The 144179-nt window shown below is 40.7% G+C and overlaps 1 protein-coding gene across 1 annotated transcript; it reads right to left on the bottom strand.

Annotated features, from left to right (window-relative positions):
• Positions 1-40160: 40160 nt before the first annotated feature.
• Positions 40161-100844, bottom strand: Pramel35 (PRAME like 35). Its single transcript, XM_006535297.2, has 4 exons — positions 100806-100844; positions 43080-43393; positions 41831-42421; positions 40161-40848 (listed from the first exon to the last, which is right to left on the bottom strand). The coding sequence occupies exons 2-4, from the start codon at positions 43364-43366 to the stop codon at positions 40281-40283; spliced, it is 1446 nt and encodes a 481-aa protein (XP_006535360.1). The 5' UTR covers positions 43367-43393; positions 100806-100844; the 3' UTR covers positions 40161-40280.
• Positions 100845-144179: the final 43335 nt, after the last annotated feature.

Below are 144179 nucleotides of genomic sequence, written 5' to 3'. Positions count from 1 at the left end.
ACGGAGGGGGCGCTTTTGATCTTTAGGGCCTCCTTGCCTTCTTTTTCTCAGGCTATTTGTTTTTGGCATCTCTTATGGTCTTCTGGTAAAAGCTAGAGTGATTGCTGTCTTGGCTTCTAATAATTTAGGGTACATGGATGTATATTATTGAAATGCTTCTATGACCCTCTCTAAAAATCTTTTACTGTCTAATATCATACACTATGGCCAAATTTGGGGTCCATTTGTGGCTGCATTGAGACCTTCCAGTAGAGCCTATGGTAGACCAAGAGCCTCTCCCTTCCTTCAATGGTGTTAAAAAAATCTCAATCTGGGCAAATAAGGGGAAAGTAAGCACATTGTGGGAGGCTCCCCTGTGGGGCCAGGAAGCTGGTTCCTGTCACCTTCTGTGGTGGAGGGAACCTGTAGAATACACCCTGTAGAATATGATAGAGGTAATCTGTCTCATATTAATACGTCAATCAAAGTAAAAAAAAAAAATCAGTCACTTTGTCAAAGTCACCTGTCAAAGTCACCAGTCAAAGTTATCTCATCAAAGTCAGTTATTTTGTATCAAAAACCACAAATACAACACACAAAACCACAAAAACTTCACTGTCTACAGGGCAGTAATAATAATGACCAGAACTTAATACTTTTGAAAAACACCTCTTTATAACACCACAAACACAAATCCAATCGTCTCTCCTTATTAGGTAGGAAGGAAATATAACCAGAAGCAATGCACATTCACAAGAAAGAAACAGATTGGTGGGGATTTGAGCCCATGCCCACCCAAACCTAGGCTCAGAATGGTTCCTGGCCCTGCACCCAGATACATCTTTCCTCACCATAACAAACCACAAAAACAAATTCAAGGCCTTGTACCCAGAAGGATGTTACACCATTTATAGTCAGTGAACAAAGGAACCAGAAACAAAAATCAATCAAACTAGAAATAAATAAATAAATAAATAAATAAATAAATAAAATAGAGTCTGTAGTAACAAGAATGAACCAGAAGATGGCACTCACAGAGAGGGATGTGCTGCCACTCAATTGTGAACAGTCAGCCAGCAACAAAAACCAAAACCACGAGGGAAGTGGAAAACCCGGGCCTGACCTGGGGCAAAAGCCCCTTCCGCTCCACTCAAGCCCCGAGGTACCTTGCCAGTGGAGTCTCGCCCAACACCCGCAAGGGCACACACAGGATTCCCCACGGGATCCTAAGACCTCTGGTGAGTGGAACACAGCCCCTGCCCCAATCCAATCTCGCAGACCCTGAGACTGCGGTACATAGGGAAGCGGACTACCCGGGCCTGACCGGGGCACAAGCCCCTTCTGCTCCACTCGAGCCCCGGGGTACCTTGCCAGTGGAGTCACCCAACACCCGCAAGGGCCCACACAGGATTCCCCACGGGATCCTAAGACCTCTAGTGAGAGGAACACAACTCCTGCCAGGAATCCGGTTCGAACACCAGGTATCTGGGTACCTTCCCTGCAAGAAGAGAGCTTGCCTGCAGAGAATACTCTGCCCAATGAAAGTAAGGAGAGTGCTACCCTCCCAGGTCTGCTTATAGAGGCTAACAGAGTCACCTGAAGAACAAGCTCTTAACAGAGACAACTATAAGAGCTAGCTTCAGAGATTACCAGATGGTGAAAGTCAAACGTAAGAATCCTACTAACAGAAATCAAGACCACTCACCATCATCAGAACGCAGCACTCCCACCCCACCTAGTCCTGGGCACCCCAACACAACCAAAAATCTAGACCCAGATTTAAAAACATTTCTCATGATGATGATAGAGGACATCAAGAAGGACTTTCATAAGTCACTTAAAGAATCACAGGAGAGCACTGCTAAAGAGTTACAGGCCCTTAAAGAAAAGCAGGAAAACACAACCAAACAGGTAGAAGTCCTTAAAGAAAAACAGGAAAACACATCCAAACAGGTGATGGAAATGAACAAAACCGTACTAGAACTAAAAAGGGAAGTAGACACAATAAAGTAAGCCCAAAGCGAGGCAACTCTGGAGATAGAAACCCTAGGAAAGAGATCTGGAACCATAGATGCGAGCATCAGCAACAGAATACAAGAAATGGAAGAGAGAATCTCAGGTGCAGAAGATTCCATAGAGAACATCGACACAACAGTCAAAGAAAATACAAAATGCAAAAGGATCCTAACTCAAAACATCCAGGAAATCCAGAACACAATGAGAAGACCAAACCTACGGATATTAGGAATTGATGAGAATGAAGATTTTCAACTTAAAGGGCCAGCTAATATCTTCAACAAAATAATTGAAGAAAACTTCCCAAACATAAAAAAGAGATGCCCATGATCATACAAGAAGCCTACAGAACTCCAAATAGACTGGACCAGAAAAGAAATTCCTCCCGACACATAATAATCAGAACAACAAATGCACTAAATAAAGATAGAATATTAAAAGCAGTGAGGGAGAAAGGTCAAGTAACATATAAAGGAAGGCCTATCAGAATTACACCAGACTTTTCACCAGAGACTATGAAAGCCAGAAGAGCCTGGACAGATGTTATACAGACACTAAGAGAACACAAATGCCAGCCCAGGCTAATATACCCGGCCAAACTCTCAATTACCATAGAAGGAGAAACCAAAGTATTCCACGACAAAAACAAATTCACACAATATCTTTCCACGAATCCAGCCCTTCAAAGGATAATGACAGAAAAGAAGCAATACAAGGACGGAAATCATGCCCTAGAACAACCAAGAAAGTAATCATTCAACAAACCAAAAATAAGACAGCCACAAGAACAAAATGCCAACTCTAACAACAAAAATAAAAGGAAGCAACAATTACTTTTCCTTAATATCTCTTAATATCGATGGACTCATTTCCCCAATAAAAAGACATAGACTAACAGACTGGCTACACAAACAGGACCCAACATTCTGCTGCTTACCGGAAACCCATCTCAGGAAAAAAGACAGACACTACCTCAGAGTGAAAGGCTGGAAAACAATTTTCCAAGCAAATGGTCTGAAGAAACAGGCTGGAGTAGCCATTCTAATATCGGATAAAATCGACTTCCAACCTAAAGTTATCAAAAAAGACAAAGAGGGACACTTCATACTCATCAAAGGTAAAATCCTCCAAGAGGAACTCTCAATTCTGAATATCTATGCTCCAAATGCAAGGGCAGCCACATTCATTAAACACACTTTAGTAAAGCTCAAAGCACACATTGCACCTCACACAATAATAGTGGGAGACTTCAACACACCACTTTCATCAATGGACAGATCGTGGAAACAGAAACTAAACAGGGACACAGTGAAACTAACAGAAGTTATGAAACAAATGGATCTGACAGATATCTACAGAACATTTTATCCTAAAACAAAAGGATATACCTTATTCTCAGCACCTCACGGGACCTTCTCCAAAATTGACCATATAATTGGTCACAAAACAGGCCTCAACAGATACAAAAATATTGAAATTGTCCCATGTGTCCTATCAGACCACCATGGCCTAAGACTGATCTTCAATAACAACATAAATAATGGAAAGCCAACATTCACATGGAAACTGAACAACACTCTTCTCAATGATACCTTGGTCAAGGAAGGAATAAAGAAAGAAATTAAAGACTTTTTAGAGTTTAATGAAAATGAAGCCACAACGTACCCAAACCTATGGGACACAATGAAAGCATTTCTAAGAGGGAAACTCATAGCTCTGAGTGCCTCCACAAGAAACGGGAGAGAGCACATACTAGCAGCTTGACAATACATCTAAAAGCTCTAGAAAAAAAGGAAGCAAATTCACCCAAGAGGAGTAGACGGCAGGAAATAATCAAACTCAGGGGTGAAATCAACCAAGTGGAAAAAAGAACTATTCAAAGAAGTAACCAAACGAGGAGTTGGTTCTTTGAGAAAATCAACAAGATAGATAAACCCTTAGCTAGACTCACTAAAGGGCACAGGGACAAAAATCCTAATTAACAAAATCAGAACTGAAAAGGGAGACATAACAACAGATCCTGAAGAAATCCAAAACACCATCAGATCCTTCTACAAAAGGCTATACTCAACAAAACTGGAAAACCTGGACGAAATGGACAAATTTCTGGACAGATACCAGGTACCAAAGTTTAATCAGGATCAAGTTGACCTTCTAAACAGTCCCATATCCCCTAAAGAAATAGAAGCAGTCATTAAGTCTCCCAGCCAAAAAAGGCCCAGGACCAGACAGGTGCAGAGTTCTATCAGACCTTCAAAGAAGATCTAATTCCAGTTCTGCACAAACTATTTCACAAGATAGAAGTAGAAGGTACTCTACCCAACTCATTTTATGAAGCCACTATGACTCTGATACCTAAACCACAGAAAGATCGAACAAATATAGAGAACTTCAGACCAATTTCTCTTATGAATATCGATGCAAAAATCCTTAATAAAATTCTTGCTAACCGAATCCAAGAACACATTAAAGCAATCATCCATCCTGACCAAGTAGATTTTATTCCAGGGATGCAGGGATGGTTTAATATACGAAAATCCATCAATGTAATCCATTATATAAACAAACTCAAAGACAAAAACCACATGATCATCTCGTTAGATGCAGAAAAAGCATTTGACAAGATCCAACACCCATTCATGATAAATGTTCTGGAAAGATCAGGAAGTCAAGGCCCATACCTAAACATAATAAAAGCAATCTACAGCAAACCAGTAGCCAACATCAAAGTAAATGGAGAGAAGCTGGAAGCAATCCCACTAAAATCAGGGACTAGACAAGGCTGCCCACTCTCTCCCTACTTTTTCAACATAGTACTTGAAGTATTAATCGGAGCTATTCCACAACAAAAGGAGATCAAGGGGATACAAATTGGGAAAGAGGAAGTCAAAATATCACTTTTTGCAGATGATATGATAGTATATATAAGTGACCCTAAAAATTCCACCAGAGAACTCCTAAACCTGATAAACAGCTTCGGTGAAGTAGCTGGCTATAAAATAAACTCAAACAATTCAATGGCCTTTCTCTATACAAAGAATAAACAGGCTGAGAAAGAAATTAGGGAAACAACACACTTCTCAATAGTCACAAATAATATAAAATATCTTGGCATGACTCTAACTAAGGAAGTGAAATATCTGTATGATAAGAACTTCAAGTCTCTGAAGAAAGAAATTGAAGAAGATCTCACAAGATGGAAAGATCTATGATGCTCATGGATTGGCAGGATCAACATTGTAAAAATGGCTATCCTGCCAAAAGCAATCTACAGATTCAATGCAATCCCCATCACAATTCCAACTCAATTCTTCAACGAATTAGAAGGAGCAATTTGCAAATTCATCTGGAATAACAAAAAACCTAGGATAGCAAAAACTCTTCTCAAGGATAAAAGAACCTCTGGTGGAATCACCATGCCTGACCTAAAGCTTTACTACAGAGCATTGTGATAAAAACTGCATGGTACTGGTATAGAGACAGACAAGTAGACCAATGTAATAGAATTGAAGACCCAGAAATGAACCCACACACCTATGGTCACTTGATCTTCAACAAGGGAGCTAAAACCATCCAGTGGAAGAAAGACAACATTTTCAACAATTGGTGCTGGCACAACTGGTTGTTATCATGTAGAAGAATGCAAATCAATCCATACTTATCTCCTTGTACTAAGGTCAAATCTAAGTGGATCAAAGAACTTCACATAAAACCAGAGACACTGAAACTTATAGAGGAGAAAGTGGGGAAAAGCCTTGAAGATATGGGCACAGGGGAAAAATTCCTGAACAGAACAGCAATGGCTTGTGCTCTAAGATCAAGAATTGACAAATGCGACCTAATGAAACTCCAAAGTTTCTGCAAGGCAAAAGATACCATCAATAAGACAAAAAGGCCACCAACAGATTGGGAAAGTATCTTTACCTATCCTAAATCAGATAGGGGACTAATATCCAACATATATAAAGAACTCAAGAAGGTGGACTTCAGAAAATCAAATAACCCCATTAAAAAATGGGGCTCAGAACTGAACAAAGAATTCTCACCTGAGGAATACCGAATGGCAGAGAAGCACCTGAAAAAATGTTCAACATCCTTAATCATCAGGGAAATGCAAATCAAAACAACCCTGAGATTCCACCTCACACCAGTCAGAATGGCTAAGATCAAAAATTCAGGTGACAGCAGATGCTGGCGAGGATGTGGAGAAAGAGGAACACTCCTCCATTGTTGGTGGGAGTGCAGGCTTGTACAACCACTCTGGAAATCAGTCTGGCGGTTCCTCAGAAAACTGGACATAGTACTACCGGAGGATCCAGCAATACCTCTCCTGGGCATATATCCAGAAGATGCCCCAACAGGTAAGAAGGACACATGTTCCACTATGTTCATAGCAGCCTTATTTATAATAGCCAAAAGCTGGAAAGAACCCAGATGCCCCTCAAAAGAGGAATGGATACAGAAAATGTGGTACATTTACACAATGGAGTACTACTCAGCTATTAAAAAGAATGAATTTATGAAATTCCTAGCCAAATGGATGGACCTGGAGGGCATCATCCTGAGTGAGGTAACACATTCACAAAGGAACTCACACAATATGTACTCACTGATAAGTGGATATTAGCCCAAAACCTAGGATACCCAAGATATAAGATACAATTTCCTAAACACAGGAAACTCAAGAAAAATGAAGACTGAAGTGTGGACACTATGCCCCTTCTTAGAAGTGGGAACAAAACACCCTTGGAAGGAGTTACAGAGACAAAGTTTGGAGCTGAGATGAAAGGATGGACCATGTAGAGACTGCCATATCCAGGGATCCACCCCATAATCAGCATCCAAATGCTGACACCATTGCATACACTAGCAAGATTTTATCAAAAGGACCCAGATGTAGCTGTCTCTTGTGAGACTATGCCGGGGCCTAGCAAACACAGAAGTAGATGTTCACAGTCACCTAATGGATGGATCACAGGGCTCCCAATGGAGGAGCTAGAGAAAGTACGCAAGGAGCTAAAGGGATCTGCAACCCTATAGGTGGAACAACATTATGAACTAACCAGTACCCCAGATTTCTTGACTCTAGCTGCATATGTATCAAAAGATGGCCTAGTCGGCCATCACTGGAAAGAGAGGCCCATTGGACACGCAAACTTTATATGCCCCAGTACAGGGGAACTCCAGGGCCAAAAAGGGGGAGTGGGTGGGTAGGGGAGTGGGGGTGGGTGGCTATGGGGGACTTTTGGTATAGCATTGGAAATGTAAATGAGCTAAATACCTAATAAAAATGGGAAAAAAAGAAAATATCTAATTAAAAAAAAAGAAAAAATAAATTAAAAAAGGTAAAAGAAAACAAAACAACATAAAATGTGGGGCAGTGGACTGTGTTTAACATGTACATTAATCCCTTCCTAAGGTGTGTGTGTGTGTGTACATACATATACATATAAATCATATACATCCCTGTGCAGATATTCCCCTGCTGCGATTCTGCTCCCCAGTTATGATTATTCTGCAGGTCTATCTCTACAAAAAGAAGAAGACAGCCCTGCATTCACAGGCTTGGCAGACACCGACCAGCCATCTCCTTGGACCTGCCTGGGGCCATGAACCTGACTTTGTCCAGACATATCATCAGACTGGAGACTTTTGAGACATGCAGAAGCTGAGGTCCATAGATGACAGACAGTCTTGGGTCCTTCCAGCAACAGATAGAATCTCTTGCCAGAGCCTAATGGCTACTAGAATTGGGGGGGGGGGGGACTTGCATGATAGTAAGGAAAAAGATCTCTACACAGATAAAGCAAATGTTGTCTGAGACCAATGTTAATACTCTAAAAAAACTTGTACAGACTTACTCTTGATTTCAATCCACTGAGCAATTAAGTTGGTTCAATAGCCCCCTGTCTTCCCAGCCCCACCCGTTTCCCCTCTAGTTTATGTTGTGCTGTATTTTAATTGTTACATTCCACCCCATCCAAAATTTTAACTACAAATAACAGCCAACAGTCACTCCAACAACACCTCTCCTTTATAAAAAGGAAAAGGAGTTGTGAGTCAGTGGACCATGCCAACAGACAGAAGAACTTTTAAGGCAGTAGCAAAGTTCAGAATTCCCATAAAACTCATAATTAAGAGCAGCAGGAGTTTGAACTAGCTCCTGACCAGATTCCTGTCCTGGAGCACGAGATAATGACACCCCACTAAGGGACCATGATAACCTGTAATGTAGCATAGAACTTAGAGTTCTTGCAGCTAATGAGGTATCTAGATAGGCCCCAAGTGTTTAGCCAATGAGCACCACCCCTGAACACCCCTTCCTGCAAAAGGTATTTAATCTCTAGTTTGCATCCTCACCCACCATGAATAAAGCAGTTTGGACAAGCAAAAAAAAAAAAAAAAAAAAAAAAAAAAAAAAAAAAAAAACCACATGAGACACAATGAAATCAGTGGTAAGAGAAAAACTCATAGCTCTAAATGCCTCCAAAAAGTATATGAAGAGAGCTTACACTAACAGCTTGACAGCACCCCTAAAATCTCCATAATGAAAAGCAGCAAATACACCCAAGAAGTGTAGATGGCAGGAAATAATCAAACTTAGGGCTGAAATCAACCAAATAGAAACAAAAAGAACTATACAAAGCAGCAACCAAACTAGGAGTTGGTTCTTTGAGGAAATCAACAAGATAGATAAACTTTTAGCCAGACTAACCAGAGGGGGCAGTGACAGTATGCAAATTAATAAATTCAGAAATGAAAAATGAGACATATCTTAAAATAATTATGTTTGTTGAATATTAACAGTTGAAAACTTTAAAATCATGTCCTACTTAAAAAAAAAAAATACAGCAGCTGGAAATAACAAGAACCAACCAGAAAGTGTTGCTCACAGAAGGTGGAAGTGGCACCACTCAGATCTGGAAGAAAATATATACAGCCCTCAGTAACAAGAACCAACCAGAAAGTGGTGCTAACACACAAATGGCACCCCTCAGTACTGCACAAATGTTTCCTCAGACCTGGAAAAATCACCATCGTAGTGTGAGTCAGTTATCTTTACACAGGTTTTCCTTACACTCTTGATCTCACAGAAAGTTTCTAACATTCAGACAAATTAGCTCTTGCACAATTCACAAGTTTTTGCTCCAACGAGCAAGTGCTCACCTGGTCAGAGCACACAGAAAACTTCTGACACTCAGGTTCCTCAGCATGGCTCAAACCTAGAAGTATTACCATGGCAACACAAGCCACCAGGTTCCACACAAATAAATTATCTGAGCTTGGTTGGAAACATTTATCTCCACACAAGCTGGCTTCTGTTCTGCTCTGTAGATCTCCCACAGAAAGCTCTGACAAATTCAGCACTCAGACAGGGAAAAAGCAGAAAGTTTAACACAATGTCACAAACATAAAATGCAAATACCTAGACTAGTTTGCCACCTTCAAGACCCTCTACATCAGTAGTCCTAGGTGTCATGGGAAACTTCCCAACCAATGCACCAAAATGTTGTGCCAGGTATATGTTAGTGATCCCCCAACACATACCCAGGAGCCAGTAGGATGCTATCCACAGTAGGGTTTTTATTCTATTCTAGGTAGCTCATGACCCCCAAAGCACCTTCATCATGCAGGACTGTTTTGGTAGTAGGGGAGCCCTGAATGTCTATGGGGCAAGGTTTTCTAGTAAGCAGCAAGCAGAGAGTATGTGTGCAAACATCTAATTGGAAAGAGACTGTGGCCTTTAATAAAATTTGCTTGTGCTGGGTTTCATATCATAAACTTAACTTTTGTTCCCCTCTGCATTGGTGGTCATTAGGCAAGGGGTGAGCTTGCAACCTGTGAATGAACCCACGTCCTCTGGAAGCACATCCAATGCTCATAACTGCTTAGCCATCTCTCCAGCTCCTATTATATGAATCTTAAGAAAACAATCAGAAAGAATCAGCAGGTGCAGGTTTGTTGGGGGGAATAACTTTTAGACACTGGTCTTGTTGAGGGTTTAACCTGGAAACTGGTATTGTTGTGGATTAGCCTAGAGACTGGAGCTAGACTCAGGTTTTGTTGGGGAGCAACTTAGAAACTAATGAGGGGTGCTAGCCTATAATTTTACCTGATTTGAAACTTAGGCCAGTGTGACTATAATGAGCCAAGGTCCCTGTCTATGTTGCTTGCTCTTCCCCAATCCGGAGTGACAGAGCTACAACATTCAGAGCTTGTATACTTGTACTATCTCACATTTCAAGTCTGGATATTGAGATGCTCAACCCAGTACATATTATTTAAAGGTGTCTAGGTGAAATACTTCCAGTCTATACCACAGGCTAGACTCAAACTAGATAGGATCTTGTTTCTGCCTCCTTGTGTAGTATGAGCCTTAAGCCTGTCTAGCTCCCATATTTGGTACCACAAGCTCGAGACAATGTGCCAAGCTGATTCTTTCTGGTGGTTTTCTTAAGATTCATATAGTAGGAGCTGGAGAGACAGCTAAGCAGTAATGAGCATGGGATGTGCTTGCAGAGGACATGGGTTCATTCATAACACACTTATCATGGCTCACAACTGTTTATGATTCCAGTTCCAGGGCTTCCAATGCCTTCACACAAACATACTTGCAGGCAACATACAAATGCAGGTAAAATAAAAGATAATAAAGGACATAAAAGTCAAAAGCAGATTTACATAATTTTTAAACTACTTATTTTAATTTATTTATCTTTGCACTATGTAGTACTATGTGTATTTTATGGATATCAGTAGTTAGGCTCATAAATGGGGTTACAGATATTTGGGAGCTTCTTTGTTGGACACTGGAAAATGACCTTTGGTTCTCTGTAAGAGCAGCCAGTGCTCTTGACTCCTTAGACATCTCCCAACCCCCACTTTGTGTTCTCCATATGTCAAAAATAGACTTTTAATACAGTATGCTCTGATTATATTTGTTCCACCCTCAACTCTTCTTAGATCCTCTCCTACTTCTCCTTTATCTCAATTTATGCCCTTGCTGTCTCTTCTCAAAACAAACAGGTAGCTAAAGAATACAAGAAGGAGCCAAGTGTGGTAGAACACACCTTTAATCCTAGTATTTAAGAGGAAGAGGCAGGCAGATCTCCATGAGGCAGTCTAGCCTAATCTACAAAGTGAGTTCCAGGACAGCCAGAGTTACACAGGGAAAGCATGTCTTAAAAAACAAACAATCACCCTTCCGGTCCGAGCAACACCAGGGTAGCTAGGGTGCACAGTCGGCTGACTACCGCCAGCTACCCACAACACCCGCCAAGCGATCTTAAGACTTCTGGTTGCTATTAAAAAGAATGAATTTATGAAATTCCTAGCCAAATGGATGGACCTGGAGGGCATCATCCTGAGTGAGGTAACACATTCACAAAGGAACTCACACAATATGTACTCACTGATAAGTGGATATTAGCCCAAAACCTAGGATACCCAAGATATAAGATACAATTTTTTAAACACATGAAACTCAAGAAAAATGAAGACTGAAGTGTGGACACTATGCCCCTCCTTAGAAGTGGGAACAAAACACCCTTGGAAGGAGTTACAGAGACAAAGTTTGGAGCTGAGATGAAAGGATGGACCATGTAGAGACTGCCATATCCAGGGATCCACCCCATAATCAGCATCCAAATGCTGACACCATTGCATACACTAGCAAGATTTTATCAAAAGGACCCAGATGTAGCTGTCTCTTGTGAGACTATGCCGGGGCCTAGCAAACACAGAAGTGGATGCTTACAGTCACCTAATGGATGGATCACAGGGCTACCAATGGAGGAGCTAGAGAAAGTACCCAAGGAGCTAAAGGGATCTGCAACCCTATAGGTGGAACAACATTATGAACTAACCAGTACCCTGGAGCTCTTGACTCTAGCTACATATGTATCAAAAGATAGCCTAGTCGGCCATCACTGGAAAGAGAGGCCCATTGGACACGCAAACTTTATATGCCCCAGTACAGGGGAACTCCAGGGCCAAAAAGGGGGAGTGGGTGGGTAGGGGAGTGGGTGTGGGTGGCTATGGGGGACTTTTGGTATAGCATTGGAAATGTAAATGAGCTAAATACCTAATAAAAAAGAAAAAAAAAACAATTGGAGGACAGATTAAAAAAAAAAGGGGGGGGGACGTAGCATTAGGAAGGTTGAGAACCAACGGTTTAGAGAGTATTTCCTTCCTGCTCGGCATAGTCTAAGCTGTTTTACAAATGAGGACATAGACTTAGGGTCAGACCTGGCTACCTGACCTCCAGAGCTTGAAGTGTTATATCTATCAGATTGTACACTGAAACCCACAAGTAGGTAGTTAAACCAGCTAGGGATATAGCCACTGACCATGTTTCATTGTTTGGGTTTGGCTTTTTTTCTACTAACAGGAAGAATTTGGCAAATTTCCAACCCATCTGCCCATAACTCCACTTTATCTAATAAAACAGAAATAATACTCTGAAGATTGAATGAAATACATGCTTATAACAGTGTCTAGCCTGTGCTACAATTTGCTGCGAATTTCCATTGTATGTTACCATCAATAAATGCGGTACTTACTGTTTCTTTGGGAAACAAAAAAAAAAAAAAAAAAAAAAAAAAGACTTCTGGTGAGTGGAAAACAGCATCTGCTCCAATCCAATCGCGCGGGACCTAAGACTGCATTAGTTAGGAAAGCAGAAAACCCGGTCTGAGTAGGGGCACAAGCCCCCTCCGGTCTGAGCAGCACCAGGGTAGCTAAGGCACACAGTCGGCTGACTACCACCAGATACCCACAACACCAGCCACGCCATCTTAAGAATTCTGAGGATTGGGATCTGCCCGGAGCAGGAGGGCTTTGCCTGAGCATCAGCAGCAGACATCTTGGTTCCTCGACCCTGCCGAGTGTATCCTGCCCAGACAGCTGGCCATTTTCCTGGCCAGAGGATAGGGATCTGCCCGACATGGGAGCATTTTGCCTGAGCATCAGCAGCAGACATCTTGGTTCCGGGATCCTGCCGAGTGTACCCTGCACAGACATCTTGGTTCCAGGACCCCGCTGAGTGTATCCTGCACAGCTCCAGAGAATACCAGATGGTGAAAGGCAAACATAAAACTCCTACTAACAGAAATCAAGACCACTCTCCATCATCAGAATGCAGCACTCCCACCCCAACTAGTCCTGGGCACCCCAACACAACCAAAAAGCTAGACCCGGATTTAAAAGCATATCTCATGATGATGGTAGAGGACATCAAGAAGGACTTTAATAACTCACTTAAAGAAATACAGGAGAACACTGCTAAAGAGTTACAAGTCCTTAAAGAAAAACATGAAAACACAACCAACATATCGAAATTTATGGGACACAGAGAATACAGTTCTCAGAGGTAAATTCATAACACTAAGTGTGGGGAGCGGATGTGGCGGCAGTCCCAAAGGCGCCAGGGACTGCAGCTAAGTCATATGACTTGCACCTGACTTCCTCATATAAGACACAAACATCTAGCAAGATTTTATTGAAAGGACGCAGATGTAGCTGTCTCTTGTGAGACTATGCCGGGGCCCAGCAAACACAGAAGTGGATGCTCACAGTCAGCTAATGGATGGATCATAGGGCTCCCAATGGAGGAGCTAGAGAAAGTAGCCAAGGAGCTAAAGGGATCTGCAACCCTATAGGTGGAACAACATTATGAGCTAACCAGTACCCCGGAGCTCTTGACTCTAGCTGCATATATATCAAAAGATGGCCTAGTCGGCCATCACTGGAAAGAGAGGCCCATTGGACTTGCAAACTTTATATGCCCCAGTACAGGGGAATACCAGGGCCAAAAAGGGGGAGTAGGTGGGCAGGGGAGTGGGGGTGGGTGGATATGGGGGACTTTTGGTATAGCATTGGAAATGTAAATGAGTTAAATACCTAATAAAAAATGGAAAAAAAAAAAAAAGACACAAACATCTTGAGTGCTGCGCAGGTGTACCAGGATACAGGTGAATCCAATTTGGTGGAGATTTGCCCCTGCTGCCCTGATTAGCTGAAGCTGCGTGCCTGGTGAGGTGGCGTGGCCTGCTGTGCGTGGATGGGAACTGAGAGTATAAAAGAGTGAGAGGCCCAGGGTTCGGGGGAGATATAAACAAGGGAAGATATAAACAAGGGGAGATATAAACAAGGGAGATATAAAAACAAGGGAGATATAAAAACAAGGGAGATATAAAAACAAGGGAGATATAAAAACAAGGGAGATATAAAAACAAGGGAGATATAAACAAGGGAGATATAAAGAAAGAAGAAACAGGACTGAATAAACGTGTGCAGAAGGATCCTGTAGCAGCGTCGTTCTTCCTGGCCAGTTGGGCGCGCGCAACAACTAAGTATCTTTATAAAGAATTAGATTTCTCATACTAGCAATTTAATACTACACCTGAAAGCCCTAGAAAGAAAAGAAGTAAACACATCCAATAGTTGTAGACAATAGAGCTGAAACCAATCAATTAGAAACAAAAAGAACAGTACAAAGAATCAAGCTAACAAGTTGGTTTTTTGAGAAGACCAACAAGACAGACAAATCTTTAGTCAAACTAACAAAAGGCAGAGACACTACCCAAATTAACAAATTCAGAAGTGCAAATAATGACAACAGGCACCAAAGAAATCATTAGGTTTTACTTCAAGAACTTGTACTCCTCAAAACTGGAAAATCTAAATGAAATGGAAGATTTTCAAGACAAATGCAACTTACAAAAGTTAAAACTCAATGTCAGGTTAACTGTCTAGTCGTATAACGCCTAGGGATATAGTAGTAGTCATTAAAAATCACTCATCTGCATATGTATCAAAAATGGCCTAATCGGCCATCACTGCAAAGAGAGGCCCATTGGACTTGCAAACATTATATGCCCCAGTACATGGGAAAGCCAGGGCCAAAAAGGGGGAGTGGGTGGGTAGGGGAGTGGGGGTGGGTGGGTATGGGGGACTTTTGGTATAGCATTGGAAATGTAAATGAGCTAAATACCTATTAAAAAATGGAAAAAAAATCACTCATCCAAAAAATTCTTATGGTCAGATGGCTTTAGTGTAGAACTTTACCATACTTCGAAAGAAGAGCTTATGCCAATAATCCTCAAATTATTCCATATAATAGAAACAAAAGGAACACTGACAAACTCATTCTAAGGCCAGAGTCTCCCTGCTGCCTAACTTATATAAAGCCTCAACATAAAAGGAGAACTTCAAACTAACATCCCTTATGAATATTTATACAAAAATACTCAATAAAATATAGGAAACTGAATCCAAGAACACAACAAAGACATAATTCACCATAATCAAGTAGGCTTCATCCCAGGGATGCAAGGAGAGTTCAACATATGAAAATTCACCAATGTATTTCACCATAAATACAAACTTAAAGAAAAAATATCACATGACCATCTATATCACTATATGCTGAGAAAGCCTTTGACAAAAACTAACAGCCTATTATGTTAAAAGTCTTAAGGTTATCAGGATTCATGTTGGATATGTAAACATAAGAGAAGCAACATACAACAAACCAATAGGCAACATCAAATTAAAAAGAGAAACCTAAAGCAATCTCAGAAAAACCAGCAACAAGTCTTCCCACTCTCTCCCTATCTACTCAGCACAGTACTTGAAATTCTAGCTAGAGCAAAAACCAAAGGATTTCAAGGGGACAAAAATTGGGAAGGAAGAAATTAAAGTATCACTAGTCACAGATCATATCGTAGTATAGGTAAGAGATCTACAAAATTATATCAGAGAATCCCTACAGCTGATAAACACCTTCAGCAAAATGGCTAGATAACCAAACTCACTGTAAAAAAAAATAACCCTTTTTTAGACAAATGATAAACTGACTTAGAAAGAAATTAGGGAAACATCACCGTTTATAATACTTACAAAATATCTTGGTGTAACTCTACTCAAGCAAGTGTAAGACATGAATGACAAGAACTTCAAGTTTTTGAAGAAAGAAACTTGAAAGAAATTGGAGGAAGAAATTTAGGAAGATATCAGAACATAGAAAAATCTCCACATACATCGATTCATGGCCTCAATCTAGTGAAAATAGCTGTAATACCAAAAGCAATCTACAGATTCAATGCAATTTCCGTCAAAATTCCAACACAATTATTTACAGATATGGAAAGAACTATTATAATCTTCATATGGAAAAATAAACAAGATAATTAAAACAATCCTGTATAATAAAAGTTCTGGAGTCATCACCATCTTTGACTTCAAGTGGCTCTAGAGAGTAATAGTAATAAACCTTGAATCATTGGTATCAAGACAGAGAGGTTGAATCAAATTGAGGACCCAGAAATAAACCACTATAATTATGGACAATGGTTTTTCACAAGGAACTCAAAAGCATACAATAAAAAAAGAAAAGATCTTCAACAAATGGTGCTGGTCTAACTGGATGTCTGCAAGTAAAAGAATTCAAATAGTTCCATATCTATCACCATACAGAACACTGCAGTCCAAGTGGACCAAAAACCTCAACCTAAACCTAGATATATTAAATATAATTAAAAAGTGGGTAATAGCTTTGAAACCATTATTACAGGAGCCATCTTCCTGAAAGATCCAACATCTCAGTCACTAAGATCAAAAAGTAATAAATGGGACCTCATGAAACTAAAAAAAATCTCCTGTATGGAAAAGGAGATTTTGTCAAGGACAATGGTCAAAAGGACAAAACAGTAGCCTAGAGATTGGGAAAAGATCTCCACCAACCTTCCATCTGAAAGAGGGATGATATACAAATTACCTAAAGAACTAAAAAAAGTAGACACTAACAAACCAAGTAGCCCAAATTTTTAAAATGGGGTAGACAGCTAAATAGAATTTTCAACAGAGGAATATTTAATGACCAAGAAGCACTTACAGAAATGCTCAACATCCTTAGTCATCAGGGAAATCCAAATCAAAAATGACTCTGGAATTTCATTTTACACCCTTTAGAAGGGCAACAGTTCATGCTAGCTAGAGTGTGGAGCATGGGGAACACTCTCTTTCTTTGCTGGTAGGAGTGCAAACTTGTACAACCAGTCTGAAAATAAATTCAGTGCTTTCTCAAATAATTGGAAATAATTCTCTCAGAAATGATTATACCACTCCTGGCCATATACTCAAAAGATGCTGCATCATACCACAAGAATAGTGTTTTAACTATGTGCACAGTTTTTTTTTTTTTTTTTTTTGAAATAGCCAGAAACTTGAAACAACTCAAATGTCCCTCAACTGAAGAATGGAAAATGAATATATGGTACATTTACACAACAGAATACTACTCAGCTGTTAAAAACAATGACATCATGAAATTTGCAGGCTAAACCGAGACTCAGAAAGGCAAATGTGGCATGTACTCACGAGTGAATATTAACCATAAAGTACAGGATAACCTTGTTATCCAGAGACCTAAAGGAACTAAGAAGGAAGGCCCCGCAGAGGATATTTGGATCTTACTAAGAACATAAATAAAGTATACATCAGGAGTAGATGGATGGAGGGAACTATGTGTAAGGGAAATTCTGGAATGTAACCAGAGTTGTCACATGTGGTGAAGATGAGGTGATAGAGAAGTGGAATCTGTGACTTTGGAGAATCTCTGAGATGAGCTAGATAACTAGGACAATGGAAACTCCCTTGAATCTATGAGAGTGACCCTAGCTATCTATGACTTCTTGCAATAGGACCTATGGAACATGAACCAGTCACCTCTTGTAATTAGGCAAATCTTCTGATGGAGACAACAACTCACCCACAAACTTTTTTTTCCTGCTTATAAATATGCATGGATAAAGAAGGAGCAGAAATTGAGGGAATGCCTAACGAATGACTGGCCCAATGTGAGACCCATGCCATGAGAGAAACACCACCCCTGATGTTATAGTAACAATAGTGTGGATATTTAAAGACAGGAGCCTAGCATACATGCCATTTGAGAGGCTTCATCCATCAACTCATGGAAACACATGCAGAGACCCACTGCAAAACATTAGGCAGAGCTTGAAGAATCTGTGGAAAAGGGGGAGGTAACATTGAAGAATCAGATAAGCCAAGGATACAAGAAAACCTACAGATTCAACCAACCTTGCCCTATAGGGTCTCACTGAGACTGAATTACCAACATAGGATAGAAATAGGCTCCCTAAACAGATGTAACAGATATGCACCTTGTTCTTTCCATGGGATCCCTAATAGCAGGACCAGGGGCTAACTGCCTTTGGATCCCTTTCCCCTAACTTGGCTGCCTTTTCTTACCTTAATAGAAAAGGATGCAACTAGTCCACTGAAACTTGATATACCAAGGCAAATCCATGGGAGGCCTCCACTTCTCTGGGGAGAAACTTTGGGAGTGGAGGGAAGGGAGGTGAAAGGGAGTGACTGGGAAGACAGGGAGGGGAAGCTTCACTCTGGATGTAAAATAAATAACTTAATACATTAATGGAAATCATCCAGTCTCTCCTCCTTTTGGGTTCCCTTGTACAGCCTTGATATGTGGGCCTTTGTCTCCCCTTGCTTTGTTGTCTCTGGCTTTCATCCCTTGGAAACCTGCTTTTTTTCTGAAGAGAAAACAAAGGGGGATTGGATCTGGGGAGGGAGGTATATGTTGATAGGGAGTTGGGCAGAGTAGAGGAAGAGGGAAATGTGCTTTAGATGTGTCATATATATTAGAGAAGAATATTGTAAACAAAATATCCATTCACTTTTAAAATACAAAATCTGCTTTCAAAGTTCAAAGTCTCTCAAGTTTGGGCTCCTGTAAAAATCAAATGTCAATTAAATTCTTACTTCAAGAGGAGAGAAACAGGGCACAGTCACAATCAGATTAGAGTCAACCTCAATGGCAAGAGTATAATGTACTCAATGTCCAATGTCTGGGTACTACCCCGTCTTTTCTGGGTTCCTTCAAAGGGCTTGGGTCACTTCTCTACTCTGCCCTGTATAGCACACAGAGCTTGTCTTCTAGACTCAGGCTGGCTCCATTCCATACCTGCTGTTCTTGGTGCTCATGCCTAGGTACTGTATCTCCAAATGCCGGGGTCTCTCAACTGGGTAGCACTTTCACCCATAGCCTTTCCTAGACTCCAAGACTCCAAGACTCCAGCACTGCTTTCCAGTGCCAAGCTTCACCTGTTCTCCCCTTAGTAACTTCAAAAACAGCACCACCAGGGTGATTCTTTCACTACCTAGTTCAGCTGTCAACCTTCAAATAAAGCTTCTTTGGATTCTGAAAGAACACTTTCCAGATGACCTCACCTCAATAATGCTGGTCTGTTATCTCAGCTGATTCTTCAGCCCCAGCTGACCTGTTGATATTTCAGGAAATCAAAGGTTTCATTTTACTTGTTCTGGTGACTTGTTAATCAAGAGCTGATTCTTAAGCTAAAATCTGAACTATGAAGTCTTAACTCAAATGACTCAGTAGTGTCTTGGCTTCCCTCTGAAACATCACAAGCCAGGCCTCCATCATCTGTACTGCTCTCATTGCTCTTACCTTCCAACATCCTACAGAACATCTAACTGAGATCTCCTCACTCTATGGATTTTCGAGTCCAAATTTCCAAAGTCCTTCCACAATCCTCCCTAAAACATGACCAGGTGTGTCAAAACAACAGCCCACTATGCCAGTACCAGGTTATGTCTTTGGGATTGTTTGCTGTGATGAACCAGGTCCACGAGCCCAGGGGTGGAACTACCCACAATGGGCTGTGCCCTTCCCCATTAATCACTAATTAAGAAAATGCTCCACAGGCTTGCCTATAGCACAGTCTTATGGAGGCATATTCCCTCCTCTCAGATGACTCTAGCCAGTGTCAGGTTGCCACAAAACACACCACTCCCTCTCCCTCTCCCTCTCCCTACACACACACTTACACACACACTTATACACAATCACACACAAATTCCAACCCAACAGAGTTTTCTCTTATTAGCAACAGAGGAAAACTCCTCTTCAAGATATTTAATGTATTTTTCTATATATTTCTCTTAACCATGAGAATTTCACTTTTCTTTAATGAGTCTATGTTTCCTGAATGCTGACAAGAAGTAAATGAAATAAAAGTTTAAATGTATATACTAGACATGTAGTGAGTTTCAGGAAGGCTTGTCTAGCATGATTTGAGCACTCTTCATCACCACATGCTGTTAAGACACTTGTGTCCCGCCACTTAGGAGGTAGAGGCAGAAGGTCTCTGCTGCTCAAACTCATCTAAGATACATATATATTTCTGGGGTAGCCTGGACTATAGGAGACCATGTTTCAGCTTAACAAAAACTAACCAAGCAATCAAACTAGCCAGAAACACTAAAATGAAAGAGAAGATTCTTGAGTAATAGCCTGTAATGTCAGCTCTTGGGAGCTGTGGCTGGATTTGGTGACACATGCCAATGACTCAAGTATTCAGGAGACAGGGACAGAAGGACTGCAGGTTCCAACTACTCTTAGCTACATGGTCAGTTCCAGTCCAATCTGGGCAACATAGCAAAATACTGTCTCAAAAATTAAAAGACTTACAAATTATCAAAGAAAACACTCTTTCAGTTAAAGCTAAAACTGAATTTGTCTTGCGCGCACTCAACTGGCCAGGAAGAATGATGCTGCAACAGGATCCTTCTGCACACGTTTATTCAGTCCTGTTTCTTCTTGTTTAGATCTCCCTTGTTTAGATCTCCTCCAAACCCTGGGCCTCTCACTCTTTTATACTCTCAGTTCCCATCCATGCATAGCAGGCCACGCCACCTCACCAGGCATGCAGCTTCTGCTAATCAGGGCAGCAGGGGCATATCTCCATCAAAATGGATTCACCGGTATCCTGGTACACCTGTGCAGCTCTCAAGATGTTTGTGGCTTATATGAGGAAGTCAGGGGCAAATCATACGACTTAGCTGCAGTCCCTGGCGCCTGTGGGACTGCCGCCACACCCGCTCCTCACAAATTTGGGTTTGAATTCAATATCTAATCTGCAAATTTGGGGTTAGAAATTACAGTGCCTGTTGCCGCCTAATGTCCTCAGCATGGAGTGAAAGGGTGGGCTGCAGAATGCAGGGGTTTAACTTACCTGAGGTGACAGTGTCCCTAGTTCAAGCAAGGACAGGCTGAAGTTTTAGGTTCTACAACTCTGAAAGTTTTCCTGACTCCTCTGGAGCAAAAAGCCACTTTCCTCCTCACTCCTCCTCTTTGCCACCCCAGATCCACCCACAAGCTACAATTTGATTCGATGGGAAGGGGTAAATCTCAGAGAGCCCCACCTCTAGTTCAAAAATTGCAGTTAACTAAGGGCTGCTGAGAGAAGGGGGAATTATTACAAAAACCCGAGCCTCCTAATTGCTGTGCAGTTCCAGGTGGTTGGACTTGAAAACACATATGCACAGTAAAGAGTAAATAAGACTCAGCAGGTTGTAGGTATATATATTAGGCATTTAAGTAATTTCATGTGTGTATGTGTAATTGTGTATGTGTATTGTTACTGGAAGTGATCCATGATGTCTCACAATGCAAAGCTCATGTTCTTTGCGTCATGAACAAAGAGTAAGATTGACACATCAATCCAGGGGAGAAGTGGAGTTCCTCTTGTTGATGAGAAAACAATAACAACAACCACCACCCCCCCAAAACCAAGCAAACAAAATAACAACAACAAAAATAAAACAAAAGAAAACAAGACAAACCAGCTCTGATCTCCAAGGGAATAAAACATACTTTATTCTGGTGTCAAATAGGAGTAGCCATGTTCTGAAAAAGGATTTACTTTACACCAAATTTCATATTTGAACATAAAAGCAGGTTTATGAAATTCTTATGGTAGCAACTCAAAAAAGAAATCATAAAGCAATTCTTAGATATATCGGTAAAAATTTAAAAATATTTACATCGGATGGATCCCCAGGTATGGCAGTCTGTAGATGGTCTATCCTTTCGTCTCAGCCCCAAACTTTGTCTCTGTAACTCCTTCCATGGGTGTTTTCTTCCCGATTCTAAGATGGGCCAAAGTGTCCACATTTTCGTCTTCGTTCTTCTTGTGTTTCATGTGTTTTGCAAATTGTATCTTATATCTTGGGTACTCTAAGTTTCTGGGCTAATATCCACTTATCAGTGAGTACATATCATGTGAGTTCCTTTGTGATTGGGTTACCTCACTCAGGATGATACCCTCCAGGTCCATCCATTTGCCTAGGAATTTCATAAATTCATTCTTTTTAATAGTTGACTAGTATTCCATTGTGTAAATGTACCACATTTTCTGTATCCATTCCTCTGTTGAGGGACATCTGGGTTCTTTCTAGCTTCCGGCTATTATAAATAAGGCTATGAACATAGTGGAGCGCTGAAAAGACCCTGATATAGCTGTCTCTTGTGAGGCTATGCCAGTACCTGGCAAACACAGAAGTGGATGCTCACAGTCAGCTATTGGATGGAACACAGGGCTCCCAATGGAGGAGCTAGAGAAAGTACCCAAGGAGCTAAAGGGATCTGCAACCATATAGGTGGAACAACAATATGAACTAACCAGTACCCTCCAGAGCTCGTGTCTCTAGCTGCATATGTATCAGAAGATGGCCTAGTTGGCCATCATTGAGAAGAGAGGCCCCTTGGTCTTGCAAACTTTATATGCCCCAGTACAGGGGAACATCAGGGCAAAGAAGTGGGAGTGAGTGGGTACGGGAGAAGGATTGGGGGAGGGTTGTGGGGATTTTTGGGATTGCATTTGAAATGTAAATGAAGAAAATATCTAATAAAAAATTAAAGGAGCTAATGAGGAAGAGTCATGTCTTTAGAGTTAGGGGCAGCAGTGGAGGTCTGCAAACACAATAGAAAAAGATCGTCTACAGAAGAAAATGGCAAAAAGCCCAGAATAGTTCAGCAGGCATGTTTAGAATTTACACAGGTATTGGAAGGAGAAAGACTGTATTCACAGGTTTGAGTTGGAACCAGGGCAACAGGCTAGTTTGGCAGTGAAAATGACTGACCAACTGGTAGTAGGGAAGTGTAAGAACAGCAGCTCATTATGGGGTTGATCATTCCTCCCATGTCCTTGGAATATCTTCAGGTGAACCAGCCTTCCTGTGGGATGGTCTCCTTTGTGGGATTAACTCACAAGATAAAGGGATAATATAATGTAATGTTCTAATCTTTGGTGCAGGTTAAAATGACAGGTTCTCTCAAGGTCAGGTGTATAACTCAACTCTCACATTCTATGCCCAAGAGAAAGTAGATTTCCTTTAGCATCTGTTAAAAAAATCCAATACCTCTGCCTGATTCCTAGTAAGACCAGTGACACTTGCTGTGAAGAAATTCCCAAAAGAAGCATTTTTCCTGGAAAAGGGTCTTCGTTGTCTCAAAGTTCAAGGGAATACTGTCCATCACAGCAAAGAAGACATCACGGCAAGAGTGAGAGGCAAGTGGTCAGGATGTGCACAGTCGGGAGCAGAGAGAAGGCAAGGGTCATAGTATGTTTACACTCCCTTTCTTATTCTCTCATGACACCAGCAAATGGGGTCAGCCTATGAAACAGTACCTCCACATTCAGATTGGAGCATCGGCCCAAAGCCTCTTTTCACAATGCCATCAGGTATGTTTGCTTGATGTATCTAAAGTGCACCAAGGTGACAAAGTTAACCATTTTATAAATGCTTTTTATGTTGTAGTTTGATTGGTTTTGGTTTTGGACAGTTTGTCTGTATAGCTTTGGCTGTGCTTGAACTCTGCAGACAAGGTGAGCCTACAAGGCTCAGAGCTCTTTTTACCTCTCTGTTTTATGATGCTGGTATTGAAGGTAAGCTCCACTAGACCCAGCCCCATAAATGACTCTTAGCACCCAGAGTAGAAAACTAGAAGTTTTCACTGAAGTTGGAGAAAAGGTACAAGACTGTGGCTAAAGACATTAAATACTTCCAAGGATTTGCTCTTTGAGCCCTAGCAAGTCAGCAAATGGAATCCTCAAAGGTGAGAGCAAGTTGTGCTTTCTAGTAACAAACATTCAAACTACCACACCTTCAAACTTTAACTGAATTCAGAAACTAACTCTCCTGAATTCCCAGAAACCTCTTATTTAGGTGATTAGACCCTGTCTAGTTGAGAGATGATCTCTTTTGCCAAAACCTTATACCTCATCCCAATGCCAATCAAAATATCTACTTATCTGATTTTGGTGTTTGGGTTCTGTATTAGTCGGGGTTCTCAAGAGTCACAGAACTTATGGATAGTCTCTATATAGTAAAGGAATTTATTGATGACTTACAGTCTGCAGTCCAATTCCCAACAATGGTTCAGTAGTAGTGAAAGATCCTGGCAGAATGTAAAAGGACACAGAAGTCCTGAAATTGGCAAGATAGACGTCAGTGTTAGCAGAACTAGCTTCACTGATTTAGAAAAATAGAGGTGCACAATGCTTTGGCCACTCCTTGAACCTGTGTGTCTGCCAATGTTCTGACCAGGTGTGTGTCCATTGCTGCACCTTCATTAGACTCTTTCCTTGTACCCCTCCCATACCCATTTCTTGAGAATAGACATTGTTTAGATCTGGAAATCCCCTACTCTCCCTCTTCTCCTTTCCCCCCTGAGGGCCTATAAAAACTGGGAACTCTTTCCCCTCCAGGACGACTCCTCTACCCCTGTGTGGGATATGAGTCGTCCCCAGAGCTCTGGCTTTCCCCGAATAAAGCCTCATGTGGTTTGCAACAAGCTCGGTCTGTCGTGAGTTCTTGGGTGTCCGCTATTGTCCTGAGGCCTGAGCGAGGGGCTCCTCTCGGAGTCTTTCAGTAGCTGTGAATGGAAGTCCAAGGATCTAGCAGTTACTAAGTCCCACAGGGCAAGCAGGCAAAGGAGAGAGAGTGAGAATCCCTTCTTCCAATGTCCTTATCTGGTCTCCAGCAGAAGGTGTAGCCCAGATTAAAGGTGTGTTCTACCACACCTTTAATCCCAGATGACCTTGAACTCTGAGATCTCCCTGTCTTAATCTTCTGGAATCCATAGCCACTATGCCTTAAGATCCAGATCAGAAATTTCTATCTCCCAGCCTCCAGATTAGGGTCACTGGTGAGCCTTCCAATTCAGGATTGTAGTTCATTCCAAATATAGTCAAGTTGACAACCAGGAATAGCCACTACAGGTTCCAAGTGATGGCTAAGCATGTTTATGGATTTAGAATCTGTATGGAAATCCACCTGAGAATATTTCCTAAAACCTGCGACTGAGAAGAAAGGTAAAACCAACTTAAATGGGAGTGGTACCATCTAATGGACTAGAGGCCAGAACTGAATGTGTGAGGAGCAGGTGTGGCAGTAGTCCCAAGATGATGCCTGGGACTGCTGCTAAATCTTATGACTTGCACCTGACTTCCTCATACACCTGAAAATAAGCCACGACCATCGTGAGAACTGCGCAGGTGCACCATGATGCTGGCGGTGTAAACAAGTCCATATTTGGTGGAGATGTGCCCCTGCGGGCCTGATTGACTGAAGCTGCGTGCCTGGTGAGGTGATGCAGCCTGTTGTGAGTGGAGGGGGGCTGAGAGTATATAAGAGTGAGAGGCCCGGGGTTCAGGGAAAGAGAGAGATGAAGAGGGAGAGAGATGTAGACTGAAGCTTGCTGAATAAATTGCTGTTAGAAGAACTGGTGGCCCTGTAGTTCTTTCTGGTCGAGAGCAGATGCGACATGAATTAAAGAGAGAAATCAAGCTGAGCACCACATTCTCTCTGCTTCCTGTTAGGATACACTGTGACCAGGCCTCTCCTCTTTCCACAAGTCCTTTCCCACAATACCATGCTGTAGCATCCCAAGAATAGCAGGCAAAGTAAACTCCTTTCTCTCTTAAGTTGTTTCTTGTGAGGGTTCTGACGACAGCATTTGTTTTTGCAGCTACTAATGTTCAGAGCCTGAGGCTTGATAGACCTAAAAAGTCAGATGTGGTCACTCTTCCCCAGTAAGTCAATTATCAAGTAAGTCATCAGGACCTTGGGCCCAAACTCAGCGGACTGTCTTACAGTCCCCAGAGGACTCTCTACCCCCACCCCAGGTACCCTAGCATGCCCAGGATCTTAGAATCACTGGTGAGTAGGACACAACATCTGTTCAAAGAGAACCAGGAGTGCCTGGGCCCAGCTGGAGCACAGACACAGGAACCCCACTGACCAGTGTCTCAGGTTCCTTCAGGTTAGCTGTGGTCTACATTTGTTTTGAACTCAGCAGACAGTTCCCCAGTCCCCAGAGGAGGTACAACTTCCAGGCACTCTAACACACAGGATCCCAGGAGCTTGGTCACATCAGGATCTCAGGGTCTCAGCATCACATGATCCCACAATCACAGGATTACAAAGAAAGCTGGACTTTGAGAAGTTCTGACGCAACTGGGGTTAGAGGAAACACAGGCTCCAATCAAAAAATCAAGGGCAGGGAGCACTTGAAATAATCAAATGGCAAGAGGCAAGCATAAGAATAGAAGCAACACAAACTGAATCTTGGTTTTTGGGTGTGTTGGGGTATCCAGGACTCACTGTGGTGGGTGTACTGTGTTCTGATGATGTCCAGTGGTCCTGGTTACTGTTCATAAGATTCTTTTTGCCTTTCGGCATCTGGTAATCTCTAGTGTTAGATATTCTACCTGTCTCTGGCTGGAGCTTGTTCCTCCTGTGATTCTTTAGCCTCTGTCATCACTCATGGGTGACCAACTCTCTCCTGTGTCCCAGTGGTTAGAACATTTTCTGCAGGGAAGCTCTCCTCTTGCACGGAAGGTGCACAGAAGTTTGGAGCTCAGATCCACCTCCTGATTCCTGGAGTCAGAGCCCTCCCTGGAGGCCGACTCTCCTCTGGCAGGGAAGGTGTCCATGGGTCTGGGTCTCAGCTCTGTCTCCTGGCTGAGGATGAAGGACCGAAGGGACCCTGTTCACGAAGCTCTCTTGCTTCTGCTGCCCCCATGCTCTCCTGCTTAGATTGGTGTTAGTGATCCCAAGATTCTGGGTTTGCTAGGGCCTGCCTTTGTCCTTTGACCCTGTTGCTGCTAGCACAAGACCCTCTGTGTATTTTGGAACTGATGTTGCCGAACTCACCAGTGATCTCAGGGTCCTTGGTGTGCTAGGGTGCCTGCAGCATGGAGAGACATCTGGGGACCTTGGGGCCCTCTGTGGAGATTGCACAGAAGATGACATGGGGGTGGTGCAGACCAGAATGAACCCCAGCCAGCAGCCGTCCTTTGTCCCTGTTGCTGCTAGCACAAGACCCTCTGGGTTTTTTGGAACTGATGTTGTGTTCCACTCACCAGTGATCTCAAGGACCTGGGTGTGCTAGGGTGCCTGCAGCATGGAGAGTCCTCTGGGGACCTTCAGGCCCTCTGACTAGATCACACCCAAGATAGCGCAGGGCTCTTTACTTTTTCTTGTGTCTCCCTATCTCTCCCATCTCTAATACTGTCAGACTGCCTTCTTTATCCACTACCCAATAATAGGCTCTAGTGATTGCTGGTTATGCCCTATTATCTTGTGCCTGCCTTCACCTGCATATAGACAACAATCCATATTTCTCCTTTTTTGTCCAGTTAAAAGGCTCTTTCCTCTACAAAATAAATTGAACACCACTATTACCATTTTGTAATTTATAAACTGTATCTTACACCTAATATAGAGTTCATCATTTTTGCCATTTAAATAGAGGCTTATAATTCCATATCTGTTATGTCCTAGTTTAGCTTGCATATTATTTGAACACTATCCTCTCAAATATATACTCTCTATACTAAATAGCCTGGGTTGACTATGAGACTATAACTAGTCTTCAATCCTGTCAGAAATCCAAGAAGGAACAATATTATCTGAAAATATAGGAAACCTAATACAGCTTCCAGAACTGAGACAAGTTGTAGAGACAGCTGCTTACCTATACCACCCCTGTGTGTCAGGAAGTTGGAGTATCAATCTTCAGCCTTCTGGCACAGGATCATCTGACAGTCCTTTGAAACAGGAAATATTAAGGACTAGCTTATTCTGTCTTAGCAGAACTAAGCTGTGCTATCCTGTAACGTGTGTCCTCTCATGAACAATATGAGACTTTAGATGAACTGAGGCAACTCTTGCCTAGTGGTTGTCTCTCCACAACTAGAACAACTCCACTGATGCTTACTTTCTTCTTTGAATCCAGAAATGATGATGTCAGGAACAGATGTGTCTCAACAATAAATGAATAAATATCATTAAATGTCACATGATGTTGATTTCTGATGTTTTTGAAAACTACCTATTTATGTAAAATAATCTGGACTGTTTTCCATTAACTCAGCTATTTCTAAACAAAATATCTTGCAAGTAATATATCTAAATTAACTAAGAGCCAAGAATTTGTTATCTGGACCTTATTTCATAATGTATAAGCATTTTAGATCAGTTTGTAATGACATTTATCGAAGAAGTGGATCTAGCTCTGTATTTTCAAAAATTTTGTATCAATAGAAGAAATTTATACTAATAAAAACCTTGATTCTGCATCAAAATAAATTCTGTACCCGTGTAAGAAATTATAACTTCGAGTTGGTAACAATTATAAAGATTTCTACCAAATGAGATTATGGCCACATAATCAATTCTATCTATATCCTGTTAAAGTCTGACCATTACTAAATTCCCCAGAAAGACAACCTCAGAATGATCACTGCCAGCCCCCAAGCCCAGGGAAGTGGGATGACTCTTCATAACTTTTCCCAGCCTAATATGGGCATTAAGAGATATTGAATGGGCAGGGTTAGGGAAAATGACAGAGTTGGTTGGTCTTAAAAAGGCTACATCAATGGTTGTTGTAGCCTCTGGTGTCCCTGTCCTGACTGGATCCAGCTGAAAGTCTATGAGATCAGGAGATCAGTTCATCATGTCTGGCAAAGAAACTCACCAAGCTGTGCATTCTGTAATACAGAAATCTCAAAACAAAATTTTAGTTCTATCAATATATCTGTATGGATTGTTTTAGTCTGGGTAGGGTGTTCAGACTAGTTAGGATGAAATTCTGTGGCAATCATAAGTCTTCGTTTGTGCCACGTGAAGGATGGCATAAAAAGTCTTTACCTTTTTTGTTTGATTGTCTTGACTCTAGTTCTTCAGGGGGTCCCCCCTCTGTCACAGTTGATCCATATAACTCTGGAAGGTGTCTAGAGTTTAATAACCTTCTCTAAAAATGCAAAGACAAAACCTTTCTCCCAAGTCAGCATATCCTCTAGTTGGCAACCAGGAAATCTTGTCGCTCTCCTTCTCTTCCAGAGGAATAATAAAACAACCACAAAATTCATAACCCTACCAATTTTGATAATAATACCTATTCAAAACAAATGAAGGAAACTAAACCAATACTGTATAAACCTATTTCTAGGCCTATTCTAATGTGACACACCAGGATATTAACACAAAATTCCCATGGAACCCACAAAGAATATGAGTATCCTGTAGACTATATATATTAGACCATCTATCCATTATGCTCTCTGCCCAGAGCTACAGAAATTTGTTGTATTAATACCTGTTCATAGCTGGCAATTATCACTGCTCTCTGATTGGAGTCAGTGAGTAAGTTTTCCCTATACTAGTTCTGAACCACTGGCAAAATTCCCCATATGATTCGGTCAAAATCTGTATATAAATCTATCCTAAAAGCAAATAATCCCAATGTTATAAATTCATAGTTCAATCGATATCTGCTCCAAGAAGTAGGCAGCTTCCAATCTCTGCCTCTCTGTGACTCAGAGCAGCCTGCACTCCCCAGAGCAGGGGTCCTCAGAGCCTGCAAGCAGGAATCTGTCCATTTTCTGTTTTAAGGTTCGCACCCTTGAGTCATCGTGTTACTTGTCCCTGTGAGGCTTGCCCAGACTAAATGACTGACCCACGGGCTAAGAATCTTAAATTTCTAGTGGATTATGGCTTCAATTGTTAGATCGCCACCATTGCATGAAATATTAAATAAGGCACCCACACTATTGTTGATTATGTTATATTCTCGAGGTCTCCGTGCCCTCAAGGTTTCCATGGTACTCATGGTGTGGCTGCCCAACTCCCAGTTCTCTTGCTGTGGGTCCTGCTTGCATTCCCAGCTATATGTCCCCTGTTGTTAGCTGACACAAATCCCCACAACCCGGTAAAATCAAAACTCTGGAGGCTTGTGATTTATCAGTCAGATTTATATCAGAAAATTCTCAACCAACAAAATGCCCACACAATAAACTGAGAGCCCATAGATACTGATATAAACTGTTCACCCAGACTAGTCAAATTATCCTGTCATTATCTATCCCTTATATGACATTTATAGCTACCTGTGGCTATTTAAAGCCACTCAGATCTTATTAGATCTTATTAGTCTTTCTCCTCCTCCATCTTTCTTCCTTCTCCTTGTGTCTCCCCATCTCTCCAGTCTCTAAAACTCTCAGCCTGCTCTCTTTATCCTCTGCCCAATTGCAGGCTCTAGACTTAAAGTGTTCCTGCCCTCACCTGCAAATAGACATCAATCCACACTCAAGCACAAAAACAAACAAATAAATAAGCAAATAACAAAAACAACGAAACCTGCCAAGATCTCCAACCTTCTATACACAGTTTATAGTAAATAAGACTCGACAGGTTGTATTTATATATTAGGCATCTATACATACACTCGTGTATTCATGTTTGTATGTGTAATTGTTTGTGCCTGTGTGAGTGTGTGTGTGTGTGTGTGTGTATTTGTAACAAAGAAATAGAAGTCGTGCATTTGGGGTAGATCAGGGAGGGATACATACATGAAAAGAGTTGCAGTGAGATAAAAGAAATCGTATAAACATATTTTAATATAAAATTATTTTAAAAACAAAAATATGGGATAAGTAGATGACTGTACAATAAAGAGCACCGCCTGCTCTTTTAGGGTACCATACTTGGGTTCCCAGGACTCCCTTCTGCTAGATCACAACCCTCTGTAACTCTAGATGCAGGAGGATCCATTATATTCTTCTGGCCGCCCTTGGGACTCCCACTCACCCACAGATACAAATGTTTAATTAAACGTTTTAAACCAAATTATTAACAGAAAATTAAAAGACAACTTTAAAATTATTATGTAGCTTAACTCCACAGTGGAGTGTTTTTCTTCTTCTACCTAACCAAAGTACTTTTATTTTGATTATCTTGAGTTTTCTGTTTCATGAGCCTGATCCTAGAGGTCTGTTTGCAAGCAAGATGTAGTTTCCTTATGGCTTAAGGATCATTAGTGGAAGTGATCCTATGATGTCCCACAATGCAATGCTCAGGTTCTTTGTGTCATCAACAAAGAGTTAAGATTGACACCTATTAGTGGAGAAGTGGAGTTCCTCTTGTTGATACAAAATCACGGCTCTGATCTCAAAGGAAAGAAAAAAAATAGTTTCTTCTGGGCCCAATTATGAGTAGCCATGTACTGAAAACAGATCTAGGTTACTTCAAATATCATCTTTCAACATGGAAACAGTTTCATGGAGTTCTTATGGTTACAACTCAAAAAAAGTCTTAAGTTAAAGCAGTTCTTAGGTATATCAGTACAAAATTAAAAATATTTCCATTGCTGCAAACATTAGTGTGTGGGTTTAACAAAGTTGAGATATTCATATTGGTCTCAGATGGCATCTGAGAATATTCTAAAGCCCTTTGGTGGGACTTGGGTTCTTTAACATAATACATTATAAGTTCTTAAAAGATCTATTAGGCTATTAGGTCCTGTTTTTTTTTTTTTTTTTTTTTTTTTTTTGTTAGTGACAGGATGTTCAGTGGGACCTGTAGGAAGAAACAAGGCATGGCTATTTAATACACAAAAGCTTCCCCAAGTAACTGTGTTGGGAACCCAAATAAACATCCCCAAATTGTTTTGATCATGATTTTTCATTGCAGCAATAGAAACCCTAAGTAAGATAATTAATTTGGTTTGTAGGATCTTCTCAAATCTATAGAATGCAGCTATTAATGGATTGTGACTTTTCTGTCTCAGGTAATACATATTTTGAAGAATGATCCTTACTGGCTCTGAAGCAATACTGTGATTCAGATCAACCTGTTGGCCAGTAGAGGGCAGAACAGACACACACTAAAAGTGCTTGGGGGTAGTGTGTTCTCACCAAGGCCTAGGCTAAGAAGGTCCCCATCACCACCAACCCCTCCCCAACACGTGCAAGTATGATTTATTTGTATTTGAAAATATAACTAGATAGAAACTCATTAAAAATGTAGCTAACAAAAGCTGAGCTTGTACTGATCCTTCTGGCAGTAGAAAATGGGCTACAATGTCCTCACGTGTCTTCAAGGTTGTTTAGCTCACCTGGGCCTCAGAGTGATTTTATTCCACATTTTTTCTTCTTTTGATTCTTCTGCCTTTCCTACCAGCAGTCTTTGCTCCTTCAGGAAACCATTGATAAGAAATGCCAGTCTCTCTTCCTCACCCTTGCTCAGGTGTTTCCAGAGCACTGTAATGTATACTTCCTCTTTAAGCTGCAGCTCCTGGTGGCTCTTGGGTATGGGAAGGTAAAAATAACATAGACTACCTCCTCCTTCGGCTCTTGCAAACAAGAGGCCATGTGTGGCACTTCCCACACCAATGCTGTGGACAAAGTGTGTTTGAAGTTAGGTATTTACACAGTCTCTCTATTGTGGGCTCCTGTGAAAATAAAAATTAAATGAAATACTTTCTTACTATAGAGAAAAGGACCAGGGCACAGTGCCAATGATACTAGAGCAAAATCAAACTGCAATAGTGTAAATAGTTCAATGTCCTCCACTCCTACTAACTTCTCCAGATACACAGAAACACTCCTCCCCAGAGATGACAGCCAGACAGGACAAAACAAGATGCTGTAAGTCAAGGCAAACATCTCCATGTCAAGGATGTAGAAGGGAACCCAACAAGAGGAAAACGGTATGTTTTCAGTCATTCTCTAATTTATTTTACACCCTATATTATGTTAGTTTACATATCATAGCTTCCCCTCCCTCCCGTCCTCTCAATCATTCCCTCTCTTCTCCCTTCTCCCAACTCCCCTCCCCTTCTCAGAGAAGGTGAGGCCTCCCATGAATATATGTTGGCTGACCTAGGTGCATCTTTTTCTATTGAGTCTAGATAAGGCAGCCCACTTAGGGGAAAGGGATCCCAAGGCAGGCAACAGTCAGAGAGAGCCCTTGCTCCTATTGTCCTAGGTGCCACATGAAGACCAAGCTGCAGAACTGTTACATTTCTAGGTGGCTCAGGTCTATCCTATGCAAGCACTCTGGTTGTTGGTTCAGTCTCAGTGAGCACCTATGGGGCTAGGTTGGTTGATTCTGTTTGTGTGTGTGTGTGTGTGTGTGTGTGTGTGTGTGTGTGTGGTGTGGTGTGCTTGACCTCTCTGGCTCCTTCAATCCTTCTTTCCCTCCTCCAGAAGATTCCCCAAACTCTGTCTAATATTTGGATGTAGGTCTCTGCATCTGTTTCCATCAGTAGCTGAGTGAAATCTCTCAAAGAACACTTATGGAGGTCTCCTGTTTGTAGAATATTATAGTGTCAGGGCTATTGAACTAATTGAGAAAGGTCACCACCTCCTAAACAGAACACCCATATTTCAGGTGCTAAGATCAACAATAAATGGGGCCTCATGAAACTGAAAATCCCCTGTAAGGCAAAGGACAGCATCAATAGGACAAAATGTCAGTCTACAAGAATGGGGGTATGGATTCTCTTAAACTGCTTCCTGCTGTCTAGGGTGGTCATTAATTTTGGGGTGTAGCCAACATTCACTATTGGGGTCTACTTAGTAAATGTTCACACCAGGTTCATCTGTTGACAGCAGCTCCTCTGTAGACAGTGTCTAGTAATCCTGTAACAGGAACTGATTAATAGTTTGTTTATAAATTTTTTGTATTTGCCATTGAAGGAATGTAGAAGATTAATGAGGCAGGGTGTGAATAATAAAACCAGGAAGATGGCTAGGAGAGGCGTTACAAAAGGGAGTATCCACTTGGGTTGGGGGTATCCATGTTGGGTTCTGGAAAATCCCAGAACTGGAGGTCTTGGGTTCCCTGAAATTCTGTATGTCTGATTCTAGCTACTGGATTTTATTTCTCACTATCTTGGATGGGTTGACTTAGAAACAGCATTCTTCTTGGAGGAACAAGCAAAGACTACCTTCTTTAGCTGTCAGGACATCTAGCCCCCATCAGTTCTGAAGCACCACAGCTGTCAAAGAATTGGTCTGTTTCTGGATAGTAAGAATAGTTTCAGACATTTTTTGAAAACTGCTTTCAAATTTAGAAGTGCACTTATTATATTGGGAAATGGAAGTCATTATCCCTGTGATTCAAGTTTCAGCTCCTATGGCTATTCCTGCAGTGACTTAGAGTGGCACAACCTGAATTGCCCTCTTATGTTGAGCAGCTGTCTACAACTGGGATTGGCAAGGGTTCATTTCCATGGATTACTCCTAATTCAGGGAAAAGGAGTACCAACATGCAAATTCCTTACCAGCCAGCAGGTAGGTGCTGGGCTGCCTTGTCTGGCCTCAGTGGGAAAGGATGCATTTAGTCCTGATGGAACTTGGGTGTGCCAGGGTGGTATGGTACCTGGTGGGGGTGAGGAGTAGGTGTTGAAGTCTTACTCACAAAGACCACAGAGATCGCCATCACTGCAAACCGCATGAGGATTTTTATTGATCCAATATGTTGGGGACTCCCCTCTCTGTATGCAGGCCAGAGGAGAGACCCAGAACAAAAAAGAACACACTTTTTATACCTTGTAAGGAGCAGATTTAAGCAACAGGGTTCTCATTGGTGTAGCAAGTAACCCTTTCAGACATTGGTTGGTTTGTATAGTGACTACCTCTGACCTAGTGACTCACTTTGGTTGCCCCCATGGTGGGTTATTATGATTTGGTCAGCAAAGCAATAGTACATTTTGAACTTATGGGTCAGTCACAGCTACTAACGTCACAGGGAATCCTAGCAAGGTCAGTGCGGTTTGTGGTCTTTCTCAGAATTTAGTGTGGGGCGGGGTAGGGGATTTCTCTGGGAGCTGCTATCCTGTTATGGTTATTTCTCTGAGAACGGCTAATATTGTTTTGGCAGCTTGTAGGCTTAATCATTTTGAACACCCAAACTAAGTTTTTACATTTGTTTAGTCATCCAGCTTCCTTATCTGGCTCTGCACTTGGCCTGCTAGTACAGTTTGGAAAGTCCTTTTTGAAGGCGGAAGGTACTGGTGGTCTTGACTTCATTTTGGATATTCTGTTAGTAACTCTCCTTTTCTGGGGAGAATGGGAGAAGGAAATGAGGAGAAAAGACAGAGGGTAGGTAGGACTGGAGGGCAAAGAAAGGCATGATGTGATCACCTGGTAAAGAGAATAAATGAGTTAATGGAAACCAAAAGAAACGATAAAGAAGGAGGTAGATATTTTAAACAATTAAACTTTGTCCACTGCAAACAGAAATGAAACATGTTTTCCTTGAAACATGTTAGCAACATATGTTTTCATGGGCCACTTTTAATTACACTAAAAAACCTCATGAAATATGCAAGTACTTTGGTAGAAAATAAAGTTCTAAAGATTGCTTTGAAGCTTGATGGCTGTCATTAGTATGTACTTATAACTGATAATTAGCATATGCCAATTATACAAAGAATCTTGTTTCAGTCAGCCCTTTCCCTACAGACATAAATAGATAAAGTTATATTTATTCTTAGTTTTGTATCTCCCTCCCTCTTTCCTTTTTTCCTTTCTCCTCTCTTGTTAATATGTGCTTAAGATTTATACTATAAAAATCATTAAGGTTGTTTTTTTTCTGTTTTTTTTTTTTTGGTTTTTCGAGACAAGGTTTCTCTGTGCAGTCCTGGCTGTCCTGGAACTCACTCTGTAGACCAGGCTGGCCTTGAACTCAGAAATCCACCTGCCTCTGCCTCCCAAGTGCTGGGATTAAAGGCAGGCGCCACCACCGCCCAGCTAGGGTTTTGTATTATTTTGATTTTTATTTACTTATTTTTCACAGCTTTTATTCCATTCCTGAGCAGGAATAAGATAAAGTCAAGAGAGACCAGAAGGAAAGTGCAGAGGGACACTAGCTCCATGTCAAAAAGAGGTTTCTTGAATTTTCCTAGTAGGTATTTATAAAAGTAGATAGAATGATACTGAATTTCTGCTCTGAAGTCTCAACCTGTATGGTGCTGAGAAAACAGTTATGAACACCCTGTTTAATGGGGTTCACAGATCCAGTGAATGGATAGATAAACACTCTAGGAAGTGCACTACATCCAGACCTTTCTTGGACTGACCCCGGCCGGATATTGCAATTGCTTTGGCAGACCTACATAGTGAATATGTAAGAAACCAACAAGGAAACCTGCAACACACATGTACAAAAAACGTTTGATAGACACTATTGCATACACCAGAAAGATTTTGCTGAAAGGACCCTGATATAGCTGTCCCTTTTGAGGCTATGTCAGTGCCTGGCAAACACAGAAGTGGATGCTTACAGTCACCTATTGGATGGAACACAGGGCCCCCAATGGAGGAGCTAGAGAAAGTACCCAAGGAGCTGAAGGAGTCTGCAACCCTATAGGTGGAACAACAATATGAATTAACCAGTACCCCCAGAGCTCGTGTCTCTGTAACAGAAGATGGCCTAGTCAGCCGTCATTGGGAAGAGAGGCCCCTTGGTCTTGCAAACTTTATATGCCCCAGTACAGGGGAATGCCAGGGCCAAGAAGTGGGAGTTGGTAGGTAGGGAAGCAGGGTGGAGGGGAGGGTATAGGGTACTTTCAGGATAGCATTTGAAATGTAAATGAAGAAAATACCTAATAAAAAAATTGGAAAAAGAAAAAAAAACATTTGAAATATAATGAATTAACAATAATGCCAAACTGGTAAGTTTTTATGTAAAATAGACACCTCATTCCTTGTGATTGTGTATCCACAAGTACTTCTTGCATTGTCAAACATGGGCCGGGAGAGAAGATGGCTCAGTAGTAAGAGTCCTGGCTGCTCTTCCAGACAACCAGAGTTCAATTCTACACAACCACCTGGCTAGTTTACAACCATCTATATAGGGTTCTGATGCCTTTTCCTGACATGTAAGCATACATGCAGCTAGAACAGGAATATACTTAAAGAACATACAGAAATAAATATTGAACATTGACAACCTCCTAATTTCTTCTCACTCACCCCTGGTGCAGGATGTCAAACTCTGGAGCCCAGAGCACCCTACACTATTGCTCACCAACAGAGGTCAAAGGACACACCTGAAACTCCACATGCTCTCTTCACTGAGGCATACAACTGCTGTCACCTCCCCAGCCTGAAACCTGTTTGCTCAGGTTTCAGTGTTAGCTAGAAGAGAGCATCAGGGCGGAGCTTGCAGCCCTATCATTTTGCCACTCCCACTGCCGCTTACTGTTCTGGAGTAAGTAAAATTGGTCACTTGCAACTTTACTCCAGGATGATTTGGCAGGAAAGGGCCCCTTCCCCTGCTTCATAACCGAGGGTCAGAAATAGTAAAATCGAACCTTGATCAGACTGGCTGTCTTGTTTCCATCTTTATCGCACCGCCTAGCGCCCCCACCCCCCCGCCCCTTCTCTTGCAGATTCCAAGATGCCTTTGCAGACTAGAACCCACACATGTGAGCTGCTGGCCAGCCACAACAAACTGCTACTGATCAACATCACCATTTTAATTAATTGAGCCATTTTTTATTTGTTTGTGAAATTGAGTCTTTATTATTTTATTTTTTTTTTTATTTAAAGACTTCTTTGGCTAGGCCTATAGCTAAATGAGTATTATGTGGATTTGTGCTTGTGAAAGCCAGGGTCCACATAACCCAGAAAAGAGGGTCCTATCACCTGAAGACTGAGTACCTGTAAAGAACAACCTGATTATTTCCACTGAAATCAAACTTTGGTCCTCTGCAAAAGCAGCACATACTCTTAAGCTGTGAGCAATCTCTCTCAATATATGGCTTTCCAGTTTTGTTGAGTATAGCCTTTTGTAGAAGGATCTGATGGTGTTTTGGATTTCTTCAGATCTGTTGTTATGTCTCCCTTTTCAGTTCTGATTTTGTTAATTTGGATTTTGTTCCTGTGCCCTCTAGTAAGTCTAGCTAAGGGTTTATCTATCTTGTTGATTTTCTCAAAGAACCAAATCCTCGTTTGGTTAATTCTTTGAATAGTTCTTCTTGTTTCCACTTGGTTGATTTCACCCCGGAGTTTGATTATTTCCTGCCATCTACTCCTCTTGGGTGAATTTTCTTCCTTCTTTTCTAGAGCTTTTAGATGTGTTGTCAAGCTGCTAGTATGTGCTCTCTCCCGTTTCTTGTGGAGGCACTCAGAGCTATGAGTTTCCCTCTTAGAAATGCTTTCATTGTGTCCCAAAGGTTTGGGTACGTTGTGGCTTCATATTCATTAAACTCTAAAAAGTCTTTAATTTCTTTCTTTATTCCTTCCTTGACCAGGGTATCATTGAGAAGAGTGTTGTTCAGTTTCCACGTGAATGTTGGCTTTCTGTTATTTATTTTGTTATTGAAGATCAGCCTTAGTGCATGGTGATCTGATAGGATACATGGGACAATTTCAATATTTTTGAATCTGTTGAGGCCTGTTTTGTGACTTATTATGTGGTCAATTTTGGAGAAGGTACCATGAGGTGCTGAGAAGAAGGTATATCCTTTTGTTTTAGGATAAAATGTTCTGTAGATATCTGTCAGATCCATTTGTTTCATAACTTCTGTTAGTTTCACTGTGTCCCTGTTTAGTTTCTGTTTCCATGATCTATCCATTGGTGAAAGTGGTGTGTTGAAGTCTCCCACTATTATTGTGTGAGGTGCAACGTGTGCTTTGAGCTTTACTAAAGTTTCTTTAATGAATGTGGCTGCCCTTGTATTTGGAGCATTTAAAAAAATATATATGGCTTTCTTGTTTAAGGAACTTGAATGCATGTTTATTATTAGCAAATCTCAGGTGAGTTGACTGGTCCGAAGGAACAAGGCCAGAGAACTGGACATTCAGACAGGGAGTCAGGTTGTGGGGAAAGACAGAAAAGAGCCTGAGAGAGGTTTGTTGTTTCTTTGTCTTCTTCTATCCCTTAAGCCAGCCTAAATGTCCATGTATCCAACAATAGCTGATTCCTTTATCCACCTTTTGAATTGTGACAAGCCTTGCATCAATGTGTACATTTTGACTTATCTCCAGAGGGCATCTGTTGCTGAGGCCTTAAGTTTAGCTATGCTATTCAATGCAGAAAATAACAATGATATTTAAACAGAGAACTCATGTTCTAAGTGTTCCGTAAATACAGAGTAACGATAAATTGTTTTATTGATAGTTTACCATACAGAAAGGGTTAATGACTAGGCAAAGGAGATTTTTCTTTTGCTTTTAATAAAATTGAAGACTTAAAATACACGTCTTTTTGAAAGTAAATACTTTATGTAGCAAAGGTACCTGCATAATAGTGGGCACCTTTTTATACACTATGGTTACTTCATAGAGTTTGGGACTCCAAGGGAATTGAGCTCTAGAGACATGTGGCATAAAGACTGTATATAGAGGTTCTTGTTAGTAAGCTCATTAAGGCATGACCAAAAGTTCAGGAGTTCAAAGCTAGAATGGAAAGCCTGTTTTTCTTTGCTTTATGTTGTCTTCTTACCTTTAGGCATCTTTGATGGGTCCAAGGTGCCTTGTGGTCTCAACATACTGGATATTAACCATCTGTGATCATTTTAATCCCTCTTCACAAGATTTGTGTCTATGTTGCTCACATTAATGTAAATGTTTTGTGCACATAACTGATCAGCCACCCAAAAGTGTTATACGTGTAGCCCAGGCAAGAGACTAGGGAAAGATGTGTCAAGAAAACTTTTATTTTATACATGCCATATTCACCTGGAACTTTGCTTCCTTCATAAAACAACAGTGTCTTTCCAAACCTGGACCTATTCTATCATCCTGACACTGAACCTGGTAGTAAGGTTGGAAAAAGTCCAAGACCCCGGGGAGACATCATCCAGGTTGATAGGTACACAAAAAGCATCTATATATACTGTCTGGGCAGAAGCCACATATAAATGCCAAACTGTTTTTCTGACTCCATCATGCCCCTGGTCCAACAGTCTATTAGAATAGTCCACATTTCAATCTAAGCATTCAGGGTCCCAGTCACTACCCATCTCTTTACTTCTAACCATATGGGAAGTGTCTGAAGTCACAGTCTCTGAGCACCTTGGATGAGAGATGTGTCCCAAGCATGTCATTTATTCATAGTCAGAAGTCCTGTATCCATGTTTACTGCAAACAGGAACAAAGCCTTGCCCCCTGGCCATAGACACAGGTCTTGCCACAATTTTGGCAGACATTTGTTGCAAAAGATATGCTCTTAGGCTCTCTTTTGGCCCTGAGGGTATCCATGAGCTCCTGACAAAGTTCCACAAATCTTTCTCTGGAGACATGACCCAATGCATCATAGCACTCCAGAGGGACAGGGTATTGTTCCACATTCATCTTGCTCCAGGTGGCTGTGTGCTGCAAAAGGTCCTTCAGGATGGCCATGGAGAAGTCATTGCTGTAGAAGTTGATCTGGTTGAGCTGAGAGCATTGACTGAGGGCAGGTAAGAGGACAATGAGCTGGGAGTCCTTCATGCTACACCACTGAAAATCCAGAGACTTAAGAGTACCTGCCAGTTTTCCTAGGAGACCTCTCAGAGGCATAAGATCGAGAGCAAATAATGTCACTCCTCTGATTTCCAGATTTTTTAACTTAAAAAGGTTGTGACAGCAGGAAAAGGAATCCAAGTCTGTCTGTGAAATTAGGCAGTGAGTGATGGAGAGGGTCTGCAAGGGCGTCCTCAGGCACCTAGGGATAGAGGAGACCAGAGGGTTAGTTCTGGCAAGTGGTGTTGTAAAGGTTTGGCTGGGATGTACACAGTGGTAGAATGAACCAAGTGCCCCAAGGTCAGTTTAAGTAAATGATCAAGGACAACATCTGTGATGCTTCCTGTTGGAAACTGCTCAGTCATGACAATCTCGCAATTCACCCTTGGGCCTCACCCTCAAGCCGAAAACCAGTTCATCACTTAAGCTAAGAAGGCACACAGAAGCTGGGCTTGATGGCACATGCCTTTAATGCCAGCACTCAGGAGGAAGAGGCAGGAGGGTTTCTGAGTTCCAGGACTACACAGAGAAACCCTGTCTCCAAAAGACCAAAAAAAAAAAAAAAAAAAAAAAAAAAAAAAAAAAAAAAAAGCAAGCAAGCAAGCAAGCACACAGAAGATTGAGCTTCCAACCCAAGAAACCCCTGACAGGATTTTGATAAACTCATTGAATCTGCATTCTATCATTCCCTCTGCAGTCATGCTGGCTCTAAGTTTCAGTCCAAGTTATACTCCTTGTCCCATGCACTCAGTGCTGCTTGGGCTCGCTCAAAACATTTCATCCAAGGGAACTGGGCAGAGATAGAAGGCTGTTCCCACAGATCTGAGCATATAGTTCATGTTCACACTGAGCTGATGTGTACCCTGACACCTTACTACACACTCCCCTGCTGGTCCCTTTCCATTTGATTGAGTGGGCATGATTGACGAAGAATTACAGCCCATGCTTACTAGAACTGACCTCCCCTTAGATCAAATCACTTCTGTACTCCATGAGTGCTTATTTCAGTTGACTGAATTAACTTGTAAAATTTCCCTTGCATATCTCAGTATACATGGAAACAAGACATAACTTTCAGAGTGTTATGAGTATCTAAATTTTGTTCCTAGTGAGTGGCAGGCATTATGTACCACTAATCCTTAAGAGAAGAGAGACAGATTTGCTTTGGTAGCTGACTTGCTTACCCTAGGATCTGATGCAGGTGGTCTCTGAGAAAATGGACACGTTTCATGAAGACATGTTGGAGACAGTTGAATTTGGAAAACTGAGAAATAATCTTTTTGATACACTTGACTTTTGAGGCCCCTGTTATATTCATAATAGGGGAGGTATTCTTGTGGAGTGGTGCCAGGAAGACTTTTTCAAGATTTTTCATCTGCCCAAAGTAGGGAGCAAAATGTGCCAGCCGCAACAGAGTCCAGTCGGTATACAGTTCTAATTCTGTAATGTGCTCTGGATGAAAAACATTCATGATTTCTCTGATAACTTTGTCTGGTGCATCCCAGATCTTCATCTTTGTACAGCAGAAATTTATGGACCCCTTTCTCTGCTTGGCCCAATTCAAGAAATATGCTTTTTCTTCATTGAGCTGAGAACTGATTGACAGATCAACTATGATCTTCAGACGCTGCCTCAGTGCATATCTGGGAAGGGCCTTCACTACTTGCTTTTCATCCAAGGTCTCTGCATCAGAGTCACTGTCATTTGCATCGCTCCCTATGTTCCAGAAGCCATGGTGCACATTTCTCATGTCGAGAACCTGAAGTTTTGGCCTCCTGTGGGTGAAACTTATGAATGTCAGCAGTCTTCTTGATACATATGTCTAAACTCAGGTCTCCTCCCTGCTAAAGCTTTTTTTTTTTTGAGACAGGGTTTATCTGTTTAGCCCTGGCTGTCCTGGAACTCACTCTGTAGACAAGGCAGGCCTCAAACTCATAAATCCGACTGCCTCTGCCTCCCAAGTGCTGGGATTAAAGGCGTGTGCTACCATGCCCCACACTGCTACAGTCTTTGTTTTTAAGCACTTTGATATCCAAGGTGGACTCAGGCATGCTACAAAAGCTTTCCTGGGCTTCTGTACACTTGAATACTTTTCTTTCACTAAGGTATACATCATTTCTATTACTATTTCTACTACTATTATTATTACTATAATAATAATAATAATAATAGTAATTATTATTATTATTATTACTGTGAAGGCCAGGGATAGGCTCATTCTACTGTGAGGCTAAGTCTACTCTAGTCCATATTCAAGTCTAATCCATATCCAAATGTGCTCTCTACAAGTAAAGAGTAGATTTCAAGAACCTTGTATCTCTGCTTGTTTATGCAATCAGAAGCATCTAATAGACTTAGGACAAAGCCATTCTCCCTGGCAATGTCTACTGTGTACTCTTTACGCTCCCATATACAATACTTGGATATGCTTACCCGGGGGGAAATTTTCTTGTCAGTCTCCTGTCTACACCATCTAGCAGAGCTTGCAAGGTTTCCAGGTTATGCATATTTATCAATGGCCCCACAGGGAGATATTGGAAAGGCCAGGCTGCCACCATTGTCTTTATGAGCGAGTTGTGTCTGCCAGCAAAGGCCTCTTGGAACAGCCATGGGACGTACACAGCTGGCACGTTCCCCAGAGGGGATATGGCCAAAGCCTCATCTCTCAGCTGTGTCTGCCTTGCTCGCTTCTGGAGTGTGGGTGGGGTCTGACCACTCATCCTCTCAGGTCTTCAGGAAGAAGGCTCCTGGGGAAGCATTTAGAAAAGAATACATATTCAAGACAACTTTATACTACTTCCTCACCACCACATTAACCATTTAGTTTCTGAATTACTGCTCTAGAGTTACAGTGCTAGAGACATCAATTTATTTCTGTATCCTAAACTGGTGGTGTAAAGACAGACTCCCACACTGGCATCATGGGAGCCTCTCTAGTACTCTAATGGACACATAATTTTGGGGTCAAAATATTTTTATGTGTTTCCCTTTCTTTACAAAGGAAAGAATGAAAGGAAGCTGACCTGTCCAACACGTCCAGTTATTTGAGGATCTCGAGGGGACCTCCTCCTAATAACTTAATGGGAGGTAGAGAGAGACGAGGGCCTTGTACGAGTAAGGACACGGAAACCGTTCTGAAGTTGTATCAAGACCCCAATGTATTGAGAAAGATCCAAGGCTTAAATGCACAAGCAAAAGGGGAAGTACAGACACTTATCAGTGGGAGGGGTGGGCCAATACAGGCAAAAGGAGAAGTACTTATGGGAGGGGGGGCAATAGAAATTCTTTCTTTTGGCAGCTACACAGGGAAGCAGGAAGCTTGGTGGTATCAGGGTGTGGTCAGGACATCAGTGATGACCTAGGGCTAGAACATCCCATGGTTCTCGGAATCCATGTGTCCCTGGCCCGCTCTTGACCCCTTTTTCTTCTCGGTGGGAGAGGCCCAATTCAGAGATCAAGAGTTGTCTTAATAGCTCCCAACAGGAAGCAAAATGGAAGAGATTCCCAGGACCCAGTACAGATGATCCTAGCTGAAATATGGAACATAGAGGAGATAGAACTTGAAGAGGACACCCCAGTCGATATGCATGGCTCCCTAATGAGGGAAGGGGCCACTCATCCATCTCAAAAATTTTAACCTAGAATTGTTCCTGACTAAAGGAAAAACAGGGAAAAGAGATAGTTCAGAGACTGAAGATTAGGCGCTTGAGAGACTGGGATCTTGGGATGTATAAAATCAGCAGACACCAAACCTAAACACTATTGCTGTTGTCAACATATGACTGTCCTCTGAGAGGCTGTGCCACCACCTGTCTAAGGACAACTGCAGATACTCACAGGCAACCTTTGCATTGAGCATGTGGACCCCAATGGAAGAGATAGGGAAGGATTTAAGGAGATATAGGGGATTACAACCTCATAGGAAGAAAAACAACATCAACTAAGTGGACCTCTCAGATTTCCCAGGGACTAAGTCTCCAAACAAGGAGCATACATGAGTGGGTCTATGGTTCCTGATAACATATGTAGCAAATGGCTTATTTCAGAGAGGAGGCCCCTTGTCCTTTGGAGGCCTATTGTCATAGTGAAGGGTGAGGCAGGAGTGTGTGGGTAGGTGGGGGAGTAATGTTTTAGAGGTAAAGGGAAAGTATCATGGGAGGGGGTTTGTGAGGTGAAGCCTGGAAGAGAGATAACATTTTAAATGTAAATATGTAAAATTATCAAAAGGGTGGGGTGATGAGAAGGAAGAATGTGATGAGGAACAAATGGCAGACCAGGAAGGGAATAATGACTGGACTGTAAAACTAAGTTGAAGAGAAATTAAATTTAGTAGTAAAAAAGAAAAAAAAAAGGACAAAACAACAAAGAAACAGACCAGCAATCAAACAACAACAACAACAACAAAAACAAACAAGGAAAGAAACAATAATACAACCAAAAAGTTCCTGTGTTGTATAACAATATTGAATTTCCAGTAAGGAGGATAACATCTGTGGGTTCCTACCAAGACTGTCAGGCTCACCTTGGTTCCAAAAGCAGACGTTATCCAAAAACCACAGCTATGTGAAAATGATCTAAAGCAAAGACTAAGGTAAGACATTTGAGTAACTTACAAATGTAATTCCAGCTACCAGGATGATCAGAGTTAAAGATGATCAAAGTTACATGAGCTAGGGACTCACAAAAAAAAAAAAATCATCATTTCAGTGAAAGGAAATATGAAAGACCACATTAGTCAGAATGATCTGATTTCAGCTAACCCAGAGCAACACGCCCAACATCTTAGAAAATTCTTGTGTCAAAAAATATATCAAGCACAGTAATGAAATATACAAGTTATCTTAGAGATATAGTGGAGATGAGGCTAAAACGTCATCGGGAATGAAACCCAAGGTCTTCAATGTGTTTTACTAAAGAGACAGAAAATGAAATTTCCTGTACTACCCCGGAATCTAAAGGGTTTCAAATCAAACTGCTTGACCCTAGGGAAACCAATTACATACCAGTTCTGAGTACTGCAGATAGGTCTCTGAGTCCTAGACAACCCTGGTAGTTACCCAATCTCCAGATCTGAATATTTTCTGTCTCCACTGAAGCCTCTCTGAATAACCCTTCCTATTGCAGCCATGTAATTCAACCTCAAACTAGAATTAGATTGGATGGTTAAACTCTGCCCTTTTAATTCTATATGTAACATCCAGCCATTTCATTGATTGCACCAGAGCTCTCAATGAGAATACCTCCATAGCATACCATACCACTCAAACATTTCACTTGTTACTTAATAAAACATCACTGAATTTGTAGATTTTCTCCTTCATTTGCCTTATGATTACATAGTTTTGAGGTTGCTACAGGATTGGGTCTTGCTGTGAAGCCAGGGTTGTTTCTAAACTCTAAGTTCTAGCAATCCTCCTGCCTCAGCATAGTTCTTGCTGCTAGGATTAATGTTGAGAAACACCACACCTGGGCCAATTTTATTCATGTGCACAAAGTCAGTCTGATTTGCCTCAGATCAGGGTTTAATCTATTGATGATCATAGACAGAAAATAATTCATCGATATTATTGTAACTGGATCTGGGACAAAGAGTTTTTAATAGACAGGAGTATGTTCTGGAGCTCAAGGCCTGAATTGGATGTTTTTTTCAATAAACTGCAGTAGCACCTACATAAATGTTAGAGGAAGGAGCATTGTCTGATTCCATTAACATTGTCCAAGTGTGCTGGGTGTGCACTCAGTGTGTAAGGAGCTACCCAGCATACAGCCATTCCTCTCTCCAGCACTGTATGCAGCAGACATAATGGCTATGCCTGGAAACTCAACAGTTCAAGAGTTGAACTGTTGAAGCCGGGGAATCAATTCAAAGCTGTCCTCAGCCTTATGGTAAATAGAAGGACAGCTTGAGCTTACATTTGAGTCTACTTCTAAATAGACCTAAAGGCAAACAGAAATTGGAGGGTCTGAGGGAGATGTTGCCTTTGGCTGACAGAAAACAGATAATGTGTCAGGTTTGATATGACCAGAATGATTTGCCCAAGATGAAATCAGGAGTGGGACATGTGCCAAAGAGTTTGCTCCACAATAATGAGCACCTATTAATACTCTATTCTGAACACCTACATGGTGGCTTGAAATGATCTGTAACTCCAGTTTCCGGAAACCTGAAAACTCCATCTGACCTTCTTGGACACCAGGCGTTCATTTGCTGAACATTCATACATTCAGGAAAAACACCAAAACATGGAGAACAAAACGTTTTTTGTTTTGTTTTGTTTTGTTTTTTTTCAAGACAGGGTTTCTCTGTGTAGGTCTGGCTGTCCTGGAACTCACTGTGTATACCAGACTGGCCTCGAACTCAGAAATCTGCCTGCCTTTGCCTTTCAAGTGTTGGGTTGGGAATAAAGGTGTGTGCCACCACTGCCAGGCTAAATCTTTAAGAGAATTAAATTTGTAAAAGGAATGGTGGCAAACACCTTTAATCCCTGTACTCTGTAGGTAAAGGTAAACTGGGCACAGTGAGTTCAAGTCTAGTTTTATCTAAGCAGATAATTCTTAACCAGTGAAGCCTAAGGACTAAGGGTTTGTTTTACAATTAAGGCAGAGCAGGGTGGGGTAGCACCTGACTTTAATCCCAGCACCCTGGAGGCAAGGGGAGGAGCTGGATCTTTAGACCCCAGACTGATCTACAGATTAAAGTGTGGGACAGGGAGGGCTCCAAAATAGAGAAACACTCTCTCAAAACCCAAACCAAACCAAATAAAAACAAAATCTAGTTAGGTGAGAGATGCTACAATAGGCCTTTAATCTCAGAATTAAGGAGGCAGATGTAGGTGGACCTTGGAGTTTCAGCTAGTCTGGTCTACAATTTGAGTTCTGGGTCAGCCATGTCTGTTAAACAGAAACTCTGTCTGAAAAAAACTAAAAACAAAAAATGGAACAAAAAAGTGTTTTCTAAGAAAAAACTTTAAGGGAGCTTACTTAGTAGGCTGTGAGTTCCTCAGTGATCAATGGCACTTGTTACCAAGCCTGAATTCTGCAATGGGACCCACAGGTTTAAGGAGAGAAACCACTTCAGGGTCTAGTGGTTTCTAGACCACCAACACATTTTTGGGATCCAGCAAAAATATGAAGACATTGATGAAATATAAGTCCTAGGTAACTGTTACATATTGTAGTATGACAAAACAAAGAAATGGAGGATAAAGAACCAATGAAAAACCACAAGGAATACATATAGATACAGGACAGGATCTCACACACACAAGAATCCAATAAAAATACAAAATTGGTAGCCCTAATATATGAGCAAAGGTCCCAAAGGGGATAAAAACTCTGTAGAAGTCCAACAGCGTAAATTAACCGGGACCTTTGGGACTCTCAGAAACTGAAACCCCAACCAAAGAGAACATGGGCTGGGCATAGGCCTCCCCACACAGATGTAGGAGATTTTTAGCTTGGTCTTCACGTCGGTCCCCTAACAACTGGACTGAAGGCCACTTCAGAAGCCATTGCCTGTTTGTGGGGTGTGTTCTTCTAGCTGAGCTGCTTTGCCTGGCCTCAGTGGGAGAGGATATGCCCTGCCTTAAAAATACTAAAAGTACCAGGGTGTGGGGATACCCAGGGAACTTCCACCTACTCAGAGAACATGGTAAGAAGGTACCTAGAAGTAGTGAACTAGGGTCTGACCTGGAAAAGAACAGTTAGTGGGGGATTTAAGGTAAATTAAAAAAAAAAAAGAATTAAATTAAAAAGCAAATCCAAAAAAACCCAAAAGAGGCCTGTCAAAACATTATGAGACCTAGGACCTCCAAAGAGGCCTCTGAGTTCACTTTGTGTTGGCCAGTAGACCTGCCCATATGAATGAGACTTGTACCCTCAAGGAGAGTCCATTTGAGAAAACTAATTTTTCATTTGTAAATGGTTTTCAGTAATTTCTGGGTTTGGGATAGGAGCTTGTGTCAGTCTACTTTTTTCTCAACACTGATACCCCATGTGGAATAGACCCACACAAGCCCTGAGAATTCTACTTTAGTCTACTTTAGTCTCTCTCTGTGTGTGTTAGTTCTCCTGTGTTTGTTTAAGAAGCTCTGGCTTCCTTGATGTCCACCATTTCCTCTGACTCTATTCCTCTTTCTTTGTTCTCTTCTACAGGATTCCCTGAGCCTTTCCCCTTTAGGTCTGAATCATCCAAGGTCTCTGTGTGAGTGTGTGTGTGTGTGTGTGTCTGCATGTTGTCATAGTGCTTATTAAGTCTAGGAAAGGGAAGAGGATTCCAGAAACACTGAAGCTAAAGGTAGTTCCAAGCCACAATCACACTTGTTGGGCATTGAATTTATGTGTTCTGCAAATATCAGGTATTCTGAAAATCTCCTAATCCTAGAGATTTTCTCTCTGCCCAGGAAACCCTGATCATCTCTCCATGTCCACTGATCCTTCCTTTCTCAAACCTGCTCCGACTTTTTAGAATCATTGATGTTATGCCTCTCCCTGACACACTTTTTAACTTGTTTTGAAAATATTTTAATATAGAACAGGTTTGCCTCACACTATCTATTACAGCAAAGATACCATTGGATTTCTGAGCCTCTATTCAGACTCACGTGTTCTGGGAACACAGGCATGCCCCATTTGTCTAGATCATGGAGTGATTTATAACCTTAATTGTGAATGCCAAGCAAGGACTGTACTACTGGAGTCACACCACAGAATTCCCTCCAAGGTGGATGAAGCCATCCTCCTGGCTCTGCTTTCTGAGTACTACCATAGTAGAAGATTGGCAAAGCATAAAGCTCACCTCTTTATTCCAGAACTGATAAATAACTGTAAAATGTGATCAAGCCAGCTCTGTCAGGCAACAGGGTCTCAAGGTTGGGAATGATGATTGAAAAGACAATGACCATTAGACAACATTATTCCATGACTCCAGCCAGTGCTACGTCCTAAGCAGATTCACTTTTCTCTAGTCTGCTTTTATACCAGTCTAAATACATGCAAAGGATAAAGTCAGTTTTAGGTCAAAGAACAAACAAGGCAATAAACAATGTACCGAGTAAGGGGTCCCCAATGGAGATGTTAGTAAAAGGACTGGAGGAGCTGAAAGGGTTTGCAGCCCCATAGGAAGAGCAACACAACCCAAGAGCTCCCAGAGACTGAAACACCAACCAAAGTGTACACACATAGGGACCCATTGCTCTAGCTGCATGTATGTCAGTGGATGGCCTTGTTGGGCATCAATGGGAGGAGAGGCCCTCAGTCCTGTGAAGGCTTGATGCTCCAGTGTAGGGGATGCCAGGTTGGAGAGTCAGTAGTGGGTGGGTATGGGATCACGTTTATAGAAACAAGGAGAAAGGGGTTTGGATGAGGGTTTCCAGAGGGCAAAATGGGGAAGGGGAGAACATTGAAATGCAAATAAATAAAATAACCAATAAAAAGTCTATTGACAAAAACAAACAAACAAACAAAGTCCCCTGATCACTATGTCTCTGGGTTTATCAAGATGAACAAGGTAAAACAATTGCCACACATTCCTCTGCCGAGTTTTCCTTGAGCTTTGCATTAGCCCAAGATAAATATTCTTATATGAGCCTACTGCACTGTCCTAGCCCAATGTCAAATTCTTGCCCAATTCCTACAAGTAGGCCCCAAAGGTTCTGCACAAGGGTATTTGTTATGTCCTCTTACAATGGTATTTTATGGTTTTGTGCATGTATTTTCAAGGATATATTATGGCTCCCAGGTGAATTTCCCTCTGGCCCATGCTGGTCACAAATGAGGAAAACATAACCAGGTGTCTTGGCTCACATAGTAATCCTTCCAGCCGGAAGACCAAGGCAAGAAGATCTCTGGGAATTGAAATTCTAAATTATCCCTAGGTAAAGAACAACCATGTTGTCTCAGAATATTATTCGTACCGAGAAGATCAAGAGCAAAAAGGAGAATAAAGAAATCGTTCAAACAATAAATAACCAAGCAAGCAAACAATAAAGTTCAATATGAAATATGCAACAGAGGGGAGACAGAACCTTAAGAGACCACCTCCAGTGGCTAGGAATGGCTTCTAGTTGAGGGAAAGTACCACACACCCATCTAAAAAAAAATTTTTTTTTGAGACAGGGTTGCTCTGTGTAACCCTGGCTGTTCTGGAACCCACTTTGTATACCAGGCTGGCCTTGAACTCAGAAATCTGATTGTCTCTACATCCCAAGACCTGAGATTAAAGGTTTGTACCACCACCGCCCAGCTACCGATCTCAAAAATTTTAACCTAGAATTGTTCCTGTCTAAAGGAAGAACAGGGACAAAAACTGGAGCAGAGACTGAAGAAAGAGCCACCCAGGAACAGGCATCCTTAGATCCATCCCATCAGCAGACATCAAAAACCTATAGTATTGTTGATGACAAGATGTGCTTATATAAAGGAGCCTGGTGTGGCTGTCCTCTGAGAGGTTCTAATAGCACCTAAGACAATTGCAGACATTCACAGGCAACCATTGGACTGAGACCAAGGACCACAATCCTCTACAACAAATGTATTCCTAGAAGTATCACCTTCTCTGATCTGAAGTAGTATTACATGCCCATAGTATAACGAAAACTGTGTGGTATTGGCAGTAAAACAGATAAATTGATCAATGGAATTTAACTGAAGACCCAGAAATAAACCCACATAGCTATCAAGCATGGACGCTAGACTTTTAACAGAGAATGCTAAAGAGACATTGTAAAAAAGAAATCATCCCTATCCAATTGTGCCTGTCTAACTGGGCATCTGCATGTATAAGAAAGCAAACTGCTCTGTATTTATTATCCTCCAATACTCTCAAGTCTAACTGATCAAAACCTCAACATAAAAATGGATACACAGCATGTAACACAAGAGGAAGTGGATGTACTTGTCAAGGTTTTCTAGAGTTAGAGAACTTACTGGTAGTCACTGTATAGTAAGGGAACTGATGATGACTCACAGTCTGTAGTCCAACTCCCCAACAATGGTCAGCAGCAGATGTGAATGGAAGTCCAAGGATCTAGCAGTTGCTGAGTCCCACACACACAGAGAAGAGAGAGTCTTTCTTCTTCCACTTTTGTGTAAGTCGCCAGTAGAAGGTGTGGCCCAGATTAAAGGTGTGTACCACCACACCTAAATCTGGAACTTACTTTGCCCCAGATGACCTTGAATTTATAGATCTCCTTGCTTTAGTCTCCTGAGATTCATAGCCACAATGCCTCGAGATCTCCATGCCAAGATCCAGGGCAGAATCTTGTATCTCTCAGTCTCAAGATCAGGATCACAGGTGAGCCTTCCAATTCTGGATTGCAGTTCATTCCAGATATAGTCAAGTTGAAAACCAGAAATATCCACTACAGTGGGGGATTAGCCTTGAACACACTGACACAGGAGATAAATTTCTGAACAGAAACCCATAGCTCAGGCAATAAGATCAGCAATGAATAATGGCACTTGATGAAACTGAAAAGCTTCTATTTGTCAAAGGAGTTCATCAGCAGGCCAAAATTGCAGCCTAAAGATTGGAAGAACATCCTCACCAACCCACATCTGACAGAGGGGTGATATCACTATAAATGGTGATAACCCTATAAATACACAAAGCATTAGATATCCACAAACTAAATACCTCAATTTAAAAATGGGGTACTATAGAATTATACAGAATATTTCAACAGAGGATTCTCTACATGCTGAGAAGCACCTAAATAAATGTTCAACATTCCAAATCATCTGACAGATGCAAATCCCAATGACTGTGAGATTCCATTATGTATATATCATTATGGCTAGGATCAAAACCACCACTGACAGTTCATGTTGGGGAGTTTATGGAAAGAGGGGAACACTTTCCCATTGCTGGTGAGAGTACAAACTTGGACAACCACTTGTGAAATAAATCTGACACTTTCTCAGAAATGTGAGAAACTGCCTACCTTCTAGACCAGTTTTACCACTCCTAGACATATAACCAAAGAGGACCCACAATACCAAAAAGACACTTGCTCAACTCTGTTCATAGCAACTCTCCCTCAACTGAAGACACCAGGCCTTCTGATGCTCATATGAACTCAGAGAGGCTGAAGCAGCATGCATATGGCTTGCACAAGCTTGTACCACATCTCATAACAGCCTTGAGAGAAGAAGTAGATATACGTTCCCATTCCCAACACAGAAGCTATCTCCAATCCATGAAGACTTGCAGATGAAACTCTGCTCCAGTCAATTGGAGTCTCCACGTGGAAGCAAATCCCACTATTAAGGAGAGCCTGAATGTCCAGCAGTTGGTGCCAAAACAAAGAAACTCAAAGGCATTTTAAAGCTTTTGTCTGAGAAGAATGTATCAGGCCCCTTTGTTTATTTATTTTGTTTTGCTTTTAAATTACAGTTCCTTTGTTTTTATAGTCAGGTTGCAAATTTCCTGTTTTTACTGGATTCCTCTGTCTTTGATTGTGCTCTTTATCTGTAAGGGATAGTTTTAGTTGTTGTTTTTGTTTGTTTGTTTGTTTGTTTCTTCTTTTTGGGTCTCTCTTTTTTTTTCTGTTGGTTTATTTTGTCCTGTTTCAACTAGTGTGTTTTTCTTTTGTCTTTGATTTCTGTTTTGTTTATTTGCTTTTGTTTTGTTTTGTTTTGTTTTGTTCTGTATTTTCCAAGTCATGGTCTCATTGTAAGTCTGACTGTTCTGTAACTCGCATAGTAGACCAGGCTGGAGGTCTTCTTGCCTCCTTCCAAGTGCTGGGATTACACTTGTGTTCTACTGCACCTGGCTTTGTCTCAGGATTCCGTAGCAGCACTGGCTGCTCTGACACACAGCTCTGGTTTATTTCCCAACATTCACATGGCAACTTGTGTGTGCTGTATCCCTAGTGCTCTTAACTCCTGAACCATTTCTTCAGCCCATACTAGGGAAACCTCAAGAAGGGACAACTTTGGACATTGTGTACACATGATGCCACTCGAGCTAGCCAAGCTAAAGGATCATACTACACATGGAGGTAGAGACAGGATCTTCTTTAGTTTGAGTGTAGCCTGGGTTATAGATGGAAACATTTTCACAGAGACAACCATAAAGAATGGGTGCTGGGGTTCAATACAGGAACGGTTTTCAATATTTAGACTTGATAAGAGAGAGAGTACAATTCTAGAAGCTTGGAAGTAGGGAGCTGTAGTTCCCTGGATTATGAGAGAACCAGGAACATGGAGAAGGCCTTTGTCTCCTTAAAGTGAGCTTTAGTCTTAAGAACAGCTTGTTTTCTTTTTTCTTTTTTTTCTTAGATACTTTCTTTATATACATTTCAAATGCTATCCCTAAAGTTCCCTACAGCCTCCCTCTACCCTGCTCCCCTACCCACCCCCTCCATTCTTGGCCCTGGCATTCCCCTGATCTGGGCATATAAAGTTTGCAATACCAGCCGGGCATGATGGTGAAGCCTTTAATCCCAGCACTTGGGAGGCAGAGGCAGGCAGATTTCTGAGTTATAGGCCAGCCTGGTCTACAGAGTGAGTTCCAGGACAGCCGGGGCTACACAGAGAAACCCTGTCTCGAAAAATCAAAAAAAAAAAAAAAAAACAAAAACAAAAAACAGTTTGCAATACCAAGGGTCCTCTGTTCCCAGTGATGACAGACTAGGCCATCTTCTGCTACATATGCAGCTAGAGATATGAGCTCGGGGGCACTGGCTAGTTCATATTGTTGTTCCACCTATAGGGTTGCAGACCCCTTCACCTTGGGTGCTTCCTCTAGCTACTCCACAGGGGGCCCTGTGTTCCATCTTATAGATGACTGTGAGCATCCATTTCTGTATTTGCCAGGCACTGGCAGAGCCTCACACGGGGCAGCTATATCAGGGTCCCTTCAGCAAAATCTTTCTGGCATATGCAATAGTGTCTGGGTTTGGTGGCTGATAATGGGATGGATCCCCCGGTGGGTAGTCTCTGGATAGTCCATCCTTTCATCTTTGCTCCAAACTTTGTCTCTGTAACTCCTTTCATGGGTATTTTATTCCCTATACTAAGGAGGAATAAAGTATCCACTCATTGGTCTTCCCTCTTCTTGATTTTCTTGTGTTTTGCAAATTGTATCTTGGGTGTTCTATGTTTCTAGGCTAATATCCACTTATCAGTGAGTGCATATCTAATGACTTCTTTTGTGATTGGGTTATCTCACTAAGGATGATAATCTCCAGATACATACATTTATCCAAGAATTTCATAAATCCATTCTTTTTAAAAGCTGAGTTGTACTCCATTGTGTAAATGTACCACAATTTCTGTATCCATTCCTCTGTTGAGGGACATCTGGGTTCTTTCTAGCTTCTGGCGATTATAAATAAAGCTGCTCTGAACATAGTGGAACATGTGTTCTTATTACCAGTTGGAACTTCTGGGTATATGCCCAGGAGAGGTATTGCTGGATCTTCCAGTAGAATGTCCAATTTTTCAAGGAACCTCCAGACTGACTTCCAGAGTGGTAGTACAAGATTGCAGTTCCACCAGCAGTGGAAGAGTGTTCCTCTTTTTTTTTTTTTTTTTTTTTTTTTTTTTTGGTTTTTTTGAGACAGGGTTTTTCTGTGTAGCCCTGGCTGTCCTGGAACTCACTCTGTAGAACAGGCTGGCCTTGAACTCTAAATCTGCCTCCTGAGTACTGGGATTAAAGGTATGTGCCACCATGCCTGGCTTTTGTTGTTGTTGTTTTGTTTGTTTTGTTTTTGTTTCTCTCTCTCTCTCTCTCTCTCTCTCTCTCTCTCTCTGTCTGTCTCTGTCTCTGTCTCTCTCTCTCTTTCTCTCTCTCTCTTTCTTTCTTTTTTTTTAATTTTTTGAGACAGGGTTTCTCTGTATAGCCCTGGCTATCCTGGAACTCACTTTGTAGACCAGGCTGGCCTCAAACTCAGAAATCCACCTGCCTCTGCCTCCCGAGTGCTGGGATTAAAGGCGTGTGCCACCACCATGCCCGGCTCTGATTTTGTTTTTCAAGACAGGGATATTCTGTGTAACCCTGGCTGTCCTGGAACTCACTTTGTAGAACAGGCTGACCTCTTACTCAGAAATCTTCCTGCCTCTGCCTCCCGAGTGCTGGAGTTAAAGGCATGTGCCACCATGCCTGGCTAGTGTTCCTCTTTCTCCACATCCTCGCCAGCATCTGCTGTCACCTGAATTTTTGATTTTAGCCATTCTGACTGGTGTGAGGTGGAATCTCAAGGTTGTTTTGATTTGCATGTCCCTGATGGTTAAGGATGTTGAACATTTTTTCAGGGGCTTCTCGGTCATTCCGTATTCCTCAGTTGAGAATTCTTTGCTTAGCTCTGAACCCCATTTTTAAATGGGGTTATTTGATTTTCTGGAGTCCAGCTTCTTGAGCTCTTTGTATATATTGAATATTTGTCCCCTATCAGATTTAGGATTGGTAAAAATTCTTTCCCAATCTGTTGGTGGCCTATTTTTTCTTATTGACAATGTCTTTTGCCTTACAGAAGCTTTGCAATATTATGAGGTCCCTTTTGTCAATTCTTGATCTTACAGCACAAGCCATTGCTGTTCTGTTCAGGAATTTTTCCCCTGTGCCCATATCTTCGAGGCTTTTCCCCACTTTCTCCTCTATTAATTTTAGTGTCTCTGGTCTTATGTGGAGGCCTTTGATCCACTTAGACTTGAGCTTTGTACAAGGATGGATCAATTCACATTCTTCTACAAGATACCACCAGTTGTGCCAGCACCATTTGTTGAAAATGCTGTCTTTTTTTCCACCGGATGGTTTTATTTCCCTTGTCAAAGATCAAGTGACCATAGGTGTGTGGATTCATATCTGGGTCTTCAATTCTATTCCATTGCTCTACCTGTCTGTCACTGTACCAGTACCATGAAATTTTTATCACAATTGCTCTGTAGTACAGCTTTAGTTAAGGCATGGTATGGTGATTCCACCAGAGTTATTTTTATCATTGAGAAGAGATTTTGCTATCCTAGTTTTTTTGTTATTCCAGATGAATTTGCAGATTGCCCTTTCTAATTCGTTGAAGAATTGAGTTGAAAGTTGATGGAGATTGAATTGAATCTGTAGATAGCTTTTGGCAAGATAGTCATTTTTACTGTATTCATGCTGCCAGTCCATGAGCATGGGAGATCTTTCCATCTTCTGAGATCTTCCTCATTTTGTTTCTTCAGAGACTTGAAGTTCTTATCATACAGATCTTTCACTTCCTTAGTTAGAGTCACACCAAGGTATTTTATATTACTTGTGACTATTGTGAAGGGTGTTTTTCCCTAATTTCTTTCTTATCCTATTTATCCTTTGTGTAGAAAAAGGCCATTGATTTGTTTGAGTTAATTTTATATCCAGCCTTCGCACTGAGGCTGCTTATCAGGTTTAAGAATTCTCTGGTGGAATCTTTAGGATCATATATATATATATATATATATATATATATATATACTATCATATCATCTGCAAATAGTGGTATTTTTACTTCTCCCTTTCCAATTTGTATCCCCTTGACCTACTTATGTTGTCTAATTTCTCTGGGGAGGACTTTGAGTACTATACTGAATAGGTAGGGAGAAAGTGGGCAGCTTTGTCTAATCCCTGATTTTAGTGGGATTGCTCCATTTAGTTTGATGATGGCTACTAGTTTGCTGTAGATTGCTTTTATTATGTTTAGGTATGGGTCTTGAATTCCTGATCTTTCCAAGACTTTTATCATGAAGGGGTGTTGGATTTTGTCAAATTCTTTCTCAGCATCTAACGAGATGATCATGTGTATTTTGTCTTTGAGTTTGTTTATATAGTGGATTACATTGATGGATTTCCATATATTAAACCATCCCTGCATGCATCCCTAGGATGAAACCTAGTTGATCATAATGGATGATTGTTTTGATGTATTCTTGAATTCAGTTAGTGAGGATTTTATTGAGTATTTTTGAAGCAATATACATAAGGGAAATTGGTCTGAAGTTCTGTCTCTTTGTTGGGCCTTTCTGTGGTTTAGGTTTCAGAGTAATTGTGGCTTCATAGAATGAATTGGGTAGAGTATCTTCTGTTTCTGTATTGTGTAATAGTTTGAGGAGAGTCAGAATCAGGTTTTCTTTGAACTTCTAATAGAATTCTGCACCAAACCCATCTGGTTCTGGGCTTTTTTTTGGTTGGGAGACTGTCAATGAATGCTTCTACTACTTTGGGGGTTGTGGGACTGTTTAGGTCATTAACCTGATCCTGATTTAACTTTGGTACCTGGTATCTCCCAAGAAATTTGGCAATTTCATCCAGGTTTTCCTGTTGTGTTAAGTATAGCTTTTTGTAATAGGATCTGATGGTGTTTTGAATTTCCTCAGGTTCTCTTGTTATGTCTCCCTTTTCATTTCTGATTTTGATAATTAGGATACCGTCCCAGAGGCCTGTAGTGAGCCTGGCTAAGGGTTTATCTATCTTGTTGATTTTCTCAAAGAACCAGCTAGTGGTTTGGTTGATTCTTTGACTAGTTCTTTTTGGTTCCACTTGGTTGATTCTGCCCCTGAGTTTTGTTATTTCCTGGCTTCTACTCGTCTTGGGTATATTTGCTCCCTTTTGTTCTAGAGCTTTTAGGTATGCTGTCAAGCTGCTAGTGTATGCTCTCTCTAGTTTCTTTTTGGAGGCACTCAGAGCTATGAGTTTTCCTCTTAGGAATCCTTTCATTGTGTCCCATAAGTTTGGGTATGTTGTGGCTTCATTTTCATTAAACTCTAAAAAGCCTTTAATTTCTTCATTCCTTCATTGACCAGAGGAATCATTGAGTAGAGTGTTGTTCAGCTTCCATGTGAATGTTGGCTTTCTATTATTTATGCTGTTATTGAAGATCAGCCTTAGTTCATGGTGATCTGAAAGGATGCATGGGACAATTTCAATATTTTTGTATCTGTTGAGGCCTGTTTTGTTGACAATTATATTTTTGATTTTGGAGAAGGTGCCATGAGGTGCTGAGAAGAAGGCATATCCTTTTGTTTTAGGATAAAATGTTCTGTAGATATCTGTTAAATCCATTTGTTTCATATCCTCTGTTAGTTTCACTGTGTCTCTGCTTAGTTTCTGTTTCCATGATCTGTCCACTGGTGAAAGTGGTCTGTTGAAGTCTCCCATTACTATTGTGTGAGGTGTAATATGTGCTTTGAGCTTTACTATAGTTTCTTTAATGAATGTGGATGCCCTTGCATTTGGAACTAGATATTTGGAATTGAGAGTTCATCTTGGAAGATTTTACCTTTGATGAGTATGAAGTGTCCCTCCTTGTCTTTTTTGATAAGTTTGGGTTGGAAGTCAATTTTATTCGATATTAGAATGGCTACTCCAGCTCATTTCTTCAGATCATTTGTTTGAAAAATTGTCTTCCACCCTTTTACCCTGAGGTAGTGTCTGTCTTTTTCCCTGAGGTGGGTTTCCTGTAAGCAGCAAAAAGTTGGGTCCTGTTGGTTTAGCCAGTCTGTTAGTCTATGTCTTTTTGTTGGGGAATTGAGTCCACTGATATTAATAGATATTAAGGAAAAGTAATTTTTGCTTCCTGTTATTTTGTTGTTAGAGTTGGGATTCTGTTCTTGCTGCTGTCTTCTTTTAGGTTTGTTGAAGTGTTATTTTTTTGCTTTTTCTAGGGTGTAGTTTCCATCATTGTGTTAGTGTTTTCCATCATTATCCTCTGAAGGGCTGGATTCGTGGACAGGTATTATGTGAATCTGGTTTTGGCATGGAATACTTTGGTTTCTCCATCTATGGTAATTGAGAGTTTTACTGGGTGTAGTAGCCTGGGCTGGCATTTGTGTTCTCTTAGGATCTGTATAACATCTGTCCAGGATTGTCTGGCTTTCATAGTCTCTGGTGAGAAGTCTGGTGTAATTCTAATAGGTCTGCTTTTATATGGTACTTGACCTTTTTTCCTTACTGCTTTTAATATTCTATCTTTAATTAGTGCATTTGTTGTTCTGATTATTATGTGTTGGGAGGACTTTCTTTCTGGTCCAGTCTATTTGGAGTTCTGTCAGGCTTCTTGTATGTTCATGGGTATCTCTTTCTTTAGGTTAGGGAAGTTTTCTTCTATAATTTTGGTGAAGATATTTATTGACCGTTTAATTTGAAAATCTTCATTCTCATCTATACCTATAACCATAGGTTTGGTCTTCTCATTGGACACATCCTGGATTTCCTGGATATGTTGGGTTAGGATCTGTTTGCATTTTGCATTTTGCATTTTCTTTGATTGTTGTGTCCATGTTATCTATGGAATCTTCTGCATCTGAGATTCTCTCTTCCATCTCTTGTATTCCTTTGCTGATGCTCGCATTTATGGTTCCTGATTTACTTTATAGTGTTTCTCTCTCCAGTGCTGTCTCCCTTTGGGTTTTCTTCATTTTTTTTTCCATTTTTAGATCTTGGATGGTTTTGTTCAATTCCTGGACCTGTTTGGTTGTGTTTTCCTGTAATTTTTTAAGTTTTTTTTTTTTTTTGTGTGTGTGTGTGTGTGTGTGTTTGTGTGTTTGTCTTTTCTCTTTAAGGTCTTTTACCTGTTTAGCAGTTTTTTCCTGTATTTCCATCAGGGATTTTTGTTCTTCCTCTTTAAGGGTTTCTACCTGATTAGCAGTGGTCTCCTGTATTTCTTTAAGTTAGTTATTAATTTCCTTCTTAAATTCCTCTACCAGCATCATGAGATATGATTTTCAATCTGAATCTTGCTTTTTGTGTGTGTAGGGGTATCCAGGACTCGCTGTGGAGGGCATACTAGATTCTGATACTGCCCAGTGTCCTGGTTTTTTTACTAGGATTTGCCTCTTGCCATCTGGTAATCTCCGGTGTTAGATATTCTAGGTGTCTCTGGCTGGAGCTTGTTCCTCCTGTGATTTTTTAGCCTCTGTCAGCACTCCTGGGAGTCCCACTCTCTTTTGTGTCCCAGTGGTCAGAACACTCTCTGCGGGCAAAAGCTCCTCTTGCAGGAAAGGTACACAGAAGTGTCGAGCTTATATCCCCCTCCTAAATCCTGGGGTCGAAGCCCTACCTGGAGGCTGACTTGCCTCTAGCAGGGAAGGTGTTCAGGGGTCTGGGTCTCAGCTCTGTCTCCTGTGTAAGGATGAAGGCCCAAAGGGACCCTCTCCAAGAAGCTCTGTCGCTTCTGCTGTACACAGGCTCTCCTGTATAGTCTGGTGTCAGTGATACCAAGATTCTGAGTGTGCTAGGGCCTGCTTTTGTCCTTTGACCCTGTTGCTGCTAGCATAAGACCCTCTGGGTTTTTTAGAACTGATGTTGAATTCCACTTACCAGTGACCTCAAGGACCTGGTTGTGCTAGGGTGCCTGCAGCATGGAGAGTCCTCTGGGGACCTTAGGGCCCTCTGCTGAGATTGCACCGAAAATCGCTGAACGCTGGTAGAGGATTTTAAGAAGGGTATTAATAACTCACTTAAAGGGCTGGTAAGATGGCTTAGTGGTTAAGAGTACCGACTGCTCTTCCAAAGGTCCTGAGTTAAAATCCAGCAACCACATGGTGGCTCACAACCATCTGTAACAAGATCTAACTCCCTTCTGGAGTGTCTACAGCCATATATAATAAATAAATAAATCTTTAAAAAAATAACTCACTTAAAGAAATATAGAACTTGGGAGGCAGAGGTGGGCACATTTCTGAGTTTGAGGCAAGACTAGTCTACAAAGTGAGTTCCAGGACAGCAAGGGCCATACCGAAAAACCCTGTCTCAAAAAACAAAAACAAAAACAAAAACAAAACAACAACAAAAGAAATACAGGAGACCACTGCTATACAGGTAGAAGCCCTTAGGGAGGAAACACAAAAATCCCTTAAAGAAATACAGGAAAACACAATCAAACAGGTGATGGAATTGAACAAAATCATCCAAGATCTTAAAATGGAAGTGGAAACAATAAAAAAACCCAATGGAGGCAACTCTGGAGAAAGAAATCCTAGGAAAGAAATCAGGAAACATAGATGCAAGTATCAGCAACAGAATACAAGAGATGGAAGAGAGAATCTCAGGCCTCCAAAGAGGACCTATTATCAATACTCCTCAAACTTTTCCACAAAAATAGAAACAGAAAGTACTCTGCAAAATTCATTCTATGAAGCCACAATTACTCTGATACCTGAACCACAAAAAGACCCAACAAAGAAAGAGAACTTCACAACAACTTCCCTTATGAATATCAATACAAAAATACTCCATAAAATTCTTGCAAACCGAATCCAAGAACACATCATGATTAAGTAGGCTTCATCCCAGAAATGTAGGGATGGTTTAATATATGGAAATCCATCATTGTAATTCACTATATAAACAAACTCAAAGGAAATAAAAAAGGACAATCATTTTATCAGATGCTGAGAAAGCATTTGACAAAATCCAACACACTTTCAAGATAAAAGTCTTGGAATTCAAAACCCCTACATAAAAATAGTAAAAGCAATATACAGTAAATCTGTAAGCAACATCAAGCTAAATGGAGAGAAACTTGAAGCAATCCCACTAAAATCAAGGACTAGACAAGGCTGCCCACTCTCTCCCTACCTATTCAAGGTAGTACTCCAAGCCCTAGTCAGAGAAATTAGTCAACAAAAGTAATCAAAGTGATACAAATTAGAAAGGAAGAAGTCAAACTAAAACTATTTGCAGATGATTTGATAATATAATTAAGAGACACCCAAAATTCTACCAGAGAACTCCTAAACCTGATAAACAACTTCAGCAAAGTAGATGGATATAAAATTAACTCAAATCTGTAATAGGCTCTGAAGCCCTCTTCTGGTGTGTCTAAAGACATCTTCAATGTTTTCATATAAAGAAAATTAATTCAAAGAAATCAGTGGCCTTCCTCTACACAAAGGATAAGCAGGCTGAAAAAGAAATTAGGGAAACAACCCCCTTCACATTAGTCACAAATAATTTAAAATTTCTTGGTGTGACACTAATAAGCAAGTGAAAGATCTTTATGATATGAACTTCAAGTCTCTGAAGAAAGAAATGGAAGAAGATCTCAGAAGATGATAAGATCTCCCATGCTCATGGATTGGCAGGATTAATATAGTAAAAAATGGCCATCTGGCCAAAAGCAATCTTCAGATTCAGTACAATCCCCATCAAAATTCCAACTTAATTCTTCACAGAGTTAGAAAGAGCAATTTGCATATTCATCTGGAATAACAAAAAATCTAGGATAGCAAAAACTATTCTCGACAATAAAAGAACTTGTGGTGGAATCACTATTTCTGACCTCAATCTGGACTAATAGCAATTGTGATAAAAACAAAACAAAAAACAAAACAGAACAAAACAAAACAAAGCAAAATGACTTGATGGTATTGGTACACTGACAGGCAGGTAGATGAATAGAAGAGAATAGAAGAGTCAGTAATACTCCCACACTCCTATGGTCACTTGATCTTTCATAAAGGATCTATAATCATCCAGTGGAAAAATGATAGCATTTTCAACAAGTGGTTCTGGCTCAACTGGAGGTTAGAATGGAGAAGAATGTATATTGATCCATTCTTATCTCCTTGTACAAAACTCAATTCCAAAATACACTGAAATTTATGGAGGAGAAAGTACGGAACAGCCTTGAACATATGGGCACAGGTAAAAATTCCTGAACAAACATCAATGGCTTATGCTGTAAGATCAAGAATCTACAAATGGGAGGCTGGGCGTGGTGGTGCACACCTTTAATCCCAGTACTTGAGAGGCAGAGGCAGGTGAATTTCTCTGTTCGAAGCCAGCCTGGTCTACAGAGTGAGTTCCAGGACAGCCAGGGCTCCACAGAGAAACCCTATCACGAAAAAAAAAAAAAAAAAAAAAAAAACAAACAAACAAACAAACAAAAAAAAACAAAAAACAAACAAAAACAAACAAACAAACCAAAAAAGAATCTACAAATGGGACCTCATAAAACTACAAAGCTTCTGTAATGCCAAGGACACCGTCAATAAGCCAAAAAGGCAACGAACAGATTGCAAAAAGATCTTTACTAATCCTACATCTGATAGAGGGCTAATATCCAATATATACAAAGAACTCAAGAAGCTAGACTCCTCAGAACCAAATATTGGGATACAGAGCTAAACAAAGAATTCTCAACTGAAGAATACCAAATGTCTGAGAAGCACCTAAAAAAATGTTCAACATCCTTAGTTATCAGGAAAGTGCAAATTAAAACAACTCTGAGATTCTACCTCACACAGGTCAGAATGGCTTAGATCATAAACTCAGGTGACAGCAGATGCTGGCAAGGATGTGGAGAAAGAGGAACACTCCTCCATTGCTGGTGGGATTGCAAGCTGTTACAACTACTCTGAAAATCAGTTTGGTGGTTCCTCCCAAAATTGGACATAATACTACTTGAGGACCTAATAATACGACTTTGGGCATACACCCAGAAGATGTTTGAACAAGTAATTAGGACACATGCTCCACTATGTTCATGGCAGCCTTATTTATTTATTTACTTATTATTTTATTTTATTTTTTAATTAGGTATTTATTTCATTTACATTTCCAATGCTATCCCAAAAGTCTCCCCCATGCTCCCCCACCCACTCCTACTTCTTGGCCCTGGCGTTCCCCTGTACTGAGGAAGATAAAGTTTGCACGACCAATGGGTCTCTCTTTCCACTGATGGCCGACTAGGCCATCTTCTGATGCATATAGCAGCCTTATTTATAATAGCCAGGTGCTGGAAAGAACATTGATGTCCCTTAGCAGAGTAGTGGATTCAGAAAATGTTGTATATTTACACAATGGATTTCTACTCAGCTATTAAAACCAACACATTTATGGAATAGGCAATTTATGATATAGGCAAATGGATGGATCTAGGAAATACTATTCTGAGTGAGATAACACAATCACAAAAGAACACACATGGTATGTACTTACTGATAAGTGGATATTAACCCAGAAGCTTGGAATACGCAAAATATAATTCACAAACCACCAAGAAACAGGAAGACCAAAGTGTGGATACTTCAATCCTTCTTAGAAGGGGGGACAAAATACCGATGAATGGAGTAACAGAGACAAAGTGTGGAGCAGAAACTGAAGGAATGCTTGTCCAGAGACTCCCCCACCTGGGGATCAATCCCATATTATATCACCAAATCCAGATACTTTTGTGGATGCCAACAAGTGCTTCCTGACAGAGGCTGTTATAGCTGTCTCCAGAGAGGCTCCACCAGTGCCTGACAAATACAGACATGGATCCTCACAAGCTACCATTGGACTGAGCAGAGGATCCCCAATGAAGGAGCTAGAGAAAGGACCCAAGGAACTGAAGGGGGTGGCAACCACATAGGAGGAACAACAATATGAACTAACCATTAACCCCAGAGCTCCCAGGGACTAAATAACCAACCAAAGAGCACATATGGTGGGACTCATGGCTCAAGGTGCATATGTAGCAGAGGATGGCCTAGTCAGTCATCAATGGGAGGAGAGGCCCTTGGTCCTGTAAGTGCTGTATTCTCCAGTGTAGGGCATGCCAGGGCCAGGACGCACATGTGGGTGGGATGGTGAGCATGGGGAGGAGGGAGGGGATAGTGGGTTTTCGTAGGGGAAACCTGAAAAGGGGACAACTTTTGAAATGTAAATAAAGTAAATATCTAATAAAAATCTAAATAAACTGAACTAATTTATTGAAATGGAGATGTTAAGCAGCAGCGAGCTTGCCTGACTTTTGTGTGGCTCCAGTGTTGTTCCCTAATGCCACACAATGAAGAGAGGATGTGGAGTATCAGGTGTGTCCATTGAGCTCAGTTAGTGAGCATAGCCTTGACTGCTTTGGCGTCCAGTATCAGGCCTACAACATGGATGTGTAAAAGTATACAAGGGGTTTGTATTAGGACACTGTTCATCAGACTATCTGTTTGTCTGTCCATCTAACTAAGTATCTATGTATCCATCCATCCATCCATCCATCCATCCATCCATCCATCTATCTATCTATCTATCTATCTATCTATCTATCCTATGAGGTCACAGCCATGTTGATACACAGACCACACAACAATGACTCTACAAATAAATTTGATAGAATTTAGACAAGTTTGCCATATGAATATTGATACCAAATACTAAATAACACAAGTGGAATCAAAATTGAAGAAGATGTGATAAGAATCATCAATCATGATCCTGTAGGCTTTATTCCAGGGATGCAGGAATGGTTCATTTTAGGAAAATACAGCAGCATATTTCCACCATATAAACAAGTGGAAAGTAAAAGGATACATGGTCATCTCATCAGATGCTGAAAATTTTTTGACAAAATCCAGCACTCTTTCATGATAAAAGTGCTATAGAGACCAGGGATAAAAGGCGTACACATAAACACAATAAAAGCAATATACAGCAAGCTGATAACCAACCTCAGATTAAGGGAGAGAAAGGTGGAGCAGTTCCATTAATGAATCAATGACATGGTGAACACAATGCAGTCAAATAACTGCCTATATATGCAATATAGAATTTGGTGGTCTAGCTAGAGCTATAGAGAACTGATGCCAATTGAAGGGCACAGTTTGGGAAGGAAGAAGTCACAGTGTCTCTATTCACAGATGCATTTATACTATATATGAAAGACACTTCAGATTCTTCCAGAGCAATGCTAGAGATGGAAAATGCCTTTTTCAAAGTGGTAGATAGAGAGTTAATTCAAGATAACCAGGATGAGGAAGAAATTAGGGCAACAACACCCTACAAAAGAGAAAAATACCAAATTTATTGGTATAACTCTATCTGAGCAAGCAAAATACCTGCATGAAGAGAACTCCAAGTTTCTGAAGAATTAAATAGAAGAAGCCATTAGAAGATGCAAAGGTCTCTCATGATCCTGCAATCAGGTGATTAATGTAATACAAAACGTCATCATACCAACAGTAATTTACTGATTCAAAGGAATTCCCATTAAATTCCAACACAATTCTTACAGACCTTGAAGGCTCAATTCTCTATTCCATATGGAAAACTAAAAATAAAAAATACAGGATAGCTAAAACAATCCCGTCCAATAAAAGAACTTCTAAAAAGAATCACCGTCCCTGATCTCATGTTGTACTACATAACCATAGTAAAATGAAAACTGCCTAGTATTGACTGAAAAACAGAAAAGTTGATCAATGGAATACCCCTGAATGTGCACAAATAAACCAATACAACTATCAACCATCAACACTTCATTTTTAACAGAGAAGGCAAAAGAGACATTGGAAAAAAGAAAGCATCTTCATCAATGGGTGGCTGTCTAACTGGATATCTGCATGTAGAAGAAAGCTAGTTGCTCTATATTTTTCATCCTCCAGTACTCTCAAGTCCAACTGATCAAAGACCTCAAAGTAAAAATGGATGCACAACATCTAATACAAGAGAAAGTAGGGGATTAGTCTGGAACACATTGCCCCAGGAGATAACTTCCTGAAGAGAAACCCATAGCTCAGACCATGAGATCAACAATTAATAATGGGACTTGGTGAAACTGAAAAGCTTCTATACAGCAAAAGAGAACATCAGCATGCCAAAACGACAGCCTAAAGATTGGAAGAAGATCCTCACTAACACTACATCTGACAGAAGGATGATATCCAAAAACTATAAATATAACAAAATATTAGTTATCCACAAGCCAAATCCTCCAATTTAAAAATCAAGCACTAAATTACACAGAATATTTCAACAGAGGAATCTCTACAGGCTGAGAAGCACCTAAATAAATGTTCAACATTCCAAATCATCTAAGAAATGCAAATTGCAATGACTCTTGAGATTCCATCTTACACACTTCAGAATGGCTAAGATCACAACCTCAAGTGACAGCTCATGTTGGGGAGGTTATACAACAAGGGGAACACTCCTCAATTGTTTCTGAGAGTGAAAACTTGGACAACCACTTTTGAAATCAATCTTGCAGTATATTCAGAAATTTGAGAATGCTTCTAGTTCCAGCTTTACCTCTCCTAGAGAGGACTTTTAATACCAAAAAGACACTTGCTCAACTATGTTCATAGCAGCGGTCCCTCAACTGAAGACACCGTGCTTTCTAAAACACAGCAGAACTGATGCACATATAAACTCAGTCTGAAGTAGAGTGCAGAGGGCATGTATGAGTTTATATTACATGACATGACTATGTTGAGAGAAGTAGACACATAATTTCCATTTTTAACACAGAAGCTATCTCCAATCCATAGAGACTTGCAAATGAAACACTACTTCAGTCAAATGGAGTCTCCATGTGGAAGGAGATTCCACATTAAGGAGAGGCTGAGTGACCAGCAGTAGATGCCAACACAAAGCAAACTCAAGTGCGTTTAGGCAGCTCTGTGTGAAATAGCATGCATCAGGCCCTTTTCTTTATTTAATTTTCCTTTTATATAGTAGGTCCTTTGGTTGTATATGATAGCTAAAAATTTCCTATTTTTATTAGATTTCTCTGTTGTTGAATGTGCTCTGTATCTCTAAGGGCATTTAATTGTTGTTTTTATTTTTTTAAATTAAAATTTTTTCTTTCTTTTTGTTTGTTTGTTATTTTCAAGACAGAGTTTCTCTGTGTAGTCCTGGCTGACCTGGAGCTCACTCTGTAGACCAGGCTGGCCTAAAACTCAGAAACCCACCTGCCTCTGCCTCTGCCTCTGCCTCTGCCTCTGCCTCTGCCTCTGCCTCTGCCTCTGCCTCTGCCTCTGCCTCTGCCTCTGCCTCTGCCTCTGCCTCTGCCTCTGCCTCTGCCTCTGCCTCTGCCTCTGCCTCTGCCTCTGCCTCTGCCTCTGCCTCTCCCTCTGCCTCCCAAGTGCTGGGATTAAAGGCATGCACTGCCATGCCTGGCTTGACTTTTTTCTGTTGGTTTATTTATTTTGTCCTGGTCCAACTTGCATTTTTCTTTTGCTTTGGCTTTTTTATTTGCTTTTCTTTGTTTTTCAAGACAGGGTCTCTGAGTAACTCTGGCTATTCTATAACTCACTTAGTAGATCAGGCTGGAGGGTACCCTGTGTCTTCCTCTCAAGTGCTGGGATTACACTTCTGTACCATCACACCTGGTTTTGTCTCATCATTCTTAGAGTGGCTGTTTCGTTTCTTCAGAGAAACACCAGGGGTGTGGATTGAGATGAAGAGAAGGCAGGGATGATTTCAGAGAGGTTGAGGGAGGAGAAGACATAATCACAACTCAATGTATGAAAAAATATTTTTAGTAAAATAAAAGCAAAGGGAAGGGAAGGAAGATATGGCTGAGCAGTTAAGAGCACTGACTGGCTGCTCACATTTTCCTTGAATCTAGAAATGGGTGATTCAAGAACAGATGTGTCTCAACAACAAATGAATAAATATTAAGTGTCACATGCTGTGGATTTCTGATGTCTTTGAAAGTATCTATGTAAAGTAATCTGGACTGTTGTCCATTAACTAATCTCAGCTATTTCTAAACAAAATATATTGAAAATAACCTAGCAATTAACTAAGAGCCAAGAATTTGTTACCTGGGTTCTGGTGCCTTTTATGATATGTAAGCATACATGGAATAGAACAGTAACATACATTAAAATATATAGAGAAAAAATGGTCAACATTGACAAACTCCTAATTTCCTCTTCCTCACTCTTGGAACAGTAGTTCAAACTCTGGAGTCCAGAGCACCCTATACAGCTCACCAACTGAGGTCAATGCACACACCTGAAACTCCATGTGCTCTCTTGAGCCATGCAATCAACATCCCCATTTTAAATAATTGAGCCATTTTTAATTTCTTCGTGAAATTGAGTCATTACTTTTTTATTTAAAGACTTCTTTGGATTGGTGTGTAGCTTCATGTATATTATGTGGATCTGTGCTTGTGAAAGCCAGGATCCACACAACCCAGAAAAGAGGGTCCTATCACCTGAAGACTGAGTACCTGTCAAGTGCAACCTGATTATTAGCACTGAAATCAAACTTTGCTCCTATGCAAAATCAGCATGTACCCTTAAGCTGTGAGCAATCTCTTCATATATGGCTTGTTTCTTTAAAGAACTTAAATGCATTATTATGAGCAAACCTCAGATGAGTTCACTGGTCCCAAGGAACAAGGCCAGAGAACTGAACATTCAGACAGGGAGACAGGTTGTGGGGAAAGACAGAAAGAAGGAACCTGAGAGAGGTGTGTTGTTTGTTTTTTAGTCTTCTTCTATCCCTTAAGCTGGCCTAGATGTCCATGTGTACCACCATAGCTGATAACTTTACCCACCTTCCAAAGATTGAATTGTGACAGGCCTGGCATCAATGTGTACATTTTGACTTATCTCCAGAGGGCATCTGTTTAGATATGCTATTCAATTCAGACAGTAATACTTTACCATACAGAAAGGGGTATAATGACTAGGCAGAGGGAGATTTTTGTTTCTTTTATTTTTATTGCAACTGAAGACTTAAAATACAAGTCTTTTTGAAAGTAAATACTTTATGTAGCAAAGGTACCTGCATAATAGTGGGCACCTTTTTATACACTATGGTTACTTCATAGAGTTTGGGACTCCATAGGAATAGAGCTCTAGAGACATGTGGCATAGACTGTATATAGAGGTTCTTTTTAGTAAGCTCATTAAGGCATGACAAAAAGTTCAGGAGTTCAAAGCTAGAATGGAAAGCCTGTTTACTTTGCTCTATGTTGTCTTCTTACCTTTAGGCATCTTTGAGGGGTCCAAGGTGCCTTGTGGTCTCAACATACTGGATATTAACCATCTGTGATCATTTTAATCCCTCTTCACAAGATTTGTGTCTATGTTGCTCACATTAATGTAAATGTTTTGTGCACATAACTGATCAGCCACCCAAACGTGTTATACATGTAGCCCAGGCAAGAGACTAGGGAAAGATGTGTCAAGAAAACTTTTATTTTATACATGCCATATTCACCTGGAACTTTGCTTCCTTCATAAAACAACAGTGTCTTTCCAAACCTGGACCTATTCTATCATCCTGACACTGAACCTGGTAGTAAGGTTGGAAAAAGTCCAAGACCCCGGGGAGACATCATCCAGGTTGATAGGTACACAAAAAGCATCTATATATACTGTCTGGGCAGAAGCCACAAACTGTTTTTCTGACTCTATCATGCCCCTGGTCCAACAGTCTATTGGAATAGTCCACATCTCAATCTAAGCATTCAGGGTCCCAGTCACCACACATCTCTTTACTTCTAACCATATGGGAAGTGTCTGAAGTCACAGTCTCTGAGCACCCTGGATGAGAGATGTGTCCCAAGCATGTCATTTATTCATAGTCAGAAGTCCTGTATCCATGTTTACTGCAAACAGGAACAAAGTATTGCCCCTTGGCCATAGACACAGGTCTTGCCACAATTTTGGCAGTCATTTGTTGCAAAAAATATGCTCTACTCGAGCACTGGGGTGCCTTGCCAGCAGAGTCGTCCGACACCCGCAAGCGCCCACACAGGATTCCCCATGGGATCCTAAGTCCTCTGGTGAGTGGAACACAGTGTCGGCCCCAATCCAATCTCGCGGAACCTGAGATTGTGGTAACTAGGGAAGCAGTGGACCTGGGCCTGACCTGGGGCACAAGTCCCTTCCGCTTCACTTGAGCACTGGGGTGCCTTGCCAGCGGAGTCGCCCGACACCTGCAAGGGCCCACACAGGATTCCCCACGGGATCCTAAGACCTCTGGTGAGTGGAACACAGTGTCTGCCCCAATCCAATCTCGCGGAACCTGAGACTGCAGTAACTAGGGAAGCAGTGGACCTGGGCCTGACCTGGGGCATGAGTCCCTTCTGCTCCACTTGAGCACTGGGGTGCCTTGCCAGCGGAGTCGCCCAATATTCGCAAGGGCCCACACAGGATTCCCCACAGGATCCTAAGACCTCTGGTGAGTGGAACACAACTTCTGCAAGGAGGAAGGTTCGAACACCAGATATCTGAGTACCTTCCCTGTAAGAAGAGAGCTTGCCTGTAGAAAATACTCTGCCCACTGAAACTAAGGAGAGAGCTAGCCTCCCAGGTCTGTTTATAGAGGCTAACAGAGTCACCTGAGGAACAAGCTCTAACCAGAGACAACTATAACAGCTAGCTTCAGAGATTACCAGATGTCGAAAGGCAAACTTAAGAATCCTACTAACAGAAATCAAGACCACTCACCATCATCAGAGGGAAGCACTCCCACCCCACCTAGTCCTGGGCACCCCAATACAACCGAAAATCTAGACCCAGATTTAAAAACATTTCTCATGATGATGGTAGAGGACATCAAGAAGGACTTTCATAAGTCACTTAAAGAATCACAGGAGAGCACTGCTAAAGAGTTACAGGCCCTTAAAGAAAAGCAGGAAAACACAACCAAACAGGTAGAAGTCCTTAAAGAAAAACAGGAAAACACATCCAAACAGGTGATGGAAATGAACAAAACCGTACTAGAACTAAAAAGGGAAGTAGACACAATAAAGTAAACCCAAAGCGAGGCAACTCTGGAGATAGAAACCCTAGGAAAGAGATCTGGAGCCATAGATGCGAGCATCAGCAACAGAATACAAGAAATGGAAGAGAGAATCTCAGGTGCAGAAGATTCCATAGAGAACATCGACACAACAGTCAAAGAAAATACAAAATGCAAAATGATCCTAACTCAAAACATCCAGGAAATCCAGGACACAATGATAAGACCAAACCTACGGATATTAGGAATTGATGAGAATGAAGATTTTCAACTTAAAGGGCCAGCTAATATCTTCAACAAAATAATTGAAGAAAACTTCCCAAACATAAAAAAGAGATGCCCATGATCATACAAGAAGCCTACAGAACTCCAAATAGACTGGACCAGAAAAGAAATTCCTCCCGACACATAATAATCAGAACAACAAATGCACTAAATGAAGATAGAATATTAAAAGCAGTAAGGGAGAAAGGTCAAGTAACATAGAAAGGCAGGCCTATCAGAATTACACCAGACTTTTCACCAGAGACTATGAAAGCCAGAAGAGCCTGGACAGATGTTATACAGACACTAAGAGAACACAAATGCCAGCCCAGGCTACTATACCCGGCCAAACTCTCAATTTCCATAGATGGAGAAACCAAAGTATTCCACGACAAAACCAAATTCACACATTATCTTTCCACGAATCCAGCCCTTCAAAGGATAATAATAGAAAAGAAGCAATACAAGGACGGAAATCACACCCTACAACAAGCAAGAAAGTAATCCCTCAACAAACCAAAAAGAAGACAGCCACAAGAACAGAATGCCAACTCTAACAACAAAAATAACAGGAAGCAACAATTACTTTTCCTTAATATCTCTTAATATCAATGGACTCAATTCCCCAATAAAAAGACATAGACTAAGAGACTGGATACACAAACAGGACCCAACATTCTGCTGCTTACAGGCAACCCATCTCAGGGAAAAAGACAGACACTACCTCAGACTGAAAGGCTGGAAAACAATTTTCCAAGCAAATGGTCTGAAGAAACAAGCTGGAGTAGCCATTCTAATATCGGATAAAATTGACTTCCAACCCAAAGTTATCAAAAAAAAAAAGACAAGGAGGGACACTTCATACTCATCAAAGGTAAAATCCTCCAAGAGGAACTCTCAATTCTGAATATCTACGCTCCAAATGCAAGGTCAGCCACATTCATTAAAGAAACTTTAGTAAAGCTCAAAGCACACATTGCACCTCACACAATAATAGTGGGAGACTTCAACACACCACTTTCATCAATGGACAGATCGTGGAAACAGAAACTAAACAGGGACACAGTGAAACTAACAGAAGTTATGAAACAAATGGATCTGACAGATATCTACAGAACATTTTATCCTAAAACAAAAGGATATACCTTCCTCTCAGCACCTCACGGGACCTTCTCCAAAATTGACCATATAATTGGCCACAAACCAGGCCTCAACAGATACAAAAATATTGAAATTGTACCACGTATCCTATCAGACCACCATGGCCTAAGACTGATCTTCAATAACAACATAAATAATGGAAAGACAACATTCACGTGGAAAATGAACAACACTCTTCTCAATGATACCTTGGTCAAGAAAGAAATAAAGAAATTAAAGACTTTTTATAGTTTAATGAAAATGAAGCCACAACATACTCAAACTTATGGGACACAATGAAAGCATTCCTAAGATGAAAACTCTAGTCCTGAGTGCCTCCAAAAAAGAGCATACACTTGCATCTTGACAGCAGACCTAAAAGCTCTAGAACAAAAGGAAGCAAATTCACCCAAGTGGAGTAGAAGACAGGAAATAATGACACTCAGTGGCGAAATCAGCCAAGTAGAACCAAAAAGAAATATTCAAAGAATCAACCAAACCACTAGCTGATTCTTTGAGAAAATCAACAAGATAGATAAACTCTTATTCACTAGAGGGCACAGGGACAGCATCCTAATTATCAAAATCAGAAATGAAAAGGGAGACCTAACAACAGAGCCTGAGGAAATCCAAAATACCATCAAATCCTTCTACAAAAGGCTATACTCAACAAAACTGGAAAACCTGGAGGAAATGAACAAATTTCTAGACAGACACCAGGTACCAAAATTAAATCAGTATCAGATTAATGACCTAAACAGTCCTATATCCACTAAAGAAATAGAAGATGTCATTAATAGTCTCCCAACCAAAAAAAGCTCAGGACCAGATGGGTTTAGTTCAGAGTTCTATCAGACCTTCAAAGAAGACCTAATTTCAACTCTCCTCAAACTATTCCACAAAATAGAAGTAGAAGGTACTCTACCCAATTCATTCTATGAAGCCACCTTTACTCTGGTACCTAAACCACATAAAGACTCAACAAAGATAGAGAACTTTAGACCAGTTTCCCTTAAGAATATTGATGCAAAAATACTCAATAAAATTCTCACTAACTGAATCACAGAACATATCAAAACAATTATCCACCATGACCAAGTAGGCTTCATCCCAGGGATGCAGGGATCATTTAATAAATGGAAATCCATCAATGTAATCCACTATATAAGCAAACTCAAAGACAAAAACCACATGATCATCACATTAGATACTGAGAAACCATTTTAAAAAATCCAACACCCCTTGATGATAAAAGTCTTGGAAAAATCAGGAATTCAAGACCCGTACCTAAACAAATTAAAAGCAATTTACAGCAAACCAGTAGCCAACATCAAACTAAATGGAGAGAACCTGGAAGCAATCCCACTAAAATCAGGGACTAGACAAGGCTACCCATGCTTTCAGTACCTATTCAATGTAGGGCTCAAAGTTTTAGCCAGAGCTATTGGACAATGGAAGGAGGTAAAAGGGATACAAATTGGAAAGGAAGATGTCAAAATATCGCCATTTGCAGATGATATGATAGTATACTGAAGTGATCAAATAGGGAAAACTATTCTCAACAATAAAATAACTTCTGGCGGAATCACTATCTCTTACCTCAAGCTTCATTACAGATCAATAGTAATAAAAATATATTGTATTCATACAGAAGAATGGCACAAAGATCAATAGAATAGAATTGAAGTCACGGAAATGAACCGATGCACCTAAGATCACTTGATTTTTGGGAAAGGATCTAAAACTATTCAGTGGAAAAAGGACAACATTTTCGACAAATGGTGCTGGTTCAACTGGCAGTCAGGATGTAAGAGAATGCAAATTGATCCATTCTTATCTCCTTGTACAAAGCTCAAGTCCAAGTGGATAAAGGACCTCCACATAAAACATGATACACTGAACCTCATAGAGGAAAAAGTAGGGAACACATAGGCATAGGGGAAATTTTCCTGCACAGAATACCAGTGGCTTATGCTTTAAGATCAAGAATGGACAAATGGGTACTCATAAAATTGCAAAGCTTCTGAAAGGCAAAGGACACTTTAGGACAAAATGGCAAACAACAGATTAGGATAAAAATGTTTACCAATCCTACATCTGATAGAGGGCTAATATCCAATATATACAAAGGACTCAAGAAGTTTGACTCCAGAGAATTAAATAACCCTATTAAAAATGGGTAATAGTCTCTAGATGGTCCATCCTTTTATCTCAGCTCCAAACTTTGTCTCTGTAACTCCTGCCATGGGTGTTTTGTTCCCAATTCTAAGAAGGCGCAAAGTGTCCACACTTTGGTCTTCGTTCTTCTTGAGTTTCATGTGTTTTGCAAACTGTAACTTATATCTTGGATATTCTAATTTTCTGGGCTAATATCCACTTATCATTGAGTACATATCATTTGAGTTCTTTTGTGATTGGGTTACCTCACTCAGGATAAGGCCCTCCAGGTCCAACCATTTGCCTAGGAATTTCATAAATTCATTCGTTTTAAAGGCTGAGTAGTACTCCATTGTGTAAATGTACCACATTTTTTTTTTATCCATTCCTCTGTTGAGGGACATCTGGGTTCTTTCCAGCTTCTGGCTATTATAAATAAGGCTGCTATGAACATAGTGGAGCATGTTTCTTTCTTACTAGTTAGAACATCTTCTGGATATATGCCCAGGAGAGGTACTGTGGGATCTTCTGGTAGTACCATGTCCAATTTTCTGAGAAACTACCAGACTGATTTCCAGAGTGGTTGTACAAGCTTGCAATCCCACCAACAGTGGAGGAATGTTCCTCTTTCTCCACATCCTTGCCAGCATCTGCTGTCACCTGAATTTTTTGATCTTAGCCATTCTGACTGCTGTGAGATGGAATCTCATGGTTGTTTTGATTTGCATTTCCCTGATGATTAAGGATGCTGAACATTTTTTCAGGTGTTTCTTGGCCATTCAGTATTCCTCAGGTGAGAATTCTTTGTTTGGCTCTGAGCCCCATTTTTTAATGGGGTTATTTGATTTTCTGGAGTCCACCTTCTTGAGTTCTTTATATATATATTGGATATTAGTCTTCTATCTGGTTTAGGATAGGTAAAGATACTTTCCCAATCTGTTGATGGTCTTTTTGTCTTATTGACGGTGTCTTTTGCCTTACAGAAGCTTTGCAGTTTCATGAGGTCCCATTTGTCAATTCTCGTTCTTACAGCACAAGCCATTGCTGTTCTATTCAGGAATTTTCCCCCTGTGCCAATATCTTCGAGGCTTCTCTCCACTTTCACCTCTATAAGTTTCAGTGTCTCTGGTTTTATGTGGAGCTCCTTGATCCACTTAGATTTGACCTTAGGATCCATCGCATAATCAGCCTCCAAACATTGACACCATTTCATACACTAGCAAGATTGTGCTGATAGTACCCTGATATAATAGTCTCTAGTGAGACTATGCAGGGCCTAGCAAACACATAAGTGGATGCTCACAGTCAGCTATTGGACGGATCACAGGGCCCCCAATGGAGGAGCTAGAGAAAATACCCAAGAAGCTAAAGGGATCTGCAACCCATATAGGTGGAACAACATTATGCACTAACCAGTACCATGGAGCTCTTGACTCTAGCTGCATATGTATCAAAAGATGGCCTAGTCGGCCATCACTGGAAAAAGAGGCCCATTGGACTTGCAAACTTTATATGCCCCTGTACAGGAGAATGCCAGGGCCAAAAAGTGGGAGTGGGTGGGTAGGGGGTTTGGGGGAGGGTATGGGGGACTTTTGGGATAGCATTGGAAATATAAATGAGGAAAATATCTAATTTAAAAAATGGGTAACAGATTAAACAGAATTCTCAACAGAGGAAATTCAAAATGCCAAGAAGCACCTAAAGAAATGGTTCAACACCCTTAGTCATCCGGGAAATGAAAATCAAAACAACCCTGAGATTCCACCTCACACCAGTCAGAATGGCTAAGATCAAAAACTCAGGTGACAGCAAATGCTGATGAGGATGTGGAAAAAGAGGAAAACCCCTCCACTGCTGGTGGGATTGCAGGCTGGTACAATTATTTTGGAAATAAGTCTCTCTCTGTTCCTCAGAAAATTTGACATAGTCCTACCAGAGTATCCAGCTATACCACACATGGGCATATATTCAGAAGATGCTCCACCACGTAATAAGGATACTTTCTCTACTATGTTCATAGTAGCCTTATTTATAATAGCCAGAAGCTGGAAAGAACCTTGATGCTCTTCAACAGAGGAATGGATACAAAACATGTGGTACATTTACACAGTGGAGTATTACTCAGCCTTTAAAAAGAATGAATTTATGAAATTCCTAGGCAAATGGTTGGACCTGGAGGGCCTTATCCTGAGTGAGGTAACCCAATCACAAAAGAACACACATGGTCCGCAATCACTGATTTGTTGACATTAGGCCAAAACCTAGGAATAACCAAGATACAATTCACAGACTACATGAAGCTCAAGAAGAAGAAAAACCAAAGTGTGGGTACTTTGGCCCTTCTTAGATAGGGGAACTAAATATTCACAGGAGCAAATATGGAGACAAAGTATGGAGCAGAGACTGAAAGAAAGTCTACCTAGAAACTGCACCACCTGGAAATCCATGCCATATACAGTCACCAAACCCAGACACTATTGTGGATGCCAAAAAGTGCAAGCTGACAGGAACCTGATATAGCTCTCCTGAGAGGCTCTGCCAGAACCTGAGAAATACAGAGCCAGATGCTCACATCCAACCATTGGGCTAAGCATAGGCTCCCCAATGGAAGAGTTAGGGAAAGGACTGAAGGAGCTGAAGGGGTTTAAAATCCCATAGGAAGAACAGCAATATCAACCAACAAGAACCCCCAGAGTTCCAAGGGACTAAACTACCAAACGAAGACATGGAGGGACCCATGTCTCTCCACCATATATAGCCAAAGATGGCATTATTGGGCATCAATAGGAGAAGAGGCCCTTGGTCTTCTGAAGGCTCTATGTCCCAGTATAGGGAGAATTCAATGGCAGGGAGGAAAGGAGGTAACATTTGAAATGTAAATAAAGAAAATGTCAAGAAAGAAAGAAAGAAAGAAAGAAAGAAAGAAAGAAAGAAAGAAAGAAAGAAAGAAAGAAAGAAAGAAAGAAAGAAAGAGCAAACGAACATGGTTCCCTTCTTTAGATGACATTATTGTTGTTTAAGTAGAATAAAGTATCTAAATTGAAGGATTCTGCAACAAATGCCCTCTGGGATGAGTTAAAATGAACACATGGATGCCAGACGTGTCAGGATTCAAAATCTTGAGTAGGTGGATAAAGTTATCAGCTAAGGTAGTTCACATATGGATATCTAGGTTGGCCTTTTGCCACATCACCTCCAGTAAAGATCTGTGTGACAATTTCCACAGACTAAGGCATTTGACTTCAAAAGGGGGAGGCCTCCTGGAACCAGTTGTGAAATTCCTCACAGGAGAAAAATTAATGAGCCATAGTTCTCGTATCAGTTTTATGTTTTCTATTCCTTTTCCTATATACAAGATGTTCCTAATAGCCCAGGCCAAGATCTTAAGTATTTTTTTTAAGATTTTTTTTTATTTATTATTATAGTAAGTACACTGTAGCTATCTTCAGACACACCAGAAGAGGGAGTCAGATCTTGTTACAGATGGTTGTGAGCCACCATGTAGTTGCTGGGATTTGAACTCTGGACCTTTGGAAGAGCAGTCAGGTGCTCTTACCCACTGAGCCATCTCACCAGCCCAAGATCTTAAGTATTATGGTTACAAAACCATCTCTTGAAATGGAATCACTAAACATGACCTCATCTCTTGGAAAACCAGGACTTCACTTTATAAATCACGTATAAGATAGTAGTGATAAATATAAACTTTCCCAACAATAATATTATATGTGTCTGCATGTGTGTCATCAGAAGTAGGTTTTGGAATCTTGTTTAAGAAAGTCTTAAATAGAATTAAAACAGTTTATGTTTTGAAGAATTACAGAAGAACAGGAACTAGAGGCTAAATAGTACCTGATCATAAAAACTCATTAGCTTGTTCTTGGGAATTTGCCAGTATCCCTAGATGATTTTGTATTTTGATGTATAAAATGATTATTGTACATGATTATGATTATTGTAAATGATTATGTCTGTTCTATTTTGCTGCTTCACTGAATACAGCTTTTCAGAGCTGTAACACCAGTTTCTCTGTTGATTGAGAGCTGCAGAATACACTCAGATTCAAACTGCCTCTGTGTTTGTTTCTGTTTGTCACCACCAAATCCTTACCCACCTGACTTTGAGAATCCCATCCCAGGGACTCTCCTACCCAGCTGTAGTGGTTTGTGGCAGCCTGTGGTAAAGAAAAGTCATAAAAACAATATCTATGTCTCTCAGCTCCTTTTATCTTCCTCCACCCATACCTTCTCCCAGTTTGTCAACTTGACAGGCCTTCTTACTTGGAATCTGTCAACCTGCTTTTTGCACTTTCTTTGACTGTTGTGTCAATGTTTTCTATGGTATCTTCTGCACCTGAGATTCTCTCTTCTATCTCTTGTATTCTGTTGGTGATGCCTGATCTCTTTCCTAGGTTTTTAAACGCCAGGGTTGTCTCCCTTTGTGATTTCTTTCTTGCTTCTATATCCATTTTTATATCTGGGATGGATTTGTTCATTTCCTCCACCTATTTGATTGTGTTTTCCTGTATTTCTTTAAGGGGTGTATGTTTCCTCTTTAGGGGCTTCTGGCTATTTACCTGTATTCTCCTGTATTTAAGGGAGTTATTTATGTCCTTCTTACCCGGGCCTAGCAAACACAGAAGTGGAAGCTCACAGTCAACTATTGGATGGATCACAGGGACCCCATTGGAGGAGCTAGAGAAAGTATCCAAGGAGCTAAAGAGATCTGCAACCCTATCGGTGGAACAACATTATGAACTAACCAGTACCCCAGAGCTCTTGACTCTAGCTGCATATGTGTCAAAAGATGGCCTAGTCGGCCATCACTGGAAAGAGAGGCCGATAGGTCAGGCAAACTTTATATGCCCCAGTACAGGGGAACGCCAGGGCCAAAAAATGGGAATGGGTGGGTAGGGGAGGGGGGGAGAGGGTGTGGGGGACTTTTGGGATAGCATTGGAAATGTAATTGAGGAAAATACGTAATTAAAAAAAAAAGTTCTTTATCATCACCCTGAGAAGCGATTTTAGATTTGAATTTTGCTCTATCAGATGTGATGGTATATCCCAGACTTGCTATTGTGGGAGAATTGTGTTCTGATGATGCCAAGTAACCTTGGTTTGTGTTGCTTATGTTTTTATAGCCTCCAGCTATCTGATTATCTCTAGAGCTACCTGCCCTTGCTATTTACTGGAGCTTGTCCTTCTTGTGATCCTGGTTGTGTCAGAACTCCTCAGAGTTCAGCTTTCTCTGTGATCCTGTGATTCTGGGTTCCTGAAGTCCTAGGATCCTGAATTCCTGAGGTCCTGTGTGTGTCAGAACTCCTGGAAGTCAAGCTCTCTCTGGAACCATGCGATCATGGTGTTACCAAGCTCCTGGGACCCTGAGGACCTGAGCATGTTAGAGCGTCTGGGAGTGGATTTTTTTCTGGGTATTGTGGGGCTGGCTTCTGAGTTCACACCCAAGGTCTGCTCAGGGCACTGGCCCAGATTGGAAGAAATCCATGCCACTGGTCAGATGGAGTTCCTGGGTTCCCGGGTCCCACTCGTCTCAGTTACTTCAGGTGTTGGGGCAGATTTTGTGTCCTCCTCTATGATCCCGGGAGTGTTAACACCTTGGAGTGGATCTTCTCTGGGTGTTGTGGGTTTGGCTGTGGAGTTCACACCCCAGTTCTGCTCAGGACATTGGCCCAGACTGGAAGGAACTGGTGCCACTGGTCAGGCAGAGCTCTACATTTGACTTTTCAACAGAGACTCTAAAATATAGAAGGGCCTGAACAGATGTCTTGCATCTTTTATGAGACCACAGATGCCAATGTAGACTACTATCCCTAGCAGAACTCTCAATCACCATAGATGGAAAAGATATTCCAAGTCAAAAGCAAACTTTAAAATTATCTATTCAACAAATCTAGACCTACAGAAAATTTTAGATGAAAAACTTCAGCCCAACAGGTTAACTACAACTTTAAAAACTACAGGGGGGCTAGAGAGATGGCTCAGCAGTTAAGAGCATTGGCTGCTCTTCCAGAGGTTCTGAGTTCAATTTCCATCAACCACTTGGTAGTTCACAATGATCTATAAGGGGCTCTTATGCCCTCTTCTGGCATGTCAGTGCAAACGCATCAGAACACTCATACATAAAAAAAATAATAACAAAATACAATAAAATCATCCATTTCATGTAGATTAAAAAAAACACACAGAAAATAATTCCATTACAGAATAACCAAAATAAGGGAAGCCCACACAATCACAACCTCTAACACACCAGAGAGAGAGAGAGAGAGAGAGAGAGAAAGTAAGTTGATTGCTGAACTTTACCAGGTCCAAGGGGGGCAAGTTCTTCATACTTCCTGCTTCTCAAAAATTTATATCATACTGGTCAGAAGACTTAAGTTGGATAGTCCAATTTTATATAGAAAATTTGGGTAGTTCTCCATGTAGACTGCTGTCTGTTTTTTTTTTTTTTCAATAATTTTAGAAGTTGCTTACTGTGCAAGCACACTAAAGTTATGTTCCTTATCAAATCTCTAATGAGGTGGAGCACTAGATGCTTTTAATCTCACAATTAACCTGAAGATATTTTAGATTAAGCAAAATGCTTTAAAAAGATAGTTTTAGGTCTAAGTAGATTTTTTTTCACGATGACAACTGCAAGCTATGATAGAAAATGACTTAAGTACAGGACTCTGAACTCAAGGAGAGAGCATAGATAGTACAGTACATTCTCCAATGTTGGATAATACAAGTGGACTGGATATTATGCCTAATTCTTACCTGATACGTTTTGATAACTTTTTCATCATTGTTCCTATTGTATAGTTTGTTATATGGATAAAGCCTTTTTTTGGACTAAAGGTGGGAGATTTTGGAGGAGGATCTTGTGCATTGTGTACTCAGATGATGATTTCTGTATCCTGAGAACTGGGTACAGTCTAGGCACAGGCATTGTCAAGAGTATTTATCCATCTCCTGTATCTTTGTGGTGTAAAAATGCTCCCCAATTATCCCTGGTTGGTTAATGAAAAGCTGACTTGATGAAGACTTGCCTTAGTCATGCTATCTCTTCAAAGCAATGGAAACCCTAAGATAATGATATTTAAAATGTTTATGTTTGGGCCTCAGAGATGACTTGGATGTTAAGAGCATTGTTTGCTCTACTAGAGGTCCTGTGTTCAATTCCCCACAAGCATATGGTGGCTTACAACCATCTATAATGAGATCTGGTGCCCTCTTCTGCCCTGCAGGATACATGCAGACAGAATGCTGTACACATTATAAATAAATAAATCTAAAAAAAAGTTTAAGTTTTCTATTACTCCTAATAGTAACATGTGAGGTCTCTGTGGTAATACTAACTACTGGGTCGAACTGACTGATGCCTCTATGCCAGGAGATTCTCCACAAACAGTGGACAATTTCAGTTGACAGCTGTGTTCTGCCTAGCCAGGGTTGCCACTAAACAGACAACTATTACCCCAAATTACCTTTGGACTACAAACCTCTCAGGATATACAAGTTCTGAGTGCATATACTGACATGATCATTTTAAAGAGGTCAAAAATAATACTAACACTGCCACCTAAAACCAAGCTGGACAATTGTGGAAAGCTTGGCTAAATTAGATTCATTATTGTAAAGGGTCTCTATCATTTCTAACCAGATTTATAGGGCATGCCTATACTAATTTTCCCAGAGTTAGAGCCTCAGTCAACTAAGACATCTGGACATGATTTGTGTCCAATTCCCTTTATATATGAAGCTTCTTCAAGCATTTAGAGAATGTAGTAGATACTCTGCAGCCCCTGGACTTTCTGGAATGTGAGATGACAGACTCAGATCAATGTCCTCCTACTTGTCCTCAGCCAATGCTCCTAACTTACCAATGGCAAATTCTATGACAAGGAAATAAAATATGGACAAAAATGAATGTTAGAGCTGAACTAGAGGATCAAGAAAAAACTTTAGAATCCATGGAATTTCACATTTGGCACAATCACAATGGGTGTGCCTTGGAGAGGCAGAGCCCTGAAGGCTGTGTCCTGTGGACTTCATGCTGTTATGGAGTTTTGCTCTGCTTCTTGCTCTCATGCCCCTCCTAATCTATGAGTTCTATGAAATCTCTAAGGAAGCTTCCAGCCCCTTGCCTGGTAGTATCATTGGCACTTACATTAATAGTGAATGATCTTTTCCAAACATGGCTTCACAGCAGATTAATGGTTTAACCACCACCCTCAGAAAGGACTTAGAGCTGTAGATTTTTATTAATGTCAACCAACCTTAGAAAGAGTTGAAATGGTGGTTGTTAATAAAGTTAGCTTAAGATGTTTTGCTAGTGGCTTTGATGTATAAAATATTACTGAGCACTATCACAATTCCCTGCCTCCTGGCCCCTCTGAGCAAACTCAGTGTTAGGGAGTTCTGACACTGCAATCCCTGAACCTTCTGCTGTCTATTTCTTGGTCCACAGCTAGCTCCTCCTGCATTCTTGGAGGCCTGGCACAACCAGGCTATATTCATAAGCCTCAAGCCCCACCTCAGAGGCTGACATTATATCTTTAACAAAATTATAGAAGAAAATTTATTTCCCCTAAAGGAAAGGATGCCTATAAACATACAAGAAGCTTAAAGAACAAGTAGTAGATTGGAAAAAAATCCTTCTGCCACATAATAATCAAACAGTAAACATATAAAACAAAGAAAAGAATAGTAAAAGGTGATAGGGATGAAGGCCAAGTAACATAAAAATGTAGAATTACAGGAGAATTCTTAGAGGAGACTTTAAAAGCCATAATGGACTGGGGAGATGTCTTACAGTCTCTAAGAGATCACAGGTACCAACCCAGACTATTATACCCAGCAAAACTTTCAATCATCATGGACAGAGAAGACAAGATACTCCATTACAAAACCCAATTTAAACAATACGTTCTACCTATCCTGCAAGCTAGTCTTCCACTAGCAGCCTTCATATAAAGATGTAAAATTCTCAGCTCTGTCTGGATGCTACCATGCTCCTGCCTTGATGACAATGGTTTGAACTTCTGAATCTCTATACCAACCTCAACCAAAACTTTGCCAGGGGCAGATGGTTTTTTTTTTTTTTTTTTTTTTTTCCATTTTTTATTAGGTATTTAGCTCATTTACATTTCCAATGCTATACCAAAAGTCCCCCTTACCCACCCACCCCCACTCCCCTACCCACCCACTCCCCCCCTTTGGCCCTGGCGTTCCCCTGTACCGGGGCACACAAAGTCTGCGTGTCCAATGGGCCTCTCTTTCCAGTGATGGCCGACTAGGCCATCTTTTGATACATATGCAGCTAGAGTCAAGAGCTCAGGGGTACTGGTTAGTTCATAATGTTGTTCCACCTATAGGGTTGAAGATCCCTTTAGCTCCTTGGGTACTTTCTCTAGCTCCTCCATTGGGAGCCCTGTGATCCATCCATTAGCTGACTGTGAGCATCCACTTCTGTGTTTGCTAGGCCCCGGCATAGTCTCACAAGAGACAGCTACATCTGGGTCCTTTCAGTAAAATCTTGCTAGTGTATGCAATGGTGTCAGCATTTGGAAGCTGATTATGGGGTGGATCCCTGGATATGGCAGTCTCTACATGGTCCATCCTTTCATCTCAGCTCCATACTTTGTTTCTGTAACTCCTTCCATGGGTGTTTTGTTCCCACTTCTAAGGAGGGGCCTAGTGTCCACACTTCAGTCTTCATTTTTCTTGAGTTTCATGTGTTTAGGAAATTGTATCTTATATCGTGGGTATCCTAGGTTTTGGGCTAGTATCCACTTATCAGTGAGTACATATTGTGTGAGTTCCTTTGTGATTGTGTTACCTCACTCAGGATGATGCTCTCCAGGTCCATCCATTTGGCTAGGAATTTCATAAATTCATTCTTTTTAATAGCTGAGTAGTACTCCATTGTGTAGATGTACCACATTTTCTGTATCCATTCCTCTGTTGAGGGGCATCTGGGTTCTTTCCAGTTTCTGGCTATTATAAATAAGGCTGCTATGAACATAGTGGAGCATGTGTCCTTCTTACCAGTTGGGGCTTCTTCTGGATATATGCCCAGGAGAGGTATTGCTGGATCCTCCGGTAGTACTATGTCCAATTTTCTGAGGAACCGCCAGACTGATTTCCAGAGTGGTTGTACAAGCCTGCAATCCCACCAACAATGGAGGAGTGTTCCTCTTTCTCCACATCCTCGCCAGCATCTGCTGTCACCTGAATTTTTGATCTTAGCCATTCTCACTGGTGGGAGGTAGAATCTCAGGGTTGTTTTGATTTGCATTTCCCTGATGATTAAGGATGTTGAACATTTTTTCAGGTGCTTCTCTGCCATTCGGTATTCCTCAGGTGAGAATTCTTTGTTCAGTTCTGAGCCCCATTTTTTAAGGGGGTTATTTGATTTTCTGAGGTCCACCTTCTTGAGTTCTTTATATATGTTGGATATTAGTCCCCTATCTGATTTAGGATAGGTAAAGATCCTTTCCCAGTCTGTTGGTGGTCTTTTTGTCTTATAGACAGTGTCTTTTGCCTTGCAGAAACTTTGGAGTTTCATTAGGTCCCATTTGTCAATTCTCGATCTTACAGCACAAGCCATTGCTGTTCTGTTCAGGAATTTTTCCCCTGTGCCCATATCTTCAAGGCTTTTCCCCACTTTCTCCTCTATAAGTTTCAGTGTCTCTGGTTTTATGTGAAGTTCCTTGATCCACTTAGATTTGACCTTAGTACAAGGAGATAAGTATGGATCGATTCGCATTCTTCTACATGATAACAACCAGTTGTGCCAGCACCAATTGTTGAAAATGCTGTCTTTCTTCCACTGGATGGTTTTGGCTCCCTTGTCGAAGATCAAGTGACCATAGGTGTGTGGGTTCATTTCTGGGTCTTCAATTCTATTCCATTGGTCCACTTGTCTGTCTCTATACCAGTACCATGCAGTTTTTATCACAATTGCTCTGTAGTAAAGCTTTAGGTCAGGCATGGTGATTCCACCAGAGGTTCTTTTATCCTTGAGAAGAGTTTTTGCTATCCTCGGTTTTTTGTTATTCCAGATGAATTTGCAAATTGCTCCTTCTAATTCGTTGAAGAATTGAGTTGGAATTTTAATGGGGATTGCATTGAATCTGTAGATTGCTTTTGGCAAGATAGCCATTTTTACAATGTTGGTCCTGCCAATCCATGAGCATGGGAGATCTTTCCATCTTCTGAGATCTTCTTTAATTTCTTTCTTCAGGGACTTGAAGTTTTTATCATACAGATCTTTCACTTCCTTCGTTAGAGTCACGCCGAGATATTTTATATTATTTGTGGCTATTGAGAAGGGTGTTGTTTCCATAATTTCTTTCTCAGCCTGTTTATTCTTTGTGTAGAGAAAGGCCATTGACTTGTTTGAGTTAATTTTATATCCAGCTACTTCACCGAAGCTGTTTATCAGGTTTAGGAGTTCTCTGTTGGAATTTTTAGGGTCACTTATATATACTATCATATCATCTGCAAAAAGTGATATTTTGACTTCCTCTTTTCCAATTTGTATCCCCTTGATCTCCTTTTGTTGTCGAATTGCTCTGGCTAATACTTCAAGTACTATGTTGAAAAGGTAGGGAGAAAGTGGGCAGCCTTGTCTAGTCCCTGATTTTAGTGGGATTGCTTCCAGCTTCTCTCCATTTACTTTGATGTTGGCTACTGGTTTGCTGTAGATTGCTTTTATCATGTTTAGGTATTGGCCTTGAATTCCTGATCTTTCCAGAACTTTTATCATGAATGGGTGTTGGATCTTGTCAAATGCTTTTTCTGCATCTAACGAGATGATCATGTGGTTTTTGTCTTTGAGTTTGTTTATATAATTGATTACATTGATGGATTTTCGTATATTAAACCATCCCTGCATCCCTGGAATAAAACCTACTTGGTCAGGATGGATGATTGCTTTAATGTGTTCTTGGATTCGGTTAGCGAGAATTTTATTAAGAATTTTTGCATCGATGTTCATAAGAGAAATTGGTCTGAAGTTCTCTATCTTTGTTGGATCTTTCTGTGGTTTAGGTATCAGAGTAATAGTGGCTTCATAAAATGAGTTGGGTAGAATACCTTCTACTTCTATCTTGTGAAAAAGTTTGTGCAGAACTGGAGTTAGATCTTCTTTGAAGGTCTGATAGAACTCTGCACTAAACCCGTCTGGTCCTGGGCTTTTTTTGGCTGGGAGACTATTAATAACTGCTTCTATTTCTTTAGGGGATATGGGACTGTTTAGAAGGTCAACTTGATCCTGATTCAACTTTGGTACCTGGTATCTGTCCAGAAATTTGTCCATTTCGTCCAGGTTTTCCAGTTTTGTTGAGTATAGCCTTTTGTAGAAGGATCTGATGGTGTTTTGGATTTCTTCAGGATCTGTTGTTATGTCTCCCTTTTCATTTCTGATTTTGTTAATTAGGATTTTGTCCCTGTGCCCTTTAGTGAGTCTAGCTAAGGGTTTATCTATCTTGTTGATTTTCTCAAAGAACCAACTCCTCGTTTGGTTAATTCTTTGAATAGTTCTTCTTGTTTCCACTTGGTTGATTTCACCCCTGAGTTTGATTATTTCCTGCCGTCTACTCCTCTTGGGTGAATTTGCTTCCTTTTTTTCTAGAGCTTTTAGATGTGTTGTCAAGCTGCTAGTATGTGCTCTCTCCCGTTTTTTCTTGAAGGCACTCATAGCTATGAGTTTCCCTCTTAGAAATGCTTTCATTGTGTCCCAAAGGTTTGGGTACGTTGTGGCTTCATTTTCATTAAACTCTAAAAAGTCTTTAATTTCTTTCTTTATTCCTTCCTTGACCAAGGTATCATTGAGAAGAGTGTTGTTCAGTTTCCATGTGAATGTTGGCTTTCTGTTATTTATTTTGTTATTGAAGATCAGCCTTAGTGCATGGTGATCTGATAGGATACATGGGACAATTTCAATATTTTTGAATCTGTTGAGGCCTGATTTGTGACCTATTATGTGGTCAATTTTGGAGAAGGTACCATGAGGTGCTGAGAAGAAGGTATATCCTTTTGTTTTAGGATAAAATGTTCTGTAGATATCTGTCAGATCCATTTGTTTCATCACTTCTGTTAGTTTCAGTGTGTCCCTGTTTAGTTTCTGTTTCCATGATCTGTCCATTGGTGAAAGTGGTGTGTTGAAGTCTCCCACTATTATTGTGTGAGGCGCAATGTGTGCTTTGAGCTTTACTAAAGTTTCTTTAGTGAATGTGGCTGCTCTTGTATTTGGAGCATAGATATTCAGAATTGAGAGTTCCTCTTGGAGGATTTTACCTTTGATGAGAATGAAGTGTCCCTCCTTGTCTTTTTTGATGACTTTGGGTTGGAAGTCAATCTTATCAGATATTAGGATGGCTACTCCTGCTTGTTTCTTCATACCATTTGCTTGGAAAATTGTTTTCCAGCCTTTCATTCTGAGGTAGTGTCTATCTTTTTCTCTGAGATGAGTTTCCTGTAAGCAGCAAAATGTTGGGTCTTGTTTGTGTAGCCAGTTTGTTAGTCTATGTCTTTTTATTGGGGAGTTGAGACCATTGATGTTAAGAGATATTAAGGAAAAGTAATTGTTGCTTCCTGTTATTTTAGTTGTTAAAGGTGGCATTCTGTTCTTGTGGCTGTCTTCTTTTAGGTTTGTTGAGGGATTACCTTCTTGTTTTTTCTAGGGCGTTGTTCCCGTTCTTGTATTGGTTTTTTTCTGTTATTATCCTTTGAAGGGCTGGATTCGTGGAGAGATAATGCGTGAATTTGGTTTTGTCGTGGAATACTTTGGTTTCTCCCTCTATGATAATTGAGAGTTTGGCTGGGTATAGTAGCCTGGGCTGCAGTTTGTGTTCTCTTAGTGTCTGTATAACATCTGTCCAGGCTCTTCTGGCTTTCATAGTCTCTGGTGAAAAATCTGGTGTAATTCTGATAGGCTTGCCTTTATATGTTACTTGACCTTTTTCCCTTACTGCTTTTAGTATTCTATCTTTATTTAGTGCATTTGATGTTCTGATTATTATGTGTCGGGAGGAATTTCTTTTCTGGTCCAGTCTATTTGGAGTTCTGTAGGCTTCTTGTATGTTCATATGCATCTCATTCTTTAGATTTGGGAAGTTTTCTTCAATAATTTTGTTGAAGATGTTTGCTGGACCTTTGAGTTGAAAATCTTCATTCTCATCCACTCCTATTATCCGTACGTTTGGTCTTCTTATTGTGTCCTGGATTTCCTGGATATTTTGAGTTAGGATCTTTTTGCATTTTCCATTTTCTTTGATTGTTGTGCCGATGTTCTCTATGGAATCTTCTGCACCTGAGATTCTCTCTTCCATCTCTTGTATTCTGTTGCTGATGCTCAAATCTATGGTTCCAGATTTCTTTCCTAGGGTTTCTATCTCTAGTGTTGCCTCGCTTTGAGTTTTCTTTATTGTGTCTACTTCCCTTTTTAGGTCTAGTATGGTTTTGTTCATTTCCATCACCTGTTTGTATGTTTTTTCCTCTTTTTCTGTAAGGACTTCTACCTGTTTGATTGTGTTTTCCTGTTTTTCTTTAAGGACTTGTAACTCTTTAGCAGTGTTCTCCTGTATTTCTTTAAGTGATTTATTAAAGTCCTTCTTGATGTCCTCTACCATCATCATGAGATATGCTTTTAAATCTAGGTCTAGGTTCTCAGGTGTGTTGGGGTTCCCTGGACTGGGCGAAGTGGGTGTGCTGGGTTCTGGTGATGGTGAGTGGTCTTGGTTCCTGTTAGTAAGATTCCTCCGTTTACCTTTCGCCATCTGGTAATCTCTGGAGTTAGTAGTTATAGTTGACTCTGTTTAGAGATTGTTCTTCTGGTGATTCTGTTACCGTCTATCAGCAGACCTGGGAGACAGATTCTCTCCTCTGAGTTTCAGTGCTCAGAGCACTCTCTGCTGGCAAGCTCTCTTACAGGGAAGGTGCGCAGATATCTTGTATTTGGACCTCCTCCTGGCCGAAGAAGAAGGCCCAAAACAGGACCTTTCTCAGACACTGTGTTGCTTTGGCAGTTCCCAGGTGGTACAGACTCTCACCTAAGCAGACTAAATTCCTAAGTTCCTTGGAGTCCCGGGACCAAGATGGTGACCGCTGCTGCTGTGGCTTAGGCCGCCTCCCCAGCCGGGTGGGCACCTGTCCTCCGGTCCGGAAGGTGGCCGGCTGTCCCCGGCCCACACAGGGTGCTGCCTCAGCGCCTCTGTGCTTCTGCCTGTTCCAGAAGCTGTCAGGTTCTCTGGCGCACCCTCTCACCTGTTCAGACTAATTTCCTAAGTTCGGCGGGTCTCGGACCAAGATGGCGACCGCTGCTGCTGTGGCTTAGGCCGCCTCCCCAGCCGGGCGGGCACCTGTCCTCCGGTCCGGACGGTGGCTGGCTGTCCCCGGCCCACAAAGGGTGCTGCCTCAGCCCCTCTGTGCTTCTGCCTGTTCCAGAGGCTGTCAGGTTCTCTGGCGCACCCTCTCACCTGTTCAGACTAATTTCCTAAGTTCGGCTGGTCCCGGACCAAGATGGCGACCGCTTGTATGGCATCTTCTTGATTAGTGGTTTCTCCAGATGGTTTTTAGTGCATAATTTTACCAGACTTTCCAAGAACAGATAATATCATTACTTGTGTGCTCTTTCCCCAGCCTTGAGCAGGATAAACAGATCTTGAGTGCTTGCCACAATGGGTTTTACAACCTAGGTGGACTTGTCTGCACCTGCAATTTCCTACAGGAACTTAGAGGAATAGACTGCCTTCTGTGCTTTCTTTGCAACATATTCCAGCTGAAACAAAGAATGAGGTCTGTGGGCTTTCCCTGTATAAACAAAATGCTGAATATTAAACTTGGAGCCTTGATCAGAAACTTTATCTTCGCTTCATCCTTCTCTTGCATTCCATCCATTATCATTTCCCGGCAACCTAGTTCTTCCATGGCTACTGGACAGCTACAAATACCCCTCATGCTATTCCACAATGTAGAAACAGAATGAATATTGCCAAACCTAATCTATGAAGGAAGAGTCACCTTGATACCTAAACAACACAAAGCCTCAACAAACAAAGAAAATTTCAGACACCTTTCCCTTATGAACACTGATGCAAAAATACTCGATATGATATTAGCAAACAGAACCCAAGAAGACATCAAAGTCACAATCCACTATGATAAAGTAGGCTTCATACCAAGGAAGCAGGGTTGGGTTAAAATACAAAAATGCAGCCAGGCATGGTGGCACACACCTTTAATCCTAGCACTTGGGAGGCAGAGGCAGGCAATTTTCTGTGTTTGAGGCCAACCTGGTCTACAGAGTGAGTTCCAGGGCTACACAGAGAAACACTGTCTTGACGCACCCCCCACCCCCAAAAAATATACATCAATGTAATCTACCATATAAACACACCAAGGGAAAAAATTACATGCTATTGAGAAAGACTTTGACAAAATCCAACATATTATATTGAAAGACTTGGAGAGATCAGGGATACAAGGCATAGAAAAAAAAATAGGATATAAATTGGAAAAGAGGAAGCCAAAGTATTGCTATTCACAGATTATATAATAACATATGTTTATGAGTCCAAATATTTTTTCAGAGAAATCTGATAGCTGATAAACATCTTTAGTAAAGTGGCTGGATAGAAAACTAATTTAAAAAATCAGTATCCTGCCTTTATACAAATGATAAATGGGATGAAAAAGGAATTAGGCAAACAATGCCCTTCACAACAATCACAAATAATATATCTTTGTATAACCAAGCAAGTGAAAGACCTGTATGACAAGAACTTCAAGTCCTTGAAGAAAGAAAATGAGGAAGACATCAGAACATGGAAAGATCTTCCAGGCTCACAGATTGGTATCAATGTCTAACTCATTGGGTACCAAGGGTAGAGTTGCATTAATCAGTACACAGGGGATGCATAGTAACAGTGTGCCAATGCATAGTTTATTGAGCATTCAATCATCTTTATAGGCAAGCAGAATAAAGTTTTCCTACAGCTTCTAATTCTCAACAGCTTCCATATTCCAAGCAATAACTTATCTAGGTTCATGGTGACCCAAACCTCCTTGCTGTGTGAGAAGTCTCTCAGTGGCCCACCTCTTTTAAGTGTTGCTTAGTTTAATTAAAAACAAAGTACATTTCTAATGAGATAATAATGGCCATGAAGGCTACTTCCTCAGGCACACAGCTAAATTGGCTGAACATCAGGGTTCTCTGCTGAGAAAGAATGTCTTTCCCATGTTCCAGTATGCTGAGATTAACAAAAATCCTTAAGTCACCTTGCAGATAGCAGGCTGGGAGTCATACCATTTTTCTACAGATCAGTAGGATTAACATAGTGAAAATGGCTACCTTATCAAAAGCAATCTACAGATTCAATGCAATTCCCATCAAACTCCAACACAATTATTTACAGACCTTGAAAGAGCAATTCTCAATTTCATATGAATAAACAAAAAACTTAAGATAGTTAAAACAATCCTGGACAATGAAAGAACTTCTGGAGTTATCACCATCCCTTATTTCAAGTGGTATTACTGGTACTACAGAGCAGTAGTTATATAAACTGCATGGTGGTATTGAGACAAACAGGTTGATCAATGGAAGTGAATTGATTATCCACACCCATGGTCCCTTGATTTTTGACAAAGCCAAGACCAGACAATGGAAAAAAGGATCTTTAACAAATGGTACTTGTCTAACTCAATGCCTGCATGTAGAAGAATGTAAATAGATCCATATTTATCACCCTGCAAAATACTCAGTCCAAGTGGGTCAAAGTTCCAGTATGTTGCTTCCCTGAATCCCAGTGTCCTCCACTTGATGCTACATGGGTCATGTTACATATAAAGGGAGACCTATTGAAATTACACCCAACTTCTCAAAGGAGACTTTATATCCAGAAGGGCCTTGGCAAATGTCTTACAGCAGAAACTACGAATGGCTGGCCCAGACAAATATACCCAGGTAAAACTTTGCATCACTGTCGATGGTGAAAACAAGACTTTCCATGAGAAAACAAAATTTAAACAATATTTATCTCGAAATACAGCCCTACAGAAGATACTAGAAGGAACACTCCAACCCAAATACAGTAATTCCACACCAGCAAAACCAAAAGCATGGGAACACACACACACACACACACACACACGTGCACACACACCCATCACCAACATCAAAATAGGAATTACCAATCATTAGTCATCAATATCTCTCAACATCAAGGACTCAATTTTCAAGTAAAAAGACACAGACAGAATGGATGTGAAAAGAACATCCTGCATTCTACTCCATATAATAAACAGACTTCAACAACAAAGATAGACATTACCTTAGAGTAAAGGTCTCGAAAAAGATTTTCCAAGCAAACAAACCAAAAAAGCAAGTTAGTGTAGCCATCTTGATATTTTTACAGATTTTCAATGAAAATTATTGTAGGACACTTCATAGTAAAAAAAAAATCCATTAAGAGAATGTTTCAAGTATGATCATTTATGCTCCAAATGCAAAGCACACACAAACATAAAACAAACTTTTCTAAAGTTAAATTCAAACCTGGAGTATCACACATTAATAGTGTGATACATCAATACCCCACTTTCACTAAAAGACAAGTCATTGAGACAAACAGTAAACAGAGAAATAATGAAAGAGATGTATGTTTCAAGTGGACATAACAGATATCTACAGACCCTTTCACCCAATTACAAAGGATATGCCTTCTGCTCAGCACCTCAAATTAAACATGTAATTAAACATGTAATTGGTTACAGGGAAAACCTAAAAAGATATAAGAAAGTTGAAATAAATCCCTGTGTCTTATCAATTACTATAACAATAGAAACAACAGAAAACTAACAACCTCATACGAGCTGAACAACTCTCTACTCAATGATCACTGGGTCAAAGAAGAACTAAATTAAAATCTTTTGATAATTCAGTAAAAATGAAGGCTGAACATATCGAAACTTATGGGACACAGAGAATACAGTTCTCAGAGGTAAATTCATAACACTAAGTATCTTTATAAAGAATTAGATTTCTCATACTAGCAATTTAATACTACACCTGAAAGCCCTAGAAAGAAAAGAAGCAAACACATCCAATAGTTGTAGACAATAGAGCTGAAACCAATCAATTAGAAACAAAAAGAACAGTACAAAGAATCAAGCATCAAGTTGGTTTTTTGAGAAGACCAACAAGACAGACAAATCTTTAGTCAAACTAACAAAAGGCAGAGAGACACTACCCAAATTAACAAAATCAGAAATGCAAATAATGACAACAGGCACCAAAGAAATCATTAGGTTTTACTTCAAGAACTTGTACTCCTTAAAACTGGAAAATCTAAATGAAATGGATGATTTTCAAGGCAAATGCAACTTACAAAAGTTAAAACTCAATGTCAAGTTAACTGTCTAGTCCTATAACCCCTAGGGATATAGTAGTAGTCATTAAAAATCACTCATCCAAAAAATTCTTAGGGTCAGATGGCTTTAGTGCAGAACTTTACCATACTTCCAAAGAAGAGCTTATGCCAATAATCCTCAAATTATTCCATATAATAGAAACAAAAGGAACACTGACAAACTCATTCTAAGACCAGAGTCTCCCTGTTACTTAACTTATAAAAAGCCTCAACATAAAGGAGAACTTCAGATTAACATCCCTTATGAACATTTATACAAAAATACTCAATAAAATATAGGAAACTGAATCCAAGAACACATCAAAGACATAATCCACCATAATTAAATAGGCTTCATCCCAGGGATGCAAGGAGAGTTCAACATATGAAAATTCACCAATGTATTTCACCATAAATACAACCTTAAAAATATCACAGGACCATCTATATCACTGTATGATAAGAAAGCCTTTGACAAAAACAGCCTATTATGTTAAAAGTCTTAAGGTTATCAGGATACATGTTGGATATGTAAACATAGTAGAAGCAACATACAACAAACCAATAGGCAACATCAAATTAAAAAGAGAAACCTAAAGCAATCTCAGTAAAACCAGCAACAAGTCTTCCCACTCTCTCCCTATCTACTCAACACAGTACTTGAAATTCTAGCTAGAGCAAAAACTAAAGGATTTCAAGGGGACAAAATTGGAAACGAAGAAAAAGTATCACTAGTCACAGATCATATGATAGTATAGATAAGAGATCTCCAAAATTCTATCAGAGAATTCCTACAACTGATAAACACCTTCAGCAAAATGGCTAGATAACAAAACTCACTGTAAAAAAAAATAACCCTTTTTTAGACAAATGATAAACTGACTTAGAAAGAAATTATAGAAACATTACCCTTTATAATACTTACAAAATATCTTGGTGTAACTCTACTCAAGCAAGTGTAAGACACCAATGACAAGAACTTCAAGTTTTTGAAGAAAGAAAATTGAAAGAAATTGGATAAAGAAATTGAGGAAGATATCAGAACATGGAAAAATCTCCACATACATGGATTGGTAGCCTCAATCTAGTGAAAATAGCTGTAATACCAAAAGCAATCTACAGATTCAATGCAATTCCTGTCAAAATCCCAACACAATTATTTACAGACATGGAAAGAACTATTATAATCTTCATATGGAAAAATAAACAAGATAATTAAAGCAGTCCTGTATAATAAAAGTTCTGGAGTCATCACCATCTCTGACTTCAAGTGGTAGTAGAGAGTAATAGTAATAAACCTTGAATCATTGGTATCAAGACAGAGAGGTTGATCCAAATTGAGGACCCAGAAATAAACCACTACAATTATTGATATTGGTTTTTGACAAAGAAGGCAAAACCATACAACAAAAAAGAAAAGATCTTCAACAAATGGTGCTGCTCTAACTGGATGTCTGCATGTAGAAGAATTCAAATAGGTCCATATCTATCACCCTACAGAACACTCCAGTCCAAGCGGACCAAAAACCTCAACCTAAACCTAGATACATTAAATATAATTAAAAAGTGGGTAATAGCTTTGAATCCATTAGTACAGGAGACATCTTCCTGAAAGATCCAACATCTCAGTCACTAAGATCAAAAAGTAATAAATGGAACCTCATGAAACTAAAACATCTCCTGTATGGAAAAGGAGATTTTTGTCAAGGACAGTGGTCAAAAGGATAAAACAGTAGCCTAGAGATTGGGAAAAGATCTCCACCAACCTTCCATCTGAAAGAGGGCTGATATCCAAAGTACCTAAAGAACTAAAAAAGGTAGACACTAACAAACCAAATAGCCTAAATTTTAAAAAGGGGTACATAGCTAAATAGAATTTTCAACAGAGGAATATTTAATGACCAAGAAGCACTTACAGAAATGCTCAACATCCTTAGTCATCAGGGAAATCCAAATCAAAATGACTCTGGGATTTCATTTTACACCCTTTAGAAGGGCAACAGTTCATGCTAGCTAGAGTGTGGAGCATGGGGAACACTCTCTTCCTTTGCTGATAGGAGTGCAAACTTGTACAACCAGTCTGAAAATAAATTCAGTGCTTTCTCAAATAATTGGAAATAATTATCTCTGAAATGCTTATACCACTCCTGGTCATATACTCAAAAGATGCTGCGTCATACCACAAGAATAGTGTTTTAACTATGTGCAGTTTTATTGGAAATAGCTAGAAACTTGAAACAACCCAAATGTCCCTCAACTGAAGAATGGAAAATGAATATATGCTACATTTACACAACAGAATACTACTCAGCTGTTAAAAACAATGACATCATGAAACTTGCAGGCTAAACCCAGACTCAGAAAGACAAATGTGGCGTGTACTCAGCAGTGAATTGTAACCATAAAGTACAGGATAACCTTGTTATCCAGAGGCTTAAAGAAACTAAGAAGAAAGGTCCAGCAGAAGATATTTGAATCTAAATAAGAACATAAATAAAGTACACTTCAGGAGTAGATGGATGGAGGGAACTATATGTAAGGGAAATTCTGGACAGTAACCAGAGTCGTCACATATGGTGAAGATGAAGCGAGAGAGAAGTGGAATCTGTGACTGCGGAGAATATCTGAGATGAGCTAGATAACTAGGACAATGGAAACTCCCTGGAATCTATGAGAGTGAGTGACCCTAGCTATGACTTCTTGCAATAGGACCTATGGAACATGAACCAGTCACTTCTTGTAATTAGGCAAGTCTTCTGATGGAGACAACAACTCACCCACAAACTTTTGACACACAAATTTTCCTGCTTATAAATATGCATGGATAAAGAAGCAGCAGAAATTGCAGGAATGCCTAATGAATGACTGGCCCAATGTGAGACCCATGCCATGAGAGAAACACCACCCCTGATGTTATAGTAACAATAGTGTGGATATTTACAGACAGGAGCCTAGCTTACATGCCATCTGAGAGGCTTCATCCAGCACCACATAGAAACAGATGCAGAGACCCACTGCAAAACATTAGGCAGAGCTTGAAGAATATGTGGAAGAGGGGGAGGTAAGATTGAAGAATCAGATAAGCCAAGGATACAAGAAAACCTACAAATTCAACCAACCTTGCCCCATAGGGGCTCACTGAGACTGAATTACCAACCGAAATGCATCCATAGGATAGAAATAGGCTCCCTACACAGATGTAAGAGATGTGCACCTTGTTCTTTCCATGGGATCCCTAATAGCAGGGCCAGGGGCTAACTGCCTTTGGATCCCTTTCCCCTAACTTGGCTGCCTTTTCTTGCCTTAATAGAAAAGGATGCAACTAGTCCACTGAAACTTGATATACCAAGGCAAATCCATTGGAGGCCTCCACTTCTCTGGGGAGAAATGAAGGGGAGTGGAGGGAAGGGAGGTGAGAGGGAGTGACTGGGAAGACAGGGAGGGAAAGCTGCATTCTGGATGTAAAATAAATAAATTAATACATTAATGGAAATCATCTAGTCTCTTTTCTCCTATTGGGTTCCCTTGTACAGCCTTGGGGCCTTTGTCTTGCCTTGTTTTGTTGTCTCTGGCTTTCATCCCTTTGAAACCTGCTTTTTTTCTGAAGAGAAAACAAAGGGGGATAGGATCTGGGGAGGGAGGTATATATTGACAGGGAGTTGGGAGGAGTAGAAGAGGAAAATGTGCTTTAGATGTGTCATATATATTAGAGAAGAATATTCTAAAAAAAATCCATTCCCTTTTAAAATACAAAAATCTCCTTTCAAAATTCAAAGTCTCTCAAGTTTGGGCTCTTGTGAAAATCAAATGTCAAAAAAGGAGAGAACCAGAGCACAGTCACAATCAGATTAGAGCCAACCTCAATGGCAAGAGTATAATGTACTCAATGTCCAATGTCTGGGTACTACCCTGTCTCTTCTTGGTTCCTTCAAAGGGCTTGGATCACTTCTCCACTCTGTCCTGTATAGCACACAGAGCTTGTCTTCTAGGCTCAGGCTGGCTCCATTCCATATCTGCTGTTCTTGTTACTTATGCCTAGGTACTGCATCTCCAAATGCTGGGGTCTCTCAACTGGGTAGCACTTTCACCCATAGCCTTTCCTAGACCCTAAGACTCCAAGACTCCAGCACTGCTTTCCAGTGCCAAGCTTCACCTGTTCTCCCGTAACTTCAAAACCAGCACCACCAGGGTGATTCTTTCACTACCGAGTTCACCTGTCAACCTTGGAATAAAGCTTCTTTGGATTCTGAGAGAACACTTTCCAGATGACCTCACCTCAATAATGCTGGTCTATTATCTCAGCTGATTCTTCAGCCCCAGCTGACCTGTTGATATTTCAGGAAATCAAAGGTTTCACTTTACTTGTTCTGGTGACTTGTTAATCAAGAGCTGATTCTTAAGCTAAAATCTGAACTATGAAGACTTAACTCAAATGACTCAGTAGTGTCTTGGCTTCCCTCTGAAGCATTTCAAGTCATGCCTCCATCATCTGTACTGCTCTCATTGCTCTTACCTTCCAACATCCTACAGAACACCTAGCTCAGATCTCCTCACTCAATGGATTTTCTAGTCCAAATTTCCAAAGTCCTTCCACAATCCTCCCTAAAACATGACCAGGTGTGTCAAAACAACAGCCCACTATGCCAGTACCAGGTTATGTCTTTGGGATTGTTTGCTGTGATGAACCAGGTCCATGAGCCCAGGTGTGGAACTACCCACAATGGGCTGTGCCCTTCCCCATTAATCACTAATTACGAAAATGCTCCACAGGCTTACCTATAGCACAGTCTTATGGAGGCATATTCCCTCCTCTCAGATGACTCTAGCCAGTGTCAGGTTGTCACAAAACACACACACATCTCTCTCCCTCTCTCTCTCTCTCTCTCTCTCTCTCTCTCTTTCTCTCTCTCTCTCTCTCTCTCTCTCTCTCCACACAAACACACACACACACTTATACACAATCACACACAAATTCCAACCCAACAGAATTTTCTCTTATTGGCAACAGAGGAAAACCCCTCTTCAAGATATTTAATGTATTTTTCTATAAATTTCTCTTATCTATGAGAATTTCACTTTTCTCTAATGAGTCTATGTTTCCTGAATGCTGACAAAAAGTAATTGAAATAAAAGTTTAAATGTAGATACTAGACATGTAGTGAGTTTCAGGAAGGCTTGTCTAGCATGCTTTGAGCACTCTTCATCACCACACGCTGTTAAGAGGATACGGTGCTTGGACTTGTGTCCCACCACTTAGGAGGTAGAGGCAGAAGGTCTCTGCTGCTCAAACTAATCTAAGATACATATATATTTCTGGGGTAGCCTGGAGACCATGTTTCAGCTTAGCAAAAACTAACTAAGTAATCAAACTAGCCAGAAACACTAAAATGAAACAGAAGATTCTTGAGTAACAGCCTGTAATGTGAGCCCCTGGGAGCTGAGGCTGGATTTGGTGACACATGCCAATGACTCAAGTATTCAGGAGACAGGGACAGGTGGATTTCAGGTTCCAACCACTCTTAGCTACATGGTCTGTTCCAGGCCAATCTGGGCAACATAGCAAAATGCTGTCTCAAAAATTAAAAGACTTACAAATTATCAAAGAAAACACTCAGTTAAAGATAAAACTGAATTTGGGTTTGAAACAAATCTCTAATCTGCAAATCTTGGGTCAGAAATTACAGTGCTTTGTGCCACCTAATGTCCTCAGCATGGAGTGGCAGGGTGGGCTGCAGAATGCAGGTGTTTAACTTACCTGAGGTGACAGTGTTCCTATTGCAAGCAAGGACAGGCTGAAGTTTTAGGTTCTAGAACTCTGAAAGTTTTCCTGACTCCTCTGGAGCAAAAAGCCACTTTCCTCCTCACTTCTCCTCTTCACCACCACAGATCCCCCCACAATCTACAATTTGATTTGATGGGAAGGGGTAAATCTCAGAGAGCCCCACCTCTAGTTCAAAAATTGCAGTTAACTAAGGGCTGCTGAGTGAGGGGGGAATTATTACAAAAACCTGAGCCTCCTAATTGCTGTGCAGTTCCAGGTGGTTGTACTTGAAAACACATATACAAAGTAAAGAGTAAATAAGACTCAGCAGGTTGTAGTTATATATATTAGGCATCTATACACACACCCGTAAGTTCATGTGTGTATGTGTAATTTTGTATGTGTATTGTTACTGGAAATGATCCATGATGTCTCACAATGCAATGCTCAGGTTCTTTGTGTCATGAACAAAGAGTTAACATTGACACATCAATCCAGGGGAGAAGTGGAGTTCCTCTTGTTGATAAGAAACAATAAGAACAACCAACCCCCCCCATACCAAGCAAACAATACAATAACAACAACAACAACAAAACAAAACAAAAGAAAACCAGACAAACCAGCTCTGATCTTTAAGGGAATAAAACATACTTTATTCTTGTGCCAAATAGGAGTAGCAATGTTCTGAAAAAAGATTTACTTTACACGAAATTTCATATTTGAACATAAAAGCAGTTTCATGAAGTTCTTATGGTAGCAACTCAAAAAAGAAATCTTAAATCAATTCTTAGATATATCGGTAAAAATGTAAAAATATTTACATTGGATGGATCCCCGGGTATGGCAGTCTGTAGATGGTCCATCCTTTCATCCCAGCTCCAAACTTTGTCTCTGTAACTCCTTCCATGGGTGTTTTGCTCCCAATTCTAAGAAGGGGCAAAGTGTCCACACTTTGGTCTTCATTCTTCTTGAGTTTCATATGATTTGCAAATTGTATCTTATATCTTGGGTACCCTAAGTTTCTGGGCTAATATCCACTTATCAGTGAGTACATATCATGTGAGTTCTTTTGTGATTGGGTTACCTCACTCATGATTATGCCCTCCAGGTCCATCCATTTGCCTAGGAATTTCATAAATTCATTCTTTTTAATAGCTGAGTAGTACTCCATTCTGTAAATGTACCACATTTTATGTATCCATTCCTTTGTTGAGGGGCATCTGTGTTCTTTCCAGCTTCTGGCTATTATAAATAAGGCTGCTATGATCATAGTGGAGCGCAAAAAGGACCCTTATATAGCTGTCTCTTGTGAGGCTATGCCAGGGCCTGGCAAACACAAAAGTGGATGCTCAAAGTCAGCTATTGGATGGAACACAGGGCCCCCAATGCAGGAGCTAGAGAAAGTACCCAAGGAGCTAAAGGGGTCTGCAACCATATAGGCGAAACAACAATATGAACTAACCAGTACCCCTGGAGCTCATATTTCTAGCTGCATATGTATCAGAAGATGGCCTAGTTGGCCATCATTGGGAAGAGAGGCCACTTGGTCTTGCAAATTTTATATGCCTCAGTACGGGAGAACGCCAGGGCCAAGAAGTAGGAGTGGAGGGGGAGGGGAGAGTGGGGGGAGGGTCTGGGGAACTTTTGGGATAGCATTTGTAATGTAAATAAAGAAAATACCTAATTAAAAACTAAATTAAAAAAATATTTACATTGCTGGAAATGTTATTGTGTATGGTTTAAAAAGCTGAAAAATCTCTCATATCAGCCTCAAATTCCATCTGAGAACATTCTAAAGTTTTTGATTGGTGGGACTGGTGTTTTTAATTTAATATACTATAAGATTTTAAAAAATCTATTACGGTATTAGGTCCTGTTTTATTTGTTAGTGACAGGATGTTAAGTGGGACATGTTGGGAGAGCAAGGCATGGCTATTTAATATACTAATGCTTCCCCAAGTCTACTGCATCTAGTTTCCTGCCTGAAGCATTCCATCTTCCCTATGTCAGTGAATGCCAGTCAGCCAGTCAGCCTCTGAAGACTCAGCAGCTTCCTGGGAATCCCTTTGTGGCCCTACTTACTGAGATGAATTACATTTAAAAGAATTGAAAATGAAATTCAGAAGGAAGTGTCTATATCATCTTATTAGAGTCTGAGAAGAAGAGAAGCCAGCAGTAAATCCAAGAAGGTACCAGATAAGATGAAAACCAGTCTGGCAGTTCCTCAGAAAACTGGACATAGTACTTGTTGCAGACCCAGTAGATCCAGCAATACCTCTCCTGGGCATATACCCAGAAGATATTCCAACTGGTAATAAGGACACATGCTCCACTATGTTCATAGCAGCGTTATTTATAATAGCCAGAAGCTGGAAACAACCCAGATGTCCCTCAACAGAGGAATGGATATAGAAAATGTGGTACATTTACACAATGGACTACTACTCAGCTATTACAAACAATGAATTTACGAAATTCTTGGGCAAATGGATGTATCTGGAGGATATCATCCTGAGTGAGGTAACCCAATCACAAAAGAAATCACTTGATATGTACTCACTGATAAGTGGATATTAGCCCAGAAACCTAGAATACCCAAGATACATTTGCCAAAATACAAAAAAAAAAAAAATCAATAAGAAGGAAGACCAATGCATGGATACTTCATTCCTCCTTAGAATAGGGAACAAAATACCCATGGAAGGAGTTGCAGAGACAAGGTTTGGAGCTAATATGAAAGGATGGACCATCCAGAGACTGCCCCACCCAGGAGTCCATCCCATAATTAGCCACCAAATGCAGACACTGTTGCATATGCCAGCAGGTTTTTACTGAAAAGACCCTGATATAGCGGTCCCTTTTGAGGCTATGCCAGTGCCTGGAAAATATAGAAGTGGTTGCTCACAGTCATCTATAGGATGCAACACAGGGCCCCCAATGAAGGAACTAGAGAAAGTACCCAAGGAGTTAAAGAGGTCTGCAACCCTATAGGTGGAACAACAATATGAACTAACCAGTATCCCCAGAGCTCGTGTCTCTAGCGCATATGTATCAGAAGATGGACTAGTCGGCCATCACTGGGAAGAGAGGCCTCTTGGTCTTGAAAACTTTATATGCCCCAGTACAGGGGAAACACCAGTTCCAAGCAGTGGGAGTGTGTGGGTAGGGGAACAGGGGTGGAGGGAGGGTATAGAGGACTTTTAGAATAGTATTTGAAATGTAAATGAAGTAAATACCTAATTAAAAAAATGGAAAAAAAAAACCCTCTCTTGAAAAACAAAACAAAACAAAACATAAAAATTTAACCCTGAATTGTTCCTGTCTAAATGAAAAATAGTTACAAAAAATGGAGCAGAGATTGAAAGATTGGGTTTCTTAACATCTGTTAAGAAACCCAATACCTCTGCCTGATTCCTAGTAAGACCAGTGACACTTGCTGTGAAGAAATTCCCAAAGGAAGCAGTTTTACCTGGAAAAGGATCTTCGTTGTCTCAAAGTTCAAGGGAATACTGTCCATCATTGAAAGGAGGACATGGTGTCAAGAGTGAGAGGCAAGTGGTTAGGATATGTGCACCGTCAGGAGCAGAGAGTCATAGTCAGTTTGCACTCCCTTTCTTATTCTCTTATGACACCAGCACATGGGATGATGATCTCAGCCTATGAAACAGCACCTCCACATTCAGATTGGAGCATCTGCAAAAACCTCTTTACACAACGTCATCAGGTATATTTCCTTGATGGGTCTAAACTGCACCAAAGTGACAAAGTTAACCATTATGTAAATGTTTTTTTTTCTGTTGTTGTTTGATTGGTTTTGGTTTTGGACAGTTTCTCTGTGTAGCTTTGGCTGTGCTTGAAACCTGCAGACAAGGTTACCCTACAATACTCAGAGCTCTTTTTACCTCTCTGCCTTATGATGCTGGTATTGAAGGTATGATCCACCAGGCCCAGCCCCATAAATGGCTCTTAGCACCCAGAGTAGAACACTACAAGTTTTCAGTGAAGTTGGCGAAAAGGTACAAAACTGTGGCTAAAGGCATTAAATATGTCCAAGAATTTGCTCTTTGAGCCCTAGTGAGTCAGCAAATGGAATCCTCAAAGGTGAGAGCAAGTTGTGCTTTCTAGTAACAAATATTCAAACTACCACACCTTCAACTTTAACTCAATTCAGAAACTAACTCTCCTGAATTCCCAGGGACCTCTTTCTTAGGTGGTTAGAGCCTGTCTAGTTGAGAGATGATCTCTTTTGCCAAAACCTTATACCTCATCCCAATGCCAAAATATCTACTTATCTAATTTTGGTGTTTAGGTTCTGTATTAGTCAGGGTTCTCAAGAGTCACAGAACTTATGGATAGTCTCTATATAGTAAAGGAATTTATTGATGACTTACAGTCTGCAGTCCAATTCCCAACAATGGTTCAGTAGTCGCTGTAAAAGGTAGCCCAAGGATCTAGCAGTTACTCAGTCCCACAGGGCAAGCAGGCAAGGGAGCAAGAGCGAGAATCCCTTCTTCCAATGTCCTTATATGGTCTCCAGCAGAAGGTGTAGTCCAGGTTAAAGGTGTGTTCCACCACACCTTTAATCCCAGATGAGCTTGAACTCTGAGATCTCCCTGTATTATTCTTCTGGAATCCATAGCCACTATGCCTCAAGATCTCCATACCAACATCCAGATCAAAAATTTCTATCTCCCAGCCTCCAGATTAGGGTCACTGGTGAGCCTTCCAATTCTGGATTGTAGTTCATTCCAAATATAGTCAAGTTGACAACTAGGAATAGCCACTACAGGTTCCAAGTGATGGCTAAGCATGTTTATGGATTTAGAATCTGTATGGAAATCCACCTGAGAATGTTTCCTAAAACCTGTGACTGAGTGGAAAGGTGAACCAACTTAAATGGGAGTGGCACCATAAATGGACTAAAGGCCAGAACTGAATTTGTGAGGAGTGGGTGTGGCAGCAGTCCCAAGATGGTGCCCGGGACTTCTGTTAAGTCTTATGAACTTTCTCATACACCTGAAAATAAGCCACGACCATCGTGAGAACTGCACACGTGCACTAAGATGCTGGGGATGTAAACAAGTCCATATTTGGTGGAGACGTGCCCCTGCCACCCTAATTGGCTGAAGCTGCGTGCCTGGTGAGGTGATGCAGCCTGCCGTGAGTGGATGGGGGCTGAGAGTATATAAGAGTGAGAGGCCCGGGGTTCGGGGGAGAGAGATGAAGAGGGAGAGAGATGAAGACTGAAGCTTGCTGAATAAACTGCTGTGAGAAGAACTGGTGGCCATGTCGTTTTTGCTGGTTGAGGGCAGATGCGACATGAATTAAAGAGAGAAATCAAGCTGAATACCACATTCTCTCTTCTTCCTGTTAGGATACACTGTGACCAGGCCTCTCCTCTTTCCAGAAGTCCTTTCCCACAATACCATGCTGCAGCATCCCAAGAACAGTAGGTGAAGTAAACTCCTTTCTCTCTTCTTGTGATGACAGCATTTGTTTTTGCAGCTACTAATGTTCAGAGCCTGAGGCTTGATAGACCTAAAAAGTCAGATGTGGTCACTCTTCCCCAGTAAGTCAGTTATCAAGTAAGTCATCAGGACCTTGGGCCCGAACTCAGTGGACAGTCTTACCGACTGTCCAATTCTCTACCCCCACCCCAGGTACTCTAGCATGCCCAGGATCTTAGGATCACTGGTGAGTAGGACACAACATCTGTTCAAAGAGAATCGGGAGTGCCTGGTCCCAGCTGGAGCACAGACACAGGAACCCCACTGACCAGTGTCTCAGGTTCCTTCAGGTCAGCTGTGGTCTATATTGGTTTTGAACTCAGCAGACAGCCCCACTGTCCCCAGAGGAGGTACAACTTCCAGGCACTCTAACACCCAGGATCCCAGGATCTCAGGAGCTTGGTCACATCAGGATCTCAGGGTCACAGGATCACAAAGAAAGCTGGACTCTGAGAAGTTCTGACTCAACTGGGATTAGAGGAAAGACAGGCTCCAATCAGATAATCGAGGGCAGGAGCACTTGAAATAATCAAATGGCAAGAGGCAAGCATAAGAATAGAAGCAACAGAAACCAAGGTTACTTGTCATCATCAGAACCCAACTCTTCCACCATAGCAAGTCCTGGATATACCATCACACCAGAAAAGCAATATATGGATCTAAAGCCACTTCTCACAATGAAAATGAAGTACATAAATACATAAGTACATAAATAGCTCCCTTAAAGAAATACAGGAGAGGGCTGGAGAGATGGCTCAGCAGTTAAGAGCACTGATTGCTCTTCCAGAGGTGAGTTCAATTCACAGCAACCACATGGTGGCTCACAACCATCTGTAATGCAATCTGATGCCCTGTTCTGGTATGTCTGAAGACAGCTACAGTGTACTCATATAAATAAAATAAATCTTAAAAAAAAGAAATAGAGGAGAACAACATCCAAACAGGTAAAAGAATTAAACAAAACCATCCAGGATCTAAAAATGGAAGTAGAAAAAATAAAGAAATCACAAAAGAAGACAACTCTGGAAATAGAAAACCTAGGAAAGAAGTCAGGAGCCATAGATGCAAGCATAACAAACAGAATACAAAAGATAGAAGAGAGAATCTCAAATACAGAAGATACCATAGAAAACATTGACACAACAATCAAAGAAAATGAGAAATCAAAAGAGATCCTAACCTAAAACATCCAAGAAATCCAGGACACAATGACAAGATCAATCCTAAGGATAAAAAGTACAGACGAGAAGGAAGTTTTCCAACTTAAAGGGCCAGTAAATATCATCAACAAAATTGTTGAAGAAAACTTTCCCACCCTAAATAAGAGATGTCCATGAACATACAAGAAGCCTACAGAACTCCAAATAGTTTTGGACCAGAAAAGAAATTCCTCCTGTCACATAATAATCAAAACACCAAATGCACAAAACAAAGAAAGAATATTAAAAGCAATAAGGGGGAAAGATCAAGTACCATATAAAGGCAGACCTCTTAGAATTACACCAGACTTCTCACCAGAGACTATGAAAGCCAGATGATCTTGGACAAATGTTATGCAGACACTAAGAAAAAACAAATGCCAGCCCAGGCTACTACATCCAGCAAAACTCTCAATTACCGTAGGTGGAGAAACCAAAGTATTCCATGCCAAAACCAGATTCACACAATACCTTTTGACAAATCCAGCCCTTCAGAGGATAATAATGGGAAAACACCAACACAAGGATGGAAACTACATGCCTTTAATCCCAGCACTTGGGAGGCAGAGGCAGGCAAAATACCCAAGGTACAATTTGCAAAACATGAAATTCAAGAAGAAGGAAGACCAAAGTGTGTATACTTCTTCTTAGATGGGAGAACAAAATTAACATGGAAGGAGTTACAGAGACAAAGTTCAGAGCTGAGACTGAAGGAATGGCCATCCAGAAACTACCGCATCTGGGAATCCATCCAATAAACAACCACCAAACCCATACACTATTGCAGATGCCAACAAGAGCTTGCTGATAGGAGCCTGATATTGCTGTCTCCTGCGAGGCTCTGCCAGTGCCTAACTAATACAGAAGTAGATGCTCACAGTCATCCATTAGAAGTAGCACAGTGTCCCCAATGAAGGATCTAGAAAAAGGACCCAAGGAGTTGAAGGGGTTAGCAATCCCCTAGGAGGAACAACAATATAAACTAACCAGTAACCCCGGAGTCCCCTGGCACTAAACCACCAATCAAAGAAAATACATTGAGGGACTCATGGCTCTAGCTGCATATGTATCATAGGATGGCTTAGTTGGTCATCAATAGGAGGAGAGGTCCTTGGTCCTGTAAAGGTTCTATTCCCCAGTATAGGGGCATGCCTGGGTCAGGAAGTGGGAGTGGGTAGGTTGGGAAGCAGATGTGGGGGGAGAGGATAGGGGTCTTTTTGGGGGGAAAATAGGAAAGGGGATAACATTTGAAATGTAAATAAAGAAAGTATCTAAAAAAAAGTAAGTCTTCAGAACAGCAGATATGAGTTGACTGAGCATTTATTTGGTGGGCAGGGGTCTAGAACAAAGTTTTTATAATATCCCTGGTTATCAGGGCAGAAATGCCAAAAGGAAGCATTGGTTCCTTATCTCCTGGGTGAACATTTTTGCCTGAGGGCCATATGGGAGAATGTGACCAAAAACCCAGTGCAGACACAAATCCCTTCTGGTGAAGAGATTTTAGAATCAGATACTAAAATTTTAATGAGTTTAAAATGAGTTTTATCAATTGCACCATTTTCTTCAGTGCATCTACTAAATCAGTGGTTCTCAACCTGTGTGACAGGATTCCTTTGATATACCATATTAAATATCCTGCATATCAGATACTTATACTACAATTCATAACCATGGAATATTACAGTTAAAAAGTAACCATGAAATAATTTTTTGGTCGGGGTTCCCACAACATAAGCAAGTACATTGAAGGGTCACAGCATTAAGAAGATTGAGACCCACTGGTGTAGACTGTCTTCCCCTTTCATCCCTGCCAGGATAGTCACAGGGAAGAAGCTTCTAGGCTAGACAGGGAGGTGAGAAGAGAGTCTGTCCTGTGGACTGCATCACAGCTCTGGGAACTGTGAAGTGCAGGAGAAACACCAGGATCTAGGATAAAAAACAAAAAAGTCACAGAAATCGAAGTCATAGGGAAGGAAAGGGACTTTTCCAAACCACAACTTAGTTCTTCCTGGGGTTGTCAGTCTGAAGATAACACACCTCAATTGGGGCTTGTAGCAGGAAGGAGGTTGTTGAAGTAAGGGTATTATCTCTGCTCAAGAAACCCCGAAACCAGGGATTTCTGGACTTGTAGACATAAGATGGGAAGAGAATGTTAGCCAGTTTATTAACAATTGAAACACTTTTTGTGGGAGGTCTTGAGGTCACAGCCAGTCATAGGTTTGAACCAAGGAATTGATGCTGTAGAATTGTAACCGCATATCTAGAAAAGTCCTGAGGGCTGAAGGTTGGGTAAATTGAGGCTTATTCTTTTCTTTTATTAGATATTTTCTTCATTTACATTTCAAATGCTATCCCAAAAGTCCCCTATACCCTCCCCCGGCCCTCCTCCCCTACCCACACAACTCCCACTTCTTGGCCCTGGCATTCCCCTGTACTGGGGCATATAAAATTTGCTAGAAAAGGGGCCTCTCTTCCCAGTGATGGCCGACTAGTCCATCTTCTGCTACATATGTAGCTAGAGACACGAGTTCTGGGGGTACTGATTAGATCATAATGTTGTTCCACCTATAGGGTTGCAGACTGCTTCAGCTCCTTGGGTACTTTCTCTAGATCCTCCATCAGGGACCCTGTGTTCCATCCTATAGATGACTGTGAGCATCCACTTCTGTATTTGCCAAGTACTGGCATAGCCTCACAAGAGACAGCTATATCAGGGATCTTTCAGCAAAAACTTGCTGGCATATGCAATAGTGTCTGTGTTTGGTGGCTGATTATGGGATGGACTTCTGGGTGGGGCAGTCTCTGGATGATCCTTCCTTTGTCTTAGCTCCAAACTTTGTCTCTACAACTCCTTCCGTGGGTATTTTATTCCCTATTCTAGGGAGGAATGGAGTATTCATGCGTTGGTCTTCCTTCTTGATTTTCTTGTGTTTTGGAAAATGTATCTGGGGTATCCTAGGTTTCTGAGCTAAAATCCACTAATCAGTTAGTGCATATCAAGTGACTTCTTTTGTGATTGGGTTATGTCACTCAGGATGATATCCTCCAGATAGATCCATTTGCCCAAGAGTTTCATAAATTCATTGTTTTTGATAGCTGAGTAGTACTCCATTGTGTAAATGTACCATATTTTCTGTATCCATTCTTCTGTTGAGGGACATCTGGGTTGTTTCCAGCTTTTGGCTATTATAAATAAGGCTGCTATGAACATAGTGGAGTATGTGTCCTTATTACCAGTTGGAACATCTTCTGGGTATATGCCCAGGAGAGGTATTCCTGGATCTACTGGTAGTACTATGTTCAGTTTTCTGAGGAACCACCAGACTGATTTCCAGAGTGGTTGTACGAGCTTGCAATCCCACCTTCAATGGGTGAGTGTTCCTCTTTATCCACATCCCCACCAGCATCTGCTGTCACCTGAATTTTTGATCTTAGCCAATCTGACTGGTGTGAGGTGGAATCTCAGATTTATTTTGATTTGCATTTTCCTGATGATTAAGGATGTTGAACATTTTTTCAAGTGCTTCTCAGCCCTTTGGTACTTCTTAGCTTAGAATTTTTTGTTTATCTCTATACACCATTTTTAAGGGGTTTATTTGAATTTCTGGAGTCCAGCTTTTTGACCTCTTTGTATATATTGGATATTACTCCTCTATCAGATTTAGGATTGGTAAAAATCCTTTCTCAATCTGTTGGTGGCCTTTTTGTCTTATTGACAGTGTCTTTTGCCTTACAGTAGCCTTGCAATTTCATGAGGTCCCATTTGTCAATTCTTGATCTTAAAGCACAGGCCATTGTTGTTCTGTTTAGAATTTTTTCCCCTGTGCCCATATCTTCTTGGCTTTTCTCCAATTTCTCCTCTATAAATTTTACTGTGTCTTGTTTTATGTGGAGTTCTTTGATCCACTTAGACTTGAGCTTTGTACAAGGAGATAAGAAAGATCAATTTGCATTCTTCTACATGATAACCACCAGTTGTACCAGCACCATTTGTTGAAAATGCTGTCTTTTACCCACTGGATGGTTTTAGCTCCCTTGTCAAAGGTCAAGTATCTGTAGGTGTGTGGGTTAATTTCTGGGCCTTCAATTCTATTCCATTGATCTACCAGTCTGTTGCTATATCACAATTGCTCTGTTATACAGCTTGAGGTCAGGCATGGTGATTCCCCCAGAGGTTCTTTTATTGTTGAGAATAGTTTTTGCTCTTCCAGGTTTTTTGTTATTCCATTAGAATTTGCAAATTTTCCTTTCTAACTCCCTGAAGAATTGACTTGGACTTTTGATGGGGATTGCATTGTATCTGAAGATTTCTTTCAGCAGGATAGCCCATTTTTACTATATTACCCCTGCCAATCCATGAGCATAGGAGATCTTTCCATCTTCTGAGACCTTCTTCAATTTCTTTCTTCAGAGACTTGAAGTTCTTGTCTACAGATCTTTCAATTCCTTAGTTAGAGTCACAGCAAGGTATTTTATATTATTTGTGACTATTGAGAAGGGTGTTGTTTCCCTAACTTCTTTCTCATCCTATTTATCCTTTGTGTAGAGAAAGGCCACTGATTTGTTTGAGTTAATTTTATATCCATCTACTGCACTGAAGCTGTTTGTCAGGATTAGGAGTTCTCTGGTGGAATCACTTTAGGGTCACTTATATATACTATCATATCATCTGCAAATAGTGATATTTTGACTTCTTCCTTTCCAATTTGTATCCCCTTGATCTCCATTTGTTGTCGAATTGCTCTGGCTAGGACTTCAAGTACAATGTTGAATAGGTAGGGAGAAAGTGGGTAGCCTTGTCTAGTCCCTGATTTTAGTGGATTGCTTCTAGCTTCTCACCATTTACTTTGATGTTGGCTACTGTTTTGCTGCAGATTGCTTTTATTATGTTTAGGTATGGGACTTGAATTCCTGATCTTTCCATAACTTTTATTATGAAGGGGTGTTTGATTTTTTCAAATGCTTTCTCAACATCTAACAAGATGATCATGTGGTTTTTGTCTTTGAGTTTTTTTATGTAGTGGATTATGTTGATGGATTTCCATATATTAAACCATCCCTGCATCCCTGGGATGAAACCTACTTGTTCAGGATGGATGATTGTTTTAATGTGTTCTTGGATTCCATTTGCGAGGATTTTAATATTTTTGAATCGATATTCCTAAGGGAAATTGGTCTGAAGTTCTTGTTCTTTGTTGGATCTTTGTGTGGTTTAGGTATCAGAGTAATTGTGGCTTCATAGAATGATTTGGGTAGAGAACCTTCTGTTTTTACTTTGTGGAATAGTTTGAGGAGAGTTGGAATTAGGTGTTCTTTGAATGTCTGATAGAACTCTGCACTAAACCCATCTGGTCCTGGGCTTTTTTTTTTTTTTTTTTTTTTTTTTGGTTGGGAAACTATTAATGACTGCTTCTATTTCCTTAGGAAAAATGGAACTATTAAGATTGTGAATCTGATCCTGATTTAACTTTGGTACCTGATATCTGTCTAGGAAGTTGTTCATTTCATCCAGGTTTTCCAGTTTTGTTGAGTATAGCCTTTTGTAGTAGGATCCGATGATGTTTGGGATTTCCTCAGGATCTGTTATTATGTCTCCTCTTCATTTTTTATTTTGTTAAGAAGGATACTGTCCCTGTGCCCTCTAGTTAGTCTGGCTAAGGGTTTATCTATCTTGTTGATTTTCTTAAAGAACCAGGTCATGGTTTGGTTGATTCTTTGAATAGTTCTTTTTGTTTCCACTTGGTTGATTTCAGCCCTAAATTTGATTATTTCCTGCCGTCTACTCCTCTTGGGTGAATTTGATTCCTTTCGTTCTAGAGTTTCTGTGTGTGCTGTCAGACTGCTAGAGTATGGTCTCTCCAGTTTCTTTTTGGAGGCACTCAGGGCTATGAGTTTTCCTCTTAGGACTGCTTTCATTGTGTCCCATAAGTTTGGTTATATTGTGGCTTCATTTTCATGAAAGTCTAAAAAGTCTTTAATTTTTTTTTCATTCCTTCCTTGACCAAGGTATCATTGAGTAGAGTTTTGCTCAGTTTCCATGTGAATGTTGGCTTTCTATTATTTATGCTGTTACTGAAGATCATCCTTAGTCCATGGTGATCTGATAGGATACATGGGATAATTTTAATATGCTTGTATCTGTTAAGGCCTGTTTTGTTTCTGATTATATGGTCAGTTTTGGAGGAGGTACCATAAGGTGCTGAGAAGAAGGTATATCCTTTTGTTTTAGGATAAAATGTTCTGTAAATGTCTGTTAAATCCATTTGTTTCATAACTTCTGTTAATATCTGTGTGTCTCTGTTTAGTATCTATTTCCAGGATCTGTTCATTGGTGGGATGGATTGTTGAAGTCTCCCACTATTATTATGTGAGGTGCAATGTGTGCTTTGAGCTTTACTAAAGTTTCTTTAATGAATGGCTGCCCTTGCAGTTGGAGCATAGATATTTAGAATTTAGAGCTCATCTTGGTAGACTTTACCTTTGATGTGAATGAAGTGCCCCTCCTTGTCTTTTTTGATATCTTTGGGTTGGAAGTCAATTTTATTCCTTATTAGAATGGCTACTCCAGCTTGTTTCTTCAGACCATTTGCTTGGAAAATTGTTTTTCAGCCTTTTAGTCTGAGGTAGTGTCTGTCTTTGTCCCTGAGGTGGGTTTCCTCTAAGCAGCAAAAATTCGGTCCTATTTGTGCAGCCCGTCTGTTACTCTATGTCTTTTTGTTGGGGAATTGAGTCCATTGATATTTAGAGATATTAAGGAAAAGTAATTGTTGCTTCCTGTTATTTCTGTAGTTAGAGTTGGGATTCTGTTCTTGCTGCTGTCTTCTTTTAGGTTAGAAGAAGGATTACTTTTTTGCTTTTTCTAGGGTGTAGTTTCCATCCTTGTGTTGGTGTTTTCCCATTATTATCCTCTGAAGGGCTGGATTTATCTAAGTGTACTGTGTGAATCTGGTTTTGTCATGGAATACTTTGGTTTTTCCATCTATGGTAATTGAGAATTTTGCTGTGTGTAGTAGCCTGGGCTGGCATTTGTGTTCTCTTAGGATCTGTATAACATCTCTCCAGGCTTTCATAGTCTCTGGTGAGAAGTCTGGAGTAATTCTAATAGGCCTGCCTTTATATGTTACTTGACCTTTTTTTCCCTTACTGCTTTTAATATTCTGCCTTTATTTAGTTCATTTGTTCTTAGGAAAGTCTACATTTTATTAAAGACTTTACTCAACAACTGAGTGCCTTATTCCCTCCTTTTTGCAATAATTTACATCCAAGAAAATGAAATATGAGCTGATGCTGAGTTTTGTGAATGAACAATCTCTGGTGGTTTGTATATGATGCTGTTTCTAGTCAGAGGGGTATCTGAATACGTGCTCTCAAGTTGGTGGCATTGTTTGGGAAGTCTCAGTAGCTATGATCCTGCTGGGGGATATTTGCCACTAGGGATGGGTTTGAATTAAAAAAATGGGGGTGTTTTGGAGAGACCACACAATGGTTAAGAGGCTGCTCTTTCAGACTACTGGGCTCATTTCCCATCACCCACATGAAAACTTTGGGACATGCTGTCTTAACCAGTTTTCTGCTGTGTGACAAAACATTCTGACCAAAAGCAACTTGAGGAGTCAGGATTTCTTTCCTCTTACAGCCTTCAGGTCCAAGTCCTTAACTGAGGGGCACCAGGGGAGGAAGTCAAGCAGGAACCTGGAGGGGTATACTGGAGAAAATACTAGAGAGGACTAGTTCCACGGGTCTTTCTTTGTCTAAGTTCTCATACAACTCAAGGTCACTTGCATACATGTGGCCCTACCCACAGGGAGTTAGGTCCACCTCCAGCAGTCATTAATCAAGAAAATGCCCCCATAGACACATTGCCTACATGTAATCTGAGGAAGACATTTTCTCAATAGAGACTGCTTCCCAGATAACACTAGCCACATCTGTGTCAAGTAAATGAAACTCTGCCAGGGAAGTGTTAGCATACAGCATGTTTCCAGTGTTACCACTCCTGTTTTCTGAAGTCTTCATGAACACACTAAGGGGCATCAAGTACATGGCATAAATTTCAAATCTTAGGTAATATTAGAATCACCATGTAGTAGGTCACAGACATGGTATAAAATCCTAAACCTCCTGCACTGGCAGCCAGTCTTTGTTGTTTAAGAGTCATCAAGGCTATACTGGTTTAGAAGTCATGAAGGGTAAAGGAGAGCATCTGAAGTTTGGCCCTGTGAGAAGCCAGGAGAGGACATTGGTGAAGGTAAAGCCTCAGTGACATTTGAAGGCACATGTTTGAAGGGGTGATGGAGAGAAGATGAAGCTTGGACCATGAGGAGAGCCATGAAGTCCTATTGCTAAGAGTGCAATCTTGTCACAGCAGAAGACTCCTGTGTTTTGGAGCTGCCACTATCATGTGATGACCCCAAGAACAATAGCAGCATTGGGTATAGCAAGCCAGTAAGCAGCACCTTTCAAGGCCTCTGCATCAGTTTCTGCCTCCATGTTCCTGCCCTGTTGTAGTTCCAGATCTGAAGTCCTCTAGTGTTGCAAGCCGTCCAGCAGCTCACAAGGATGGGTACACCTGAATGACAGTTTGGTGCTGAAAGAGAGGGAAGCTAAGTGATGAGAGAGAGATGAAACCAAGACAGTGTTCTAATCAACGTTCAATTTTTTTTTTTTTGTATCTTATATCTCTGGTAGTACAATGTCCAATTTTTTCCCTTAATTTACATTTTACACATACACTGGCAAGCATTTGCTGCAAGGACCCTGATATAGCTCTCTCTTGTGAGACTAGGCTGGGGCCTAGCAAACACATAAGTGGATGCTCACAGTCAGCTATTGGATGGAGCACAGGGCCCCCAAAGGAGGAGCTAGAGAAAGTATCCAAAGAGCTAAAGAGATCTGCAACCCTGTAGGTGCAACAACATTATGAACTAACCAGTACCCAGGAGCTCTTGACTCTAGCTGCATGTGTATCAAAGGATGGCCTAGTGGGCCATCACTGGAAAGAGCCCCATTGGACATGCAAACTTTATATGCCCCAGTACAGGGGAATGCCAGGGCCAAAAAATGGGAATGGGTGGGTAGGAAAGTGGGAGGGACGATATGGGGGACATTTGGGATAGCATTGGAAATGTAATTGAGGAAAATACGTAATAAAAAATATTAAAAAAAAAAGAAAAAGGAAAAAAAAAAGAATTAGCAAGGTACTTGCTGCTGGGTTAAACTCTTGTTGGTCTGCTCCCGAGTAGACTCCATATCCTGGTCCATCCAGGAGGAACCACTGCATTCAGAGTGTTGGAGCTGCTGCTGGGAGCCTGGTAGACTTGGAACCCATCAACCACCCCCCCAACCCCGGATACCGCTCCCCTTTCTTCCATCCATTCCACCCCTTCTACCTGATCCTTGCTGCTGTGGCAGACTTCTAGTTGGTCTGCTCTGTGAAAACTCCATATCCCAATCTATCCTAGAGGACCTGCTGCACTCAGAGCAGTTGTTCTACCAGTGTCTGACAAATACAGATGTGGATACTCACAGTCTACCATTGGCTGAGCACAGGATCCCCAATAAATGACCTATAGAAAGGACCCAAGGAGCTGACAGGTTTTGCAGCACCATAGGAGGAACAACATTATGAACTAACCATTATCCCCAGAGTTCCCAGGAACTAAACCACCAACTAAAGAGTACACATCATGGGACTCATGGCTCCTATGCTCATGGATTGATAGAATTAACATAGTAAAAATGGCCATTCTGCCAAAGGCAATCTATAGATTCAATGTAATCCCCATCAAAATCCCAACACAATTCTTCAAAGACATAGAAAGAGCAATTCTCAAATTCTTCTGGAAAGGAAAAAAAATCCCAGAATAGTGAAAACAATTCTTAAACAATAGAAGAGCCGCTGGGAGAATCACCATCCCTGACATGAAGCTTTACTACAAAGCAATGGTGATAAAAACTGCACAGTATTGGTACAGAGACAGACATGTTGAACAATGGAACAGAATTGAAGACCCAGAAATAAAAGCTCACAATTATGGTCATTTGGTCTTTGACAAAAACACCAAAAATATACAATGGAATAAAGAAAGCATCTTCAATAAATGATGCTGGTCTAACTGGCTGATTGTTTGTAGAAGAATGAAAATCATCCTGCATTTGCACCTTGTACAAAGCTCAAGTCCAAGTGGATTAAGGATCTCAACGTAAATCAAGACACACTGAATCTAGTAGAAGAGAAAGTGAAAAAGAGCCTTTAAGGATAGCTAAAAGCAATCCATGTGGGGGAATATCAGGGACAAGGCAGAGACCTGGGGTGGGTCAGGCTCCTGGGAGGATATGGGAGTGACCCTGGGTGAGACCCCAGGAGCTAGGGATAAGGAGACTGAAATGGCCACTTCCTGTAGCCAGGGAGGATTTCCAGTGGAAGGAGGGGGACACCATCCCACCCACAAAAACTTCCATCCAAAAATGTACCTGCCTACAAGATATACAGGGATAAAGATGGAGCTGAGATTGAAGGAATAACCAACCAATGAGTGCACAAACTTGAGACCTACCTCATAGAGGAGAGCCAAACCCTGACACTCTTGATGATACTTGGTTGCACTTCAGGACAGAAGCCTAGCATAAACATCATGTGAGGATTCATACAGCAAGTGATGGCAACAGATGGACATGCACAGCCAAATATTAGGCAGAATTCAGGGAATCTTTTGATATAGTCAGAGGAAGGATTGAGGGAGCCAGATGGGGTCAAGTATACCAGAAGGAGACCTAGAGAGCCAAGTCACCTGGACCCATTGGGCATTCATAGAGATTGAGCCACCAACCAAAATGCATGCATGGTCCAGACCTAGGGCCCCTACAAATGTCGAGCAGATGTGAAGCTTGGTCTTAATGTGTGTCACCTAAAAATTAGATCTGGGGTTGTCTCTTATTGAACTTTGTTGCCTTCCATGGAATCTATGGGAACCTAGTGGGGCTATCTTATTTGGCCACATCAGGAGAGGATGCATTTGTTCCTGATGCAACTTGGTTTGCCAGGGTGGTGTGGTAGCTGATGGGGTTACATAGTGAATACCTTTCCTTCTCTTGGGAGAATGGGAGGAGGAAATGATGAGAAAGGGTCGAAGGGTAGGCCTGGGAGGAAAGGGAAGGCAGGATGTGATCAAATGGTAAAGTGCATAAATGAATGAGTGAAAATAAACAGAAATGATAAATAGGGAGCTAGACATGTTTAACATTTAAACTTTGTCAACTGCAAACTGAATAGAAATGTGTTCTCCCTGAAATATGTTAGCAACCTAAGTTTTCATGAGCTACTTATAATTGAATTAAATAGTGATTAAATATGCAAAAATTTTGGTATAAGATAAAGTTGTGAGGATTGTTGTGAAGCTTTGTGGCTATAGTTAGTATGTACTTATAACTGATAATTAGCATATGTAAATTATAAACACACAATGTTGTTCAGTCAGACATCATCCTACAGATACAAATAGGTAGGGTTATATTTATTTTAGTTTCTTATCTCCCCCCTCTTCACATTGTTTCTTTCTCCTCTCTTATCAGTATATGCTTAAAGTTTATACTATAAAAATTGTTCAGGTTTTTTATTCTTTTGAATTTTATTTACTTATTTGTCACAGCTTTTATTCCATTCCTGAGCAGGGATAAGATGAAGTCAAGAGAGACCGGAAGGAAAGTGGTAAGGGATTCTAGCTCCATGTCAGGAGGAAGTTTTGTGGATTTTGATATTAGTTATTTAGATAAGTAGATAGAATGACATAGAATTTCTCCTCTGCAGTCTCAACCTACAGGGTGTGGAGATAACTGTTATGTATTATTACATCCTGTTTAATGGGGTTCACAGATCCAGTGAATGGATAGAAAAACACTTTACAAAGTAAAGATCTCTTGGAATGACTTAGGACATTGGTATTACTTTGATATATCTACACAGTGATTATCTAAAAACAAACAAACAATCAAACAAACACACCATCAACACGCACAAGGTCACCAAATATTTGAAATGTAATTAATTAAATATAATGCCAAACTGGTAAGCTTTCCTGCAACATAGATACCTGATTCCATGTGACTCTGTATCTGTGAGTGCTTTTTTCCTTGTCAAACATAGGCCTGGAGAGATGATAGCTCAGTAAGTGAGAGTCTTGGTTGCTCTTTCAGACAACCTGAGTTCAATTCTAGACAATTACCTGGTAGCTGATAACCATCTATACAGGGTTCTGATGCCTTTTTCTGTCATGCCAGCTTACATAGTAATAGAACAGGAATAAACATAAAATGCATACAGAAATAAATGTTGTACATTGACAAATTCCTAATTTCCTCTACTCATCCATAGTTTCGGAGCTCAAACTCTGGAGCCCAAAGCACCCTACCCTATTGCTCTCCAGCTGAGCTCAATGGACACACCTGAAAGTTCACATGCTCTCTTCACAGAGCCACACAACTGTTGATGATCAACATCCAAGTTTTAATTAATTGGGCCATTTTCTTTATTACTTTGTGAAACTGAGTCCTCTTTTCTTTAAGAACTTCTTTGACTAGGTGTATAGCTACATGTATATTATGTGGGTTTGTGTATGTGAAAGGGGGCATTCACAGAGGCCAGAAAAGAGGGTCCTATCACCTGAAGCCTGAGGTCCATTGGACAGCCACCTGATTATTAGCTCTGAAACAGAACTTTGCTCCTCTGAAAAAGCAGTGTGTGCTCTCCACCTATGAAGAGTCTCTCTCCATATATGCCTTGTTTATTTTAAGAATACAAATGCATGTTAATTGTGGGGAAATCTCAGGTGAGTCCTAAGGAACAAGGTCAGGGAACTGTTAAGATAGGAAGACAGGTTGCAAGGGAAGACAGAAAGAAGGAGTGTAAGAGAGATTTGTTGTTTGGTTTTTCTTCTTCTTTACCTTAGGCCAGCCTAAATATCCATATGGGTCCCACCTTAGCTGATAACTTTATCCATCTTCCAAAGATTGTGAAAGGCCTGGCATCAATGTGTACATTTTAACTTCACTCCAGAGGGCATTTGTAGCAGAGTCCTTAAATTTAGATACTTTATTCAATTCAGACAGTAACAATGATGTGTAAATGAAGAACTCATATTCTAAGTGTTCAGTAAATGCAGAGTAACAAATTATTTTATTGATGGTTTACTATACAGAAAAGGGGTATAATGACTTGGCAGAGGGAGTCTTTTTTCTTTTGTTCTTTTTTTTTATTACAAATTAAAGTACATTTGTTTTGTAAAGTACATGCCTTATGTAGTGGAGAGACCTGCATATTATTGGATACCTTTATATAAAATATGGGTGTGTCATAGAGTTTTGGAGTCCACTGGAATAAGGCTTTAGAGACATGTGGCATAATGGATGGATATAGAGGTTCCAGTAGTCACTTCATTAAAGCATGATAAAAAGATCAAGATTACAAAGCCAGACTGGAAATCCTGTTTACTTTGCCCTATGTTGTCTTCTTTCCTTTAGGCATCTCGGTTGAGTCCAAGGTGCCTTGAAATCTGAATGTACTAGATATTAATTGTGATCCTTTTAATCTTCCTTCATAGGAGGTGTGACTATGTTGCTCAAATTGTTTAAATATTTTGTGCACATAACTGATCAGCCACCCAGGAGGGTTGTACATGTAACCCAGGCAAAGTACAAGGGAAAGAAGTGTCAAGAAAAGTTTCATTTTATACATTTCCAACTTCTTTGTGTGTGTGTGTGTGTATTTTCCACACCAATACTCTTTTTTTTAAAAAAATTAGGTATTTTCCTCATTTACATTTTCAATGCTATCCCAAAGGTCCCCCATACCCACCCCCCCAATCCCCTACCCACCCACTCCCCTTTTTTGGCCCTGGCGTTCCCTTGTACTGGGGCATATAAGGTTTGCAAGTCCAATGGGCCTCTCTTTGCAGTGATGGCCGACTAGGCCATCTTTTGATACATATGCAGCTAAAGACAAGAGCTTCCGGGTACTGGTTAGTTCATACTGTTGTTCCAACTATAGGGTTGCAGTTCCCTTTAGCTCCTTGGGTAATTTCTCTAGCTCCTCCATTGGAGGCCGTGTGACCCATCCAATAGCTGACTGTGATCATCCACTATTGTGTTTGCTAGGCCCAGGCATAGTCTCACAAGAGAGCTATATCTGGGTCCTTTCAGCAAAATCTTGCTAGTGTATGCAATGGTGTCAGCATTTGGAAGCTGATTATGGGATGGATCCCTGCATATGGCAATCACTAGATGGTCCATCCTTTCCTCACAGCTCCAAATTTTGTCTCTGTAACTCCTTCCATGGGTGTTTTGTTCCCATTTCTAAGAAAGGGTAAAGGGTCCACACTTTGGTCTTCGTTCTTCTTGAATTTCATGTGTTTGGCAAGTTGTATCTTATATCTTGGGTATCCTAAGTTTCTGGGCTAATATCCACTTATCAGTGAGTACATATTGTGCGAGTTCCTTTGTGATTGGGTTACTTCACTCAGGATGATACCCTCCAGTTCTATCCATTTGCCTAGGAATTTCATAAATTCATTCTTTTTAATAGCTGAGTAGTATTCCATTGTGTAAATGTACCATATTTTCTGTATCCATTCCTCTGTTGAGGGGCATCTGGGTTCTTTCCAGCTTCTGGCTATTATATATAAGGCTGCTATGAACATAGTGGAGCATGTGTTCTTCTTACCGGTTGGGACATTTTCTGGATATATGCCCAGGAGAGGTATTGTGGGATTCTCCTGTAGTACTATGTCCAATTTTCTGAGGAACCGCCAGACTGATTTCCAGAGTGGTTGTACAAGCTTGCAATCCCACCAACAATGGAGGAGTGTTCCCCTTTCTCCACATCCTCGCCAGCATCTGCTGTCACCTGAGTTTTTGATCTTAGCCATTCTGACTGGAGTGAAATGGAATCTCAGTGTTGTTTTGATTTGCATTTCCCTGATGATTAAGGATGTTGAACATTTTTTCAGGTGCTTCTCTGCCATTTGATATTCCTCAGGTGAGAATTCTTTGTTCAGCTCTGAGCCCCATTTTTTAATGGGGTTACTTGACTTTCTGGAGTCCACCTTCTTGAGTTCTTTATATATATTGGATATTAGTCCCCTATCCGATTTGGGATAGGTAAAGATACTTTCCCTATCTGTTGGTGGCCTTTTTGTCTTATTGACGGTGTCTTTTGATTTGCAGAAGCTTTGCAATTTTATGAGGTCCCATTTATCGATTCTTGATTTTACAGCACAAGCCATTGTTGTTCTATTCAGGAATTTTTCCCCTGTACCCATATCTTCGAGGCTTTTCCCTACTTTCTCCTCTATAAGTTTCAGTGTGTCCGGTTTTATGTGGAGTTCCTTAATCCACTTAGATTTGACCTTAGTACAAGGAGATAGAAATGGATGAATTCGCATTCTTCTACATGATAACATCCAGTTGTGCCAGCACCATTTGTTGAAAAGGCTGTCTTTTTTCCACTGGATGGTTTTAGCTCCCTTGACAAAGATCAAGTGATCATAGTTGTGTCGATTCATCTCTGGGTCTTCAATTCTGTTCCATTGGTCTACTGTCTGTCACTACATTTCCAATTTCAAACAGACTTTTTCTTCCCCAGAAATACCAGTGTTTTCCATTCCTGGGCCCATCTAACCTTTCTGACCCTGAACCAGACAGTGAGGTTGCTAACAGTCAAAGACCACACAGAGAGAACATCCAGGTTTATAAGTATACAACTAAGCATCTAGTTAGTTTTTCCGGGGAGAAGCCACGTATCAATGCCAAACAGTGTTTCTGACTCCAATTGGCCCCTGTTCCCTCCACACTTCCGACTGTTCCTCCATGTCAAGCTCAGTCTCCAAGACACCAGTCACTGTACATCCTTATGTTTCCAACCATCTGAGCAGTGTCAGAAGCCATGGGCTCCTAGGTCCCCAGATGAAAGATGTATATCAAGCCTATTGTTTATTCAAATCCAGAACTCATATTTCCCAATTTGCTGCCAAGAACAACAACAACGTCTGAACACCTGGTGTTAGACACAGCACTCACCACATGTATGGCATATATCTGTAACAAATGAACTCTTCTTGGGCTGCCTTTTTGCCCTGAGTCTATCTATGAGCTCCTGAGCCAATACATCATAGCACTCCAGAGGGGCAGTGTATTGTTTCACATTCATCTTGGTCCAGTTGGCTGTTGATGAAAAAGGTCCTTCAGGATGGGCATGGAGAAATCACTGTTGTAGAAGTTGACATTGGAGATCTGAGTGCATTGTTTGAATCCAGGTAGGAGGGCATTGACCTGGGAGTCATTCACCCTACATCCTTGCAAATCCAGAGTCTCAAGAGTGCTTACCACTTTCATGAGGAGACATCGCAGAGCCATAAGATCAAAATCCAGTAAAACCACACCTCTCAATCCCAGATGTTTTAGCTGAAAGAGGGTCTGACAGCAGGAGAAGGAATCCAGGTCTCTCTGTGAAATTAGGGAGTAACTAATGGAGAGGGTCTTCAAGGGTGTCACAAGGAACCTAGGGTTAAAGGAGACAGAGTTAGTTCAGTCAAATGGTCTTGTAGAGGTTTGGAAGGGATATACTGAGTGGTAGAAAGAACCAGGTGCCCCAAGTTCAGTTTGACTAAATGATCAAGGACATCATTTATGATACTTTCTATTGGAACCTGTTCAGTCCATTCAACCCCACAATTTATCTCCTGTCCTCACTCTCAAGCTAAAAATCAATTCATTTCTTAAGCCCAGAAAGCACTCAGAAGAAATTTCCATCCCATGAAATTTTTGACAGGATCCCAATATTTTGCTGTGTGTTCACTGAATCTGCATACTTTCATTCCCACTGCAGTCATGCTTGCTCTCATTTACAGCCCAAGCTCTACCTCCTATCCCATGCACTCAGTGCTACTTGGGCTCAAAATATTTCACTCATGGAAACTGGGGAAATATAGAAGGCTACTCTCATAGTTCAGAACATATAACCCATGTTCACAATGTGCCAATGAGTACCCTTACTCCTCACTACAGTCTCCCCTTTCTCTTCCCTTTCCATTTGATTCTGTGGGAATGATTTCAATTACAACTAATTTTTACTAGCTCTAACCTACTATTTACACCCAATCGCTTCTCTCCATCAGGAGTTCTCTTCTGAGACACTGATTTACCTTGTAAAATTTCCCTTGTTTATCTCAGTGTACATAGAAACAAGACATAACTTTCTGATTCTTATGGGTCTCTAAATGTTTGTTCCTAGTGTCTGGCTGGCATCATGTACCACTAATCCTTATGATAAGACAGACAGACTTGCTCTGATAGTTGAACCAGCTCTCCATTATGACCTACCCTAGGACCTGATTCATCTGGGATATGAGAAAATGGACGCAGAACATGAAAAGTTGCTGGAGACAGTTGAATAAGAAGAACTGAGAAATAAACTTGTTGATACACTTGGCTTCTCTGACTCTGGTTCTATTGAAAATAGGGAAGGTGATACCAGGAAGGGATACCAGGAAGACTTTTCAAAGATTTCACAGCTGCCCAAAGTAGTGAAGAAAATATGCCAACTCTAACAGTGTCCAATTCAACTCCAATTCAGTGATGTGCTCTGCATAAAAAATATTCAAGGGGGCACAGAGTTGGCAGACAACCCCAAGGTCCCCAGAGGACTCTCTACAGTATCTTAGTACCCCTGGTGAATGGAACACAAGTTCTGTTCCAATCTAATCGCGCTGGACATGAGACAGCATTAATTAGAGAAACAGAAAATACAGCCTGACCAGGGTCACAAGTTCCTTCCTTTTGGCGCCAGGACCTGGTCACCTTAGGCATGAAGTCAGTGGACACCCCCAAGGTCACTAGAGTACTCTCTACTTGATCTTAGGACCTCTGGTGAGTAGAACACAACTTCTGCCAGTAGGCAGGTTCAAACACCAGATATCTGGGCACCTTCCCGATAAAAGTAGAGCTTGCCTTCAGAGAGTGCTCTGACTACTGAAACTCAGGAGAGAGCTAGTCTCCCAGGTCTGCTGATGAGGGCTAACAGAATCACGAGAACAACAAGCTCTAACCAGAGACAACTATAACAAATAATTCCAGAGAGTACCAGATGACGAAAGGCAAACTTAAGAATCTTACTAACAGAAACCAAGACCAATCACCATCATCAGAACGTAGCACTCCCAACTTGCCCAGCCCTGGGCACCCCAACACACCTGAAAAGCTAGACCTGGATTTAAAAGCATATCTCATGATGATGATAGAGGACACCAAGAAGGACTTTAATAACACATTTAAAGTACTACAGGAGAACATGCTAAAGAGTTACAAGTCCTTAAAGAAAAACAGGAAAACACAACCAAACTGGTAGAAGTCCTTGAAGAAAAACAGGAAAACACATCCAAACTGGTGATGGAAACGAACAAAACTATACTAGACCTAAAAAGGGAAGTAGACACAATAAAGAAAACAGAAAATGAGGCAACACTGGAGATAGAAACCCTAGGAAAGAAATCAGGAATTATGGATGCGAACATCAGCAACAGAGTACAAGAGATGGAAGAGAGAAACTTATGTGCACAAGATTCCATAGAGAACATCGGCATAACAACCAAAGAAAATGCAAAATGCAAAAGAATCCTAAATCGAAATATCCAGAAAATCCAGGACACAATGAGAAGACCAAACCTACGGATAATAGGATAAGATGAGGATGAAGATTTTCAACTTAAAGGGCCAGCAAATATCTTCAACAAAATAATAAGAGAAAACTATCCAAACCTAAAGAAAGACATGCCCATGAACATACAAAAAGCCTACAGACCTCCAAATAGACTGGACCAGAAAAGAAATTCCTCCCGACACATAATAATCAGAACAAAAAATGCACTAAATAAAGATAGAATATTAAAAGCAGTAAGGGAAAAAGGTCAAGTAACATATAAAGGCAGGCCTATCAAAATTACACCAGACTTTTCACCAGAGACTATGAAAGCCAGAAAATGCTGGACAGATGTTATACAGACACTAAGAGAACACAAATGCCAGCCCAGGCTACTATACCCAGCCAAACTCTCAATTACCATAGATGGAGAAACCAAAGTATTCCAGGAAAAAACCAAATTCACACATTATCTCTCCACGAATCCAGCCCTTCAAAGGATAATAACAGAAAAAAAACAATACAAGGACAGAAACCACGCTCTACATAAAGCAAGAAAGTAATCCTTCAACAAACCTAAAAAAGACAGACACAAGAACAGAATTCCAACTCTAACAACAAAAATAATAGGAAGCAACAACTACTTTACCTTAATACATCTTAATATCAATGAACTCAACTCCCCAATAAAAAGACATAGACTAAAAAACTGGCTACACAAACAAGACCCAACATTTTGCTGCTTAGAGGAAACTCATCTCAGAGAAAACGATAGACACTACCTCAGAATAAAAGGCTAGAAAACAATTTTCCAAGCAAATGGTCTGAAGAAACAATCTGGAATAGGCATTCTAATATTTAATAAAATCAATTTCCAACCCAAAGTTATCAAAAAAGACAAGGAGGGACACTTCATACTCATCAAATGTAAAGTCTTCTAAGTACAACTCTCAATTCTGAGTATCTATGCTCCAAATGCAAGGGCAGCCACATTCATTAAAGAAACTTTAGTATAGCTCAAAGCACACATCGCACCTCACTCAATAATAGTGGGAGACTTCAACACACCACTTTCATCAATGGAAAGATCGTGGAAACAGAAACTAAACAGGGACACAGTGAAACTAACAGAAGTGGTGAAACAAATGGATTTAACAGATATCTACAGCACATTTTTTTCCTAAAACAAAGGCATATACTTTCTTCTCAGCACCTCATGGTACCTTCTCCAAAATTGATCGTATAATTGGTCACAAAACAGGCCTCAAAAGATAAAAAAACATTGAAATTGCCCCATGCATCCTGTCAGATCACCATGGACTAAGGCTGATCTTCAATAACAACATAAATAATAGAAAGCCAACATTCACGTGGAAACTGAACAACACTCTTCTCAATGATACCTTTGTCAAGGAAGGCATAAAGAAAGAAATTAAAGACTTTTTAGAGTTTAATGAAAATGAAGCCACTACATACCCCATGTTATGGGACAGAATAAAAGCATTTCTGAGAGGAAAACTCATAGCTCTGAGTTCCTCCGAAATGAAACTAGAGAGAGCACACACTGGCAGCTTGACAACACACCTAAAAGCTCTAAAGAAAAAGGAAGGAAATTCACCCAAAAGGTGTAGATGACAGGAAATAATCAAATTAAGGGCGAAATCAACCAAGTGAAAACAAGAAGAACTATTCAAAAAATCAATCAAATGAGGAGCTGGTTCTTTGAGAAAATCAACAAGATAGAAAAAGCCTTACCCAGACTAACGAGCGGGCACAGGGACAGCATCCTAATTAACAAAATCAGAAATGAAAAGGGAGACATAACAACAAATCCTGAAAAAAATCCAAAAAACATCAGATCCGTCTATAAAAGGCTATACTCAACAAAACATGAAAACCTGGACGAAATGGACAAATTTTAGAGAGATACCAGGTACCAAAGTTAAACCAGGATCAAGTTAGTGATCTAAACAGTCCTATATTCCCTAAAAATTTAGCAGCAGTCATTAATAGTCTCCCAAACAAAAAAAGCCCAGGACCAGATGGTTTTAGGGCAGAATTCTATCAGACCTTCAAAGAAGATTTGATTCCAGTTCTTCACGAACTATTCCACAAAATAGAAGTAGAAGATACTCTACCCAACTCATTCTATGAAGCCATAATTACTCTGATACCTAAACCACAGAAATATTCAACAAAGATAGAGAACTTCAGACCAATTTCTGTTATGAATATCGATGCAAAAATACTCAATAAAATTCTAGCTAACCGAATCCAAGAACACTTTAAAACAATCCAACACTTTAACACTTTAAAAACATCCATCCTGACCAAGTAGATTTTATTCCAGGGATGCAGGGATGGTTTAATATACAGAAATCCATCAACTTAATCCATTATATAAACAAACTCAAAGACAAAAAACACATAATCATCTCCTTAGACGATGAGAAAGCATTTGACAAAATCCAACAGCCATTCATGATAAAACTCTTGGAAAGATCAGGAATTCAAAGCCCATACCTAAACATGACAAAAGCAATCTACAACAAACCAATAGCCAACATTAAAATAAATGGGAGGAGGCTGAAAGCAATCCTACTAACATCAGGGATTAGACAAGTCTGCCCAATTTCTCCCTACCTATTCAACATTGTACTTGAAGTCCTAGCCAAAGCAATTCAACAACAAAAGGTGATCAACGGGATACAAATTGGAAAAGAAGAAGTCAAAATATCACTTTTTGCAGATGACATGATAGTATATATAAGTGACCCTAAAAATTCCACCAGAGAACTCCTAAACCTGATAAACAGCTTCGGTGAAGTAGCTGGATATAAAATTAACTCAAACAAGTCAATGGCCTTTCTCTACACAAAGAATAAACAGGCTGAGAAAGAAATTAGGGAAACAACACCCTTTTCAATAGTCACAAATAATATAAAATATCTTGGCGTGACTCTAACTAAGGAAGTGAAAGATCTGTAAGATAAACACTTCAAGTCTCTGAAGAAAGAAATTAAAGAAGATCTCAGAAGTTGGAAAGATCTTCCATGCTCATGGATTGGCAGGATCAACATTGTAAAAATGGCTATCTTGCCAAAATCAATCTACAGATTCAATGCAATCCCCATCAAAATTCCAACTCAATTCTTCAACGAATTAGAAAGAGCAATCTGCAAATTCATCTGGAATAACAAAAAACCTAGGATAGCAAAAAGTCTTCTCAAGGATTTAAGAACCTCTGGTGGAATCACCATGCCTGACCTAAAGCTGTACTACAGAGCAATTGTGATAAAAACTGCATGGTACTGGTATAGTGACAGACAGGTAGACCAATGGAATAGAATTGAAGACCCAGAAATGAATCCACACACCTATGGTCACTTGATCTTTGACAAAGGAGTTAAAACCATCCAGTGGAAAAAAAAGACAGCATTTTCAACAAATGGTGCTGGCACAACTGGTGGTTATCATTTAGAAGAATGTGAATTGATGATTCCTATCTCCTTGTACTAAGGTCAAATCTAAGTGGATCAAGGAGCTCCACATAAATCCAGAGACGCTGAAACTTATGGAGGAGAAAGTGGGGAAAAGCCTAGAAGATATTGGCACAGGGGAAAAATTCCTGAATAGAAGAGCAATGGCTTGTGCTGTAAGATCAAGAATCAACAAATGGGACCTCATGAAACTGCAAAGCTTCTGTAAGGCAAAAGACACTGTCAATAAGACAAAAAGGCCACCAACAGATTGGGAAAGGATCTTTACCTATCCTAAATCAGATAGGGGACTAATATCCAATACATATGAAATACAGAAGAATGTTGACTCCAGAAAATCAAATAATCCCATTAAAAATGGGGTACAGAGCTAAACAAAGAATTCTCACCTGTGAAATACCGAATGGCTGAGAAACACCTGAAAAAATGAGCAGTATCCTTAATCATCAGAGAAATGCAAGTCAAAACAACCCTGAGATTCCATCTCACACCAGTCAGAATGGCTAACACAAAAATTTCAGGTAACAGCAGATGCTGGCAAGGAGGTGGAGAAAGAGGAACACTCCCCCATTGTTGGTGGGATTACAAGCTTGTATAACCACTCTGGAAATTAGTCTGGTGGTTCCTCAGAAAATTGGACATAGTACTGCCGGAGGAACCCGCAATACCTCTCTTGGCTATATATCTGTTCTGTTTGGCCAGTAGATCACAACATGGGTTCTAGCCTGGAAAGGCATTTTGGAAACCTGGAAGAGAAGAGGGGCTAGGTGGCGAGATAAAGAAATGAAGCTAAGACAGGCATTCTGATCAAAGATCAATTTTACTGTTCCGCATGCAATTATAAAGCAGGGGAAGGGGGCCCGATTCCCGACAATTAATCTTGGAGTCCAATAGCAGGGTGACCACGTGCATGGCTCCAAACAGCAAAGAGGCAGGTTCCAGCAGTGGGCATGGCAGAACAATTGAATGGGAAGCTCCACCCCTGAGCAAACAGGTTTCAGGCTGGGGGAGGGGAGACTACATCTCCTCCCTTTTGTTAACAAAAAAAGAAAAAAAAGAAAAAGATGGCCTAAGGCAAAAAATTTATTTATGCTCCATAGTTTTGCCTGAATTTTAGGGCTAAAGAAAAAAAACCTGTCTCAGTGGGATTCCCTAACTTTTTTTATGGTAAACTGTATCTGGCTAAGACTGTCCTTTCTATCCTAGTAAACAACTAACAGAAAAGCCTGGAGCTGTAGGCTCTGACTTTATAATGCTAATTAGTACTGAATAGGTAACTTCCTAGTTGAATTTTAAGAAGGGCGTTGGAACCCTGGCTAAGTTTGGCTGAACAAATTTGAAATACACTTTATTAAGAATAACACTTAGTTGATATTCCTCCGCACTTTTGGATGACAGGAGGGAAACAGGGAGGAGGGGTATGACCGGCTCCATAGTACAAGGCCAATTGGCTTTTTATATTGGGGTGGGAGGCAGTGAAGACAGTACAGTCTCCAACATCTCTCCCCCCTATTAATTAAGTTAAATAAGGCAACGCTTAACTGAGGTGATCAAAAGATTTTCTCATCCATAGATGAGTGGGCTTTTAACCTTGGCTTGGGTGGACATTGACACGATCCCTCCCGTGGGTGCTGTCACGACCCACACCTGTGGCTCTTGGTATCTTTTGGGGAGGGGAGGCAGAGCTGTAGATATTTTTGGTTTATTAGATATCAACCTCCTTTTTAAACCGGGTATAACCCACAGGAAAATCAGAAATGGTCAAGCTGGACCTTTCCCTGCAGTAGTTCTCTGCACCAAGCGATACCCATACTATATTCGTATGATTACGAACTAGTATGCACAGTTCTGAGTACTGTGTAGCTCCTAAAGGAGAATTATCAACCTCAGATTTAGCAAGGCCTAGGCAAGAATTATGTTATTAGTAACACCACGATTTGTGGCTAAAATAGGAGCTGGAAGTCGTTTCTCCTCATCCCTGTATTTTCCACAGCCTGAGGAACTAAGGACACCTTGCAGTAACAGCAAGGGTGAAAAGCCAGAGGTCAGCTAAGGGACTAAACCCATCTATCAAAATAAAAACTAATCTCTATTCATATTAGAAATATCTACTTTTCTAGCCCTCTTGGTAAACCTAATTTTTAACTTAGACTGAAAGCCACGTGCTGGAATGTCCTGGGACTGAAGATAACAGCTGCCACCTGTGCGCTCTAGGGGGCAGGGATGTACATCTGCTGATCTGGCTGGAGAATGTTGATTAACCTGCTTGAAAAGCAAAATGTGGACAGTGAGAATGTAGGAAAGCAGAAATTCTTTTGGGGAAGTCCAGGTACTTTATTTAAATGTAAATAGTAAAGCTGAGGTTAATCTCTAGCCTCCTGTTGGGTAGCAGGCCCAGAGAGTAGCAGGAAAACAGCTTTTCTGGGAGCTTTCATTCCCAGCTGAATTTTAAGCACAAGAGGAATTTTAGTCTTCATAATGATACTTAAGAGAAGAGTCAGAATCTGTGTTCATCTGACAAATTAATCTCTCTGCAGAAGATATTCCAACTAGTAAGAAAGACACATGCTCCACTATGTTCATAGCAGACCTATTTATAATAGCCCGAAATGGAAATAACCCAGATGTCCCTCAACAGAGGAATGGATACAAAATATGTGGTACATTTACACAATGGACTACTACTCAGCTATTAAAAAGAATGAATTTATGAAATTCCTAGGCAAATGGTTGGACCTGGATGGCATTATCCTGAGTGAGGTAACCCAATCACAAAAGAACTCAAATGATATGTACTCACTGATACATGGATATTATCCCAGAAACTTAGAATACCCAAGATATAAGTTACAATTTGCAAAATACATGAAACTCAAGAAGAAGAAATACCAAAGTGTGGACACTTTGTCCCTTATTAGAATTGGGAACAAAACATCCATGGAAGGAGTTACAGAGACAAAGTTTGGAGCTGAGACAAAAGGATGGACCATCTTGAGACTGCCATATCCAGGGACCCATCCCATAATCAGCCTGCAAAGGCTGACACCATTGTATACACTAGCAAGATTTTGTGGAAATGACCCTGATATAGCTGTCTCTTGTGAGACTATGCCGGGCCTAGCAAACACATAAGTGGATGCTCACAGTCAGCTATTGGATGGATTACAGGGCCCCCAATGGAGGAGCTAGAGAAAGTACCCAAGGAGCTAAAGGGATTTGCAGCACTATAGGTGGAACAACATTATAAACTAGCCAGTACCCTGGAGCTCTTGACTCTAGCTGCATATGTATCAAAACATGGCCTAGTCGGCCATCACTGGAAAGAGAGGCCCATTGGACAAACTTTATATGCCCCAGTACAGGGGAACGCCAGGTTCAAAAAGTGGGAGTGGATGGTAAGGGGAGTGCAAGAGAGGGTATGGGGGACTTTTGGGATAGCATTGGAAATGTAAATGAGGAAAATACCTAATAAAAAACAATAAAAAAAGAAAAAAAAGCAAGTGAATGAAAGGTAGATAGAAAAATGGGAGAGACTCACAGGACTCAATGAGGATGTCACTGTGGGAAATTGCAGGCTAGTATCCAGTTGAGCTGAGGTCTGAACCCCGATGGTCATAATTCACCTTCATGACATGGTAGGCATTCCCTCATGGTCCTGGAACTCTGACCCCTCACTAAATTACCGCCCAACACAGCCCCCACAAGAGAAGCATGGTCAGTAGTGACATAGACAATGGCCCAATCTTCTGACCTTCATGCTCAACTCCTGCACAGTTACCTAGCAACAGTAAAGACCATAAAAGAGGTGTTCAGCCCACACCTCGCTATCTCTTACTCTTATGCTCTTACTTCTTACCCCTCATTCTCACCCTCTCTCTCCCCTCTCTTTGTCTTCTCTCCTCTTCTATCTCCCTCTTTCTCTCCTCTCTCTCTCTTGCTTGCTCTCTCTCTCCCTCTCTCTCTCTTTCTCTCTCTCTCTCTCCCTTCTCTCTCCCTGCATTTCTATAATAAAGCTCTTAAACCAGAGAGAGTCTCTGCTCCATCAAGATCCACTGTGCACTCTGGGCAGTGTTGGGAACCTCTTCCCTTATTCCTCTCTCTCCTAACCCTGGGGCTACAGGGTGTGGCCTTGGGGTTCTCAGATCAGGGGCTGCCCCTTCTCCATCCCCTGCTAACTGGGACAGAAGCTATGCTCACCCAGGGCCAAGTGGAAAGTGTCCAGCAGCCCTCCAGTGCCTGCGTCCACCTGCCCACAGCCCAGGAAATCTGGCCAGATATGGGCCCCTTTTCCCTTCCCCTTCCTCCCAGAGCCTTCCCCTGCCCCCCCCAATTGTTTTTGTTCCCAACATGTTCCTAGCTGAAATAAGGAACAAAGGAGAGATAGAACCTTAAGAGACTACCCACAGTGCATAGGCATGGCTCTCAGTTGAGCGAAGCAGCCAGTCAACCATCTCGAAATTTTAACCCTGAGCTGGGCAGTAGTGGCACACACCTTTAATCCCAGCACTTGAGAGGCAGAGGCAGGTGGGTTTCTGAGTTTGAAGCCAGCCTAGTCTACAAAGTGAGTTCCAGGACACCCAGGGCTATACAGAGAAACCCAATCTCTTGAAAAAATGCTCAACATCCTTAATCATCAGGGAATAGCAAATCAAAACAAACCTGAGATGCCACGTCACAACAGTCAGAATGGCTAAGGTAAAGAATTCATGTGACAGTAGATGCTGGAAAGGATGTGGAGAAAGAGGAACACTCTTCCATTGTTGGTGGGATTGCAAACTTGTACAACCACTCTGGAAATCAGTCTGGTGGTTCCTCAGAAAATTGGACATAGTACTATTGGAGGATCCAGTAATACCCCTCCTGGGCATATATCCAGAAGATGTTCCAACTAGCAATAAGAACACATGCTCCACTATGTTCATAGCAGCTTTATTTATAATAGCCAGAAGCTGGAAAGAACCCAGATGTCCCTCAATAGAAGAATGGATACAGAATATGTAGTATATTTACAGAACGGAGTACTTCTCTTCTACTAAAAACAATAAATTTATGAAATTCCTAGTCAAATGGATGGATCTGGAGGGCATCATCCTGAGTGAGGTAACCCAATCACAAATAACTCATGTGATATGTACTCAGTGGTAAGTGGATATTAGCCCAGAAACTTAGAATACCCAAGACACAATTTGTGAAACACATGAAACTCAAGAAGAACAACGACCAAAGTGTGGATACTTTGCCCCTTTTTAGAATTGGGAACAAAAAACCCATGGAAGGAGTTATGGAGCTGAGATGAAAGGATGGACCATCCAGTGACTGCCCCAACTGGGGGTCCATCCCATAATCAGACACCAAACGCAGACACTATTGCATATGCCAGCAAGATTTTGCTGAAAGGACCTTGATATAGCTGTCTCCTGTGAGGCTATTCCAGTGCCTGACTAACAGAGAATTGGATTCTCACAGTCAGCTATTGGATGGAACATAGGGCCCCCAATGGAGGAGCTAGAGGAAGTATCCAAGGAGCTGAAGGTGTCTGCAATCCTATAGGTGGAACAACAATATGAACTAACCAGTGCCCCCAGAACTTTTGTCTCTAGCTGCATATGTATCAGAAGATGGCCTAGTTGGCCATCATTGGGAAGAGAGGCCTCTTGGTCTTGAAAACTTTATATGCCCCAGTACAGGGGAAACACCAGTTCCAAGCAGTGGGAGTGTGTGGGTAGGGGAACAGGGGTGGAGGGAGGGTATAGAGGACTTTTAGAATAGTATTTGAAATGTAAATGAAGTAAATACCTAATTAAAAAAATGGAAAAAAAAAACCCTCTCTTGAAAAACAAAACAAAACAAAACATAAAAATTTAACCCTGAATTGTTCCTGTCTAAATGAAAAATAGTTACAAAAAATGGAGCAGAGATTGAAAGAAAGGCCATCCAGAGACTGGGATCTTGGGATCCATTCAAATAGCAGACAGGAAATCCCAACACTGTTGCTGATGCCAAGATATGGCTGTCCTCTGAGGGGCTATGTCAGCATCTGTCTAAGACAATTGCAGACACTCACATCCAGCTAATGGATTGACCTTGGGGACCCTAATGAAGTAGATCTGGAAGGACTAAAGGAGCTGAAAGGGATTGTAACCCCATAGGAAGCAAACAACATCAACTGACTGGACTCCTCAGATTTCCCAGGGAATAAGTCACCAGCCAAAGAGCATACATGAATTGGTCTATGGTTCATGATACATACGTAACAAAGAATTGCTTTATCTTGCATCAATGTGAGAGGAGCCCTTTGTTCTTTGGAGGCTTGTTTCCCCAGTTAAGGGGGATGCTGGTGGGGATGAGACTGGAGTGAGTGGGTAGGGTACACCCTCTTAGAGGTAAAGGGGAAGAGAATGGAAGGGGGTGTGGAGGTGAAAACTGGGAAGGGAGAAAACTCCAGCTGCATATGTAGCATTGGATGGCCTCTGGGGAATCAATGGCAAGGAGGTGGGAGTGGGTGGCTGGGTAGAGGAACACCCTCATAGAAGCAGGGGGAGGGAGGATATGATAGGGTGTTTCCTGGAGGGAGGAAAACTGGGACAGGGGATGGATAAAATTTGAAATGTAACTAAAGAAAACATCCCCGAAAATGAGAAATTAATAAAATGGTCAATAAAAAAAGGAAAAAAATGGCGAGGAGTTATGGAATGAGGAACAATAAGAGCTCAGACCAGGATTGGGATAAGGACTGTACTGTAAATAAAGAATTTAAGGAATATTAAATTTATTAATAAAGAAAAAGAAAAAACGTAAAATAAGAAAAAAACAAAGCAAGCAACCAACAAAATCAATAAAACCAAACCAAACAAGCTAACATACAATAAAACAAACAAATACATCCTGTGTTGAGGATCAGTATTGAATTCCCATAAGCAGGTTGATGACAATGGGTTTCTACAATTTTCAGGCATTCCTGGGTCGCAAAAGCATATCATATCCAAAAAAGAAAACTTTGATTAAATGATGCAAAGACAAAGGTAAGACACATGAGTAACACGCAAGTTTCATTCTAGCTATTGGGAATGGAAGGAGATCAAAGATGCATGGTCTACAATGTGAGTAAGGGTCTCACAAAAACAAATAAAGACAATTACTTCAGTGAAAGGAAACAGGAGGGAACATGTTAGTCATAATGATCTGATTTCTACCTTACCAAGACTCACATGGTTAACAACATAGAGCATACTTGTCTCAAAAACTTATATGGAGAACACCAATGAAATATACATGCTATCATAGAAATATATTGGTGATGAGCCTAAAACTTTATTTGGAATGAAAGCCAACATCTTCAATGTGTTCTTCTAAAGAGATGGAAATTAAAATTTGGAATCCTATCCTGGAGTCTAAATTTCTCTACTTCAAACTGCATGACTGAAGGAAAAATCATGACATGCCTATTGTAAGCACTGCAGATCGGTCTCTGAGTCTCAGACGAACCAGGCAGCTATCCAGGCTCCAGGTCTCTGAATATTATCTATGTCTCTACTGAAGCCTTTATAAAACTCTCTGCCTACTCCTCCCTGTTGCAGCCATGCCTCCAAACACAAACTGGAATTGAATTAGATCTTTAAACTCCACCCTTTAAATTGTATTCATAACATCCATGACACGGATTGATTCAGAGTTCATTGTGAGTATATCTCCATATTGCCCCACCCCTCAAATATTTCACTTATTAATTAACATCACATCACTTAATTTGTGATATTTTTCCTTCATTTGCTTAATTATTATGTAGTTTTGAGTTTGATATGACAGGTCTGTGTCTTGCTCTGAAGCTATGGTTTTATAAATCTAAGTTCTAGCAATCCTCCTGCCTCAGCATCCTTTTTCCTGCTAGTATTACTGTTTTGAATCACTGTATCTGGGTGAATGTTGTTCATATGATTAAATCAGTCTGATTTGCCTCAGAACAGTGTTTAGTCTGTTGCTGATAATAGACATAAAATAATTCATAGATATTACTGTCACTTGACTTGAGAAAAACAATTTTTTAATAGTCAGGAATATGTTCTGGAGCTCAAGGACTGAATTAGATGCTTTTGCAATAAACTTCAGTAATACCTACACAAAAGATAGAGGACGGGGCAAGGCTTGATTCCATTAACATTGTCCCAGGATTCTGGGTGTGTATTCAGTTTGTAAAGAGTTATCCAGCATACAGGAATTCCTCTCTCCAGCACCGCATGCAGCAAACAATATGGCCATGCCTAGAACATCATAATTCAAAAGTTGGAAGCAAGAGGATCAATTCAAGGCCATCCTCAGCCATATTGTTAAGAGAAGGAGAGCCTGAGCCTTATAATTGGCCCCACTTCTTAACAGAGCCAAACACAATCAGAAAACGGTGGGTCTGAGAGAGATGCTACCCTTAGCAGACAGAAAACAGATAATGTGCCAGGAAGGATCAGGCCAGCACGCTTGCTCAAGATGAAATCAGGTGTGGGATCCGTGCTGTGGAGTTAGCTGCCCAATAATGAGCACCTGTTAATCTTCTATTCCCAGCACCTACTTGATGACGTGACTCCAGTTTTTTGAAATCTGAAGCCTACTTCTGACCTTCTTGGGCACTTTCTTGGCATACATGTGGTGCACATTCATATATTCAGGGAAAACACCAAAACAAAGAGAACAAGTCATTAATAAAATAAATCTGTAAGTAGAACAGTGGCAAACCCCTTTAATCTCTCAAATCTGGAGGCAAAGGTAGCCTGGGTTCGATGAGTTTGAGACTAGCCTTATGTAAGTAGATATTTATTAACTAGTGAAGCCTATGGAGTAAGCATCTGTTTTAGAATTTAACTAGAGCTGGCTGGGCTGGCACATAATTCTAATCCCAGCTCCCTACAGACAGAAGGAGGTGGACCTTTAGAGCCCAGACCGATCTACAGAAGGAAATGTGAGACGGGGGAACTCTAAAATAGAGAAATACACTCTCAAAAACCAAACCAAACCAAACAACACAAAAATCTAATTTAGCTGGGAGGTGCTACTACAGGCCTTTAAATCCAGCATTTGCGAGGCAGAGGTAGGTGGACCTCTGAGTTTGAGCTAGCCTGGTCTACCAAGTGAGATCTGGGACAGCCAGTCCTGTTAAACAGAATGCCTGTCTCAAAAGTGTAAAAACAAAAAATGAAAATTAAATGTTTTCTAAAAAAAAAAACCAAAAACTTTAAGAGATCTTAGTAGGCTGTGAGATGGCTCAGTGATAAATGGTACTTCCTACCAAGCCTGAATGCAACAATGGGACCACAGGTGTAAGGAGAGAAAGCACTACAGGTTCTAGTGCTCCCAAGTCTACATGTAAAGTCCTCTGCCAACACACCAACACATTCCTCACACCCAGGTAAAATATGAAGGCCTAGATGGAATTTAAGGCCTAGGTAACTGTTTCCTGACTGCCAAGTATAAGGAAACTTTCTCATATGTTCCTGCTCCCACTAGGAAAATTTCTAATCCCAAAATCAATTACATATTCTGTTATGTACTGTGCCAATAGAAATGGATCATGATAGAAGTCAGTAGATCTGTTTTGTATAGTTACCCACAATAAACTAGAACCCAAACCAACCACCCAACAGCACTTCATGCACTTATGTATAAAATTTATAGTACTTTCCTTTGTAAGCTTGCCCTGGGATGGACCCCAACATAAGAGAAGCACTCATACTGATATAAAAAATATTTGGGATAAGATTTCCATGTTAAGTAGTGGCTCAGTTTAGTGTAAGTTCCCAGGACCTTCCTGGCAACTAACATCTTACTTGGCAGATGGAGACACGTACATGTATGTGGGTAACTGACATCCTGGTTGGCAAGTTAAGATATGAAGGTTAGAAAGTCCCATTCTGGAGTCCCATGCTACAGTTCAATACTCCAACCCATGGAGCAGGACAGCTGTATAACAAAGACATGTTCTTTTAGGAATCCTTTAACCCTAAATCTTGATTGGTGAAATATCTCGGCACAGATTGTTGTGGATTTTGTGCTTGAGAACCCTGTAGGATAGCAGAAAGCTCTGGCTGGCTTTAATGAGTGACAGGCCCTGTCATGGGTTCTTGCTCTCCCACAATCCTGAGTGTCACAGCTCTGATATTCAGTGCTTGTACTGTTTTGCCAGGGAAATGTTAGTGGTCCCCCAATGTACACACAGGAGCTGATCTGATAAAACTCACAGCTGGGCCATTATTCTATTCAATCTAGTTTGGCCCCTCCTTCACCCCCAACTAACTTCCATCATGCAGAACTGTTTTAGTGGTGGTTGAGGGCCTAATGTCTATTGGGGCAAGACTCTAATAGTAAGCAGTAAACAGGGAGTACATGTGCAAGCATCTAATTGAAAAGCTACTGTGGCATTTAACATAATTGGCTGGTACTTGGAGTCATATCACACATAAACCTTCTGTTTCACTCTGCAGTAGTGGTTGTTAGGCAAAGTGTGGGCTTATAACCTGGGGTTCAGGATTTTGGGGGGAATGAACTGGAGACACTGGCCTTGTTGAGGGTATAACCTGAAAACTCTGTTCTTGTTGGGAATTAGCCTAGAGATGGAAGCTAGACTCAGGTTTTGTTGAGGGCAACTTGGAAACTAATGCCAGGTAACATAAGTTTACCTGAGTTCAAACTTAGGTCAGGTTCTCTAAAATGGAGTCTGAACTTAAAATATTTGGCCTCTCATCCCCCTTTCTCTTGTGACTAGAAATCTCAATCATGGAACTTTCTGAAGCTTCATGAAATCAGTAATAGGGTTATGTCTTTTTTGGTGTCCCTGGGGCATGGGTAGGGGCCCATCTGTGGGAGATAGGAAAGAGTTTTGAGGCTGAATTCTCCTCCTGCTGGCCAGGGTCTTCTTCAAGTGCAAACAAATGCTTGGTGAATCCGTGCTCCAACTCTGTAGCACAGGGACCCTTTTAGGGAAGCTCTGGCAGTGTCTCTTGACCAAGGTACAATCTCTGGGTAAAGTTGGTGGAACTCTAGAGGTGGTCATGTTTTATGGGAAGCATAAAGGTTAAGCCAAACACATTTATGTACCCATTGGACACACTTTAAATTGTGTTACAATTAGCAATCATCTGTTTTTGTAATAATTTCTGTCAGTAAGTGAACTAAACATAACTTCCAAAGGGGGAAGCCCTATCAGGTACAGGAAGTTCTATACTCTATAAGGATGAAGGGGAGAAGTGTCACCCAGTCACCATCAGTCTTTAAGGTCAATTTAGTTAGTGTCTCCTTTGGGGTTCTATTTATCTTCTCTACCTGACGTGATCTCTGGTGTCTATAAGCACATGAAATTTCCAGTCAATCCCCAGAATATTAGCTAATCTCTAACTTACCTGGGACACAAATGTAGGTCCATTATCTGACCCTATAAACTTAAAAAATATATATCTTGGAAGAATTTCTTTGTTACCATCTGTATAGTTTCATGTTAATTGGGAAAGTCTCAATCTATCCTGGTAAGATATCTATAAATATCAGCAAATGTTTGTACCCGGATTTATTTGGTTTTATTTCTGTAGAGTCCATTCCCTGATAGACTCTTGGCTTGGTGATGTGATATTGAGTATCAGGGTCTTTCTCATTGTCAACCACATTAGTTAATTGACAGACCTCATAGTTCTTAACAATGTCAGCTGGTTTCAAATTGTCATCCTCTATCATTAATTATGACACTGAGAAATGGGCCAGTTTTGGCCTAGATCACATCTTCTGACTGGTCAGAGTGTGTGGGATCTCCTGGGTCTAGTGAAATCAAGGACATGAGAAGTCCAAATTCTAGGGCCATCCACTGGGCTGACTTCTTTCCCACTGGTTGGAATCTAGTCATTGACAGTGAATGATGGCCAGCTTTTTAGGCTCCTATAGAAGCCTTAGTATGAAGAGGATATCCTCTATATTTTTGATAATCCTTCCTGGGGTGGTGAGTAGCCCTCTTTCTTATAAATAGGCCTACAGAAATGAGCAGTAGCAAAGGCACCCTGGCCGTCTGGGTCTCTTGTCTTTTCTCAACTTTAAAGCATTGGTCAGAGTTGCTAGTTCAAACTTCTGGCCTGAAATTCCTGCCAGGAGTGGCTCTTTCCATATGATCTTGGTGTCTGAGACAACTGCTGTTCCAGCATACCTCTGTTTATCTTGAATAAGGCTGTTGCCATTGGTGAACAATGCCATCACTGCATCCATCTGAGCAGTCATGCAGAGGCCCAACCACTGTGGTAAGGATCAGGCAACAGGCTAGCTGAAAAGTTATCCTGGGGCGCTCAAGAAAAGAGGCTGGTAAGGAGTCATTCTGCCATCTTCTTTAACCAGGAGGTTGTTTCTGTACTGATGTGTAAACAGGGCAGGTTCCAGCTTCTGCCAGTTGGTGACACATTAGCCATTGGCTAATAGACGGCCCGAATTTTGAATATGTATCCCCAGTTCTAGGGAGCTAACCTGTAGCTGACAGGTTAAATCCATTTTAGTGGAGGCTTAATAGTCCAAACTTGTCAAGGTCTCTAAGAGGTCCTAGATTTTTGATTACTTCTGTTGTCACAAGAAAGTCATTTATACAGATGAAGAAACTTTATCTTCAGCCTTTAGAAGACAAAATGTTGAAACTTATTAACTATCAACAAAAAGCTAGTGGCTTTTCCTTTGACTTTAAGTTTACCGTGGGCTTACGGAGGGGGCGCTTTTGATCTTTAGGGCCTCCTTGCTTTCTTTTTCTCAGGCTATTTGTTTTTGGCATCTCTTATGGTCTTCTGGTAAAAGCTAGAGTGATTGCTGTCTTGGCTTCTAATAATTTAGGGTACATGGATGTATATTATTGAAATGCTTCTATGACCCTCTCTAAAAGTCTTTTACTGTCTAATATCATACGCTAATGGCCAAATTTGGGGTCCATTTGTGGCTGCATTGAGACCTTCCAGTAGAGCCTATGGTAGACCAAGAGCCTCTCCCTTCCTTCAATGGTGTTAAAAAATCTCAATCTGGGCAAATAAGGGGAAAGCAAGCACACTGTGGGAGGCTCCACTGTGGGGCCAGGAAGCTGGTTTCTGGCCCCTTCTGTGGTGGAAGGAACCTGTATTATACACCCTGTAGAATATGATAGAGGTAATCTGTCTCATATTAATACGTCAATCAAAGTAAAAAAAAAAATCAGTCACTTTGTCAAAGTCACCTGTCAAAGTCACCAGTCAAAGTTATCTCATCAAAGTCAGTCATTTTGTATCAAAAACCAAAAATACAACACACAAATCCACAAAAACTTTACTCTCTACAGGGCAGTAACAAGAATGACCAGAACTTAATACTTTTGAAAAACACCTCTTTATAACACCGCAAACACAAATCCAATCGTCTCTCCTTATTAGGTAGGAAGGAAATATAACCAGAAGCAATGCACATTCACAAAAAACAAACAAATTGGTGGGGATTTCCTGGCTCACATGAGCCCATGCCCACCCAAACCTAGGCTCAGGCTGGTTCCTGGCCCTGAACCCAGATACATCTATCCTCACCATAACAAACCACAAAAACAAATTCAAGGCCTTGTACCCAGAAGGATGTCACACCATTTATAGTCAGTGAACAAAGGAACCAGAAACAAAAATCAATCAAACTAGAAAATAAATAAATAAATAAATAAATAAATAAATAAATAAAATAGAGTCTGTAGTCACAAGAATCAACCAGAAGATGGCACTCACAGAGAGGGATGTGTTGCCACTCAACTGTGAACAGTCAGCCAGCAACAAAAACCAAAACCACATGAGACACAATGAAATCAGTGGTAAGAGAAAAACTCATAGCTCTAAATGCCTCCAAAAAGTATATGAAGAGGGCTTACACTAACAGCTTGACAGCACCCCTAAAATCTCCATAATGAAAAGCAGCAAATACACCCAAGAAGTTTAGATGGCAGGAAATAATCAAACTTAGGGCTGAAATCAACCAAATAGAAACAAAAAGAACTATACAAAGCATCAACCAAACTAGGAGTTGGTTCTTTGAGGAAATCAACAAGATAGATAAACTTTTAGCCAGACTAACCAGAGAGTGCAGTGACATTATGCAAATTAATAAATTCAGAAATGAAAAATGAGACATATCTTAAAATAATTATGTTTGTTGAATATTAACAGTTGAAAACTTTAAAATCATGTCCTACTAAAAAAAATACAGCAGCTGGAAATAACAAGAACCAACCAGAAAGTGTTGCTCACAGAAGGTGGAAGTGGCACCACTCAGATCTGGAAGAAAAAATATACAGCCCTCAGTAACAAGAACCAACCAGAAAGTGGTGCTAACACACAAATGGCAACCCTCAGTACTGCACAAATGTTTCCTCAGACCTGGAAAAATCACCATTGTAGCGTGAGTCAGTTATCTTTACACAGGTTTTCCTTACACTCTTGATCTCACAGAAAGTTTCTAACATTCAGACAAAT

The sequence above is a fragment of the Mus musculus genome, chromosome 5 (assembly GCF_000001635.26).
Source record: "Mus musculus strain C57BL/6J chromosome 5, GRCm38.p6 C57BL/6J".
Classification (NCBI taxonomy): Eukaryota; Metazoa; Chordata; class Mammalia; order Rodentia; family Muridae; genus Mus; species Mus musculus.
Note: the sequence above shows the minus strand (reverse complement) of the source record. Positions and strands in the feature narration are given on the sequence as shown.

What these genes read in the sequence shown, in the direction of transcription:
- Pramel35 (XM_006535297.2), bottom strand. Translation starts at nt 43,366, where the DNA reads ATGAGTGGTCAGACCCCACCCACACTCCAGAAGCGAGCAAGGCAGACA. An exon ending in ACAAGAAAATTTCCCCCCGG is followed by an intron (nt 42,422 to 43,079) that starts GTAAGCATATCC and finishes TTTCACCCACAG; the next exon opens with GAGGCCAAAACTTCAGGTTC. An exon ending in CACCTGCATCAGATCCTAGG is followed by an intron (nt 40,849 to 41,830) that starts GTAAGCAAGTCA and finishes CTCTATCCCTAG; the next exon opens with GTGCCTGAGGACGCCCTTGC.